This window comes from Amborella trichopoda, chromosome 3 (assembly GCF_054954075.1).
Source record: "Amborella trichopoda isolate Santa Cruz 75 chromosome 3, AtrichopodaSantaCruz75HAP2 v2.0, whole genome shotgun sequence".
Taxonomy (NCBI): Eukaryota; Viridiplantae; Streptophyta; class Magnoliopsida; order Amborellales; family Amborellaceae; genus Amborella; species Amborella trichopoda.
The window spans coordinates 44,428,601-44,572,779 of record NC_142338.1 but is presented as its reverse complement, the minus strand read 5'-3'; the positions used below and the strand labels follow the sequence as shown (position 1 = coordinate 44,572,779).

Sequence of the window (144,179 nt, the reverse complement as noted above, 5' to 3'; positions counted from 1 at the left end):
CTTTACATTAAAATAACAGCAAACACAGCCCGACAGCCGGAACAATCTCCGTCCTTGCCAATTGAGAACATATCATATGTTAAAGCTTCATATATAATAAAATGCAAGTGAATCCTAGTCTCTACCATCAATCGATCTTAATTGATGATTAACCAAGGTTGAACAACCTTAATTAAACCTCAACCAAATTCATCAATATTCATCAACTTCGACTGGATGGTGGAGACCAATCTTCACCTGCAGTTTATATGTGAAGCCTTCATATACAATGAAACAACCATGGCCAGAGGACATCAAAGATCAAACTACCAGCTTCAACCTTCAGCAAGAATCTAAAACAAAACCAAAAATCAAACTAGGCTGGATGCCAGAACCGAAATAATAATGTAGTTCAATTTTTGAGCCCACAAATTAGTCATAATTTACATCATCACTGTACACGCTTCTGGTCTACATTCACCATGTCAAAGGACAACCAATTTCCTTTTTTTTTTTCCTTTCTGAACAGTAGAGGACAGACATCCAATAGCAAACAAACTCAAAACTGAGAAAAACCTACAGTTAAATAATCTGAACAAGACCTTTTTTTCATGACCATCACGGCCACATTCTGGAACTGCCCATTAATGAGAAACATATTTGCATGGTGGTTTGAGATGCATTCCTAGACTGCCAAAAAAACACATTAAAAAAAATATCAGTTAAGTAAACAGAACATTCAAAATTTTGGAAGAAAGAGCTTATCTAAAGTTTTCTTGAGACCAGGTATCACAAATATCACGAGAATTTAGAGACATAAACCATTTTCAAACATCTGATAAATTAAAGGGCTTTAAAAGACCAAGTTAAATAATACTGGGCTTCCAATAATTTTATAAAATTCCATGAGAATCAACCAGCTCAAACTGGCAAGTCAGGCTTTCAGGCCCGACCTTTCACTAGTTTGGCGGCCCATCAGATTTTGTAGCAAATGACACAAAGATTATCCTATTTTGACTGAATAATGACCTAAATTGAAGATTTTAGAGAAACTTCTCGAAATAAGAGAGAATTTCAGAGAAGTCGCACATAAAAGGAAGAACCCTGATGCTTTTTCTTAGTAATTAAAAGCCCCTTTCACCCCCTCCAAGCTTTCTCCCATTGATAACCTGCAAACAAGTAACATTAGTTTCTAATTCAGGTATGAGTGTACAACTAAGAACATCAACTCATGAATATATTCCTAAAGTAAACACGCTCATCAGCAACTTAAATGTAACTTTAACAGTACAAGAAAAATTATTATTTTTGATAAAGCAGTTGCGGAATCAGATAGATAGAACCACTGCTCTAGGCAGGTATAGTGATGAAAAGACAGAATCCTTTACATGGTGTATACCGAGATTTTCTCTAAGACTTAACACACCAGGAAACCCTCTAAGACTTTAATACACCAAGAAAGAGGTTTGGCATGGAGCTAAATTTTGGACTGACATGAAACTTGAGAGAGAATAGGTTTAGAATGGGTTTTTAGCAAGTTTAAATTGAACAATGAATAAAAAAACAAACTCCAGCTACGAAAGAAGATTAAACTTTGTGCTTAAATCCTTGGTATTAACCCAAACCAAAGAATTTCCAACTTGCAATCTAAGAGAGGAATCAATTTACTTTTACTCTGAAAGTTGGAGTTGCCTTGCGAATAAAAACACACTGATGAATAAGAATAAATGAAGGAAAACTAAAGCTAATAATGTAATTCTAATTTTCTTAAAGGAAACATGGTGAGCATGTTGAGAGTTGAGAGTACCATAGCTTGAATTAGAAGACACCAAAAATGGGCAATTTGCAACAAGATATCTCTAGTAAACTGAACAGGAGGCAACATACTCTTGTTGGTGTGAAAATTTAATATACAGATATGGATATGGACCATAGTTAAGGGAACCGCGAGGGTAGGGTGATGATCCTGCCTCGGAACCTCAATCCCACTATTCCTGTAAGTGAACTTGTAGGGACCCCAGTTTTTCGACTTTGGGATCTCGCTCTCAAAAAAAAGGGACTATGTTCCATCCAACAGTGGAATCCAGTTTCATTTCAAAATAGATCTCCGCTCCCCTCAACCATGGTACATTAAAATCTTGGGTTCTATGTTTGTGGGATCTACTTTCATTAACGAATAATTCCAAGTTAGAGATTTCCATTATCCCAAGTTCCCATTATTTAGGAATCATAAGTTCCATGATGGTAAAATCCAATCCCTTTTTCGCATAGCACGAAGTTATATTATTTTAGATTCTTAATTTGATCTAGACATAGTCTAGAGTGACCCATTGTTACAGTGCAGATCGGGACGATCTCCGAATGGAGATCGCTTAGATCTAAACCACAAACTCATTTTTTTAAGAGTGATAGAGTGTGGGGACAATCAAATTCTGATCTGAGGCCAGATCTACTCAGAAGTGAGCAGATTTGCTCTCAGATCAGTGGCGAGCCAGCATTGATCCAAAAGCACGAAAGATTGAATAAAAAACGAATAAAATCATAAATCTAAAAAAAATAACTGAAAAATGGGAGAAAAAGAGGATGAGGAAAATACCTAGCTGAGCCAGTTGGTGTCTACAATTGCCCCTCTTTGGCCCTCCTTGTCCTCGAGGGACAGATGAGTGGCAAAGAAGTAGACACTGCAGACATTTTAAATTTCGTCCTAATGTTTCGTAGTCAGAGGGCACACCAACTATCCCTCCAAGACATTGCACTCCCCGCTCACCCACCTAGGGCATTTTCATCTTAGGGTTTTCGGCGTGAGATGTTCTGGTGATTTACGCAAGCTTGGAACTCAAGTTCGATTTTCTAGCCATGCCACTTAATTTTAGGGGTTTTCATAATTTTAAATCTTTAAACCTGCCATTTTCCTTAATTTTCTTTAGGGTTTCCTAAGGTTTCAAAGGCTTTACCCAATGGGAAAATGTTTCTCGGTCAAATCTGAAAAGAGAGATGTGGCGGCGATGCAGTAATCATCATGTACGGGTGTCCAAGCTCCTTCATTTTGAAAGACATTTTAGAAATTTTGAAAATAGGGAGAGATTTGAGATAAAACCCATAACTTGGACAGGTCACGATTTTAACAAAGAAATTAAAGTTTTTTTTTTTTAAACACAAGACATATAATGAAATTTTGAAATGAGAAAGATATTTTGAAAAACAAATGTTTAGTTAGCAGCTTTTACTCCTGCAACCATATAGCCCTCTAAGTAGTTTAATGTCATGCAACGATGGACAGATACACCCGACCATTTACGTCATACGAGGCTAGACAGATACACCCGACCTTTTATGTCATACGGGGCTGGACATTTTCTGAATACACCCAACCTTTCACGTCATACGTTGTTAAACGGATACACTCGACTTTTTACATCATACTGGGCTAGATGTTTTTTTAATACACCCGACCTAACGTCATATGGGATTAGACGTACACCCAACCTTTTATGTCATACGGGGCTAGACATTTTGAACTGAAATGTGGCTGGCAGTTTAGACTCGTGCCACTAAGGACCATTTTCCAATGAGCATTTTTTTTTTGAATTTTTTGAATGAAAAATTTTTTCATTATTGGTTGGCAATTTAGGCTCATGCCACCGAGGAGCATTTTCTAAACCTTTGTTTTTTTTTTTTTAATGACGAGGTTTCTCATTTGAAATTGGTTAGCAGTTTAGGCTCGTGCCACCAAGGAGCATTTTTTTAAAAGAAAAGTTTTTAAAGGAAATTTTCAATATTTTTTTTTTATTATAAATGTGGGTCTTACAGTTTAACCTCTTGTGATCCCTTTGGTGGACCCTCATATGAGCTTGTCGGGTCCGTGCTGGGATCTTCGAGATGAAGAATCATCGAGTGTTCCTTTATCTTCCACCCTCAGCTCTTCGCCTTAAGATCATGTAGGAATTCGATCATCTTTCCCTTTGCCAAGTAGCATGGAGGCTCTAATATCAGTTATCCTTTGATTTCCCTTGCCCCAAGTTGGCATCCAAAGTCTCTTTGACGACGGTTGCTGAATTTCCGTTGAACTTTTCCTTTAAACTGTTCCACTCGAACTTTGATATTGGGACTAAGAATTAGTATCCTAATCCCTCAATCTTTTGGTTGGGAGGATCAGCTCATCAGGTTTTCCCCATTAATGGGATAATTTATGTTATTCATTAGGCGTTAATGCCTTTTGAAGTATGAGGCGTGAATGCCCCATTTGGTTATTGCAAGGGATGAGTGATCACTCCACTCCTTTTCGATTATCTTTTTCATTAAAGATTTTGTGTTGCTCTTCGGAGGTTAACTCCGTATTAGACTCCTTCTCAGTACTTGAGTTCGGGTGAGACTCTCACACAAGAAGAGTGATTGAATTAAGACTTGATGGCCTTATGGCATGTTGGGAGTTAACAATAAAGGCTCAATTTCATCAATTGCCCTTGTTATGTTTCCAATATCAAATATGGGTGCCCCCATTGAGTGATTTGATGGAACTGCATCTGCAGAGTCTTCTGAATCAACAATGATTTGTTCATCATTAAATGAGGTCTCTTGATCTTGGGGTGCCCCAATATTCGAGATTGTGCTCATGTTGTTAACGACTTCTAGAGAGCCTGCATCTTGAGGAAGTAACATGGTTGGATTTTCAATATCCAGCTCTTCATCCCAGATTGGTGGATCATTCAAGAAATCTTGCGAAGGTGGTTCGAGAGGTCCCCTTAGAATTTTTAAGTCATCTTTCCTTAGTGCTTCTGGTTCTCGAAGTGATAAGTTTTCTTCAAAAATTTGTTATGTTATTTACTCTTGAATAACCATCCTCGAACTACCCTTGTCTCCATGATTCCAAGAATCACTAGTTTTGGAGCCTTGACCAAGCTTATGCTCAGGTTCATCTCAGATCCCTTGTGAGTTTAATTCACCATCCCACATGTGTGGGTCATCTTCTATCACATTCCTTTGGAATGACAAGTTACAAGGATTGTCAATGGGAGTGAATTCCCTTGGTGTGGAAGTTTGCATCCTCCATATGGTAGAGTAAGTTTTAGACTCTTCTCGTGGCTGGTGTCGTTTTTCTCGATCAAGTTCACCTCTCCTTCTTGAGAGGGTTCTTCAGCAATCGAGTCCTCATTCCCTTCTCCTTCTTGTAGAGGGTCAATTATCATTAGGTTATGAAAGACTCTGGCTTCATCATCCATGGCTCGCTCATGTCACAATACTCTTTCAAACATAACATCAAACAAGTAGGGGATCACCCCATTGCTGAAGAAAGTGACATATTCTGAAGTCATGTTCTCTAATGCCATGCCTACCTTCACAGATTCAACAAGTGGAGTTTCAGTGATTCGCATAGCGGCCTCTTTGAATCTTGTTATAAAGTCCAAAGGAGATGCACTCGATTTTTGTTTGCACCAAGGGTGACAGGTCTTGGCCCTGCCCCACAATAGCAGGAGGAAAACTGCCTGAACATTTCGTCAGGAGTTGCTTGAGGGTTATCCTTCATGAATTTCCGGTGAAGCATCAGGGGCTCTCCTAATAAGCTATGCGAGAACATGACCTTAAGTTGGTTGGGTAGGTCTCGCAGTGTATGGGCTATTAACAAATAGGCGTTGATGTGTACCCCAGAAAATTTGTTTTTGAATTGTGGCATCACAAAACCTACTGGTAAATCTTCTAAGTGTCCTAGAGTTTCTTGTACATAGGCTTTAGGAGCTGCAAAATCTCTTATTCCCATTCTCTCTAAATAGTCTTGAAGGCGTTCCATGTTGGTGAATTGGGCCGTTGGTATAACGGTGGCCTGACTTGGTTGTATGGCCTATTGGACATGGATTTGCGGTGTGTGGCATGTATAAACTGGCTACTGGGCCCATGTAGCAGGTTGCTCAAGGATTGAGCCTGGGGAGTGGGAGTGTGTTGAACTTTGTGTCCTGCTTGTCGATCTATAGACTCAACCGAGTTGAATTGGCCAAAGTTGACCCGTCGTTCAAAGTTTGCACTACATGGCTACGCAAGAAGGCCTGCAGGAAAGGATCACCATTTGATTGGAATGAACGACTCAAGCTGCTATGATGACTAGACCTCTGACCTTGGGCAGTGAGGTCTGCCTGTCCTTGACCTTGACTGGATGATCTAACCCTAGGGTTAGAATATTCCCTTGCCCTAGAGTTGGAGTGAAAGAGTGAAGGATGGCCATAAATACTGCCAGATGGAGTCTGCCCTCGAGGTAGTCCTGGGCTTGAGCAATGACTAGAATTAGACCCCTGGCCCCTACTGGGTTAGATTGGTAGGCTAGGATCCCTAGGGTTATCCTGGTTTGAGTTGACAGGTTGGACATGGCGTATAGCTTGAGCTTCTGATCTATCCTGTCTGCATTGACTATGCTGGTGTACCCTCGATTCAGCAAGTCTTGAAAGAATGCATGCACTTTAGGATTGTCTTGATACCGGGTTAGGTCAAAACCCTGACCTATACTGGTGCTGGGTTGCTTGAATAGACTTTCCCTAGCTGTGTGTGAACGCACTATGCTGGGCTACTAATTGAACATCAAGGTTAACCCGACTGGGATTGGCTGACTCAGAGATCTGGGCCGAGGCCTTACTCTTGGTGTGTCGATTATATTTGAGGCTAACCCCCATGTCTTGTAGGATTGCCCCTGGCCTAACTCCTTGATTGTTCAGGGTATTAAGGACTATTAATCTACTGGCTCATGGCTTCTAAATGATGGCTCTGAGGGCAGCTTGGAGTGTTAGGTATGGTTCCATGTAGGTTGAGACTCGGCTCTCTTACACGAATATTATGGATCTGTGAGGGAGTACTATGACGGTGCCTCTCAGACTAACTAGGTTCCTTGGATCTAAACTGAGCTGGAGTCATAGGATTGGACCTTGCTCTACTTTGATCCTAGACCATGACTCCTATACTTGTGGGAGATTAGAAAGGTTGGACCTAGCTTGGGATTGGACCTAGAATGGCTTTGACTTGAACCTAATTGGAGCTAGTTGGACTAAGACTCGAACCTAGCTAGATCTCAACTAGATACAAATTAAAATGAGGCCTAGACAGAGGGTGAGGCTTGTTTGGACTTACGAATAGACTTGAAGTCGAAACCTGGTTTGGACTTGATACAAGAGTCGAGCTTAAATGGGCATGAGCCTTGCCCTAGACCTAGAAAGACCTGGGTCATGATCTGATGGACTTAGGTTTGAACCCTAAACTAAGGTGAACCTAGTCTAGGTCTAGGGACAACTCTGAATCTAGACCTAAGCTAGGACCAGACTGGATGGATCTTGTTAGCCTCAATGGGTTTAGGTTCGAACCCTAAACTAAAATGGACCTAGTCTAGTCCTTGAGGCAATTATATATCTAGACCTAGGTTGAGATCTAGTCTAGATGGGTATGAGTTTTGGCTCGAGCCGAGAGGGCCTAGGTTCAAACCTGAGTAGGCTGGGTACAAGCCTGGGCTTGGACCTAGAAGTCCTAGATTTCAGACGGGGTGTTGAACCGGATTGGATCTAAGTTAGATTGGCCACGAACCTTAGCTCAAACCAAGAGGGAGCCTGGGTCCAGACCTGGTTGTGAACCTGGTTCGGACTTGGGCTAGGCTGGGTATAAGCCTAGACTCGGACCCAGAAGGATTCAAGTTCAAACCGGGTGTGGACCCGGACCGAGATCTAAAACTAATCAACCTGGATAAGCAAGCAATGCACTCAAAAACTTTGCCCTAGATTTTAGGGGAAGGCTAGGTCGGAGTGGGCTCTTTACTATTGAAAGGCGGCTAGGTTGAGTCAGTCCCCACATAGGTCCTAGCCACCTGTTAAAGGAATCAACCAAGTCCAACTATGTGTGGAGCTGCTTTGAGGCTAAGGATTACGGAGCGTCGCTTATAGTTAAAGTTACACGAATCCCAATCACCTCGACTCTCAAGGCTAGGTTCCCCTCACGATGTTAATGCCGGATTTTGGGGGTTTTGAAAAATATTTGATGGTTTTTAGGTTTCCCCAGTCTGTTGTGTGCAATAGTGTGCAATGAAGCACGCAAGTGAAAAGAAGGCACACAGGCAAACACACAATGAAAGAAATCTGAGCACTAGGCACAAATCGTGCCGAGTGAAGTGCGGAGGTTGACCGACCGAGAGCACAGTGAAGATGCGAGGGTAAGCAACCCCTAAGGAAGTATGTGGTCAAGAGAGTTGCAACATAGCACAATCTGTGGTTAGTTGAGTGTACCCCGAGTCGAGGGTGACACGATTAGGGCACAGTTGGAGAGAGGGTGTAGGTGACCCTTAAAAAAAAAAATTTCTTTTTTTTACCCCTTTTTTCTCTTTTTAATGAACAAAGAGAGAAGTGGCAAATGCTGAATTACAAGAAAAGAAAAAAAAAATACATTTTTTTTTCTTTTTAAAGAGGAAGATGCCTTAAAGGTGATTTTTTTTCAAGTGAAGATTCCTTTCTTCTTCTTCTTTTATGTTTTAATTCTTTGCTGGAAAAATGAAATGGCTTTAAGAAGCAAATTTTGTAACAAAAGTGATTTTCTATTGTTTCTTTTTGTTTTTTAAACCAAAATAAGCCTTAAATTTCTTTTCTTTTTCCTTTTTTTTTGCTTGCAAAACAAATTTTCTTTTTGAGAATGTGAAAGGCCTTAAAATTGCTTCTTCTTTTTTTGAAAGCAAGATGGTCTCAAAAGATTTTTTGTTTTTTGAAACAAATAGGCATAAAAAAGTGCTGTTTTTTCTTTTTTTCTTTTAGGAAAGTGATTTTTTTTAAAATGGAAATGGATAAAGGTGAAATTTATTTATTTATTTTGTGGATAAGAAAGATGGCCTTACACACCCACTTTGTTTTTGTTAAGATAGAATGACCTTAAAAAAGAACAAAACAATTCTTTCACAACAATGATATATTTATTTTGAAACAAAGATGCCTTAAATAGTTCTTTTTTTTTTCTCTTGAAACAAAGAGGCCTAAAAAAGTTTTTCTTTTAGCAAAACAATTTTTTTTTATTTTTAAAAAGGCCTTAAAAGATTTTTTTTTTTTTTGGGAAGACAAGAGACTTGAAAAATAAAATAAAAGAGATTTTCTCTAGGAAAGAAAATTGTCAGTTCTCTTTTCTTTTTTTTTTTTTTTACGGCGAAAATTCCCTAGAATGATTTTTTCTCGAAAACAAAAAAAAACAAAAAGACCCTAATTTGGGAACAAATTGAATGAGTACCCCTCTTTTCTAATTATTGTTACTCCAAATATGAGAAATTTGACTTGATTTAAAACTCGAGTACAACACAAGTAATATGCACGATCAGCCATGGATAACAAAGAACATTAAAGGAGAAAGTAAGAAACATTGCTTTGAACGTAATAACAGAGACTGCTAAGAATTAATTCCAAAAGAAATCTTAATCTCTTAACCAAAAGCTCTATCTCTTAACAAGATAAAGAAAAACCAAAGCGTTATTTATGGAGTAATTCCAAAAGAAAGTTCTTGATTCAAAAAAATATTCCAAAAGAAAGCTCCATCTCTTAGCCAAAAGCTCTTATCTCTTAACCAGATAAAGAAAAACTAACAAACAACAAGGAGACCTGAGTGCAAAACGCGTAGAAGGTGTTTCTATAAATTATTAACTTTTTTTTTTTTTATGAGGAAAGAAAATAAGATAACAACAAGTTAAAAAAAAAAAAACAGGAACCTAAAGTAATACCAAAAGAAAATATTTACATGCTCCTCCCAAAAGAAAATATTTACATGCTCCTCTCTCTGTGTGTATATTTCTCTTCTCCATAAAAAAATAAAATAATCACAAAAGTTCAAAGGAGATGAAAATAACAGAGAAACATTGAGATCTGAGGATTTCCAGCAAAAAGGAAAAAACATAACACTAGAAAATTACTAGGAACAAAAGACCTAAGCTCGTAAAAACATTTGAGGGTATAGAGATAAGTACAATAAGATGCCAAGAGAGTGAAAATAGAGAAGTTAGAAAGACAGTAAAGAGAGAGAATTCTAATAAAGCGAAAAAAAAAGAAGCTACAGAGCCTTTCGTCCAGGGAACTTCGAGCCCCAAAATTTTTATTTTTATTTTTACTTTCTTATTTTTTTATTTATTTCTTTATTTTATCAAAAAAAAAGTGCCTTGAAAAGGAGATCTAGGACTTTTGTTTTTTTTTTTGGCTCTATATTTTTTCATGCAGATCTAGCTTGAAATGCCCCACTGTGAGCACCAAACTATTTACAGTGCAGATCGAGACGATCTCCGAATGGGGATCGCTCAGATCTAAACCACAAACTCATTTTTTTAAGAGTGATAGAGAGTAGGGGCAATCAAATTCTAATTTGAGGCTAGATCTATTCAGAAGTGAGTAGATTTCTTCTCAAATGGCAGAGCCAATATTGATCCAAAAGCACGAAAGATTGAATGAAAAACGAATAAAATCATAAATCTAACAAAAATAACTGAAAATAAGGGAAAAAAGGATGATGAAAATACCTAGCCGGGCCAATTGGTCCGAGACATCCGAGGCTTCGAGGCCTCGTCTGTATTAGAACCAAGGCGTTTACACCGTGTGTCCTCTATTGTTCTCTCTTCAAACTTGACCAAATCTTGGCTTGGTTGAACTAGAGTTTTGTTGATCTAGGCTAAAAGTTGGTTTCAGGGGGCTAGGGCTTCAAAGTTGCTTCTCTAGATCTAAGGTTGCTCTCTAGCTCTCTCTGATTTCTTAACTCACCCGTTCTCTGATTTTCCCAGCTTTTTTCTCCCTCTCCCAAAATGGTCGCCCAAATATCTTTTTAAAGATTGAAAAAAGCGTGTAAACGGATAAGTACCAAAAACCACCAAATTTGCTAGATCACAAGATGGGGACCATGGACTATGGTGGTCTATGGTTTAGGGGTCTACTGAAATAGAGTGATCCTAGGGGTTCAAGAAAACCATGGAATTTACCATTTTCAAAATGGGGTGTCTACGCCCATTGTGTTATTAAGTTATATTGTGTAAGCAATCCCTCTTAGTTGTGAGAATATATATTTCATTTAAAATCCTATATTTATGATGTCTTATTGTTTTAGATTCTTAAATCACAATGATGAATCCATAGATATTCTTTGATTTTTTCTTCTATTTCAAATAAGCCATGAGATGAAAATATATGCTTTCATTTCAAGCTTTAAAATTTACAAGAAGGTTCTTTTACATCAGAGAGAGAGAGAGAAAGAGAAAGAGAGAGAGAGAGAGAGAGAGAGAGAGAGAGTAGTTCATCTTGTCCTCTGGCCCCTTTGGAGAGCCAGCCTTTGAAAAACAATGGCAGTCGAGAAAACTACATTCGAAGAAGATGACCCTTGAGTGGTAGGATTCTGGGTTGTCGGGGACTTAGAGGGAATGGTGCATGCCAACCTTGTGACATGGCCTGAAGATGTAGTGGGAGGGACAGGCCTTGGTAATGGAGCACTCTAACAAGTCTCATCATCAGCATCAAGGGGATCGCTTAATGCTTCTAATGCCCCAACATCATCCTTGAGGTAGTCATCATCAGGATGAAAATCCCATCCCTTGTACTTCTCTGCATTGTCTAAACACAGTCTACCTAACAACCTGTCACTGTAAGTGAACATAAACCAATGACTCAGGGTGTTAAAGCATTTAAAATATTCCGCTTAGCATTGTGAATATAACTATACGCACTGCAACACCTCTTAGTACATGACGAGTTGACACTCTGAGACAACACCTTAACACCTAGTGAATATAATTCAAGAACCCCCACCACCATATAGATCCCACTACAAAATAGTTGCCATTGTTCCTCTGTCGGAAATGGAAGCCGGGAATGAGAAGACTCCTTCATTACTTACAAAATCAATGATATGCTATTGTATTCTTCCCCTCTTATTCTCGTCTGTGCACAGCCTCTTAAGCACAGCAAGATAAGACATTGATACTTTTTTATTATGGTGGGGCTTTAGCCTCTTCTCCCCACCAGGAGTTAGCATAGTTAACCATTCCCGAGAGTGATGCTTAGGACTTAAAAAATATGCCAAACAATGTAATAGAAGATTAGTCCGAAGCCATCGATCAACAACTAATGCACATTTTGGTACAAAATAGGATCATCATAGAGGGCCACTGCAATTTCACCCAGCATCGTGTCCATGCGCTCATATGCACCCTCTATCACAGCCATATTAGTGTCAACAAACTTCATCATCTTCCATATTGGCCTGGTAAATAGCAATATTCTTTTGTTTGTTGACCAAAAATTTTCATCCATAATTACACGACGTACCTCAGTATGATCTGTATCTCCTACGGCCTGCCTGAGACCCTCCCACCCTTCGCTTAAAAACCAAGGATGTCAAAGGAACCCTCACTTCCATGAGACAGCTTAACATTACATAATGGAACCCAAATCTTGTCTTCTTAACATTGAGGACTTCAAGATTTGAAGAAAAAACCTAGATATATATAGACAACTAGTGTGATTACGAATATATTGTACCACTTTCTTGGCATCATGGTAGTGACTCCGCACAAAACTAAAAGCTGGTTTCTTCTTATCTTTATCAACAATGTCTTTCATGAGGAGGCTCAGAATGTGTGTTAAGCTTCCTGACCAAAAAATGTGGCGATGGCGGCATTGGACAATTGTCCCTGCACCTCTAGAATTTACAGCATTATCAGTAACAACTTGAAGGACATTGTAGGGTCCAATGGAGTCTATGGCCTTCAAAAGAATATCAGTGCTGGTTTGACTAGTCTTCTCGATGGAAGAGCAATCATGTTCATTGAGGAACAATGCCTCTCCCCTCGAAACTGCTAAAACATTAATTTTTTTTATAAGGTTAACTGTAATTGCTAAAGCATTGATCAAAGACTCATTTTTTAAAATATTTAAAATATAATATAGTTTTTGAACTATTTGCAAAGAGATGTTAGAGAACTTTCTGAGCAGCTGTCTTGACGCCAACGATGTGTCGGACACCACCAATACCTTCCATGTCAGTGTGACTCTGTGTTTAGGTACTAGAGAATTTCGGCCTTATGGATTCAACTTCAAGCACATTGACTAGGAAGATTGGATGGCAGTTTCATGCAGCAATCTCTTCCATATTTGAGAATAATATGATCAAACTAGAACAACATGATATTAGGTCAATAGAGAGGTTGGACTGGCAAATAGATGTATCCAAAAAGTAGCAATGTTGCTCTAAATGCACACTGCATTCTTCTCCAATTTAGTAATACCATCCGTTTTAGTCCCAACAGATCATGAACAACCAGTTACAAACAAAAGAAATGGAAAAAATAGAAAGATAAAGCATGACTTCTGTTGAGTTTTGCGGCACCTACCTTCCCAGAGTGTGACAACTTTCTAGTTTCCTTTCAATCATTTGGTCATAAAAAGCAAGTCAGCAAGATTTCTTTTGTTTTGCCTTTCGATAGTCAATGAGGCCACATTGCAGTATAATAATCATGAAAAAATCTCTTGATCATGTGAACCACTGACCAAACCTAGAATACCAAATTTACAACCCAAAACCAAATAGAATATGGAACTCCAAAAAAGTAACACATTAGAGAACAGAATTAAAGCTTTCGTAGAATCAAATTTCTCACTTGTGCATGCAATACTTGTACTCTTGACTCCGTACATAATCAATCTCCCCTTCTTCTAGCTGATAAGACAAAAAAAGAGAAATATAAGAACGCTTTAATTAATAGTGATATATAGTGCAGTTTATTTTCTAGAGGTCCAAATTTCTCACCGGGTCACCTGCATATATGAACTCATAACAATCTGGAGAGAGGCATCGCAATACACAGTTTTCTTTAGCTATCATAGAGGACTTACAATTCCAACCCCATAAACCGCTTTTCAACAGCCAATGATAACACATAGTCAGGACATACGCTATCGGAGAAATAGTTCATAAGAAACTAAAACTGCAAGGTACAAAGATATCAAAGAACAACTAATGGCATAAATATCTCAGCTGCTCTACTGTTCTAACAAACTCTATAATTAAAAAGGTATTATTCCAAGTTTCAAACCATCCAATATTTATCCCAACATACGCAAATCCATGCATAAGAATCCCAAATCTGAGTTTGGACTGCTGGAAAAAATTATGCAGCAAGGTGCAAGCTCTGTTACTATTAGGAATATAAAAATGAGTATTGCATAAAATTGGTTAGGAAACACAATTCAACTCTCTCTCTCTCTCTCTCTCTCTCTCTCTCATGCACATACACTCGAAGCACCTTTCAATATCTGCATAGCAAGCGTCTGTTTTCTCTTTGATCTCATAATCCTGCAAATTTCACCATCAAAATGTACACAAACACTCAATATTTTGCATTGTAAAACAAAAACATGGAGAACCCAACATCACTGATATTAATTTATCTCTCTAAAATATGAATTTCTATCTTAATGGTTGCAAAACATATATCATATGATGGAAAAGAAATAGTTAGAGAAATACCAAAAAGAAAATATAAGACAAAGTCTAAGAATTATTAAGCAAAAGAAATGGATTGTTACTTGTACCCATGTTCTTGCTATCTGCAATGATATTTATCCTATTACCACCCAAACCATGGGTGGGCATGTCAAGAACACAAACCAGCTAGAAGTTCCAAACACAGCCATGGTTGCAGATAGCAAAAACATGGGTTACAAATAGAAATCTCCAGAAGGAAAGTTAAATAATAGTGAGCATCGCTCGAGTTTGGGCCTTCTAGCCAAAATAGAGTGGATTAATTTTCAATACAAATGCAAATAAGTACACCTATAATTTAACAGAAACACCCAAGATTCAGATAAATTGCACCAAAAGTTTTTTCTAAAATCTGTTTCTGTAAACCCAGAAGATTCATTTTTAGACCAAATCATGATCCATCTCAACTCAATACTCCCGAAATCCCCGTAAAATTCAATGTAATAAAAAAAATTTGGGATTCTACTCACTGAGACAGGCCGACGAGATGATTTAGCTGATGCCGTCATGGCAAAAACACAGAGACATACTGAAATTGCACAGAAAACAAAGCCTGGATTTAGGTTTGGGGCATATTTTCCCATGTTTTTGTCTCGAATTGCAGAAAGTATCAGTGCAGTAAAGCTTTGCAGAATGACCCTGGAAACGGTGCCCGGTATTACAGAGAAACGCTAGATCTTTGGCAAAGAACAAAAAAAATTGGAGTACGGCTTAAATTCCAGTACAACGAGCAACTCCCGGTGAACCGGTGGCTGTTAATTTACCGGTCTACCGTCTGCACGATAAGCGGGACCGGAGGATCCTTCGAAACCGGGATCGGTAGGTGGCCGCTGGATCCCTCTAAAGCGGATGGGTGTGATGGGAAACTGGGATTAGAGGGGTGGTCATCCACCCACCAATCCCAATCGTCGGATCGCCTGTTCCGAACAATCTAAATAAGCCATTCAGAAAAGGAAAAGTGTTTTATGAGTGGTCTTGTCTCTTCAAGGTATTTATCTTTAAGATAGCCGCTGTGTAAGGTGCCTGGGGTCAAATCACATACGAATAGGACCAGAAAGATCTTAAAAAACACCTTAAAGTTCAAAGTTTTTTATATATATATTTATGATGTGTTCGGCTTAGATGATGAATCTCAAAAATCTATCTTTAAAGTCCATAATAGAGGGGCGGCAAGTGTATAAATGAGTCAGCTAACTCATAGAAACACATCCTTCAAAAAAAAAAAAAAAAAAATTATTTAAAGAAAAAAAACAAAACAAATATTAAATTGGGACTTTTGGCGTGAAGACTTAAGCATAATCTAAGCAAATATTAGATGGGCCTGTAAAAATAATATAAAATGGGGGTTTCAAGTGGGGAGCTGAGTTAGGCAATTTGTGGATCGACAATCCAGATAAAAAAATCATCAAGTTTTAAAATACTTCTCAAACCTATACCCTACGGTTCGAGTTGGCTAGTTGAGTCGGCGACCTGGGTTGGCTAATTCGGCCAATTTAACAAAAAAAAAAAAAAGTATGTAAACAATATATAAAACGTTCAAAGTTTTGGAACTTTAAATCATTTCAAAAGAATGTTTATATGATAAAATATTTTAGAAAAATTATATACATATCCGTTATAGTTTCTATTAATACGGCTCTACCAAATAGTTTCCGTTATTACCACTGTATCCATTTTTTTCATGTTAATACGGAAATTTTAAAAAAAATATAGTTTTGCCTTTTTTTTTTTTTTTGTGTTGAACAACCGAATTCAAACTAGATTCGGGGCCAATTTTGGTTTTTGAATAATCAAAAATTTAAAATTTTCTTCAAAAACGATAAATTTTTTTCTCTCTTGTGGGTTTGCATATCCACTCTCTACATTACATGGATAAAAATGGTTTTTTTTTTAAACTCTATCTCTCCCTTTCACCGAGCGTCTTTTTTTTTTATAAGTTTATAATCGTTCAGATTTCTCCTAAATTTAGAGGCTCAAGCTAACTGTTCTCCTTTATTTTATCGGATAACCATGACTTCGTTTATAATCCTTGATAACCATGACTTCAAAGAGGTAAAGAGAGAATACACTACAAAATTTCTTCTAATCTCATAATCTCTAAGAATTTTTCTAAATTTAAGAAGTAGAGAGAGAATACATCATAAGATTTCTCCAAATCTCATAATCTCTAAGATTTCTCCTAAATGTAGGGCCTCAAACGAGTTGTTTCCCTTTGATTTTATCAGATAACTCAAGAACCAAAAATTAAAATACTTTGAATTCGGTTGTTGGGTAAAGTCGTTTTTTTTTAAATTTCCCTTTTGACATGGACTCGATGATAATAACTAAGACTATTCGGTAGAACCATAATAATGGAAACTATTTTTTAATACAATTTTAAATCCCATTCCCGAGTTAGGGATAAGATCATATTAGCCGCATGCCGGTCCTAATTCATTTTTTGTGGTTCCAACTCAAATTACCGACTTTTCAAACACTGATTAAACCCCAAAGAAGTATACGTATACCTGTGACATTTTTAGTAATACGATCATCACTCAATCTATTGATTGGACGGTGATGAAGGTCCTGAATTCATGTCCGTATTAGAGGAACCCACTTTGGTCCGTCACAAAACACACAAACAATTTTTGGGATAGTTAAAATAAGGGCATAAGATGAATCCTATTATTCACTTACCATGGCGATCCATTGTTGGCATTTGGTGATATAGCGTTGAGAATCTTGAGTTACATTTATGCCATTGTTTGCGACAGGGTTGAGATGCAACATTTTTACATGTTAGATACATGATTGTAGAATGGGTGTGCTTTATATAAGGTTGCAACCTTAAACAATCAAACTAAGGTGCACTTCAAATTTCATCATGAAATGTAATTTTCGTATCGAAAATTCTTAGGATGGTGCGATAATCTATTTTAATCTTTTACTTTTAATTTTCCAAAATGGTTCAAATCGAGTAGACCTATAAAAGCATGAAAATCTTGAAAATAAATCGTCTAGATAATACGTTGTAAGATATACTATTTTTAAAACCTGAATCTCTTCTTTTCTCCATATTTATACATCTCGACGTTGAGATGATCAATTAGATTCTTTTTACATTTTAAAGTGTCAACTTTCCTTTTATGCACCCACCATCTAAAACGGCTCAACATTATAGGAACAACTTTTTGTTTATATGTTTTCTTCATCCTTAGCTTTTCATCACATTGAAATGCATGTTTTAGTTTTCATCTTGTGGGAGGATCCATTGGACCCTAGTGGCTTACAGAGATTTATTTATTTCTTTATGCATAGGAATATTTATTTATTTATTTATTTATAGAAGTCAAGAGAGAAACTTCTTTTTTTAAATGAGTCAAGAAAGGAACTTGTAATTTAAAGAAAAAAAAAACTAAAATAGGAGAATGCTTTTTAGATAGTGATATGCTTGTATGAGACCATAACTCAATTGAATCACAGATTCATATATGATTACTTGTATGCCCAACATAAAAACCTTTTCTATATTTTCAGTGATCGAAACTAGGTATGATGTCCAAATTTCTAGTGACCACACACATCACGCACACTATTTCTTCATAGGAAAATTGTTGTATGTGTTGGGGGGCGCATTTCTACATATGCTTCTCCCAAGGCATTAAAACCAATAGTCTACATGTTTTGTTTCTTTTTTTATTTTTAAAATTTATTTATCTTTACATATTCATGATCTCCATATAGAGATTATATATTCCATAAATTTACTTCCTAAATCTATCTCAAAAATGATTTTTAAGAGGGGACCCATTTCTACATCTGAGTTGTAGGACTCCTATTTTCTCTCTTGACTCCTATATAGAGAAAGAAGTTCTCTTAAAAATGATTTCCAAGAGGCGACTCATTTCTAAATTTAGTCGTTAAAATCATCAGGGTCATGACTCGCTACTCTCAAGTCCGAGAGGTGAGTTTCTTATTCTCTGTTGTCACTTATATCTTCCATGCAGTTTAGTGAGTCAACTCGAATCTCCCCTGCAACTACTTTGACTTGGAACCCTACAAAGTAAAGTCAAATATATCTGTGAGACTAAAGGCTAAAATATTAAGACTAGATTGAGTTGACTTGGATCGAGAGTATGACAAGCCTAGATCCAAGTCAAATCTTTATAAAATATGGTTTAATTGAGGGACAAATATCTTAAGATCTCATAGGTTTCGGCATTGTACTTGACATACTAGTATTTGTGAGGGAGATCAAGGGTTTTAACTGCTGATTTTTGACCCAAAAAACCCAAACCCACCTCAACCCAAACCCATTGTGAATTGCTTCAATGGTTTGAAGCCATACTCTAGTCCGTACATATAGCTCGACATGTTCCTCGACAAAAGCTTCACAGAAAGAAGTGATATAACTTCTGCTATAACATCTAGCAAACTTGTTTTCAATCAGGCATGCAAGCACTTCGAATGTACCAATTAAAGGAAAGAAAATGAGTTTATTTTATTTTTTAATTTTCCACCATGCATTCTGTCATTAATTGGTTCTTCAATTTCTCTTTTCAGGAAAGGTCACTTCAGCTAGAGCTAAGGTGTTCTTTTTTTTGTGCTTTGTAATCGTGCCAGGCACGCTTCCTGAAATTCATTAAATAAAGCATAGTGTCTACAAAATTGCAATTTACTAATATTTTGTAGATATGAGAGAGAGAGAGAGAGAGAGAGAGAGAGAGATTTCCTTTAATAGGGGATAATACTAGCACTTATGAACATAGTCAACATTGTTCGTCTTCGCTAGTATCGATATTAATGAGAGCCTTCTTGGTCTTTGCTCTCTTGGTCGGTCTGTGTTGGATACTGTCCCCTTCCTTTACAGAGCCATTGGGTACCTCTGTTTCTACATACTGTCGGATACAATCAAGAATCCTTTCACCATATTTCTCTGTCTTCGTCTTTCCAATAAGCTTCTCCAACTGCAAATTAATGATTATAAGGTTCATGATTTAAACAAATTTTCCATGATTCATTATTCAAAACCAATTTAAAATTCATCTCCAAAACCATTTTATTCACATTGAAAAACTAGTTGCAAACACAGTATTGCACAAAAATATTGTAACAACAAAGAAATCCACCAATCAAGCAAATAAAAGAATAATTGATAGAATGAAATTTACTGCAATTGCATAAAAACTAAAAAAAATGACAACAATAATAATGCAGCATATTTGAAGGGAGTAGTATTCGATGTGCGCATAAGGAGAGTCAGATCATCTGGGACAGGCTAATATTGTAAAAACTAAAAAGCAAGGCCATCTTACGAGTAAAGTAAACAATTCACTTCTCATCATTTTTCTCAATCCTATATCCACATGGGGGAGCATGCATGTTAGTATACATGCATCACTAAATTCGTATGAGAAACTTACAAGCCCTTCAAATTGAATCATCAGAATTACCATTTTAATACATGCATGAATGCATATTTGTACTTTACCTGCTCTAAGGAATCTGGCCTCTCAGTGCTGAGCGTGCTAATTTGTTGCGTGGACAAAACCGCATGAGGAAATATTCCTCCATGACATGAAGAGAGCTCCTTCCGAAAATCGTCAAGCTTTAATTCGAGGCCAGCCAAGTGTTTGCATTTCACCGCTTTTATATTTGTTCTACTTCCTCTTGAGTTGACAGAAATTTCAAGCTTAACCATCTTTTTCCCTGTAAAATAAATTTATTCACACACAATAACATTAAAATAAGGGACAGCCAAATTTCACCTGGAAAGTCCTAATTCCATTAAAAATCTAGAACAAAAAAAGAGTCCATAAGTATAATGAAACAACAATCAATCAATCAATCTCTCTCTCTCTCTCTCTCTCCATTGCGTCCCACATACAACAGGAGCACCTCTATATCCACCCTGATCCCCACTCATATAGATATGGGATATCAATATCAAGACAGTATCAATGATTCACTGAAATATTCTCTTGCCTTGTACTAATTGCTTCCACAGAGGTCCAATAGTAACATAGGCATTTGTGGAATAGGCTGTATGCTGAAATTCTTCTTTCTACAAAACAAAAAGTATTGTGCAATATTTAAGTAACATGCAATAACAGATACAGCTTTAAAGGTAAGCAAAAGAAACAACCATAACAACAATGAAGATCAAATGCTGCAGATAATAGAAGCAAACTTGAAAAATTATATACACTCAAAAAGATATTGGCACAAGAAAAGCTTTATCTGAATGCAATAGAACTCGCAGTTCAGATTGCAAGTGTTTCAAAAATGTTGGTTCAGCAGATAATTTTTATGTGCTTGAGAGAGAGGACTTCTCTAATTTTTATGTACTTGAGAGAGAGGTCATCCTCCTCTAAACTTGGCACAACTTAATTATAAAGCAATGCCAAAATAAGTGAGATAAATCAAGCAAAAGCTGTAATTGCTAGTACAGCATCTTATTAAGAGAATTGCAGTCCTTCACAGTGAGAAAAAGATGAACCATAAGTTGCTACAAAAACTCACAAGGCACACAAAGTGAAATGACAACAAACAACATGTTAATCTCATCCTACTATTGCCAGTGCTCCAACAAGTGGTTTTTAAAATAATAAGATAGCCTTGATTGAAAATTTAAATATCTCACCAAAACTCGATCTAAAACAAGCTGCACAATCAGTTGCTCCAGTTCCTCTCTCTTTAGATCAGGAATTGTAGGAGTTGCACCACCTGAATGATCAAATGTTCCAGTAGCACTTTAGCTTCCCTTCATGGCTAGGGCTAGTACATTTATAAGTAAAATGAAAAAATAAATGCAATGCAATGGGAGGTCACATAATTCCACGACCCAATCTAAAGCAATAGGAGATAACATAGCTATATTTATATAAAACTATCGAATAAACCCAATCTAAAGCAATAGGAGGTAACATAGCTTTATTTATATAAAACTATGGTACTTTTATTCTTACAGAAGTATAAATAAAAAATGTCTTTTTCTTCTTGTTTTTCCACGCCCTCCAGAATGATCATTGTTGCCCAATATGGCCTAAAATTGGAGGAAAAGCATGAAAACTCTCATCCCTTATAAAGCTAAAGCACGTCTCAGATACATGATTAGATTTATCCCTCAATACTAGCAATTTGATGACATAACCAAAGAATTCAAATATATGACCATGCATACATAAAGACCATTTCCAAGTATTTCTGCAGGGATAAGGGAAGATAAAGGGCTGCATAGCCTTAATAACATGTAGCAGGTGGCTTGCACTTGATTCCTACCAGAAATTGTCACTTAAATCATCCTATCAGAAATTGCAGGTATTTCATTTGTATTCTTTATCAACACAAAGTCCATTCCCAGCTGAATCTTAAGCCTACAGGCTTTTTTTCTTTTTGGGTGGGGGGGGCGGCGAGGATTTAGGAATTCACATAGCACACCCTCCCTCGAGAAAAGGAGTCAAAAGACACCACACAATTATACTGTGTTTCTCTCTCCTCTTGGAGAGAGGGAAGGGTTACAAGAGATCTAGAAAGTGTGTGCAGAAAAGCTCAACAAGGCCAAGTTGTTTCAATAGAATCTGTGTATGTGGCTCAATTATACTCTCTCTCCTGTCGGCACGTGTTAGAAAGTCACGCCCATGGACAATCAAAGGCCCAGTAATTTTTCCACATACCCGAAGACATTGACAAATGAACTACTAAACAATCATAATATATATCAATTGACTGAAACACAATAAAAGCCACAAGCCAAGAAATTTAAACATCATACGAACATGTTAAACCAAAAGTGAGAAAGAGAAACAAAGGAAAAGGGAAAGCCACAACCCTTAGAGATTAAGGACATAAAAAATAGAAAAAAAATATATACATATTCTAAATAGACAAAGGTGAAGGAATGAAAAATTGGTGCTTTTGAAAGAGGGTATTCCCGAGAAGACCAAAATCCTGATAGGTTTACTGCCTAATTCTGATTGCTACAGTTCAAAAACATGGCAAAATCTCAAATCAATTTTAGTAGAAAGGGCCTGCAACTACCATCAGCACAATGAAATCGAAGAAAAACTCTAATTTCCATACTGCTATCATCATCATCTCCAAAAAGAGTGTATACAGCACACATTCGATGGGATGTGACTTATGTTGCAGAGAGGGGACTGGATTTTAGGTTTACTCCTCCATTTTTTAGAGAAAGCACTTCATTGTAAGGTTGGACAAAAAATTATGAAAAAATTGACTGTGAAAATGTATAGAGGGGGTTGGATGTAGGCTAAGTGGGCTGTGGCAAACTGTACGAGTTCTAGATGTGAGGTGTTTTTTGCCACCTTAATTTGAAGAGGAGTACCATGTAACTTACCTTTTCCTTTAGTCTATAATTTACATAACTAAATTTGAAATCTTCCACTGGAAATCCAATTTCTATAAAACTTTTTTTTTTCCCCACTACTAGTTTATACGATACGAAGTCAATTCCCAGCTCAATCTTAAGCCTACAATTAACAACATGCTCAGAAACTTACATATTGAAGAAAAAACTGAAAAGCTTCAAAGGATATCTCATGCATGAATAAATTTCTTTACAATTTTCTATGAAAGCTGTTCAACCGAAGCTTATATCTACCTCAAAATCGTTGTCAATAGACAGTCTCTCAAGACTGAACAAAAATATCAACATCAGTTTCAGCTCATATGAGGAGTTTTTACTCCTAGAAGAAATTAACATAACCTTGAAGAAAACTATTTAGGAAAAGACCCTGTAGTGTATGCCACCACATAATCCGTTTCTGACAGGAATACTATTCTACAAAAGAGGACATAAAAATTTATCTTCCTTTTGACCTTTCTAAAATTCTTCCAAAATTGATGTCTTGCTGAGCAATTTAAGAAACAATGGAAAGAATCAGTACTTTCCTTTGACAAACAATAATGGAAAAATCCAACGAATTATGGAGAACTACAGTCCGTCCGGGTCATGATTGGCAGAAAAGTAACTGATGATGATTGCGAATGACTAGGACCTACCATAAAAGACATGCCCCCATTGGTCAGAACCACACTGTTGTCTCCAACATCAATCATTTTAACAGGTGGTGGTGACCTCAATTGATTATGGTTTTAATAGCCTATGGTGTTAGGTTTACTAATTTCCCCAAAATAAATTCATAAAAAATATCGAAGAAAAGTAATTAGAACCTCCAAATCCAAAGAAATTTACCTGAACCCCTAGAGTTGACCTTCAACTTATCCACCAATTGCAACATGGTAGCCCTTTGGTCATTCTCTTGCATCTCCTTCAGTAATGAGACAATGATTTTTGCTTGGGCTGTAGCAATTGTCCATATCAAACTTCACTATTATTTAAGACTTTAAAAAAAGGAAAATGTAAAGATCAATTATTGGAGCACAAATACATAAATCCAGTTGAACCAACATAAGGTAATTAATATTGAAAAATAAACAAAAGTTACTAAACAAAGAAACTGCAATAAATAGAACTTGGATTTCAGATATCAGAACGCAGGTTCAAACAAAGCTGTGGCTCATAATCCTATCTTCATTTTCAAATAACCCATTCTTCAGATACATAATGACTCGAACAGAGAATGTTGCTTCCTTATTCAGTTATTGTATATTAGTGTAACAAGATTTTCTTGATTAATATAGCCTAAAGGTCACCAAAACCATCATCCAAGAGTAAACTAGTTCTCAGATATCGAGGGAAATTTGTCTAAAAAGCATTGCTTCTTTAAATTTTTACTATTTTTAGTGAGATTTCAGATGCAGTTCAGGGAAAAGAAGGAAAGCTTAGCTGCAAAACAAAAACGAGACAGAATTATGAATAACCATAAAGGGTGTGTCTACTCATTGGAGCCTTTGGCATGAAAATCAAAAGGTCCAAGTGCTTGAGCAGTGGTAAGCTTTTGCTAAAGAAGCAACGGAATGGTACCACTTCATTCTAGTATCTGTTCATAGAAATGAGGGGGAGCAATCCTGGTTATGTACTTGAAAACATGTCACCATGAAAGAAAATGATATTGGAGACTGCACAGAAAGAATTACATGAGTATCATATAGTGAGACATCTCCTCGTGGATTTCTCTGGATTCTGCATGCAGAAATCCTTTTGGATGGGTTATCCAGATGGATTTCATGGCCTGGGAAGGAGTAAATTTTTGGCAATGCACTTAAATCATATGTTCCTTTAAATGAATGTAAAACCAAGCCCTCATTTAACTTTGGAATGAAAACGTTGGCCTGGGTGTTTAGGGTAGCAGAGCCCACAACGTGACCTCAAGGATTCCATTTCTACCCCATTAACAAGTCAATACACACACGACTTCTTTCGAACTCCACCGAAATTTGGCAACTCCAACATGGTGGAAAGATCCAAGAGGGGAGAAAGATGATTTATGTGAAATGGTGCTACAACACCACACGTTTTTACTTAAAATGAAAAATGATATAAAAGACATGTTTAAATTTACACATGACATTGACATTCATGCCTCATGAGATGTGCCCATGCATTCAGAGTGCCACCGATATCTTTATTTTTCCTTTTTCTTTTTTGTAGGATACTACTGGTTGTTGTATATGGAACAATTAACTTTTAAGGAACGTACAAGTGAACAGCTGAGGCCATTGACTAGAGATTGCATGGTCTGAAAAAGGGAAGAATGTAGGAATTGGAAAGTAAAATAAATGTGTGCTTTAGAAACCTAAGATCACATCCAAAGCATACGCTCCAGAGTGAGGGAAATTAACAAACCAATAAAGAAGTGTACTCAAATCCAATGGATCAATGGACTATGGAAAAAATATAGCCCAGTGAGTCATCAATGTCCAGTATAAAGATAGAGGATGATGGTGTGTGAGACCCACCAGAACAGGACAGGACCCCAATGACAGGTCCTGCTCTCCCTTCATTACCTTTGCATTCAACATTTCATTGGACATAGATGACCCAAAAGGATTATGCATTCTTTAGGCCATCACAGAAGATATAGAAAAGCTAGTGAAGCTCCATTGTAACAAGAAGAGAGTTCATAAATGATGAAACCATTGGAAGAAACTCCATATAAATAGAAACATAAAACATAAGACAAAGTTAACTGGAACATCAAGATGGAGTAGAAATCGGCAACAACATAAAAAAGGAGAAAACTATGTAACAAAGCCAAAGAATCTGGATCATACTAGAGGCATCCACTTCCTTAGTCTCAGTTGGATGAGCACAGTTGTCACACATCCCTGAAAAGAAAATACAATAACCAATGGAGAATTATTCAATAAATTCAGAAACTTCCTGTATCCCTTCACACGTGCACACAGGCATGCACATATACATGCACAAACACACAATGAAAACAAACATCCAAAAGATGAAAGCATTAATAAAAAGATTCACCATTGCAATCTTGTAAAGGCTCTCCAAAATGGTGAAAGAAAGCATTCCGCCGGCAGCTTCTTTTAGACTGGAATTTGCAAAAAAAAGCACAAAAGGAATTCTAATATTAATAAGACAACAATGTTTATTACTACAAGTACATAAATAAGTTTCATGATTCATTAGGGAAATTTAAGCATGGCATCCTTAAATGAGTCATTTGAATATTTACACTAACAAGAAAAGAAGATCATCATTCTCAACTAAGGCCAATAAAGAAATATTTGCATGTAAATATAAAAAGGTAATGCTATTGTACAACTTGAACAAAACATTTTCATGTTTGACCACTCTGCATTTACCTGGCAAAAACGGACTATATCATAGAGATTTTGCAATCCTGAGTTCTCATAAAAGACCATTGAGCTCTGGTCATAGTCATAACAAAGAGAAAGGATCTCAAAACCAATCACAAGAAAGGAATGGTACCTAAAATATTTAAAAGCCCACATAATTTTCCTGATATTACCTGCCTGGGAACATCGCCAGGCCTGAAAAACAATAAACAATCTGCAGGAAGGCCATCACGTCCAGCTCGGCCACTTTCCTGGAATTAGAACTCATTCAACAATAAGGAATTCAGATGAAGGGAAAGCCCATGGAACAAAGTGGGATAATAATGATTACCTGGTAATATGTCTCCATAGATTTGCTTAAGCTATGATGAATGACAAACCTAACTGAGCATCATTAAAACACTTCATTACTAATACATATACTACAATATCTGAAAAGAAAACAAGAAATTAACAAACCATTACTCAATAAAGAAATATTTCTGAAGATTAACATATTGCTGAATAAACTGATAATAAGTCAATTTATAGCGATGGGCATACCGTTCAACAAATCAAATTCAAGTGTGACCCATAGAACAAAAAAAAAAAACTAATTAGTGATAATGAAAAAAATGGCCATCAAATGATTTCTGTCATTTCAAGTGATTGTGCAAGATAATAAACAAGTTGATGGAAAATGAGGACTGGTTCATGATGTGATACTAGCCTTGAAGAAAAAAGCCAATGCTCACCATCCGGTTTGTTGATTCCCATACCAAATGCCACCTGCAAGAATGTAAAGCCATTAAAAGGAAGAACCAATATGAGAAACTATACATGAGGAGAAAGAATTAGAGCATACCGTGCCCACAATGACCTGAATACGGTTATTGCTCCAACTGAACATCCACAATAACCTAGACTTAGCATTTGAAATCCAAAAAATCTAACAAAAAAGAAATGAGTGCAGAACTGTAGTGACAATCTCAGAAAGATCAGAAGAGTATTTCCAAAAAAACCAAAAGGTTCAAAGATTTTCCATCAGTGATTATTTTCAAGAATAAATCAGTACCATATGGCCAGTCAGTCACAAATTTACCAATCCCAATCACTTTGAATTTCGAAACAGACTGATGAACAGACACATGAACACAGAACAAAATATCTTTACCATGCAAAATTGTAGCTCTTCTTAGGCCGAAAGAAAAACTGTTGTAGGTATCATCAATGTAGTAAAAAGCAGCCAGCCTCAGTACCTAGGCAGCTGCCTCAAGGTGGGACTGGAGCCAACCCTCCTGAAACAATGAGGCAGCCGCCTCAAGGCAGAAAATGCCCTTAGGTGAAGGTTGAAATTGTCAATAAAAAAATGTAAGTGTTCATGGGAGAAATGTTTGGGTTATATGGCCACTTAAAGGTTTTATGAGAGCATGTAAAACGATGACTATAGTGATGTGATAACTCAAGTGGGAGTAGGGTCTAGCGAGACCAAAAGATTACGGTCTGGAAGAACCAAAGGAGGCATTTTTAATGCTATGACTCACTTATGTTTCAACGATCTAGCCCGGGGTTGACGTCTAAAACCCTTAGCCCTGGACATAAAGCACAACTGTGGAGGGTTTGTAGGATCATCCCTTAATGAGGTCAGAGAGATGTCCAAGGTAGTTGGCCAAGGGACTATGTAACCCCTGTGTGCGATTAACGCGCTTGGAGGGACATGGGCCAAAATCCTCATCATTGCTATTGCACAGTATTTACATTAGATAGTCATCCGAAAAGCAGCCTAGTGGGCCATGTTGTGTACATATGCAGAAAAAATAACCCCCTACACCATTGTGATAGTGCACGAATGTCCTATGGGACTTGGACTTGTCCTCAAGGGGAACCTGAAATCCATGGACTAGAATCGTGTTCCTTTCATTTATTGGCTGACTTTGATGGGCAGATCATGAACCCCTATAAAGGACTACGAGTAATGGGTTCCATTGGGTCAGTTTGAGAAGATGATTGTGGTTCATGTTACAAGTATAGATGGAGTGCCTCGATCACTTCGCTTGATCCTTGACCCAATGGATCGAATTCCCAATGAATTATATTTAAATATGTTTTCTTTGAATTATAGAATATTAAAATAAATTTTTAAAATGCTTTGTATATTTTATTTATCAAAGAGAATTTTTATATAGCTAAAAATTGATTTTCCAGGCTTCTGCTAATACAAAGCTATTTTAAAAATATCAAATGATTTTTAAAAATTATTTTCTTAATTTTAAAACTATTAGGGGTGTGTGGGGGACTATTTGGAATAGGATCCACCATGTGGAGGCCCACTTTGGTGGGGCATGGAGTCCATAGGGGACCCACATAACCTCCAAGCTTCACCTCTTTTATTCTCTCTCTCTTTAACTTGTGGCACAGGGCTTTAGAAGAACGCCAAGATTTGAAAAATATTTAAAAAACATTTGATTGAGAGAAACCAAGGATTTGATTGAGTAATTTTATGGTAAGTTGTTCCATAACTGAGATTTTTGGAAACTACATCATATTCTGCTAAAATCTAATATTTAATGGGAAAGGGTCAAGGAAACTGAGGGATAATGGTTGCAGAACCTTCTCTTTTAACCATGATGGCTGATTTAAGGAACACAAGTCTCCTTAGATTGACGGTCAAGATTAAGTCTCAATAAGATAACAAACCTTAGACCTCAAAAACCCTAGATCGCAACTATAAATACCCCCTTTGGGGTGGCCTCTACACATCATCTCTCTCTAGACCTCTCTTTTCTCTCTCCTAGAGTGGCATGCCACTCTGTCTCGTCTCTATTTTCTCTCTCATCTCTCTCTAGGCTAGGAAAGAGAAAGGGGTGTCATGCCCCAACCTAAGCTCAAAGGGTGGCATGCCCCATGCTATAGACTTACGCTTGTAGAGAGTAAGCCCAATCCCACTTAAAAATGTTCATGCTCTCATATTTTAGATTAGGGTTTGCCTATTGTATGAGACAAAGTGAAAAGACCTCTATCTTGTGCCATCGGTGTGGCAATCTGGAGTGGGGTGTAACAAGTCTTTGAGGGTACCCTAGGCAAAATAATCTAGTATTTTATGGTTCCATGTTTCCCATTTCATGCTTATGTATTGTATCCTGATTTTGGTTGACAATTTTTTTTTTTTATTATGGCATGCAAGTGAAGATCCTAAATTGTATTAGAGTTTTAATTACTATGAATTAAAGATGTATTTTGGACATCTTTAAGTATTCTAGCCAGTATGAATAAAATAAAGTTGAGAAATATTTTAACTGAATATACTTGGTTAAATCATATTGTCCACCTTTCAAGGAAACAAGGCTCAGGGGTGCATTCCAACCCCTAGGCTTCTTAAATCCCCGTTCTAGAACATAAACTTAGAATTAAACTTTTTTCAAATATTTTATGTAGTTTTCTACTTTAGCACTTGTGTTTGCAGACATGAAGTCGTCATCAACCTTTTTCCTTCTTTTTTTTGTGAGAATGTTAACATTGTATTGAAGGTAAAAAACATACAAAATGTTACAAAATTGAACAAGAAAAAAAAGATTTTGATCCCAAAGGAATGGAGACTATATACATCCAAAAAATAAGGCTCCCCTTAGGAGAGCCATATACAAAATAGGGAGGTCGGGCTGGACACTCCATCAGTTTGAAATGATGACTGAGGCTGCAAAAAATTACTCAGTCATTTGAGTGTCAGCACCTTCCTTGGCGAGAGTGTCTGCGTGTGAATTACTAACGGATAAAATGTGTTTGCCGTCATCAACCATTAGCCTTGCCAAAGTGGTATTTAAATCCTTGATGTGTGCTATTATCTATGGTTGTTTATTCTTATTAGGTTATTTGCATGGTCATGAAATGTCACTATTCACTATTACGTTGTGTGCTCACAAACAATCTCACAACGTCATCGACATAAATAATGACATATTGCAACACAAAACTAGCAATATACATAAAATTTAATGTTCTAGTTGAAGAAAAGCTACGAAATAAATTTTTTCCAAAAGTCTATTATTTTCATGGATTTGTTAAAACAGTGAAAATTCTCAACAAAGGTATGTGCGAAATGGCAATCGGTAACTGCAGAGCCCCCATGAAAAAGCATCCCCTTCATGGATGCAAAAATGAATCTTTTCCCCCTCCTTTTTTGCAAAGCCAGCACCATTAGAAGACTGGGAATTGGTGCATAGCAGGCAGCAGACTCCTACATTACCCTTGGCATACACTACATGTTTTCATCATCTGCCTAGGCATATTTGTCAATACATCAGGTGTGGTTAAAACAAATCACATAGAATGAAACATTTTGCTTTTCATCACTATCCATCCCAAAATTTCAAGCATCAGTGTCATTTAGACTTTAAATTTTTGTTGAGCTATCCCACTTCCTATTAAATATTCATGTTTGACGTTCGTAGAGAGTTACTTTCTGATTCTCTTTCCAATCTTGTAGTGACCAAATTATTCTTTCAGCTTTAGCCTCCTGGGTAATTGCAGAAAACTTGTTTTGTGACCTAGCTATAGCCTCCTGGGTTCGAGGTTTGGACCTAGATATAGTCATCCTGAATGATAAATGCAAGGACCCTGTTAGAAGTTGATTATTCTGCTGATGTTGGGGCCCTTGTCCTAGGTAAACATAGCACAGAGAACTTCATACATGTGTTCCCCGGCTGGACTCATATAAAGCCAAACTACTAATGCATCACCAGCAATATAAACAATCGAGATACATACTCAAAAGGAAACTTTCATCTCCTAATGGTCCCAGCAAAGGAAGTTACCTTTCAGTGAGATTATCATTTATAACATGGAAAAATATTCCACACCCCATAATAAAGCCATTGATCAAGTAAGACCCAAATCTCGTGCAGTATTGTCTCAAAAAATGCTTCAAATAACCATTCTTAGACTAAAGACTGCCCAAAACAGTAGATTTAGGACACCAAAATGTGACCTAAATTATGATAAAAAATGCACACAGAGACTTTCATTTTTGAATTGGCAGACAAGATATCATAAAGACCCTTTTCCTATTGAGTAGCATGTGTCATAAGGTAAATTAGATAATATCATAGAGAGCCTTACCGTAGATGGACACGTTCACGCTCATTAGCATCCATATCTGCATGATAATGATCAGCCAATATCCCCCGTTCGCGTAATTCCTTGGCAACCTAAAACCCATATATTTTGTGGTTAAGTTAGAACCCACAAATCATTGCTGAAATCCGGATCCCTGAAGTCCAGAAAAGGGCTCTACAAACTAATCACAAACAAGCCATGCTTCAATGTATTTTCATAGTATAATTGCAGCAGAAGGTTATAATCTGTGAATAGTGCCATAGAAGTAATTCCATTTCCATTAAGATTACCAATTAACAATGACAAGCCACAATCAAGCTACATAGAATTCTGTCTTTTTCTGGAGATATGAGAATACCAATTATCGTTACACCATCTAGATGATCCAAATTTACTCTAGATAGAAGATTGGGAAGGAACTGAGAGTCTGCGTAACACCTATTTGGGCTTAACCCCATGCAAAGCCAGACCCCCAAAATTATCATGAGACGGGGTAATATTGAGAGTGGGGAGAAAACTGATCTCACAGAAAACTAGATACCTGTCACTTGGAGGGGGAGTGACCATGATAAAATCTTGCATGGCTAATTTCCTAATATATGGGATGTTTTCTATCCTGATGCTCATGTCAGTTATAAACAATATAAAATATCACATGAACCCTTATATGGATTAATGGAATGGGGTACAAGAGAAGAAAAAGCTTCATCAGGTCAGATGGGCATCAGTTTTCCTTCCTAAAAGTAAGGATGCTCTGGGGATAAGACAAATCAAGGAAAACAAGGAAACTCTTCTGGGTAAGTGGTGGTGGAGGTTTCAAAATCCATCTTTCAAGCAATGGAAGAAAGTAGTCGAGGGGATATAGATGCTACATGTGGTTCATCAAATATCACCTGAAAATAAAGCAAGTGTCTGGGATTTGGAAAGGACTCAACAACATTCAGCGCAAGTTTATGAGTCAACTGAATCCAGGTCGGAAATGGGAGAACAACCAGGTTGTAGGGAAATATCTGGCTGAATAATGGGCCGTTAAGGATAGACACCTAAGCATAATCACAATAGCAGACAAAACCTATGGAGACTGTACAAGAATTCATTCAAGGCCAATGGAGAAGGACTAGTTAGGCCCCAAAACTATGAAGAAATCTACTAGAGTTGTTCTTCCTCTTTTTGTGCTTAACTTCAATCCAATCCTCTTTATCACACGTTAATGGTTGTCTTAGGTCCCTCCTCTGGGTTTTACAGGACCCATTGAATACCTTGTGAGCAAGGCCATTTGCCGTCTCCTTTTCTACCTTGAACATCACCACCATAAACTCTTCATTCTTTACTGTTGACACAATATTATCCGAAATCCTAAGTGATAACTCCTAGATTTTATGGTGCATGAGATGCAAGGTGTAAGAGTTCAAAATAGTCGTACATAGCAATCATGTGAAGCTTACCTAGACCCTTTCCCTCAGGCAACATAACTACTTATGTAAATATTCTCTGTTCAGAAATTTGAGATCCACATTAGAATCATGAGATGAGTATTTTGAAAGGAGAGGTATCTGGTGTCACTAACATCTGCGCCATCCAAAGCATCATCATCATCATCATCTGTTATCCCAACTATTTGGGGTCCACTACATGAATCATGTTCTGCCATTCCGCTCTATCAAGGGCCATATCCCCAGTCAGACCATAAATCATCATATTTTTTTTCATTACTTCCATCGTTGTCTTTTGGCGCTTTCCCCTTGTCATTTTAGAGCTGTCCACCAGAACGAAATCAGACCTCCGAGCTAGTGTTGTTATAGGTTGAAGCTGCATGTGACTAGACCACCTAAGTCTACTTTCCCTAATTTTATCGCCTATTGGGGCTACTCCTAAGTTACCTCAAATGTATTCATTTAGAATTCTATCCTTCCTCATCTTCCCAATCATCCATCTCAACATCCTACTCTTAGCTATGCTCATTCTATGAATATGTTGTTTCTTGACTGCTCAACATTCCATCCCATAAGGCATCGCTAGTCTTAAAGCCGTTCTATAAACTTTTGCTTCAGTTTCATTGATATGCAATAATCATATAAGACTCCAGAAGCACATCTCCACTTCATCCACCTAGCTCTAATTCTATAAGTAACATCTTCTGTAGTTTCTCCTTTCTCATGAATTATTGACCCAATGTATCGAAAATAATCTCTTTTATGCATGTCTTGGCCATCAATCTTAACTAATTCCTCGTTTATGCTCATATTAGTACTAAACTTGTATGTTATTTATTCTGTCATAGCCCAGCTAAGTTTAAAACCTTTAGATTCTAAAGCATCCTCCAAAGTTCTAACTTTGCGTTTACGCCATCCCTAGTCTCATCAACAAAGACTATGTCAACCGCAAACAACATATACCATGGGTCCTTATTTTGTTGATGCCTAGTTAACTTGTCCACAATTAAAGTAAAGAGATATGGGCTCAACGTTGACCCCTAATGTAGACCTACTATCACTAAAAACTCTTATCTCTTCACTAGTTGTCCTCATATTAGTTATCGCTTCCTCATAAATATCCCTAACCATGTTAATTATCCTCTTGAGACTCTTTTCTTTAACCAGCACCCATGAATTATCTCTCTAAGTACCCTACCACATGCTTTCTCTAAATCAATAAAGACCATGTGGAGGTCTTCTCTTCTCTGTAAACTTCTCAATATTTTGCATAAGTAGGAAAATAGGCTCAATGGTTGACCTCCTTAGCATAAATCCAAACTAATTTTCTAATACACTTGTTTCATGTCTTAGTCATTCCTGAATCACTCTCTCCCATAGTTTCATAGTGTAACTCATAAGTTTGAGCACTCCATCATTATTGATCCCAAACTTGGATGAGAAAGGAGGAATTAGGTTGGCAGCCAGTAGAAAATTTTTGCCACGTCCCTATCTGTTTTTTCGAAGGAGTTAACAATTGTATTACTATTAAAGAGGGGTATACATAAGTAAATGTCGAAAGTACCCATAGGCCGGGTCTCTCAACCAATAAATAGGCCACTTAACAATAGCTCTTGTACAAAAAATAAGGGGCTTATAGGAGATGCCAAATTACAAGAGATGTAAACAAAAGGGAAAAAGATGCACCCGCAGAGGTCCAAAGAAAAAAAGGAGATGGACCAGTGACTTAAAGATAATCGAAGCAGCTCATCAAAGACGTGGCGGTTATGCGGGGTCTTCGGCTTGGGCCCTTACACCGTCCTTAGCCAGTTAGTATGCCGAGGCATTTGTCGTCCTCTATATATGCATCCAAAAGACCGCTCTATCCCTGTAAGTATCCGCAATTCATCAAAAATTGAGGTGAGGTACCAAGGAGGGGGTGCATTTCCAGAAGCCCAAGAGATTATGTTTTTGGCGTCTCCCTCGACGAACAAATGTGATCCCCATGATTGGTCGAACCGCTTTAGGCCCAAAAAGAATGCCATAGACTCTGCAAGGTAAGAGTTTGCGTGGTCTAAGTCCTCTGAGAAGGAAGCCAAAATATTGTCGTTGTGGTCTCGGAAGACTCCTCCTGCTCCAGTTGGGCATGGGTTGCCGAGGGACCATCCGTCAAAATTTAGCTGGATGATGCCTTCCGACGGAGGCAACGAGTTGTTAGGCTTGGGACCCGAAGGGGTTCGAGGTGGAGGATGTTTTCCCAGTCGCGAAGGAAACTTGTCGTCGAACCTCCGGCTAAGGCCTTGCGATTGGAAGCCCAAAAGATTACTAGAGAAGTAATCTTGTGGAAGAGAGCTGGAACTTCGCATTTAAGACCTCCAAAAATCTTGGAGTTTCTTTCGATCCAAAGTACCCAGATGGTTGCCACAATGGAAGCCTACCAAAGGATTTTGCCCACCTTCAGCCAATGAGTCAAAAGAAGATTTGATCAGGGCTGATAACCGGATAATTTGACTCCAGAGGTCAAGAGCAAGGTTGCAATGAATGTTGCAATGAATGAAGAGATGAGAGTTAGTCTCTTCCTCGTAAAGACACATGAAGCAGCTATTGGGAATAGGAATCCCTTTCCTTTGGAGATGGTCTACAGTGAGGGTTCTTTTAGAGCAAGCAATCCAATTGAAGACTTGCACTTTTGGTGGTGCAAAGGTAGACCAGACCTTGGATGGGACAAAAGTTGGGTTGAGGGGGAAGGTTGGAGGTTGTTGGAGTCTTTTATAGAAAGAGGCCACCGTGAATGAGCTAGAGGGGGAGGGAGTCCACACCAAGGTGTCTGTCCCCAAGAGAGCGAGGAAGGTGGAGTGTAGGGAGGCCGATAATGCAATGAAATCCTCAGTTTCCTCATCGGAAAGGGAGCTTCTGAAGGAAGGGTTCCATACCCTACGATTTCCAGAGATAACCATCTCGTCAGCAACTGTGGAGGATTTGTTGGAGGCAAGAGAGAAAAGAGAAGGGAATAGGTCCCTTAGAGGGGTGTGGCCTAACTAAAGGTCCGACCAGAAATGCACTTTAGCTCCTTCCCTAGGATGAAAACAGATGAACTGCTTGAAAAGAGATAGAGAAGTCGAGAATGACTTCCACGCGCCGGAGGCCTTGCTCGGAGATTTCCCCTCTACTGGAATTCTGTATTTGTTGCGAATGACCTGGGCCCAGAGCGAGTTGTTCTGGGTAGCCAGTCTCCCCCACCACTTCCCTAGCACGGCTATATTATGTTTCTTTAGAGTCCTAATGCCAAGTCCTCCCTAGTGTTTTGGGAGGCAGACTTTGTCCCAAAAGATAAGGTGAAATTTTTTAGACTCAGCTTCTCCAGACCAAAGAAAGTTCCTCATCAATTGGTCCAGGCGATTAGCTTCTGAGGCGGGCATATGAAATAAGGACATGAAGTGGACCGGAGAGTTAGCAAGGGTGGCTTTGATAAGCATGGTCCTACCTGTGAAAGATAGGAACCTACCTTTCCACTCTGCCAATCGCCTGTCTACCTTATCTATAATGTGAGACCACTGCCTCTTCTTAGGTTTCCCTAAGCCCAGAGGTAGACCAAGGTATGAAGTGGGGAGGTCCTCCGCTTTGCATGCCCAATTGGGAATAAGTGTTCTTGTTTCAGAATTGGAGAGGGCAACCCCAATAATTTTGGATTTTTCCATGGTCACTTTGAATCCCGTGACATACTCGACACATTTGAGAAATAACCTCAGGGTTTCTATTTCCTCCGGTGCAGCATCTAGGAATACTTAACGTATCGCCTGCATACTACAGGTGGGACACGATAGGGGCCGAGCACTACTATGAAATCCAGAAAGAAGACCCGCATGGTACAGGTGAGAAATGGATCGGCTAAACACCTCCGCTGAGATGGCTAAGAGGAAGGGAAAGAGGGGGTCCCATTGGCGAAGACCCCTCGAGGAAGGGAAGAAGCCCTTCGGAGACCTATTGATAAGAACGAAGAAGGATGGATAAGAGTAGCAACCCCTCATCCACTTCCTCCAACGAACCCCAAACCCCATTCTAGACATGGTTTCGTTCAGAATCGACCAGTCTACATGGTCGTAAACCTTCTCCAAATCTATCTTGAAGATCAGACCCGGCTTTTTGATAAGGTGTCTAAAGTGCAAGAACTCGTGTGCCACCAGGGCCCCATCCAGGATCTTCCTATCTTTGATGAAGGCACTCTGAGATGGCGAAATGGCGAGGGGAAGAACATGTTTCAGCCTAGAGGCCAAAACTTTAGAAAGGATCTTGTAGGATGAATTTACCAAACTGATTGGTGGGAAATCCTTCAATTCCTCTGCCCCTTCAATCTTCGATACAAGAGCAATGAAGGTGGCATTGATAGCCTTGTGAAGGATTCCTCGGTGGAAGAACTCCTCAAACAAACTCAGGAAGTCTGTCTTGAAGGTGTCCCAGAAAAACTTAAATGGGGCAACTGGGAAGCCATCAAGGCCAAGGGCTTTGTCTTTCCTCAGGTCCTTGATGGCTGTCGTGATCTCTGTTTCAGAGAAAGGGCGTTCCAACCACTGAACCCAATGAGTAGGAAGAGTTTGGAACTGCAAATTGCTCATTCTAGGTCTTGGGACCGATGGGGCGAAGTACAGGTTCTGGAAGAACAAGAGGATGGCTGATTCAATTTTAGGTGCTTGGTCCAAGATCCTATTGTCGACCTTAATTGTGGAGATGGAGTTGTCTCTTCTACAACAATTTGCAATAATGTGAAAAATCCCAGTATTGTGACCCCCTGATCTTAACCAGTTGACCCTAGACCTTTGGAACAAGAACAGTTCTTCCTTTTTAAGGGTGGAGAAGTAGTCCAACTTAGTTTGAGTTCTAAGGTTGGATTCAGAGATAGACAAGGGGCAAGATTCAGAGGTAGACAAGGGGCGGGATTCCTTGGTTTGGTCTAGAACTTGTATAACAGCCAACTGGGTTTGCTTGATCTGGGAGAAATTACCTGGAATAGAACTACTCCAGGTTTTAAGGGAGGCCTTAAGCTTGCAGCCTATAACCGGCCCTACTCGAGACCTGAGAGGAGAAAGAATCCCACCACATGGGAATGAGCGAAGATAGGGAGGATTCTTCTAGCCAGGCTAGTTCAAACCGAAAGGGTTTCGGGCCTCGTGGGACAGCTTGAATGTCCAGGAGAATGAGGCAGTGGTCTAAGGTTTCGGCAGTGCAAAAGTGTGTGAGCCTGAGAATTCCTCTTCCCACGTCGAGGATAACAGGAACCTATCCAATTTAGAGAGAGTCGGTTGGAAAGAGTGATCCGATCAAGTGAATAGGTTTCACTGGAGGCGTACATCCAAAAGTTCATTGCTAGAGATGAAGTCCGAGAAGTCCAACATTCCTTGGGAAATGTTCGAGTTGGAATTTCTTTCGAAGGACCATCTTGTAAGGTTGAAGTCCCCTCCAAGGCACCAAGAGGGGTGTGGGAGGGTGGCTACAAAGTCTAGTTCTGCCCAAAGCTGAGGTCTGAGAGCCAGTGTAAGGGCCTATTAAATATTTCAAAAAAATATTCATGATAGGGATGTACTCTCGATCTAAAGAACCCTACTTAAGTGCTCGGGGGCCTGGATTATTAACCAAGTGGAGACCAGTCCTATATAATTTATATTCATCCCAATGAAGTTGGGATCAAGGTCCCCCACACATTGGGATCGAGAACCCCAGATTTCAAGGTGTATGGGCAGTGGTCCCTACCCTAGGGAGTTTCCTGCTTGTCACAATCCTGCGATCGGCAACCCAATCCCAACCACTATGCCTTAGATCAACCATCCAACTTAAAAGTGCATACAAGATCTTGGGCACTTCAAGGATTCTATAGGCAGTGTTATCCCTCCCAAGCATGGAGTTTTTTCAAAGATAGACAAACTTTAGAGAGGCCTTAATTATGCATGAATGTATTCATGTGAGTTGTCAACCTGGAGTCCTTAGGGTAGAGCTAAACTCAGGTTGGGAAAAGGCTTATGACCATATGGACTAGAGTCTAGAATTTTTGCCCATATGGATTTAGCCATGAACAGCATGGCTACATCACTAGCTGCATCTCATTGGCATACTTCTTTATTTTGATTAATGGTAACCCTCGTGGTTTTTCCTGGCCTCTAGGGGCCATGTCAAGGAGAACCACTATCCCCCTTTCTGTTCGCAACTATGGGTGAGGCCTTTAGTAAATCCATTTCAGAATTGGCTACCCCTAACCATGCTAAAGGCTTCAAACTTCTAGTAGGGGTGCCTTCATTTATCAATTACAATATGCAGACCGCACATTGATTTCTACAATGTCCACCCTCAGCAAGTAGATAATTCGAGGTTGTTCTCATGTTCAAATTTGGTACTTGTTTAAGGTCAACATGGGCAAAAATAAGTTCTTAGAAGTTGGGGTTCAAAGAGAAAACTAAGTTTTAGGGGTGGAGTTCGAAGAGACAAGTCAATTGGGATAGCAAAGAGGATTGTTTGTGGTATTTATATGGTATCTATACCTTGCCAAGCAAGTACCATGGTCTCCCATTGTGTTCAGGTAAACTGTGGAAACATCTGGGATTGTCTTAGTTGAAAGTTTTGAGTGCAGATTGTCCTTTCGGAAAGTCTATGTCCTTTCAATAGAAGTTAGAGGGACTCTTACAAAAGCAACCAGCTCCATTTTCCAGTTCTCTCTTTCTAGAATGCATGCCAATGATCAATGGGCTCAAATGCTTTATGAGATCCTTTTTAGGTCCAAGGGCCAAATGGAGAATAGAGGTTTCACCTAGTCAAAGACATCAGGGGGTTTGGGTGTTCGATGTTCAGAGGATTTGAATAAAGTTTTGCTAGGTAAATGGTTGTGGCACTTTCCAACCCATTACAATCACCTTAGTACTTCAACAGTTGATGGTCTTGATGATTCCATCTGCATGCCTAGAGGATCAGTCGGCAGTAGGGATTTGGCCGCATGGAAAGGCATCTTAACAGCAATCCCAGCCTTTTTCCGCTTCTCAGCTAAAACTGGAAATCGTATGCGACTGCTGAGAGGCCCCTGGTTGGGAGAGTCTAGGTTGGATCTTAGATTTCCAAGTCTATCTATGGTGGCTTCCAGAACTGTTCTAACTTCGAGGCTTCTGAAATCTTGGGGGGTCATACTGTTTAGGGTCTAAGATTTAGATGAAACCTTGCTGAGGATGAAACTGCAGATCTTGAGAATCTCCTCTCAATCTTCAATACCACTTTCAATCCCTGGTTGTGGCAGGCATTGGTTGATGTGAGCACCAGCCCCCTCAGGGCCCTTTACAGTGTCATCTTTCCATTAAGTTTTTCATCCTTCGAGACAATCTCAGTCCGCTGCTAGCACCACCTGGCTCGTCCCTGCAACCACGATGGTTCAAGTGTTCAATTGGCTGTTGATAAGGCCCTTAGGTTAACAAGCTACAAATGAGAGGGCTCCAGCCGGCCAACAGTTGTGTCATTTTGTAGAGGTGTGAGGAATAAGTTGCCCATATATACATTCAACAACTGCTGGCTGGGTGACAGTGGTGCTTTTACTCAAATATGTTTGGTAGCACATGTGTCACACAAGAAACCACCCAATAGTTGTTCATAGCCTTCTCCTTCCCTCTACCGTCAGCAGGAGTATTTCTGTCACGAATTGCCACTATAGCCTTGGTATGGGGTATGGGGGGTTTGATTGCAGAGAAATAGACGAACTTTAAAGAGGTATAGAGGCACAGCCTGAGGCAATCAAGGCCAGTATTGAGGTCATGGTCATTGAGTAGGCTAGAATGCACAAGGAATTCAGCGGTTGCCCAACAAGGGGTTTCCTTCTAAACTGGGAATCAGTAGGTTACCCCCAAGGTCTATCCCTAGATCCTCCCACCAGGTTGCTCTAGCGTCTGGTACCGCCAAATTCAACTTTGGTAACCCATGCAGGGTAGGTAGGGATTGGCGGCATCGTTTCAGACACATCGGCTGCCATTCTTCTCTCCTTTAGAGTCCTATAGATGTTGCTACATCAAATATGGCTGAAGCTATGGTCTCCTTGAGGGTCTCAAAATTATTGACCGAAGATGGGGTTCCACCCTGTCAGTCGAAGGGCAATCCAAGAATGTCATAAATTGGACTAATAGGTTATCTCCCTGCTCTCGAAGACTAAAACCTACATTTGAACATATATTTGATTTGAGTGCTTCCCTACAAGATTCATTTCATAGTACATGGCAAGAAGCAAATAATATAGCAAGCGCCCTTGCCAACAGGGCCCCACAACATTTGTTGCATTCACCCGTCAATTTTGGTCATGAAACTCCTGTTTTCTCCATTACATAGATATCACGTTTCTCTGGTTGTTTTTGGACCTACGTTGGCCTTCTATATGTTGGGCATCTTTATATATTAATACAATATTGTCGACTACTTATCTATCTATTCTATCGATCAAACTATCTATGTATGTGTTTGTGTGTATACATACATATATAGGAAAAAGTTTATATAAGGATGAGGCCCTAAACAATCAAATTAAGGCGCACCTCAAAAATTCACTAGAAGAAGTTGTTTCAATGCCCAAAAATCCTCAAATTGATCACCTTGACATCAAGATGTATGGACATGAGAAAAAATGGATTTCAGCCCTTAGAAATAGTGTACCTTCTGATGCATTTTTAGATAATCAGTTTTTAAGATTTTCAAGTGTTTATAGATCTGCTCAATCTACACTATTTTTAAGTTTTGGATTTTATAAATAGAGATGAAAATAAATTTTCAAGCCATCCTAAAGATTTCCAGTATTGAAACAGCATCTTTCAATACAATTTGAAGGTGCACCTTACTTGATCATTTAGGGCCTCAGCCTTATATAAACTATATATATATATATATATGTGTGTGTGTGTGTGTGTGTGTGTGTGTGTGTGTATGGAAAAAGTGTATATAAGTGCGAGGCTCTAAACAATAAAATTAAGGCACACCTCAAATATTTCACTAGAAGAGGTTGTTTTGATGCCCAAAAATCCTCAAATTGATCATCTCGACCTCAAGATACATGGACATGAGAAAAAATAGGTTACAATGTTTGGAAATAGTGCATCTTTTAATGCAATTTGGATTGTCAATTTTCAAGATTTTCAAGTGTTCATGGATCTGCTCAATCTACACTATTTTTGAAACTTAAAATTTTATAATTAGAGATGAAAATAAATTTTCAGGCCATCACAAAGATTTCCAGTACTGAAACAACAACTTTCGACACTATTTGAAAGTGCGCCCTACTTTGATTGTTTTTTTTTTTATAATATATACATATATAACTAAAAAAACATTACATGAATAGATAGAAACATCAAACTAACCTGCTCACACTCCTTTCGAGTGAAACAATAAACTATTCCAGATTCCTTATTTGGATAAGAGCCACATATAAAATCTGTGACTTCATCAATGACCACCTTTGCAGCAGATGACTTTTCTCTTACCTGAAACAGAGAAATTCCTAAATCTAAAGAATAGTACGAGATTAGAACGACAAAAATTAAAAGGCCTTTGTAATACCTCTTGTGAACCATTCGTACAAACAAAAGTTACTACTGAAAGAAAAAAGGAGTAGGAGCGGCTCTAACCCAGGTTTCCAACATAACAGCATATACCTCATAGAAAAGATTGGGTCTGTTCACTGTGCTCACAAACTTAACACATTTTGAAATATGCAACATCTCCATTAGGTCAGTTTGGACCCTTTGAGTGGCAGTTGCCTAGATTAAAAGTCACAGATCAATAAGTGGAGCAGTCATTATTCATGAAAGTTCTAATGAGACTCTGAATGAAGGGCCACTAAGTAAAACAATTACAAGAAACTAGGACTTACAGTCAGAGCAATCATTGGAACACTGGGAAACTGAGTCTTTAAAATGCTGAGATTCTTGTAATCAGGACGGAAGTCATGCCCCCATTGACTGCAGCAATGTGCCTCCTGCATAGTTACATTAATATTTCATGGTTAAGTATTGAAGATAGAGTAAGCACAGCACATCAAATATTATCTGGTAGGGTTGTTTTGTTGTCGTGGTGGTGCTGGTGGCTGTGGTTGTTATAAGTACTGCCACTACTATCTTGTCAAAAAAAATTGTTGAGTGTTGTTGTCATTGCTAATGTTGTTGTTATTATTGCAGTTATCCCAGGGATGATTTAAATAGAACGGGAAATCTTCCCCTAAAGCCTTTTTTTTTTTTGACTGATTCCCCAAAACCAGTTTCAAAAGGTAGGAAAACATAACATGTCACAGAACTTGTACTTACATCAATTGAGATAAGAGAAAGCCGGCCAGCATGATGGCATTTTTCAAGCTTAGACATGAACCTTTTGCTCTTTGATATCTTCTCTGGTGTAACATACAAAATCTTCAGCTCTCCCTCACCTTTCTCAAGGGCCTTATATATCATCTTTTCATCTTCTTTGCTAGTATTTGAAGTAAGCATGCTAGCTGGGATGCCTAAAGCAGACAGCCCCATTACCTATAGCAATATTGTTGTTGTAAGTATATTCATACTACTTTTGTGAGTGCACAAAAATTGGAATGCAAAAGAAGTAAAAGGAAGATGTAAGACTACCTGATCTTGAATAAGGGATAGCAGAGGACTGACTACAAGTGCCACTCCATTGCGAAGAATGGCTGGAAGTTGGTAACAAAGGCTTTTACCACCCCCTGCAGCCATTATCACAAGAACGTCTCTCCCACTCATGACTGCATTAATAATCTATTTACAAGAGCAAACATGTTGCATAAGAATGCAGCTCTTACATCACTGAAAGGAAATAGAATTTGACCAGAACAATCTAATTAATTAACCATTGAACTTCCATGGATCATCTTGAAGGCCTTAAAACAACACAAAAAAGAAAAACAATTGGCTGAATTAAATGAAAAGGTGAAATAGAGATGAATGACCACATTGAAAACTCAACTATCTCCACAGAAAACCACAATCTGATATATTAAAAATCCTCGGGCAATCTAATGTAAATTTATGATACTAGTCACACAACACATCCTTGAAGAAATAAGGAAACACCACGTACTACTTTCACAGTAAAAAAGTCATATAGTAATAGTCACTTATTTGAGCACTCCATAGCTAAAAAAACTCTCCCTTCCACCAAATATCCAATGCTCAATTTACGGGAAGTCCCTACAATGATGCACACGCAAAGCAGGAGTACAATTTCTGAGGTAACTAGGAATACTACTCAGCCTAGATGCAGGCTTGTCATGTGAATGCCTGAGCATGTCTAGAATTTCTCCTATATTACACATGCAAGTTGAACCACGCCGACAAACCCAAAGAGGCTGCTTGCAAAGCATTGTTTAATGGTTATACCGTGCCTCAACCAATGTATGGGCCATTGCCTTGCACCCAAAAAATGTGTAGGCTGGAATAGTGGCACTTGGAAGGTACATTGTGAAAGTGACTTCAAGGAATAGCCTCATAAGGTAGGGTTCCATTAGCATACATACTACCAATGTCCCGCTCAGACATCAAACTAGAGCAGATGAGATATCACGTAGCAAAGCCCTCACCCCCAAGAAATCCACAATACACAATGAGAACAAGTGAAATCAACCTGCCTAAGTAAGGTGCTGATCCACTTTGATGTAATGTTTATGAACGCTGAACTTCATGTGCCCCAATTCTTTTTAAAAAGTACAATGAAACTAGGGAGTACTTAAAGGTTCTAAAACCCGGCAATTGTGAATTCATCGAAGATGGCAAACAATGACAGCTAAAAGCCTAATAAAATCAAATTTGTAACTAAAGCAAGCATGTCATCGTAGCTGTATCGACCATGACTGAGCAAAAGTATCATCAACAGATGAAAGCTTTAGTGTAAGTAAAGTGGCAGTAGGACACTACAAATATGTGTTATATTCATTGTTTTAACCTCAAATTCAGTTATAAGTCTAGGCCCATATTAATTAGTCAAACATATACGATTAAAACTCCTATCTACTGAATAGATCATATAGCTTAATGTTTCTATGCATTCCAAATATGCCATTAGAAGCATCCGTTCAGACATCAACTTTTGCACATATCTGAGAGGCGATAATGATGTCACCCTGTGTACCTATTTTTTCACATAAAGATACAAACATTCATGTGTGTGTATGTGTCTCACAAGATAAAGACAAAAAAAAGTACATACATAATATCAATACCAAAGCGAGAGAAAAGATAATGAAGTAATGCATCAAACCATGCATAGATACATCCTCCATGCTCTCTCTCCATGATTCAGATTTCAAAAGTAGAACATCAAGAGAAAAACTTGCCTCGCATTGGTTTACACGGTACTCAGATATCCCAAATACATTGAAACGGATATCATCCACTTCCTTGTCCCACTCAAATGAACCTGCCCAATTTTCCACAGGGGCTGATACCTTGGCATTGGAAGGGCTCTCAGAACCTTGACATGCTTCTAATAATGCCTTCAACTCTGATTGTTTCTCATACAACTTGTCCTGCCGACTAATCAGCACCCTTATTTGGCCTGAACCAAGATAGCCCATTTATTTCAATTGTTAAAAAGTGTACCCAATAACAATTGGATGATATCGAAACAAAAAATAATTAAAAAAAATAAAAAATCATTTTGAAGGTTTTCATATATTGCAATAAAAGAGTTAAAGAAATGATTTATCAAAAAAATTATTGTTGAACACATTGTGGTTGTCACCGCCCTAGCATGATTCTCATTAAATTAAAAAGTCCTAATTTACATACAATAGTTATTATAACCAACTAAATAAATTAAGAATCAGCTCAATAACAATTAATACTCATCACAAAACCAGTTTAACAAATAAAAAACTTACATTGTGTTTATTCATTTATTGAGCTCAGAACTGCCATAGTATGAATCTTACCAAACAAAGGTCAATCTGTACATATAAAATCAAATGCAACCAACGAAATACTTATGTGACCAGCTTCATGTAAACGTAACATTAGTGATGACAATAAATACGCGTACATCCAATTCCAAAAATGAAACTATGATCTTATCATTTTCATAGAAAGATTGAAATAACAGAACAGAAAAAAAAAAATCAAATAGAACTGTAAACTATGGTTCCAACACTGGGTTGAGTGGCTCAAATGGGTTTCTTATTTGTGCGAAAAATAGTGAGTTCAGATAAGATTGTCAAATAAATCAAAAAAAAAACGTCAGTTACATTTTGTGTCGTTTAATAAATAAATGATCATTATGAATCTACGTGCTAAATTTGGATAAATTTTTTGCACGGTGAGGTTTCATGAGCTTACCTTGAACCTCCTCTAACTCTTCCTCTACATTTAGCAGCTCTGCTAAGATGTCGTCTTCCATTTCTTATAGTTCAAAGCAACAAGGGCTCCAACTCCAGTTGTTGCCGCCACTTAAAAAGGCCGAAAGGACGATTTGGTCATTCAAACAAAGGCACGTTAAGCGTTTCAAAAGGGAGAATATACACTGATCCATGTGATCATGGGAGTTATGATCATGAGTGTTATCAGTGTTCATCCATTGTTAGACAGTGATAAAGAATTGAGACCTGCCAGTTGGGTGATTCCTTGCTCAAGGGGATCCAATGCTTTTCACCGTCCATCTCTCGTGATTCGATGACTCAAAAATATTTTTCTTTTCACAAAAAAATGGAAAAATTCGGTATAAGGTTGCAATGAAGTTAGGTGCACCTCGAAAATAATAATAATCTCAAGTCTAATGGATTGTTTATAAAGTGATTATTTATCTTTTGTACATGGAGGTAATAATCATTATCACTCATTAGATGTTAAATTAAATGGTTTGGGGTTAATCACGAAGTCTAAGAAATTTTGTATTATGAACTTTGCATCTATTCAATAACACTCTTACAACCACTCATTTTGAAATTTAAAATGAATTAATGATTGTGACCTCTGTGTACAAAAGTTTTTGAAATTTAAAAGATAATAATGATTATGACATTCATGTACAAAAGATAAATGGTATATTTATAGATAATCCAATATAAAAAATGGTTTATCTTGTAATAAGTTATTTAGACTGTTTATTTTTAATATTTTAAAGTGTTAATTGATATGCTCGATCTATATCTATTTTAAATTTGATAACTAAGGATAAAAGTAGATTTTCAACCATCATAACATTGAACAAAATTTAGAGGTGCACTTAGTTTTACAGTATAAAGAGGCAACATTGTACAAACCTCCAATGAAAAATATGCAAAGAGACCATTTAATTTTACTATAAGGATGGTACAAATACTATTGTCCGTTGTATTTCAAATGGGGTAGTTGTGATAGTGTCATTGATTAGGCTAAAAGTTACAAAAAAAAAAAAAAAATCGAACTTTGTGATATATCTCAACCATTTACTTTGATATATAATGACTAGGAGCAATTATGATCGCCTTGTAATAAATATACATGTTCTCATAATATACAATCTCATAAAATCAAGCATCAACGTAATAAAAATGGGGTGTTGTCTGTATAGGGTTGACCTAACTAATCTACTAATGTGCACCTTCAAATAGAGCCGAAATATGTTGTTTAGTATCAAAAACCTTTGTGATGGTTTGAGAATTTATTTTCATATCTAATTTAAATTTTTAAGATTAAAAAATAGTATAAATCAAGCATATTTATAAACACTTGAAACTCTTGAAAATTTACGACCTAGATAATATATTGTAAGACGCACTATTTTCAAGATTTGAAATCTATTTTTTTGTCATATCCATGTATCTCAAGGATGAGATGATTGAGTCGAGATATGTTCGGCATATAAAGAACCACTTCTAGTAAATTTTATGAGATGCGATTTAGTTTAACTGTTTAGAACCTCACCCTTATATAAATACCCTTTTAGTAAAGCAAAAAGTTTATATAGATCCCAGGCTCTAAACAATCAAACTTGGGCCTACCTCAAAAATTTCACTGGAAGAGGTTGTTTTGATACTCAAATTCGAATCGATCATCTTGACATCAAAATGTACGGACATGAGAAAAAAATGGATTTAAAATTTGGAAACAGTGTATTTTGTAATGCATTTTTGGACCGTCAATTTTCAAGGTTTTCATGCTTTTATAGATCTGTCGATTTACACTATTTTTTAAGCTTTGAATTTTATAAATAAAGATGAAAATATATTTTAAGGCTATCACAAAGATTTTCAGTATTGAAACCACATTTATTGAAACTATTTCAAGGTAGGCTTTAATTTGATTGTTTAGAGCTTAGGCTCTATAAAACCCACACCCTTTAGTAAAATAAAATAAAGGATTGTATGCAACAAGACCGCTTGTTTTTGTTACAATAAATCGTCATTGAAACACACATGGCCTATTTTATTTACTTTGTAAAGAGCCAAGCGCCTAGGCTCTAAATAATCAAATTAGAGCTTACTTTCAAATAGTATCAAGAAATGAACTTTTAATATTAGAAATCTTTGTGATAGCCTTAAAATATATTTTTATAATTATTTATAAATTTTAAAGCTTTAAAAATAGTATAGACCGACAAATCTATGACAACTTAAAACTTTTGAAAATTGACGATCCAAAAATATGTTACAAAATACAATGTTTTCAATACTTGAAATCCATTTGTTTCTTATGTCCATGCATCTTGATATCGAGATGGTCAATTTGAAGATATTTGAGCATCAAAACAACCACTTCTAATGAAAATTTTGAGGTAGGCTGTAATTTGATTGTTTAAAGCGTCGGCTGTATATAAACGTTTACCCTTTGTAAAACTTCGTGGGAAAGCTTTCTTCCCCTAGTTCCTTCCCTCTTCTCCGGACCCAAGTTACGTTTGGTTCGTATGAAAATTTGTATCATGGAACAGTTTTCATGTGAAGAAAAAGGCAAACATTTGGGAAGGGCCTCTCGCCACTCTCTCGGACTCGGTGGTTTAACTGCTCTCTCACAATGGCTCCCTCGCCACTCTCTCTCAACCCCCTGCGTCCTCTCTCACACACCTCATTTCCAAGCCTCATACATCTTCTTAAGATATCCATTTGCAAGCTTTTTTCTTCTTCAACACGGTAATGTTTTTTTTTGGCTGGTGTTCTTTTATTTTTTTGCTGTTTTTTGTTTATCATAGTGTAAAGATTCTTCACCAAACTAGTTAGGATTTCACTCATACAAAATATTTCATCTTCTTCAAGAAGGGTATGGGTTTTATTTTTGTGATTTTTCTGGTTTTTCCCTCTATAAGGTGCTGAGTTGTTTAATTACCACTGCAATTAGTTTTTTAATTACATAAATAAGTATGCTACAGGGACAATATAGTGTACTTTGATTCATATAGTAAAATGTTTGGAAGAAGCAACACAGAGAAGAGTTGCATCACTGAAGAATTGCATGTCTACTATGATTTTCCATGGAACCTTCATTGCTGTGTGTGGGAATTCCACCAAACTAGAGAATCTCTATTCTAGAGTTTACTTGTGATCAATGTTGGAAAAGTCATCCGCCGATTTCCTAGGCGGACTTTTGGATAAAACAGCCTAGGCATTTTTAAAGCGGATACTATTAAGAGGCCAGGCACCTGACTAGGCGGTCGAAAAGGCGGGAAATGGCAGCCACCTAGGCGGCTTGCATGAGTTTGGCATAAAAAATTTCTAGGAGTGGGCAACAAAATGTCATTTACCCCCTTAAAAGGAGGGATAAGGGTTTGGGGGCCATTCTTGCTCCCAAAAACAATTTTAGTGAACTTTAGAGTGAGAAATAACTCGAAAAACTGGATTTGAAGATTTGTGAGTGATCAATTTTTTTTTCAAAAGCCTCGAATGGTCACGATATTAAAGGATATTCATCCCCAATCTTTTTTAGGCTTATAGGGGTTGAAAAACGAGGAGATTTGGTGTCTCAAACATTTCGGTTTTGCCCGAAATCGAATCCACTTCAAAAAGGTTGGTATATTTCAATAGTTATCATTATTTTTTGTATTGTTTTTCTCTTAATGTCTAATATCAGTAAGCTACTAATCTCTCTCTCTCTCTTCTCCTACAAGGAAAAGCATAATCTGTACTTCCAAAATTTCAGCAAATTCCTCCTTGTCAGAGGTAATAATCAAGAAATGCTTTTAAGGTTTTGTGCGCCTATGCATTTTGCCTTGGTTTCGAACTTTATAGGGTTTTGTTATAGTTGCATGCATTAGTTCTGGTTAAATGGCTACCCATGGTTTAATTCATGAACTCGAAATTTACTCTGTTTTTCGCTGGTTTTCTTCTTTGTTCTCTCTGTTTATTTGGATGGACATCAATATTACTTGGTGTCACACACATTGATTCTGTATGTTAGGTTAGCTTGTGTATAATGAAATCAGGATTTATCAGTACAAGAGTATTTGTGTGGGTTTCTCTTACCATGGCTGTGATATTTTGGTAAAAAATTTGATAAGGCGTATATCTAAGAGAGAATTTTGCTTAAGCCATGGACAAGAGTAACATATGTGATCTTTAATGTAGTGGAGCTTGTAGTGTTTACTGAAACATTTTTTTGTTGGACTGTGGGGACCCCAATTTTTTTTATGCTTAATTAATAAATCAAGACCCCATTTTAATTAAAAAACTATTTCAAATTTTAAGTTTTATAGATAAACTATCATATTTTAGAGAGAGAAAGTACATGTAAAAGTTTAGAGAGAAAAACTATCTCAATTTTTAGATATAGAAACTATTTCAAAACTTTTAGAGAGAGAAACAATCTCATATTTTAATTCTTAGAGAGAGAAACTATATCAAATTTTAAAGAGCGTAACTAAAAGGTTTTAGAAATAGAAAATATCTCAATAATTTTTAGAGAGAAAAACTATATCAAATCTTAAGTTATAGAGAGAGAAAGCATTATTAAAATTGTAGCGAGAGAAAGTACTCTTAAACTATTAGAGATAAACTATTATAAATTTTAGAAAGAGAAATGGTCAAAAACATTTTTAGAAAAAGAAATATCTCAATTTTTAGATAGAAAAACTATCTCGAATTTTGAGTTTTAGAGAGAAATTATCTCAAATATTGAATTTTAGAAAGAGAAAATCTATTAAAATTTTAGAAATAGAAATTATATCAAATTTTAAAGAGAGAAACTACCTAAAAAATTTTAGATAGAGAAACTATCTCAAAATTATTGGAGAGAGAAACTATTGTAAAATTTATGTTTTAGAGAGAAAAAGTATGTTAAAATTTGTGAGAAATAAATTATATCAAATTTTAAATAGAGAATGTACATGAACTTTTTAGAGAGAGAAACTATTTAAAAAAAATTAAAAAAAGATTAACTATCTCAAAATTTAAGTTTTAGAGAGAGAAAGTGTCTCAAATTTTGAACTTCAGAGAGAGAAAGTATGTCAAAGTTTAGAGAGACACTATATCAAATTTTAAAGAGAAAAACTATTTCAAAATTTTAGAGAGATAAGCTATCTCAAACTTGAAGTTATAGACAGATAAAGCATCTTAAAATTTAAGAGAGTAAATATATCAAATTTTAGAGAGAGAAAGTACATAAAAGTTTTTTAAAAAAACAAACTATCGCAAAATTTTGAGAGAAATTATCTCAAATTTTAGCTTTTAGAAAGAGAAAGTATCTTAAATTTGAGAAGAAAACTATATCATATTTTAGAGAGAGAAACTACTTAAAAATGTTTAGAGAGAGAAACTGTCTCAAAATTATTGAAGAGGGAAGCTGTATCAAGTTTTAAGCTTAAAAGATAGAGTATCTTAAAATTTTAGACAAAGAAACTATATTAAATTTTAGAGAGACTAAAGCATCTTAAAATTGTAGAGAAAAATTATCTAAAAAATTTTAGATAGGCAATTTTAAATTTTGGATAGAAAGTATATTAAATTTTAAAGAGGCAAACAATATCAAATTTTAGAGAGAGAAACTATCTTAAAAAAATTTATAGATACACTATCCCAAATTTTGAGTTTCAGATAGAGAAAGTATAAACAAATTTTAGAGAGAGAAATTGTATCAAGTTTTATTACCAAACAATGGACATAGAGCCACTTCAACGAATCCATGAATTTTGTATAGTTTATCGAAATAAGAGATTTGAGGAGCCCATGACAAAAATCATTGACATTGAAATTTCTTGGATTTCAAATATTTAAGATTTCTAATTTCTTCCTATCCAAAAAAGTCCTAAATGGATACTTGCACCGCCTACTTTACGAGAACGGGGGTTGTGGTGAAGTGCGCAGAGTATGCCATCTATACACACCCAAAAATAACAAAATTTATGCAACTTTGTCCCAAAATGGGGAAGTTTCGTACCTTCGTATCTTGCAAGCAGCAAAATAGATTGAGTTGAAATTTTGATGTAATGTGCCCTCGCTGAGACCTTCCTTTTGGTATATACCAGGCGCATAATGGCCTCTTGGATGGGGAGAAATCCTAGAAAAAAAGTCGTAGGTTTTCATGTTCATGCAAGTTGCAATCCATGAGACCTCTTCTTGGTTTTTCCGCAATAACTATTCATGCATCCAACATCTCGGGCGAGGATCAGGTGGCTTTCAATCGTGACTCGGTAAGCGTCACAATGTATAAGAAAAGTCATGATGGCGGGCCGAATCAAAGGAAAAGCCGATTTGTATATGACATTTTGAACATCGCCGATTTTCAGATTTTCAAGGAATTCAAGGTGCATTTCTGTGTTAATATGGGGTCTCGATTCTCAGGACAAAATGTTTGTGGGATCGAGCTCTATTATTTTCCCACCATGTATCATAAAAACTCTGGACAAAATCCATTTCAAAATGAATAATATATATGTGGTAAAGGTGTATGATCCAAGAAACCATAAATTACTCAAACTCACTCAAATCTTTTGAGTCTTTCTAATTAATTTTTTTGCGAGATGATTGTAGTAGACAATCTATATTTCTACGGCAAAGTATCTCTTATTTCAGTACCAAAACGTCAAGTTCAAGTTCTCGTACCATGGGTATGGAATGAAAAGCCTTAGGGAAGGATGAGATAGGGAATTTGGAACTTTTTGAACTCCAAATTTAGCCGAAAATCATTTTTAATTTTTGACCCATCTTTTTATTTATGTTTGTAACAAGGTCTATAAAAGAACTTAAACCCATAATTTATAAGAATTGGAGTTCATTGATTGAAATTAGGAGTTTATTTTTCATTGGACTCATTTATGAAAATTAATGTACCATGGATAAGGTCAGGGAATTCTAGGGAGAAACGAGAGATTTTTTTAGAAAGAGAAACCCCGACCTTAGAGTTAGACAGAGAAACTCCCCTCTCTGTGTTTGATTTGAAGTTACATACATATGTTTTCATGGCACACGTACGTCCACACAGAGATAGGCCCGAACAGGGAGCTGTCGGAAAATGCTAGAAATTGTGGGGTTGAAATCAGAAAAGTGATTGGAATTTCTCGTCTTCTGGGGGAAAACGCTAGTTGTTCAGTGAGCGATACTCTTCCTACCCATTCATCAATAATGAGTTTCTCTCTCTCATCTACCACAAGGATCATGAATTTCTATTCTTAACCAGCTGCCAAGAAGAGTTTGTCACTCTGAGCTTACAAAAATATCTAGTTAGGTTAGGGTAATTTATAAAGGAAAAAGTTTGTATAGACCTAGGCTCTAAACAATCAAATTAGAGCCTACCAAAAAGGTTGTTTTGATGCTCAAATATCTTCAAGTTTTGAAAATAGTGCGTTTTGTAGCACATTTTTATACCGTCAATTTTAAGTTACTCAAGTTTTCAATCATAGATATGTTGGATCAACATTATTTTTTAAAGTTTAAATTTTATAATTAAAGATGAAAATATATTTTAAGGCTAGTCAAAGAATTTTCACTATTGAAACTACATTTTTCAACATTATTTGAAGGTGGGCTCTAATTTAATTGTCTCGGCTCTATGCAAACTGCACCCATTTATAAATGGAAAAAGTTTATATAGAGCCGACGCTCTAAATAATCAAATTTGAGCTTAGTTCAAAAATTTCGCTAGAAGAGGTTGTTTTGATACCCAAATATCTTCAAATCAGTCATCTCAACATCAAAATGCATGAGCATGAAAAAAAAATGGATTTCAAGTTTTGAAAATAGTGTATTTTGTAACAATTTTCAAGATTTTCAAGTTTTCATATATCTATCGATCTATACTATTTTTTAAGCTTTAAACTTATTAATAAATATGGAAATATATTTTAACGCTATCACAAAGATTTCCAATATCAAAACCACATTTCTCAATAGTATTTGAAGGTAGGCTCTTGTTTAGAGCCTAGGCTCTATGCAAACCGCACTTTTTATAACTATGGACTATTTAAAAAGGGAAAGTATATAATGTGATCATTTACCTTTGGTACGAAGTGGTCACTATTAATCTTAACCATTAGATATGAAATTCGATGGCCTAAGTTATTTTTTTATTGATCAATTTCAAAGTTCAAAAAAATATTTTTTGAACTTTGTAGTATACCCAAGCTATCAGATTTCACATCGGATGGTTGTAAATAATTGTGACCTTCCTATACCAAAAAGTAAATGGTCTTACTGAATACAATCCCATTTAAAATATTTATCTCCACCTTCAATATTTCAAAAAAAATTTAAAACACATCAAATATGTTAGATCCCAAATCATACTAAATCTATTGAAATCATCTAAAACAATACTTTCTAAGCAATACATTTACCATTACTATTTTTTAGATTTTTTAACATTTTTTTATTCTTCTAGGGGGCTTCTGTGGGGGGCAAGTTGGGCCTCACCATTAGGTCGAGGTTGAGATACTAGGGTGAGTCCAAGTGGTCTCGACCGAGTCCCCAGAACACTGCTGTAGAAGGGGAAAACAAGAAACAAAAAGGATAGAGAGGGTTTAGAGAGTAAAGAACTACAGAGAAAAGCTCCGCTATCAAGATGGTGATAAAAGACTCGGCTATCAAGATTTCTGGAAAAATCCTTTCCACTGTTCAACAGATTTTTTGTTCATTCTCGTTCCTATTGATGCCTTCAACTACCATCATGATATCTTCTTCTAGTGCATTTTGTTTGAGTCATTTTTTCTTATTGCAGTTGAGAACCACATATATTGATTTAAATTACATTTGGGTAAATGAACAGAGTGTGTAAAAATCTGTTTACTGGTTTCATATTTCATTTTTTCTTTATTTTGCGAGATAGGGAATTTGTGTAGGGTTTCTTCTTGATGGATTTGTTCCACTCTTCTTTCAGCGATCTTCTCTTTCAAAGAAGTTGCAAGTCTTCATTTATGATTTGTAATGTTTGTTGGATTATACAAAGCTCTAGGCTGTTTCTGTAAGCATGAACTTGGAACCATTTTCTGTGATTTGCAAATTTCAGTCGCATTTCAGCGATCTTCTCTTTCAAAAAAGTTACATGTCTTTATTTGTGATTTGTAAGGTCTCTTGGATTATACAAAACTATAGGTTGTTTTTGTAAGCATGAAATTGGAACCATTTATTGTGGTTTGCAATTTTTCAGTCGCATTGTTTGTGACCATTGACTGTTTTGTGAACATATCAAGTGGTTTTCACGTCTTCTTTTTTTCCCCCCGAAAAATCACAGAATCCACCCAGATATACCATTGTCTGTGAATTAAAATTCTCTTGCATTCATTACCCTAATTTTTTATATTTTTTTTCACTCCACCGCCGAGGCTCTTTTAGTATAATTTGTGATGAAAATGCCCTTTTCAAACGAAATTATAAAATCAATTGGAAAGTGCTATCTCTTTAACCTCCATCTCTCTCTCTTCCTCTTTCTCCCCCCTCTCATGCTCTTTTCGTCATCCTCTTTGTCTTTCTCATCCATAGATTCAAAGGGAGAAGAGGAAGAACTCACAGAAAAGAGAGAAACGGAATCGAAGGGAAGAGTTTAGAAGTTTTTCAAAGGGATTATTTACCAGCGACCATAGCTCCCTCTCATCGAACCCTACTTTCTTCCCCTGCTGCTCTTGCAAGAAACAAACGAGACCACCTCGTTGCTCTTTGCAATACAGCCATGTTACTCTCTCTCTACAAATCTCCTACCCTTGTCTAACCGTCACTCTACTTCTTCGCCTCAAGCTACCTCTGCAATGGAAGCTACGACCATGGCGAAATTCATTCTAACACTCATTACCCATCTTCATCTACACATCGCAGGATTCCACAAGGTCTCATTCCACTGATTTCATTTAGAAAAATCGCTTAAAGATGAGTATTTGCTATCAGTATCAAGTGTTCGAACCAGATGCGAAACATTGCTGTGAATTCAATCCCAGATGGAGCTGTAGCCGTTGAATAAGAGATACTCACCGGTTTTTCCTCTTTAGTTCTTACTATTTCAATGATACATTGAGATTTCAAATTCTTTTATTATGTTTTGGGGCTTTTGGAGGGAAAGGATTTGGGATGGGAGAGGGGAGGTGGTGGTGTAGATTAATGGCAGCAACTTTGGGCGGTGGAGACTTGAAGGGTACATCGCAAGACATTACAGAGAGAGATGGAGATTTGAGAGACAGAGAGAGATGGAGATTTGCCTTGAGGGATGAAATTTCAAATTGGTTTCCTAATTTCTTTTGAGAAGGATATTTCTGTCTTCAATTATACTGAAAAGTGCCTTAGGGGGATACTGAAAACAAAAAGTGTTTTGGGGTAATGAGGGCATCTAGGGGGATTCCGTAATGTTCCCTTTTTCCCCCTTTTCTCATTGCATGCATGCAAGTGGGTTTGTGTTTGTCATATATGCATGCATTCATTTGGATAGTAATATATGCATACACGGATTCAATGTGTAGGTGCAGTTTTTGATATGGATATATCTGTAAACACAATACATGCATGCCTACAGGCCTACACTCGTGTACCTATTGAAAATAATTTACTGTATCGAGGATTTGAAATATGATTGGTTATCTTCTGCCTCCTTGCTACCATGAATGCATTTAAGCTCTGAAAATAGAGTCTTTTCACGACATCACCCTATGTAGATTGTATGGGTAGATTGTTGTTTTAAAGATACAATCAGTTATTATGGATACCTTTTTTATATTGGTTTCTTGGCTTGCATCATTGTTGCCTATCTCTTGATTAATTTGTTTGAGATTCACTTCAACCTTGTGTTCAGTTTAAGGACATAAGCATTTGTTTGTCATATGTATTTTTTTTACCCAGTTGTTATCATGTTCTGTAGTCTCAAGCTGTTCAATTTATGTTGAACAGCTTGAGACTTCTGTAATCTACAGTTCTGATAATTATTGTATTGATATTGGCAATTTTGATTGATATAGGTCGCCTTGAATCTAGAGTGCACTCAAATAGTGGGTAACCAATTCAATTGTCTTACCTGACGCTTGCAATACCTAGCTGTCCAGATATTCATATAATTTAAAATGAAAATGTAAGTACCAATATGCTTCAGAATTTGGCCATGAACACCTCCTTTTGAGAATGTTGGCCATGAACACCTTTTTATGCATTATATTTTTCTTTGAGCATAATGAAAACAGTTGTATTTGTACATGATGTATGCGCATATTCATTGTTCTTTGTTGTGTTTTTCTTTTATGCATTAGTTGATGCTATTGGACTCTTGTTGAATTCACAATGTTCATGTGGTAGTTTTTAAGAAAAGCATTGATGATTATTTCACCATGAATAAAATATATTGTTTGCTTTTATTTTGAGAGTTTGTTTATTTTTCTCCATGATGGGAGTTCTGTTCATTAGCCAATATTTCTGGATTTCCATTCCGACCACCATGGATGTGAGTTCTTTAACTCATCTCCAAAGTGATCTGTCATGAAACTGTGACCAACTCAAATGATCTTCTCTTAGGTTTGAATTTGTCTCAATTATTTCATTTTACACATCTGTGTAAGTTTGATCCCATTGGCTTAGGACCATCATGAGGTAGGCTCTAAAACAAGCGGTGGTACATTGTATTTATATCTTGGTTGCATACGAAGTGGGGAACTGGGGAGGACTTGATAAACTTCATTCAAATTAGTTTGGATTCTGGCTTAATTTCAGGATTTGTTTCATTTTTGGAGGTCAAGTATTCAATTTCACAATATCAATGTTCCTTTAGATTAGATTTATCCTTAGATGTACTAATCTGGTTCTAGGCAATCACCTATTCTATACACTGTACTCAACAGTTTGGATTAGCTCTTAACCACTCAAAATTCTACTTATTTCTCTTTATTTTAAATGATGATGACCTGCTTATTCCTTTAATTTCATGTGTGGAAACTCTTGCATTTCCTCCTGTAGTTTCTACAAAGCTTCTTCATTGGCCATTGTTTTCTGTCTGCACGTTTTGGGAATGCAATGGATTTTCACTTGTCTGTGATATTATTTTCACTGTTTTTAGTGTGCCTTATGGTCCAGAGGTCTATTAGAGGATTCTAAAACATTTATTCCGCATCTAATTGGTATTTTTTTATAGCTATATTGTTTGAACAAAATCTCATGCATAAGTCTGCTTCCCTGAATAACCGGATTCCTTTTATTAGCATATAAACCTGAACTTACCTCACCCTGATCTTTCGACATGTGGTATGTGAGATTCACATTTCTTCAACATTGAGTTCATGGAGTTTTATGGGAAAAATATCATTGTGTAAATACCTATCCACTTGGGTAACATTAAAAATAGCAGCCATTCCTCTTCAGATGCACACTTATTATTTTAGAGACGAACAGAAAGCACTTGTTATGTTTAGGTGCACAACAATCAGCTATGCTTATGCAAGGTTCTAATAAGTTAGTCATTTATATAACTTGCCATTTTTGAGAGATTGAGTTTCTCTGAGTTTGCTGATAATATCCTTATTATCCTTAACTGATCTATCATTGTAAAGATCTTACAAGTGTTTAGATGCCACTAATTCCTGATAACATTTATTTACAGCTTCAATGCCCAAAAAAGCTGCATGTTTTTGTCGTTATTGATTGCAAGTTATTTGATCATTTATGTGTTAAAATCAAGTTGCAGAATACATAGGCCTAGTTGTGGTTTTCCAATTTCTTTTTTGGGAAATTATCTCCTTGTCCCTATTTTTAACTTCCATATCTTATGAGACCCAAGAATTGAAAATATTACTTGTAAGCAAAATGTCTCAATCTTTTCTATCTTACAACCCCCTGGACCCCTTTGACCATAATTTTTTGATCCAAACAGACACTAAAACGACACCCTATTCAAACTCCATCTCTCTCTCTTCGCTTCTCAGTGAGTTTACCAGCTAAGGGGTTTAGCTTGAGCTCGAACACGAGCACACCTTCTTATGTGTGAGAGAGAGATGGAGTTTTAGAGAGAGAGATGGAGTTTGAGCTTTAGAGAGAGATGGAGTTTGAGAGAGAGAGATGGAGTTTGAGTTTTAGGAAGAGAGATGGAGTTTTGAGAGAGAGAGAGAGAGAGAGAGAGAGACGATGATGTGAGATGGAGTTTGGGTGTTAGAGAGAGATGGAGTTTTGAGAGAGAGAGACGATGATGTGAGAGAGATATGGAGTTTTAGAGAGAGAGATAGAGTCATTTCATAAGTTGTTGAGGTCACTAATACATGGTCAAAAGGGTTTAGGGGGTTGGAAGATAGAAAAGATAGAGTCCTTTTGCTTACAAGTAATATTTTCAATTTTTGGGTCTAATGAGACATAAAAGTTAAAAATAGGGGATAATAGGATATTTTCCTTTCTTTTTTCTCAAAATTATTTTGGAAATTAAATATGCGCTGTTACTTTGCTGTAGAATAGAGGCTAATGCTGGGAATCTTACAAATTTTGAAGTTCTGGACTTCTTGAGATCTAGAGGGGCAACTAAGCTTGGCTCTGCAGCTCCATCGGAGTGCAAGGTATGATATGCATTTACTTTTCTTTCTTATTAAGGGGCTGATATGTTATCTCTCATGAACCATTTGGATGAAAAATGTGCTCTCTTTATGAAGCATGTGACTACAAATCTAACGATGTGTAATAGTATGCTTGCAGGTATTTGATTATCTGGAACAAACTGCTGCTGCAAACCAAAGTAGAGAAAGTATTGCAGAATTTCTGAAAAGATCTGAAAAATATGATCTGACAAAAGCTGAAAAGCTTCAAACTATCAACCTTAGGCCAACAACCCCCGTAGCAGTATATGTGGTATGATTTATTATATTTTTTATGATTACTTTCTTATTGTAATTCAAACGTACTACAAGTAGATGTCATGATATTTACCTTTTCGGTTTCGAATTGGGAGCTGGCATCACTATTCATTTTCCTAATGATTACTTGCTTTCATCCAGCAAATTATTAGTGCTTGATGCTTGCTTACTTGATTTGTTGTATTTGCTGGATGTTGAATACCATTCATGTAATGAACTTTAGAATACAGATCTTTGCACATTCAGCTTTGGAAAGAGGAAATAAAATTTTGAAAAAAAAATCCTTGCTCTTTCTTTGTCGGTGTAGTCACCCTTTACTTGACGGCTGCAATGCCATCCCCCAGCCCCACGAATAAGAAAGAAAAAAAGAAAGATATATTAAAAGCTCACTTGAAATCCAGTTCTTTTCTGTCTTACTCTTCATGAGATGCTGTCTAGAGCCTATTGTGAACCTATGAAGCATATGTTTCTTGTGATTTTTGTGGGGAAAGGGGGGTGGAACATCAGTTAAATTTTATGTATGCTTATCAACAGAAAATATTACATGTGTGTGAGAATGTTTATACACTCTCATAAACTCAGATATACCCACTATATCTATTCTTTTGATCATTATGTCCATTATGTACATTTAATGTGTAAAAAACAATTTTCTTCTTCAGTATATAACCTCCAAAGGTTCGCAAAAGGATTGGTCCCAGAACACACAGCCCTACTTGTCGCTTTTAGTTATGTTTATTGAATGCAACTTTGCCATTGGGGCAATGGCATCCTCATCATTAGTTCCATGCAAGGTTATACAGGATGCAGACTCGATGCACTAGGAGTCTGATGCACTTGCTCTTCAATGCAGTCCTGACATTTTGACGCAGTCAACAAATTGAATTTAAAAAAAAAACATATAAAAAAATATAATGGCACAAAGACTAACATGAAAATGTGATCTATGTGATAGTAGCAGTGTTGGAGAACTTGCTAGACAGTGCCCAGGCAATGTGGGATCTAGGTGCCTAGGCAGGTGCCCAGAGACGCGGGTGCCCAGTTGTCGATTGTTTTTTTTCTTTTTAGGATTTGGTTAAGTACCAAACCTCCTTGGATATGAGTTAAAATACTCAATTTCAAAAGCAATGAAACCAAACAGTAAAAATTCCTATTCCAAAGTAAATAAAATAATAAAGAATGAGAAAGTTCGAGATAGAATTTGGTTTTTGTTTAAGTTTATTGAACTTTGGATTTCAAATCCTAATTCGTAGTTGAAGTAAAAAGGTTAAAAACTTAAAAACACACCCAAACTATACAAAACAATATACCAAAGTTGAAAAAATTCACAAGTAACACAAATATAAGGAACGGAAAGTTAAAAAAAGAATTAGGCTTGATTTGGTTTAGGTTTAATGAATTTTAGGTTCAAATCCTAATCCAAATTTGTAAACAAATTATCAAAACCATATTAATCCTCATTCGAAAGATGAAATAATTATAAATATCACAAATAGAAAACAAAAAGAACTTAATATGTATAAATATCTTATGAGAAATATATAATTCCATAAAACCCTAATCCTAAACTTGAAATCCTCTAACCTCTAAAACGGAATCCTTCAACAAAAGGTTGGGCTTTGTTGCCAAAAACGTCTTTTTACAACTCTTCAAGCCCCAAAAAGATTGGGCGCAAATGCTTTTCAATTTCGCAAGAAATCGAAATTTTTTTATTTTCATTCGATCTTGGATTTCTCACAAGAACTCCAGATTTGAGCGTGTTTTTCGCTTGAAATTGGTTCTCCAAGGGGATTGGGGGTTAAAATGAACCCCCATGGTTTTAATGCAAAGAATTGGGGGCAAAAAGACTGAAAATGCCCCTAACCGAGGGGCATTTTTTCCCTCTTTCTGTAATTTTTTGCGGGCCACCTATGCGGGGCCTAGGTGCCCGCCTTTATGCATGTTCCCTCCCCTGCCTGCTTAAGCCTGGGCAATGCATCCAAGGCCTCTGGCCGCCTAGGCAGTCGGGTGGGCGAATTTTCCAAACTTAGATGGTAGGAGTTTTAATTTTGTATTTCTCTCTGATATATATGTTGTCTGAGTTGCTCAGGGCCTAATAAAGATAGATGAAACATTTTTTGGTCTCTATTCTCTAATGCTTAATATTTAAAATAAATTAATCCGTCACTCATTATAAATTACAGGCAACACGAAAGAATATGTATTATACCAAGTTAGCGCCCAAGCACGTAAAAAGTAAATAGCGTTTTGTAACTAAGTACAACTGTACACTTCATCATATAGCAAAAACCCTCACCCTTTGCAACCCTCCTTCATGTTGTAAATTAGATTGTATGGGAGTGCAATGATGAAAATGCCCCTTTGTGGGCATTTTTTCTGCCTATGAGCAGGCTCCCACATATGTGGGTGCATCATGTTGAGTATATGCTGATGATGCACTGCATATTGGGCACTTCATAATGGCCTGCATGTGCATATGCGGTGCACACAAGTCCGATTTAATGTGGCTGCATTTGATAAGTATTGTTCCTTAACATATATTCAGGCTATTGTCCTACCCGCAACATCCCCAACTTTGATCAAGATTTCTTTAGTGTCCTTGTGTACACCAAATCATGTAACATTTGAGACCCAGGCATATTTTGGTTTTTTGGTATATGCAACATCGAATGTATTCCAGGTTTTTTCACCAGCTTGATGCACTACGAAGTTGAATGAATATTATACATTTGCAATGTTGGAAATGCTCCACTACACATCTTCCAGCACATCCCTGGAAATCATTGTCAGTAAATTTTGGAGGTTAAAAATAATGATCATGACTTAGGTTAACTTTCTCAAAAAAAAAAGAACAATAATGATCATGGCTTAATTATAAAATACTTACTAGGATGTCTTGTAGTCACCATCCCAATGTCATGCCATCAAAGGCTTCTGGATCCTGCTGTTAGTAACTAACAACTTAGATGCAGCCCCCTTTTGACCTGTTACTTCCCTACCTCGATGACATAATGAAATGCACTTTTGATTTTTTATCCATGTTTATTATTCTGTTAGACATGAGAGATGAATTTAAGAATGCTGAGACTGCATGAATTTCATTAAACTATAAATCATTGCACGTTACCTTGATTATTATTTTTTTTAAGGAGTGTTATCCATACCTTTCAAAATGCTTCTGTATTATTCCTTTTGCTTGTTGCATGGCTGCATAGATATAACCCATTGATGACATATCCGAATCTGCCCATCTGGAGAGCTCTGATGAATGGCTCAACCACAGAAATAAAAATGTCCTGAAGAATTCCAAAATTTTGTTATCTTGCATAAAATATGTAACTGCAATACCATCTGGTTTTTTAAGTGACAGTCAATTCTCTCTGTTCATTTGATGCAACCACAAACCTCAAAAAATTTCCCCTTAAAATAGATGCAAGGCAGTAGCAAACCCTGTCACATCTGGCCTGCATAATCCCTTTTCTTTGTAAACGTTCCCCCTAAATTCAAAGTCAACTAAGGTTTATATATATATAGATTTTGTTATTTTTCACGCCCCATCACTTATTACCTTTACCCATAATAAATGATTGATTTCTGCCAATATCAAATTCGCAGCTAACTCTTGGCAAGTAGAAATTTTGACCATGAACACTAACAACTTGAACCACATTTGAGGTCTAATTTCTCCAAGTAATGGCTTTGAAATGTCTGCCAGACGAGGACCATTTTTGTTTGCCCAACTACGTTGACAGACTTTGGGAAAATGGTTGCCTTTGGGCAAGCTGCAATCGCATTGTTAAATGGTTACAGTAGTGAATTCTTCTATATATCAGACATTATACTACAATCTGTCAATGACTGAGGGGCTTTCACCTACTTAGTTTATTGGTTTACCTAACTTTTCAAATCATTAACTAAGGTGATTCTAGCTGCTTCACTATTGGGGAGGTTTCGTTTGTGGTTTGAAAATCTATTGACCTCAATTAGTTGGAGGAAATATTATTTGCAATTAACATTCTTGCTACAATTAGATCTCCTGCTTTTATCCTTCTTATTGAACATTGTAAGGAGGCAATTTTGGACTTTGGATGCATTTGAAAATAAACCAACTTGGAACAAATTATTTGCATCCATAGAGGAAGAAGTCTTTAAAACTGACTACATATGGTGCACCAATTTTGGCATGTTAGCTATAGGTTTGGCCTCCATTTCTTGCATGGCTAATTTAGCAATCTTGTGAACCAATGGGCACGATTTAGCATCTTTACTGGCAATACATGCCAAATGATATTAGAATAATAAAAATACCCCTATTATTTCTGTGCAAAATTTGTGTATCACCTTTAAGCCCTTCAGATGAGCTTATTTCCACATTTGATCATTTTGTCTTGGAATATTTCCACGAAACAAGTCTTCTCTGTCAGGATCTAAAGAAAAATATTTTTACAGAAATATAACTGTCTTTGAGAACTCCTTGTATTAATAAACAAGGAAGCTTAGATAATAAAAAATGTATGCCAAGAAAGAAATAAAACATCACTCGTCTTCTCTGTCAGGATCTAAAGAAAAATATTTTTACAGAAATATAACTGTCTTTGAGAACTCCTTGTATTAATAAACAAGGAAGCTTAGATAATAAAAAATGTATGCCAAGAAAGAAATAAAACATCACTCGTGATAGTAATGTTAGATTGAGAGCTCAAGACTATGGAGATTTAGTTATGGACTAGAAAGAATATGTGGGAGAGAGATCTAAAACCAAACAATAAAGATATGCATCCTTAGCAATGGAAGGTATGGAAGGGAGCTGGTAGAACAAATAAATGTAGAGAGGGGGATTAGAATGGAAAAGATACCATGGGAGGTCCATTGTGTTGGAGACTTTGAGTAAGTAATGCTTCTATTTTATAGAAAAAGGAGAATATCTCTAAAGGATAATGCAAGTATATTTCACATCATCGATGATCCCACCAATGAAACATATCTTCATGTTTATTAAGAAAAATAACAATGAAATATTCTATGGATGCCAACTTTCATATCTTATAGTCCAGTATACATAAATTTAGGGAAGTTTATATAAATACACATGAGAGATGAACTATTTAAATGAACTATTTAAGGAAAATATCTCTATAGACTCCATTTTCAACTTTCATTTCTCCATTGACCTAAGGTTTCAAATCGTATCTTACTACATAGAAATTTACTCTTTTATATCTTTTAACCCCCTCAACATATTTTATTCATTTTTTACTAATTGTTTTGACCCAAACAACCTAAAAAAAGACATTGTTTCTAAACCCCTCTCGTTTGACATGATTACCTTTCTCTCTCCCCCGATTAACCTTCCAAACCCCTCTCTCTCTCCTTCTCCCCTCCTAAAACCACCACCACCACCATTGAAAACCCGAGAGAGGTTAGAGCTTAACCTGGGCAGTGGAATATATCGATGGAGGCGCTATAAGAGTGGGGTAGCTTGGCAGCGAGAGAGGTGTTGATCTTGATGTGGAGGTTGGGGTTAGTGGAGTCTTTGATAAAGATGCAGAAGCACGTGCCACTTTTCTCCACCACCTGCTTCAGCCCCCCGCAGCAGTCCTTGGTGGGTGCCGTCGCCTCCCCCTGCACATACGACAGGCACGGCGCCAACCCGGTTAGCTGCTCAGTGCACTCTTTCCTGTCCTCTACAAGGTCACCTCCCACTTCCCCTACCCCTCCTAAAACCACCACCACTACCTCCCACTCCCCTCCCCCCTTACCTAAAGGGAGAATCCCAACTGAACCATAACACAAACCCCTTGAAACCCGCCTCAAGAAAATCATTAAAGTTAGATTGGCTGGACTTGGAGCTGCCGATGAGAACACCGGCTACTGCTGAAGAACTGCGCCAGCTTGAGCATGCCAAAAGCGAGCTTTCAAGCTGGACTTGATGATCTGTTGTCATCGATTGTGTTTATTTGGGGGCTTTTTGTATATATGAATCTCCATCTTTTTGTAAATTGGCCTTTCTTTCTTTGGAATGAAATTTTTTATCATTTGAGCTTTTACTGCCATTTTTTTTTGCTCCTTTCATGTTGCAAACCTTGAAAAATTAACAAGTTGCAGTAGCTAGGAAACCATTCCTTAAGGCAAATGTAGTTTGGTGGGGTGCTTTGACCTCACGCACATGCATTTTAGCATGTTGATCTCGCTAGAAGACCGTTCCGTTGTCGGCCAAGCTTTATGTGCAAGAGTATACACTACGTCGTTGACAAAGCAAGCATATGATTGCTAGTGAAGAACCATCTGCTTGCTTGGTGGGACCAAAGAGCATAGGCCGGTGGGACTTACTTCACTTTGGTAAAGTAACCATTCTAGCAGAGAAACTGTCATTGATTTGAACCAGTTCTCGCTTGAAAGAATCAAGAACTTCTTGATCATTGCTCATGTCCATTATGGGAAATCGACTCTGGCCGATAGGCATTTGGAGCTCACTGGAACCATCAAGAAAGGGCTTGGTCAGCTGCAATACCTCGATAATAAATTCCGGTGACCCCATTGCAGGCCGAGAGTGAGAGTAAGAGCAAGAGAGCAACTAGAGAGAAGGTGGGTAAGAAGAAGAGAGAGTTTTGAGCATGACCAATTTAGAGAAACTAGTCAGGAGAGAGATTGAAACACGAGGAGAGAGTTAGAAAAAAAGATGCCTTTAATAATTTGTTTGGGTTAAAAGTTGGAATAAAAATAGATAAAGTTATTTGGGGATTAGAAGATAGGTTTTGAAATTTTGGGTTTAAGAAGAAATGAAAGTTGAAAATAGGGTTTATGGATATATTTTCCCTACTATTTATCATTCTTTTTTTTAATTTAATTACAAAATACCCATCAAAAGTCACGTCATCATGAGTTGAAATAGTGTAAATGGGTACAATGTTGAATAATTCATATCACGGGTATTTTGATAAATTTCCTATATATTTATTTTATGTACATGAATTTTTTTTAAACAAATTTTTAGACTTGCCTTTTCACTGTCCATTCAAATGATGAATGGTATTAGAAAGAGTGGCATCCATCTCTGGTGCATGTAGTGTTCCGGTGGGTCCCAGACTCTATCACGATTGATCATTTCAATGGATGGTGTTGTGTGACCAATGGACTATGGTTCTCGGACTGTCCAATTGAACTACAATATGCTTTCTCTATGAAGTTTGCAACCACTTTCTTGGCTCATCCTCCTTCAAAGTAGGTTTTTTTACCCAACCATTATAAGCAATTTGTCACCTAACCTCCAGTTTGGATGCAACTTACTCTTTTGACTGTTGTTTGGTCGACGTTCCAACAAAATGTGTCATTTTACAAGTGGCATGAAAACTGATATTCTCAGTTTTGGTCTCAATCGCAAAACTGCTGTGTTTTTCGAGTGTGCCATCACCTACTTGGGTTCTAAGGTTGCAGCCATAGGAACCACAACCACAAATGATGCCTCCCCAACAGTGCCAAACCATGGTTTTGGGAGGCATGCAATCAAACCATAAACTGGAGAGATTTCTGGTGGGGCTATTTTGTGATGAAAAGAGAGGTGTTTCAAGACTTAAATGGTGAATTTAAGCTCTTTCTTTAATGGGCTTTCTCCTAGTCTCTAGGGAGATTATTGCCTGGCCACTTTTTCCTTGATAAGTAACTCATGACTGGAATCCCCCCATGGAATATTTGAACTCTCACTCTCTCTCTCACTCTCTCTCTATCTATCTCTCTCTCTCACTCATGGATGAAACCCTCTCCTGGCTTTCTGCATTCTATGCATAGGTTCCACTTTGATTGATTTCATATTTCGTGTTTGAGTCAGCATCATTATTTCATTCCCCTTAGAAATTCTGAACCGCCTTCCAGTTTTCTATATTTTGAAATTATGCGGTTTTTTAAATGATTTTATGTTTCATCTTTAATAGAAATGACCATTAGAGCTTTCTTTATTATTACTATTTTTTTTGGGTGAAAACAAGGCGGTCAGTGGGGTTTGATTACATGACCTCCCATGAAGTGCTAATATTATTAATTTTTGTTTCGTGCAATCTCTCTCTCTCTCTCTTGTTGATCAAGTGTCATGTTTTGATTGTGATGATGTTTTCAGATAATAGAGGAGTGTGGCCAGCGGTTTGATGATGAGCAGGTTTCAGAGTTTGCAGAGATGGTGGAGGAGGTGCTGCCAGGCCCTCCGGCGAACTCAGGAGCAATGGAAGTGGATCAGCCGTCGCAATAAGCTTGCATGTATTTTGTTGAAGGTGCAATGCCCTCCATATTACCATTTTCCCTGTATTTTGTTGAAGGACACATGAATGTTACACTGCACTTTCTTAGAAGCTCAGTAGTTTGAACTTCAACGACTTGCTTCTCCACTCCCTTCTAGCCCGTTTGGATCCATAAAAAAAAAGATTACTTTTGGAAAAATCTATTTCCTTTTAATGTGTCTATTGAGAAAAGCATTTCCTATAAAAAAGATTTATGTTGTTTAGATGTCAGATGGATGTATAACATTTTCATATATTTTTTTTCTGTTAAATGCTTTTAACTGTATTATTTATTATGATGTCAATTTTTAAAATTAATTTTAAAATAGTTTTTCTCTCTAAAATTGTTGAGATAATTTTTTTTGAAGAAATTTTGAGATAATTTTGCTCTCTAAATATTTCCAAGTAGTTTCCTTCTCTAAAATCTATATAGTAAGAATTTTCAGGTACTTTCTCTGTGTAATACTCAAAATTTGATGTAGTTTCTCTCTCTAAAAATTTCAGGTACTTTCTATCTCTAAAATTGATATAGTCTCCCTAAAACTTCAAGCTACGCCTCTTTCTAAAACTTAAAATATGAGAATTTCTTCCCAAAAATTTTGAAATAGTTTCTCTCTATAAATATTTTTAGGTAATTCTCTATTGAAAATTTGATATAGTTTCTCTTTAAAATTTTAGTATATTCTCTTTGTAAAATCTAAAATTCGAGATGGTTTGTCTCTCTAAAACTTTAGAGATAGTTTTTCTCTAAAAAATTTCAAGTACTTTATCTCTCTAAAATTTAAAATTTGAGATAGTTTCTCACTAAAAAATTTGAGATAGTTCTCTCTAAAAAAATTGATATAGTTGTGTAATTGTTTATCAATAAAATTAAGCATTATTGATAAAAAAAAAATGATGTAGTTCTCTCTCTAAGAGTTAAAATTTTAGATAATTTTTTGTTTTAAAAAATTTTAAGATAGTTTCTCTCCCTAGAAAGTTTTAGGTACTTTCTCTTTTGAAAACTTAAAATTTGAGACAATTTCTCTCTTTAATACTTAAAATTTGAGATAGTTTTTCTCTTATAAATTTTTAGGTACTTTCTTTCTACAAAATTTAAATATTTGAGATAGTTTCTCTCCCTAAGAATTTTCAGGTTTTTTTCTTTATAAAATTTAAAATTTGAGATAGTTTCTCTCTCTATAAATTTTGAGATAGTTTCTCTTAATAAAACTTAAAATTTTAGATAGTCTCTCTTTTTTTGGAGGCTTTAAAAGTTTTCAAGTACTTTCTCTAAAATTTAAATTTTGAGATATTTTCTCTTTAAAACTTCTTTAGGTACTTATATCTCTAAATTTGAGGTATTTTAAGACTTAATAATAGGAAAAAAATTTCCCTTCAGATTTTTAGATAGTTTCTCTCTAAAATTAGATATAGTTTTTTTCTCTAAAATTTTAAGATAATCTCTCTCTAATAGTTAAAATTTGAGATAGTTTCTCGTTCTAATTCGCGATGATGCTTTGGTGGAATTAATTGTATTTTATAAGGGGGTGTCTTTGTAACATAGGCATCTTGTTGGAAATCAATTTGAGGGTAAAAGCTGTAAATTTCCTTATTTTTATTTTTTTTGGCTTGAGGAAAATAATTTCAAATGGAAATACTTTTCTGCCCAAAATTTTGTTGCAAATGTTAGAAATGTGCCATTTATATATATATATATATATATATATAACATTTCTGAAAATGTTTTTGTAGGTATCCAAACGGCACCTATGAACACCCAAATTTCATGTCATTAAAAAAAATAATAATAATAAAAAGAGAGAGAGAGAGAGAGAGGTTGCTCACAGTTAAGGCTTCTCTTGTTTCCACCATTCGTTTCTTTATAACAAAGCCAACAAGTGTAAATTGCTCGTATTCCTCAAAAACTTTGATGCTACTCATTTGTCGAATTCTACCATGCTTGGATGAAAATTTACATTTAAAAACATTTCAAACAAAGTACCTACAAAAAAACAATAAAAAAGAAAAAAAGGACAATGTCCAAGGATAAAAAAGGAATTATGTTGCAAAATAAAATTATCGGCAACAACATCGGGCAAAATTAACCATGTTTTAAAGGGAGATAAAAATTGAGAAGAAAATTGCAAGCGGAGGAACAAACGTGCGGATTCGAGTATTTTGTTACGGCCCACAAGCATAAAAAGAAAGAAAATACCAACAAAAAGCCACTTTAACATGCCCACAAGCACAAAAGGGGCCTCTCTCTCTACACCATCAGAAAATATCACTTTTTTTTCATTAACAAAACTCAATCCTTAATTACACTGAAAATATCACTGTTTTTTCATTAACAAAATTCAATCCTCAATTACATAGTATGTGATCCCTTTCATAAAGGTCTTGTAGAGAGCCTAAAGATACCTTGTCTTCTAAAGATAAAACCATAAAATAAACCCCTATTTCTATGTTCTTTGCTTTTTTGGGTAGGTATCTCTGCTCCTTAGCCCAAATTGTACTACAATCTCACATTCTTCCCTTACTAACTTCCCAAAAAAAAAAGAAAAGATCCTTATCTTTCCTTACCAAAAAAGAGGACTTTTTTCTTATTCATATCTCACTTCCTTAATAAAAAATCGAATAGAAAGCACTTTATGAATTAAACTAAAAAAATTAATATTAATTCTATTTTTTATAATTAACTTCAATAAAAATAAATAAAAAATCTACCCACATTTCTAAAAATAAAAAGCTTAAAAACGAAACTAAAATTTTTTAGCAACCAAATATTGATCTGCAGGAAATTATCGTTTGAAAAAAAACATAAGAATGAGATTGTACGAAAAGTAAAGGACACCAAAGCATCGGATGGCCGAAATCAAGAACCTTAGGAGCTCCCTCAAATGAAATGTCCCCCTGACCATATCATCACCACAAAGGAGGATCGAAGAGCTGCCATTATCAATGACGCTATCACAAAAAACACTAAGGTCGGCACCCTCATCTCCACGGACACGGTTCTGTTTCAGCTCAATGATTTATCGGTTAAGAGAGAGATTTTGAGAGCATTCTGTAGAAAAAGAAAGAGTCTCCTGTTGTCCTTGAAATTGTTGGGCAAAGGGAGAAAGAGGGAGTGTCTTGTAATCCTTGGAGAGAAAGAGGGAGTGTCTTGTAATCCTTGGAGAGAGAGAGTCTTGTAATCCTGAGAGAAAGCGTCTCGTAATCCTTGAAGAAAGAGAGAGCCTTGTAATCCTTGAAGGTGCTGGGTCGGGAGAGTACAAGAGGGAGAATAATCGGTGAAGTAAACCTTTGATGTCTCTTTTATAGAGAGCTAAAAAATCTATTGGAAATTATTTTACTGTTGAAAACCCCTCTAATTGATCATTTTGATATTGAATATGAAAAACAAAAAAAATTGAGTATCAGAAATAGTGTATTTTGCAACACATTATCTAGACGGTCTATTTTCAATATTTTTAGATGTTATAATCTACTTGATTTAAATCATTTTTGAAGTTTAAAATTTTATAATTAGAGATAATAAATAGATTTTTAAAGAATTCTAACAATTTTTTACATCAAAATTGCGTGTTATATATTCTTTCCGTGTATGACATAAACTTCACTTTTACGTGGGAATTTCCAAGAAGGGAAAACATATGGTTTGCAGTTTCTTTTTTTTCTTTTTCTTTTGGTTGTCCTTTTTCTTTAAACTTTAACCATGAAACATTCGGCTGGTTTGCAGTTTCTTTTTTTTCTTTTTCTTTTGGTTGTCCTTTTTCTTTAAACTTTAACCATGAAACATTCGGCTGCAATTCGTATTTGATGCTTTGTACCGACTTTGGGGTGGCAATGGGTTAGGTGGCGTCTAGGTCTCGCCGGACCCGTCCACGGACTTAGAGTCACGAGATTTGGACCCCGACCTAGTTCCAAAAATATAATGTGGGACTAAGACCTGACCATACCATCGGACTCGACCCAAAACTATATATATATATATATATATATAGGAAAATACTGAGATTAGCCTACTATTTCATATGAACATATGAGCTCAACGGTCCAGATTGAATATGAGCTGATCTGACGGTCACGACATCATTTCGTATTTTAATTTTAATTTTTTTTTATAAATCCAAATAACTTGAAATTTAGCCGTCTATTCTTCTTATTAATGCGCAACTAAAAAAAATATTTAAAAAATAATTCACAAAAAATAAATTGATCAAAATACACTTAAAACTTTTTAGGGGTATTTTGGTCAATTTTATTTCTTGCAAATTATTTTTTTGATATTTTATTAAATTCTAATATTTTTTAAAAAATACACGCCTAAAATTTCAAGTTATTTGGATTTATAGAAAAAATTAAAATTCAAATATGAAATGAGATTGTGATAATCAGATCGGCCCAGATTCAATCTGGGTTGTTGGGTTCATATGAGCTAGTAGGCTAATTTCAATATTGTTTATATATATATATATATATATATATATATATGAAGATACTACAAAACGCTTATAGGCGAAAATAATCAGTGATTGCGCTTACCCTTATCACGGTCCAAAGTTTATCGCACAGTCACGATTGTTTGGTAGTGTTTGATTTTTTATTTTTTTTTTCTATAAATCGAAATGATATGAAATTTGAAGCGTGTGTACATAAAAAATAGGTGAATCTACAAAAAATATCAAAAAAATATTTTAAATTAAATAAATTGACCAAAATACCTCGAAAAGTTTCATGGGTATTTTGGTCAAATTTGCTTTCGTAAATTATTTTTTTTGTATTTTTATTAGGTGCGCCTCACTTAGATGTACGTATTCTCCAAATTTCAGATCATTCTGATTTGTAAAAAAAATAAAAAATAAAACACTACTAGACAATTGTAATCGTGTAATAAACTTTGAACGGTGATGAGGGTAGGTAAAATCACTGTTCATTTTCACCTATAAGCGTTAGGAAGATTTTTCCATATATATATTGGCCCAGTATAGGACCCAATGGAGTTCACTCTAATTCAATTAAGTGATTTGCCACGGCCAAAGGTTGAGTCCCTTGGCTGAGATGATTTTCAAGATTATGGTGAGAAATATCAATGTCCCAACTTTGAGCAAAATCTACTATATAGATAAAAAATAAAATAAAATTCCAATATCTACTTTAAAAAATGGGATTTAAATGTAAAATATTTGGGACCGAAGAGCAAGCAGTGTTATCATGCCCAGTCCATTCGAATTTAGATCAACGGACGATCGAGATACTACCCAGTCCATTTAAATTAGTTCAACGGACGATTGAGATAAAAAATGGTGCTCCTCTAAGCTTTGAAAAACGTTTATATAAGTGTGAGGTTCTAAACAATTAAATTAGGGTACACCTCTTTTATTAGAAGAAGTTACTTTTTGATGGCCAAATATCCTCAAACATTTTCATTTTGATGTCAAGATACATAAACATGAAAATAAAATACATTTCAATTTTTGAAAATAGTACATCTTGTAATGTATGTGTGGACCATCAATTTTCAAGATTTATAGGTTTTCATAGTGCCTAATTTTTGAAGCTTTAAATTTTATAATTAGAGATGAAAATATATTTTAAAACTATATCAAAGATATCCAGTATTGAAACCACATTTCTCTGCACTATATGAAGGTGCGTTTTATTTTTATTTTTAGACTCGCAACCTTGTACAATATATAGAGCCGAGGCTTTAAACAATCAAATTAGAGCCTACCTCAAAACGTTTTGATGCCCAAATATTCTCAAATTGATCATCTCAACATCAAGATGCATGGAGATGAGAAAAAAATGGATTTCAAATTTTGGAAAAAGTTTATTTTGTAATGAATTTTTGACCGTCAAATTTCAAAAATTTCAAGTTTTCAAAGATCTATCGATGTACACTATTTTTTGAAGCTTTAAACTTTATAAATAAAGATGAAAATATATTTTAAGGTTATCATAAATATTTTCAGTGTTGAAACTAATTTTTCCATACTATTTGAATGTAGGTTCTAATTTAATTGTTTAGAGTGTAGGCTCCATACAAACATCACCCAAATTTGATTGGGAAAATTTTTTATTATTTTTTATTTTTGACTTTTATATCTCATCGGACTTAATAATTGACAATATTACTTGTAAACAAAAAAAACTCTATTTTTTCTATCTACCAATCCCTCCTAAACCTTTTTGACCATATACTATTGACTTCAACAACTTATGAAATTTGGCCATATACTATTGACCTCAACAACTTATGAATTGATTTTACCTCTCGCTCTTTAAAACTCCATCTCTCTCTCACATCATCGTCTCTCTCTTAATACTCCATATCTCTCTAAAACCCAAACTTCATATATCTCTCAAAACTCTATCTCTCTTCTTAAAACTCAAACTCCATCTTTTTCTTTCTAAAATTCTATTTCTCTTTAAAATCCAAACTCCATCTCTCGTTCTTACATAAGAAAGTGTACTCGTGCTCGAGCTCAAACTAAACCCTTTACTAAGTAAACTCATCGAAAAGCGGAGAGAGCGATAGAGTTTTAGAGAGATATAGAGTTTGAATAAGATGTTATTTTAGTGTTTGTTTGAATCAAAAGTTGAGGATAAAAAAGTCCACTAATATTCTCAGTTTTTGAGTTTGATGGGATATAGCAGGTAAAAATGAGCCATGAAAGTTAAAAATATAGAATAAAGCAGTGTTTTAAAAAATGCCGAGTCGAACTGGACTCGCCCGGTTCGACTCGGAAATCGCAAAAAGTGGATCGTATCGGTTAAAATATCGGAAATCGTTCGGTTCTGGAGAGAACAGGACGATTCTGTACAGTGAATCGCCGATTCACTGTACGGAATCGGCGAGTCCGAACAGTGAATCGGCGAGTCCCGTACAGATTTTTTTTTTTTTTTTTGGTAATCCATGATATATTTTTTTGTAATACTTGATCGATTTTTTTGTAATCCATGATCGAATTGTTTTTGTTTTTTTGTAATCCATGATCGAATTTTTTGTAATCTATGATCGAAATGTTTGTTTTTTTTTCTTGTAATCCATGATCGAATTTTTTGTTTTTTTTTTTTTTTGTAACCCATGATAGAATTTTTTGTAATCCATGATCGAATGTTTTGTAATACATGATCGAAATGTTTGTTTTTTTTTTGTAATCCATGATCAAATGTTTGTTTTTTTTTTTGTAATCCATGATTGAATTTTTTGTTTTTTACTTTTTTTGTAACCCATGATAGAGTTTTTTGTAATCCATGATTGAATTTTTTGTAATCCATGATCGAAATGTTTTTTTCTTTTTTTGTAATCCACGATTGAATTTTTTGTTTTTTTTTTTTTGTTTTTTTTTATAATCCATGATCGAATTTTATGTAATCCATGATCGAATTTTATGTAATCCATGATCGAATTTTATGTAATCCATGATCGAATTTTTTGTAATCTATGATTGAATTTTTTGAAAATTTGTGATTTTTTTTCTTAATCCATGATCAAATTTTTTTTTGTAATCCATGATAGAATTTTTGGAAAATTTGTGATTTTTTTTTTTTTAATCCATGATCGAATTTTTTTTTGTAATCCATGATAGAATTTTTTGAAAATTTGTGATTTTTTTTTTTAATCCATGATCGATTTTTTTGAAAATTTGTTATTTTTTTTTTAATCCATATAATTCAAAGAGAAAATGAGAGAGATGATGATACTGAGGCCACCCTATCCCAGCCATATTATTCACATATCGAGTCCCAACAGCAACAGTGTAGGGATGAGCACGACAGTACAGGCGAGCATGAAGGATGGACAATCTTCGGGGATTTTAGATTGGGAACACAACAAAACACTAACACTCAGGGATTTGGGAATAGTCAGACGCCTGCTAATATCGATGATTCGTTTTTAGATCGAATCAATGAATTGTTAAACGAATTCAATCAATGGCACCAGCGTGACCAAGAAGAACAATAACGTCGTCTATCATTTTATTTTTAGATCATATGTTACTAATTTTATGCTTTATTGTAGTCCATGTATGTTGATATACTTATTCTATGATAATTATATGTTTATCCTTTTGTGTGATGTAAATTAAATGTTGAATGGCGGTTCATGCAGAGAAAGAACATATCAATATTCGCATATTCATTCAAAAACATGAAAATTCTTAATAGAGTACCCTCATTTCTTATTGAAATCCTAAAAAACAATATTTATAATGAATTTTAATAATTTTTTCGGATTTTTTTTCAGCTTTATTCTGACCGATTCACCTGATTCTCGATCCCCATCGGCGAATCGCTGAGCCGGATCGATTTTTTGGAAACCCGATCCGGGTCACCGATCCGTTTTTTAAACCATCGGAAGAAAGAGATATTTTCTCAATTTTATTTTCCCTTTTTCTGCGGCCCTCACTTTATAGGGTTTTCCATTACAAAAGTAAGCTATAAGATCAATCGTCCTCCATTCTTTGATCTTGCCTGAACTCTCTCTCGCAACACTACTCGCATATCCCCATGTTCCTGCAACAATTCCATCAAAACCCTAACACCAAACCTCCCATTGACCTTACTAGAATAAGCGCAGGCTCTTTTAACCCCTCTCTTTCTCTGTTCTAAATCCGAAGTTTCTCCATTATGATTATCCTTTCCTCTGTATCTCTGGCTTCAATCTCTCTCTTTCGGAACATTCGTGTATTCGGACCCGGCCTTAATCCTTTTGCTCCCTACGGCATGGCAAATCATTCTTTTCTCTCTCCGTAACTCCTCTCTCTCTCTAAACATGTAATCTCTCACCAAGCAGAAAGTCCCTTTTGATTCAGTGAAATCAAGCATGTAATCTGTTATCAATTAGAAAGCCTAACGTTGTTTCAAGGAATCAAAGGTTTCAAGGTTTTAATTCCCATTTGTGAGGCAATATTTGGTTCCTAGGATTCATTTTTGAGGATTTCTAAGGTATTTGGGCTAAAAATCTGCCTGCTGTTTATTATATATATATAAAAAATCTGCTTGCTGTTCATATTGGAAAATAATGCCTCAAGATTATCCAACCACGCTCAAGCGACGACCATCTTACAGGGGTTTATTTAAGTGCTCTGTGGAGAGAGATGATAGAGGGTGGACCCTTCTTCATATTGGTGCACGTAAAGGCAATCTCAAAGAGGTGTGTCCTTTTTAGTTTTTTCTTCTGCGTAGTAACAATTTCATAAATCATTATCGTCAAAACAGGGGTTTAATCTAGTGTAAAAATTGTTGATTCATTATCTCTTTTTATGCACTAAGGTTATTCACTTGTATTATCTTTTTGGGGCTGGGAAATTGGGATTCACACCCGAAATAATATATAGAAACAAGGAGCTCCACTTGTAACTGATTATGTTGCTTGGACTCTAATAGTTTATACTTTGAAATCTTTTGCAAAGTGGGCTGGTTTGTTATTGTTTAACTATGATTTGCATTAATTATCTCTATCTGAGAAGTGAATTTGAAACTATGTTTTTTTCATATCTGGAGCTCTCCTCTTCTATATAAAGGTTTCTATACTTCCCCTGATGCATAGAAGATATATACATCTCCCCATCCAGCCATCCAATTTAGATAAAGTTAGCCACTGACCATTTGATCTAGATCCGATGCCTCAGAGTATTTTATTTTCAGTTTTTTTCTCTACAAATTATGTGAATGTGAAATTTGGTAATTGCATCTCAATGTGGCGCACCTAAAAACGCAGTAAAAAGAATTTTTTGATAAAATATAGTAACCAAAATACCCCTTGAAACTTTTAGCGGTATTTTGTAAAACTTTTAGAGGTATTTTGATCATTTTATTTCATTGAGAATATATATATTTTTATATTTTTTATAGGTGTGAGTTTAAGAGAGGAGTGGACACCCAAAATTTGGTGTCAAAATATTTTTTTTTAAAAATTAAAAATAAAATAGTGTAGAGACGTGACATTGTGATTGGGGCCATCTCTATTCAGAATGAATGGATAGTTGGATAGGGGAAGTATATAAGTTTTATGCGGTATGGGAAGCATAGAAAGCTTGCCCCTATATATATATATATATATATATATATATATCTCGCTCTATATATATATAGATTATCTCTATCTGAGAGGTGAATTTGAAACTATGTTTTTTTCATATCTGGATCTGTATGTGTGTATGTGCGTATGTGTAGTACTGTATAACATTTATTTTATAGTAAATTTCAGTAAAAAGTGTTTGTTTCAATCCGTCCAAACACATGTTTTGGCCTGAAAGTTAAGGACTTTCTAATTACACTAGTAAATCAGTTTTTTTGTATTTTAGGCGATTTGGAAATGTTATATGTAATAGAAGTTATTATTCACTGGCTCTAGTTATAGTATCATGAACCCCTTCTTGCGGCCCTCTCAAACTTTTCGGTGGCTTCCATAGTTCACTAAAAGCCTTTCATGTAGTTAGTAGACTTATAAACTCCCAGCCCACTAATAATACTAACTAAACTAATACTAATAGAAGTGGCCACCTTCTATAGTTCACTGCAAGCCTTTGGCGTAGTTGATCCTGTGAATAGGAGTTACTTAGACTCATCCACTCACTCACTTCGTTTGTTGGCCACTCTAATAATCTTTCAAATTTTGAATTAGGTTTTATATATATATATATATATATATATATACACATATATATATAGTGTGGTTTCTATAAGGTTGCAACCTTAAAAACAATCCAATTAAGGTGCATCTCCAAATTTTATCATAATATGCAATTTTGGTGTAAAAAATTCATAGGATTATCCCAAATCTATTTTCATATCTAACTATAAAATTTCAAACTCCAAAAATGCTTAAAATCTAGTAGATCTATAAACATATACAAATCTTGAAAGTGGACGGTCTAGATAATGTGTTGCAATATGCACTATTCTTTTCCGATGGATTTTTTCGGTGCATCTGTAATTCTACATTTTAAGGTTGCAACATTATATAAACTTTTTCCATGTATCTACATATATATATATATATATATATATATATATCCCTTGAAGTTTTCTTTTATATTCTTTTGAAAAATAATTGGCGTACTATCTATTAGACATTTAGATATGTTTGCCCAGACAATTCCTGCTTAGTTTGCCTTGATAGCCATCGCAATTAAGTAGATGGGCTCCTCCTTTGATGCTTTCGTAAAAAAGATTTGTTTTTCCTATTGTTTACTTTTTGGCTCCATACCACCTTAATACATTGAAAAGACAACCCATGGTTCATTCATGTTGTATTACTCAGTTACTTCATTGTTGCCTTAAAACTGTTTTTAACCTCTTGCTATGGAGGAACCCTACAATTATGCAATGGAGGAATGTTATTCTTTTAAGAATGCATTGGCCCATTGTTGGAGATAAGGGACTCTTAGCTAATGGCCAAAGAGCTGTTGAAGTTGAAATAGCCTTTCACTGATACTAGATTGGTTGTTATTGATTCTTTCAATCAAATAAATACATTTCCTCATAGGCACTCCAAATACTGCGACCTGAAATTTAAAGCTTCAAAAGTAGTGTAGATCAAGTAGATCTATGAACACTTGAAAATTAATGGTTAGGATAATGTATTACAAGATGCACTATTTCCAAGACTTGAAGTCCATTTTTTTTATGTCCCTGTATCTCAAGGTTCAGATGATTGGATTTGAGGGTTTTTCGGCATCGAAACAATCTCTTCTAGTGAATTTTTGAGGTGCGCCTTAATTTGATCGTTTAGGGCCTCAGCCATAAACTTTTTCCATTGAGAATTGGAGCTTTTTTTATTATATGTTTCTATTTACTTCTTATAGCATATTTCATGCTCGCACAAACTGCAGTTGTCTTTTGAGCAATGTACCACTTTATTTATTTTCCTCCAGATTTAAATAGTATCTGTTTTTTTCCTTCAATTTTCTTTTGTTTTTTTTTCCTCCCCTTTTGTTTGTATTAATGTAATGGAGTACTTAGAGCGCTGTCATTGTTTAGTCTAGTTTTGGGTTCTCATACTTGTTTCCGTATCAGGTGAAACGACTTTTAGATGAAGGCATGGATGTCAACGTGACTGCGTGGGGCCCCAAATCACCAGGGGTAACTCCTCTCCACCTTGCTGCCCAGGGGGGCTACATCAAAGTGATGGATGAATTACTTGAACGGGGTGCAAACATTGATGCCAGAACAAGGGGTGCATGTGGTTGTAAGTAACTAAGTTTCATTTGGAAGCTTAATTGATTAGTCTTTTGAGGTTTATGGTGACAAAAAGGAAAAAGGAGAAGGGAGATTAACAGGTCCAAATTTTTTATGAATAAAATGGAAAGCGTGGTATGAAAAAGTGAATTATAATTTTTTTTTTGACAAGGTTACATAGGAATGGAACTTGAGACGTTGGGCTATAAAAACCTAGCCTCTACTGTCTTGACCCAAGCTCGTTTCCTAAAGTGAATTATAAAATTAAAGTGAGCAACTAGGTTTTCTTTTCAAATTGTAGGTCTTTTTCTTTCATTTATCATCCAGAAACTAAAGAAAAAACTTTCCATTGGTCTATGTTCATGAAGTTGACATTCTCAAAAAAAAAAAAATGGTCTATGTTTGTGCTTTCATGCATGTGCATAATAAATAATTGGGCTGTTCTTCTGTGGCCTTCATACTTCCATCTGCATTCTTTTTTGCAAGTTAAAAAGTACAGGAAAATTTGAGTTGGTCCTTTATGCAGATAGCATGCAAAAGTGACTTGCCATGCTGAATAAATTATACACTCCTAATTGGCGCCAATGTGGAAAAATTGGGATTCAGATGCTAGGCGGATAGGGTCCTTGCCCCCTAGGTGGGGGGCGTGGCCTAAATAAAGCACAAGGGGGTTTGAACCTGCTATGAAGTTTATAGGGGTTTGTGTTGGATGCCAACCCCTCCCAACTCCCTCGAGTCCCCCTCGCTCACAAAACCCGAAAAAAAAAAAAGAAAAAAAAAAAAAAAACTTATAAAAAATTACTTGTGTGCTATTGTATCGTACTATTTCAATCTCTTACATACACGAGGTTCAGTGTTAAAAAAAGCGGACCGCCTAGCACGTAGGCGGTCTAGAAGACCTCGGCGGCAGTCCCTAGCGACTTGGAATTGTAAGAATTAGAATACCGTTCATTTATTCAATCATTGATCATTGATAAGAACTAATAACTCAAGCTTCATTCAACACTTTGACTGACTGTTTTTACGTAAGTGATAAGTAGAAAAGCAATAGGAACTAGAATGAATAGTGCAATAGCAATAAATGCGAGGATATTTATTTCCATAATCTCATTCTTTTTATTTTGCTTCGCAATAACTCGGGATCTGAACGAGTCGCATGTACACCCTAGTACATGTTCCTCTACGCTGAGGGCATCTGGCTGCCTAGGCGATACGGAACCTACCTAAGCGGGCACCAAGCCCTGGGCGGCCGCCCAGGGCTTGCGCCCCTCCTAAGGGCGGAAATTTTTTATTTTCTTTAGCTGTATTAATTTTTTTGAAATATAAAGGATTTGAAGGAGGGGTTATAGGTTCATTTTAAACCTAAACCCACAAGAACCCATTTTACAGAGAAAGAAACCTCAAGAAAACTAAATTTTGTGGTTTTCATTGGATCGAAGTGTTTCTCAAAGTTACGGAAATGTATCCAAACATCACCGATTTGATTTGGTTTTGGAGTTTTATAATCCTATTAAAGGTTGTTTTTTATTATTTTAGCACCATAAAACATATAAGAGGTGGGAGTTTGGAGTTCGAGAAATCAAAGTAAGTGCAAAAAATTATTTTCTAGATTGCTTGTTTTATTTTGAGATGTCTTCTTCAGGATCTAGTCGAAGTGGAGATTTGGGTTGGAAATATGGACATAACTCGAATCCAATTTTTGTGAAAAAGATATGAAAGGGGGAATAAACTGGTTTAAGAAGCATCTTGCTAGTATTAAGGGGGATATTGTCCCTTGTAAAAATGTTCTTGAAGCTATCAGAGAAGAGATTAAGCAATAAATGAGTTTTGTAAAACAAAAATGGGAACAAAATCCTTGTCATTTGAATAGATCTATTTCTGCTACTTTTAGAAGAAGTGATCTGGGTTGGAAGTATGGTTGTAACTCAAAACCAAACGATAGAAATTGTATAAGGGGTAATTTTTGTGAAAAAGATACCAATGAGGTTATTAATCGATTCAAGAAACACCTTGCTGGTATTAAAGGGAATGTTGCTTCTTGTAAAAAGGTTCCTAAAGCTATTCGGGATGAGATTAGACAGCTTCTGAATTTAAAAGAATTAGAAAATGATGAAAATGAGCTTTGATCTACAGAAATATCTTTTTCAGGTTCTTCTAGAAGTGGTGATTCGGGTTGGAAGTATGGTTATAACCCGAATTTGAATGACAAAAATCGTATTAAATATAATTATTACGGAAAAGATACTAATGGGGGCACTTATCGGTTTAAAAAATACCGTGTCGGTATTAAGGGTGATGTTGCCCCATGTAAAAATGTTCTTGAGGCTACCAGGGAGGAAATTATACAATATTTGAGTTCAGAGAAGCACAAAAAGATAGAAAATGGTAGAGCAGCCAAGACTTCTAGGGCCTCATCTGCACATACTAGTAAGAGGGAGCTAGAAGAAGATGAGGAAGAGGCAGATTCAGAAGAAACAGAGGAGGACGAGCGTTATATTGAAGAGGGAGATGACTCTGATGATAATAGCCTCGATTTTGATGCATATGATGAAACTGACTTTATTCCTTCTGATGATGGTGATGATGATGATGATGACTGAGGACTCTTGGTGTTGACTGTTGTGTTAAGTGTTGACTATTGTGTCTTAGACTGTATATTTTTTGAATTTCTGTACATACATATATATATATATATATATATTTAGTTTCTTGTTCTACTAACTAATTTTTGTGTGTACAATCTACAGTGTATCAGACAATCAGTGTATGATTGTATGGTTTTACTGTTTTAGCATTGTATGAAAATATGGATTATGGTCTTATGGATTATCAAAATTCTCTTCTCGACTTCTATTTCTTTTTTTAATTGGGATTATGGTCTTATGGATTATCAAAATTCTTATGGATTATAATCTTATGAATTATCAAAATTCTGATGGATTAATCACTATCAGCCATCAGTCACTCATCAGAATTTTTTTTTCAACTGGGCCGCTCAGGTTCTGGGCATCCGCCTAGGCGTTGAGCGGCCTGGACCCCCATGGCCGCCTGGGGGGGCCGCCTAGCGCTTTTTGAAAATATGACGAGGTTGAAATTTCAATTTTTTTTTATTCAATATCTGGGTAGTTAAGTGGGGAAGGGGTCCACTACCTGTTATAAGAATGGAATTCAAGATGTCATGTTGTGCCCCCCACTACCATGATCACCTAGCCTTGAGCCCATTCCTAAAAATTGAAGTACTAAAACTTTATAATATTGAAATACATAATTGTATAGGCATCTAAATATTTTCATAAACCATATGTCATTACATGCCCATATGCCACAATTCGTGACAATCTACATTATCACTAGCAACACAAAATCATAATTCTAAAATTTAAAGTATAGATTACGTACAAAAACTTAAGTATATGCTAGCAATTCACATAAATTAAGCATTTAACCTAGGATGCAACAAATCAAACTTTAGTAGATGATCGATAAATTAACCCAAAGTAGAAAATATTTATTGATTTACAAAATAATTACTATAAAAATTTACAAGCAAAAATTGCAATTACCCGAAAATGTAAGAAACTCACTGATATCACATCATATATTAAAAATGACCCACTAAATAATTAACAAGGGGCAACATGGTAGCGAATAATTACTTTTTGGCCCCTTTTCAATCTTTGGACTAATTAAGGACTAGTGAAGTAGAAGAAAATCCATTTGGTTTGTTTAATCACTCTTTAGTTAGATTGGGTGACCCTATCTTCGTAAAATATCGATAATAGTCAAACCAAAACATATCAATAATACTCAAACCAAAACATACTCTTGAATATGGGGCAAAAATCTTATGCCAAACTTGAATGAAAAGCACAAGAAAAAAGAAAAATGAAAGGAAAAAAAAAACTAGAAAACCATTTATACAGACATATAACCAAACCCTAATTTAGATATTGTAATATACCTTTCAAAACCCAATTGATCTTGGATTGAATCGGAAACCTCAGGCGCCCTGTAGTGAAAATTCTTTGAATTTAAGCGTATATGTGTTGTTGAAATTCGAAACGCACATATATGCATATATTTGTGTTAATTTTGCCATTTTTTGTATTTATATGTATGGTAATTAACTTTTTTCATAGAAATAGATCACATGTAAAGAATAAACATGTTCAAACCTTCAAATCATAGAAAATTTAGTGAAGAAACTTAAAAGCGTCCATAGCGTGTTGTTGTAATAGTCTCCGTCGTCCCCATATTTCATAATCTAGCTACAATTCACCTCAAAAGTCCTTTAAGGCCTCCACTAGCACCTTAAAAAAATTCTATTAAGGAAAGATAAGCTTTTGGATGCTTCTTCGATCCTTAGAAATTTTTTCGAGTCATAGAAATAGGTATATAATTAATTGATGTAGGGCTTATAAAGGTCTTTTTTTTATATATATTTTTTTTGTTTTTCGTTTTTTAATTTAGGGGGTTTTAAATGCCCCCCCCAATACTCTTTTAAAACAAAATCTGGGGGCTACTTTAAAGATGGAAGCGCGCCCATGGCCCTGGGTGATTGCCCAAAATTGGGCATTGGACGTGGCGCCCATGGAGGGACAACCGGGCCTAGGTGTTAGGCGGATCGTTTCTTTTAAAACACTGCCTTGGTTGTCGAAAGGCATCTTTTGGAACCTTTTTTTTTTAAACATTGCCTTTGGTTGCCAAATCTTGTCATGCTAGGGCGTTCACAGTAAGCAACGTGCTTTATCGGCACTTGGGTGCTGTGAGAAATGAGCAAGGATTAGCTAAGGGCTTTCCTTAGAATCGATGTGCTGCAACGACGTGCGGTTGCGGTGACAAGTAGGCTAGGTTTCTAGTGTCATGGATGAGTGCAAGTAAAGAAACTAGTTCAAGAGAATGAGATTCGTCTAGCCACATAGAATGTAGGTACATTAATAGGCATATGCAGTTAGTGGATACAATGAGACGAAACGGCGGTAACATAGCTTGCCTACATTAAACTAAGTGTAAAGGGGAAAAAGCTAAGGAAATTGATGGATATAAATTTGGCATATGGATAAGGATAATAATAGAAATGATGTAGGCCAATAGTAGACAATGATTTCAAAGATAAAGTAGTTTGTGTTCAGAGAGTAGGTGATAGACTCCTAATTAATTGAACTTATGTTACAGGAGGAGATGATTGATATAATTAGTGCTTATGCGCCACAGGTAGAACTAGAGGATAGAATTAAGAGACAATCTTGGGAGGACATGGATGGACTAGTCCAAGAAATACAAAATAGAGAGATGACTTTTATGGGAGGGGACCTAAATAGTCATTGGGAAAAGATACTTAAGGATACGAAATGGTACATAGGGGATATGCTTTTGGGGAAAGAAATGAAATGGGTGCGGCTATTTTGGATTTTGCTATGACTTACGACATAACAATATCAAATACCTACTTAAAAAGGCGAGATTAACACTTAATAACTTATAAAAGGCGATCATATAAATGCCAAAAAGACTTCTTTCTAGTTAAGAAGGGAGATTGATGCAGCCTAGAATACTGATCTTGAGTATCTAGACAAGAGAGAAATAAGCTTAAAGTTTACAAGAGGAACCACAAAAGGGCAAATTAGTCATTGAGTCTATCCTTTTTATGCCTTTTTTTTATTTCTTGAGTAATTTTATTTACTTAGGGGCATAAATAGTAATTTATAGAGTCTTTTATGTTTTTTATTCACTTAAAATCTTTTGTAATAAAATGATTATGATTAGATTAGATGGATGGCCAAGATTAAGTCTTGGTTAGGGTTTACTTATGTAAGGGATGTACTCAAGCATAATGGAGGATAATGTTATGGACTTTTATTCATACTCTAGAGTAACAAGTGCTCCTTTTATTTTTGGTTTTTTGTATCTTTCTCTAATTTTGGATCTTCCCTATCTTCTTCTTTGTTAAAACCTTAGCTCAAGCTACTAGGTCTGAGCCAGGTTGGTGTTAGAGCAACATGATATGTAGGGACACTGTAGCACGATACTCGATCAAGTTACTGTAGTACAGTACTGTAACACACTTTAGCATGGTACTGTAGCAAGTTACTGTAGTACGGTACTGTAGTGTCAATTCTAGTGTCCTAGATCAACAACCATGCCTCCACGAAGAGGAAAAAGAGGAAAAGTGACAACCATAGAAGCCTTTGATGCTAGTTTGTGAGAAGTGATTGAAGATATTCTATGCAAAGATAAGTAATCAAAGTACCCAATTTTTTTTTTTTTGAAAATGTTAACGGTAGATATTATAATAATAAGAGTTTCACAAAAGTAAGGGTCGAGGTGACCCACATACCGGGTCCCTCAACCAAAAATTGGTCACTAGGGGGTGACCTGTTCTAAAAGACCGGCTATGACATCACCAGTGAAGCAAAAGATAGGGGCTTATAGAATACACCCTTTACAAGAGAGAAGACTACAATCTAGAAAGATTGGCTTCAAAGTACCCAAAATTTGAAGCTATGAAGGAAGAAATTTTTTTTTCTTTTTATTTATTTATTACTTTCCAGAAGTAGTAAAAAGGGAAAAAAGATAACTAACTAGGAAAAATGCAAACAAAATAGAAGCGGGAGGCATGAGAAGTTCTGGAGTGATCTAGGGCAAAAAGGCAGACAGTCTAGTGATGCGTGCCGTGTCGATATTATGCTCCCTACCCTAGCAAGTTTCAGACCTTTTCCAGTTATTTTCTAGTTTCTAAATTTGCTAAAAACCTGTCTTAGAAACCCTAGCTCTGTGTTGGCGGAGTTGAATTCCCCATCTCAGGAGTATGACATTGAGGCAAATGAAGAATGCATAAATCCCTTCCACGATCAAGCTCCAAGGAGAGAGGTAGTCGATTGTACGGATAGGGATAGTAGTAGGTGGAAAACTGGTTTTAAGGTTGAGATCCCAGAGTGTTATGGAAGTCTATCTCAATGTTTTAAAATGCGGGATGCAGCCAAAAGCGGTGGGGGGCCAGTGCAACGATGCGGTCATTCTAGGTGTGCTGCCCACCGCATACGACATGATGCGGCGTATATGCTGTGATGCGACCGCATTTTAAAACACTGGTCTATCTAAGGACAACTATGAAGAAATTTTGTTCTTATCAAATGGTCTCAAGATCAACATGTCATGGAATGGGACTCACCACCAGTCTTTGAAAACTACTTGGATGAAGATTTGGGTGTTGAGAAAGAAGTGGGTGATCATAGCTTTAATGGTGATCCAATCTTTAGCAAGGAACCTTTTGATGGAGATGCTGATCTTGTCCTTGATAGTGATCCCATCTTTGATGAGGGTCCCATCTTTGATGATGATTTGATGGGTGATAATCTTTCTGGAGAACAAACAAGGTGAGGAAAAAGAGGATCAAGGAAATGATGGTGGCAGTAAGGATCTTGTTTTACTTGATGTTTTACCTGAATATGGAGTACCACGTGATGTGCGTTCCAAGGGTTTGGTGATATTTTTTTATGAGCATTTTGCTAGTGAGTACAATATAGAAGGTGGCCTTCGAATGGTGCTTATGTGATTCATGACGTTGGAGTTCAGCTTCAACCATTATTTTGTTTTGAGTGGAGGACCTCTATAATCTAATCACTATGTGCCAATTAAAGGAAATCACGGGGGTAATGCATCATTAATCTTGAGCCGCTTCAAAATTCATGGTGGAGTATTTTTCGATGTGTTCAGGACCAAGTGTGGTGTGCGTATGTACTACAACTATGTCAATTCTCAATGGGTCCAAAATGTGGTTAATCCAATGTTTATGGGGGAATGTAGTAAAATGGCACGCCAAGATCTCAAGTCTTGTCAAGGTAGGACCGTTCAAAAATTTGAATTTGATCAATGACAATGCCTATCAGTTTAAGCTATCAAGCGATATTCTCACTCCACAGCTCTCTACTTCGGGGCATCTCTTCTCCCTCTCTCTTCCCTAACCTCTCGCCATAATAGAGTCTAAATCAGGCATCAACCCCAGCCTGTGGGTCTTTTAGCCCTATGCCTTCATCAACAGCATCCTTGAAGGTGTTGGATGTAGCCTTTCAATTAATTTCCACCTCATCAAAAGCGCCCACCAAACCACCCGGCCTATTCTAGCAACCTCTCCTGCTCTCTCTTGTGGCCCTTAGCTCGACCCCTCTTTGCATTCTTTCCCCTTCATCCCAGTTGGATCCCCCTCAGGACCCCTCTTTGGCCTCCATGATGTTTTGGAATGATACATGGGTCGACAGTAGATCCCTTAGGGAGCAGTTTCCCTAACCTTTTCTGGTTAGCACGAGATGCTTAGCATAGAGTGGCAGAAAATTTTGTGCTCTCTGGTCATCTCAGATCATGGTCTCCAAATTTTATGTGACCCCTCAATGATTTGGAGATTGAGAATTTGGGGGTATGGCTGAAATCCTTCCTCCTGTCTTCCTTCCAACCTCTGGTGATGATAAGATTATTTGGAAACCATCACCCTTGGGGATGTTCGCGGTCTCCTCCTTTCGTTCTCTCATCCCCACCACTGCTGGCCCCAATATTCCTTGGCTACCAAGAGCTTGGAATCCCTTTTTACCCCCTAGGATCCAGGTTTTTTGCTGGATGGTACTCCATGAGAGAGTATTGATGATTGATCTTCTCCAAAATAGAGATGTACTTTGTGCATGGAGGATGAAGAAACCAATGCACACTTATTCCTTCACTCTGATTTTGCCTGAGAACTGTGGACCTATCTGTTGGATCTATTCCAGTGGACTTGGGTCATTCCTAGCTCCATTCCGCAGTTGTATTGGGCTTTTCTCTACGCCCCTTGGCCCAAGGCAGGAAGAGCACTTTGGAAAGCCTCTGTTTCAGCCACACTGTGGGTTCTGTGGATTGAAAGGAACCACAAGATTTTCAGAGTAGAGAGACCTTCGTTTGGGGCTATGCTGACAAAGTCAGGAACTCAGTGGCCTTTTGGGCCACGAACCATAGCTTGTTTAAAGGCATCCTCTTATTTGATTTTTATAGGAACTGGCACAACTTACTCCAGGGGGCAAAGCCAACTATCTCTAGATCTTCTCTTTGGAGACCACCCGAAGTAGGCTCCATCAAGCTGAACTTTGATGGCTGCTCCCTTGGGAACCCCGGCCCCTCCAGAGTAGGTGGGCTCTTTTGTTCATCCGATGGACAGACCTTGCATGCCTTTTCCTGCCCCATTGGCCTCGCGGACTCAAATCTAGCAGAAGCCATGGCCCTTTTAGAAGGTCTACGTAGTTTTTGCCTTACCTAGGGTCACACCTTGATGGTAGAAGGGGACTCTAAGAATGTCATAGCTTGGGCATCAAGGCTCTCTCCCAGCTTGTGGCGTTTAGGAGACATCTTTAGTGAAATATCCCATTTGTGACGAGATATCTCAATCTCGTGGTGCCATATTTTTCGGGAGGCCAAACTCCGATGCTGATTATCTTGCTAAAGGGGGAGCCTACTCCATTTCTCAGGGGGACCTTAGATTTTTGTTAGATCTCCAACATCAATCCTTGGAGTTGTAATTTCGCTTTTATACTTTTTTATACCCTTCGGGGATGTGTAGGGTACTCTCTAAGAGGGTCCCATTTTTGTGTACATTTTATTACTCCGTACAATAATTATAGTCACCTTTACTCCAAAAAAATAAAATGTCAAGCATCTCATTCCATATCATGGTGATACCTCTGATGATGAGCCGTAGAAATTCGAGGGAAAATTCTTTTGAGGAAGGGGGGACTGATGCAGCCCAGAATACTACTATCGACTATCTAGACAAGAGAGAGGAGCTTAAAGTTTACAAGAGGAACTACAAAAGGGCAAATTAGTCATTAAGTCTATCCTTGTATGCCTTTTATTTTTTTCTTGAGTCTTTTTATTTACTTGTGGCATAAGTGGTAATTTCTAGAGTCTTTGAAGTCTTTTTATTCACTTAAAAGTCTTTAATAATAAAGGACTATGATAAGATTAGATGCATGTCCAAGATTAAGTTTTGTTTAGGTTTTCTTATAAAAGGGATGTTATTAAAGCATAATGGGGGATGATGTTATGGAATTTCATTCAAACCCCAGAGCAACAAGTGCTCTTTTTTGCTTTGGTTTTTTGCATCTTTCTCTAATTTTGGATCTTCCCTATCTTCTTTGCAAAAACCTTAGCTCAAGCTACTAGGTTTGCGTCAGAGATCGTCCGTCATGTAAAGACTGTAAAGTTATTCTAGGAGAGAGTCTAAACATGCAACATAAGCTACTGGTTATGGATGTCTGCGTAAAAATGGAAGAGGAGTGAAATTAATAGGTGTCCAAGAACTAGGTGCTGGAATTAAAAAACGAAGAGCATAAAATTTGGTGAAAGAAGGAAAATAGAATTTTCCGCACAAAGTTAATATTATGTGGAATGAGATGGCTGCTTGTATTAAGGAAGTGGCAAAAGAAGTTTTAGGAGAATCTAGAGGGAAAATAATTTTCGATATAGAAACTTGGTGGTGGAGTGAGGAGGTTCAAAAGGCTATTAGTGAAAAACGATCATGTTATAAAGCTTGGCAATGTAATAAAAATGACCAAAAGTTAAAAGAATATAATAATTTCAAGAAAAACGCTGAGAAAATAGAAAGGCTAAACTTAAGGCATATGATAATCTATACAATAAATGGGGACAAAAGAAGGTGAAAAAAAGATGTATTCAAACTAGCAAAAAGGAGAGAGGGGAAGTGTAGGGATCTAGATCATATTAAATGTATGAAGAATGAGGATCAAAGAGTTCTGGTGAGGATGATGAGGTCAATGAAAGGTGGAGAATTTTGTTTAAAAAATGGTTAAATAACAAACACTATGGGAGCATAGCGTTATGGACATAAATGAGGCTGGGGGTCATAGATAAATTTGTAGGATAAGAATATTTGAAGTGAAAGAAGCTTTAAGAAAGATGAAGGCAAGAAAGACTTTAGGACTAGTATCCCGATGGAGGTTTGGAGATTGGCATATGCTGGTTGACCAAGCTGTTCAACAAGGTATTGAGAACAAAGAAAATGCTAGACGAATGGAGAAAAGGTATTGTGGTACCAATTTACAAGAACAAAAGAGACACAATTGTACGAACTACCGCGGGATCAAACTTACGAGCCACACTATGAAGCTGTGGGAGAGTGAGATTGAGCAACGACTGAGGCATGAATCGAGTGTATGAGCAAATGAGTTTGGTTTATTGCGGGGAGGTCAACAATTAAGGCTATTTTCCTATGTAACCAACAAATTGAGAAATTTAGAGAGAAGGGAAAAGACGTCCACATGGTCTTTATTGATTTAGGGAAAGCATGCGATATGTATCTAGATATTTAATTTGATTAGTGTTGAAAAAGAAAGGAGCCTATAGAAATTATATTTACATGGTGAGAGATACGTACGAGGGAGCACTAACTAGCGTGTGGACAACTAGTGGAGAGATAAGTGAATTTTCAGTGACAGTAGGCCTACATTAGCGGTCAGCACTGAGCCCATAGCTCTTTATTTTGGTTATAGACAAGTTAACTAGGCACTTGAATGATGAGGTACTGTGGTGCATGCGGTTCGCGGATGGCATAGTTTTGATTGATAAGACTAGGGGCGGCATCAAGGCAAAGTTAGAACTTTGGAGGTATGCTCTAGAATCTGATGGTTGTAAAATTAGTCAGATTAAGACATAATATATACTTATATAGAATACAAATTTAGTAATAATAGGAGTAGAAACGAGGAAGTAGTTAAGTTTGATGGTTAAGAAATGCCTAAAAGTGGTTATTTTCGATATTTTGGGTCGATAATCCAAGAGAATGGAGAGATTGAGGAAGATGTCATGCATAGAATTAGAGTTGGGTGGACGAAGTGGAGGTGTGCATTTGAAGTTTTATGTGATAGCCGCATACCAATGAAACTGAAGGGGAAGTTCTATAGGACAACTCTAAGATTAGCCATACTTTATGGGACAGAATGCGGGGCGGTCAAAAAACAACATATCCATAGGATAGGTAATTGAGATGAGGATGTTGAGATGGATGAGTGACAAGGACAAGAAATGATAGAATCTGGAATGAATGCATTCGAGGGAATTTAGTAGATGATACGACGGGGAAAGAGTAGACTTAGGTGGGCTGGCCATGTGCAACATTGACCTAATACAACATTGGTTAGTAGGGCAATTTGGTTCAGTGGAAGGATCTAAAAGGGCAAGGGGAAGGCTCGAAAGGACATGGATGGAAGTAGTTAGAGAAAAGATATGGTGATATATAGTCTTATGGAAAGTATGACTCTTGATAGAGTAGAATGAGGAAATAGGATTCATATAGCCGATCCCAAATAGTTGGGATAAGTCTTGGATGATGATGATGTGGGTGGTTGGGGTGATGTGGGTGGTTGGGGTGGGGAGGTGTGGGTGGAATATGCACCCCAAAATCCTAGGGGAAGAAAAATATGCATTTTGCCCTTGGCTGAGGGGCTTCTTCCAGCCTCGGCAAGGGCACTGACATGCCACCTAGGCACCCGTGCGCATGTGGGTGCTTAGGCAGGGCCTATGGCTCTAGGCCTTTCTGATTTAGTGCAGGTCAGCCTAGGCAGCCTCGTGGCTGAATTTTCAAACACCTATTTGTGCTTATACTTTAGATTGGTAATAATGTTCTATTTAAAAGTGCAAAACAAAAAATTTGACCACATTGTCCATGTCCTCCTAGCACTCACTTGAGAAGAAAAGCGTCCTACTGACATGTTATGAAAGATTGTTTTACTTGCAAATCTGTGCATTTATCAAGAATCTCAACTCAGTTCATGTTGTTTCACTCTGCTATTGAAATATCCCTAGTTTTTGCATCCACTCTTAAGTCATTCCTTATGACTTTATTTGTTTATGTTGTTTTTGTATACCAGGGACACCTCTGCATAGCGCTGCAAAGGAGAGAAACAAGGAAGCTGTCAAATTCTTGGTGGAGAATGGTGCATTCTTAGCAGCTGATATAAATGATAGTAGGTTCAATCCCCCCTTGCATTATTGTCCAGGTTTGGAGTGGGCATATGAGGTGAAGAGGAGCCAAGAAGAGAATCTCTCAGCTGGTGATGGATCTTACAGCTCTGAGAGCTGGGCATACCTGCATAATTATGTTAGTTCACCGTACTGTCTTGGCTAAATAGGAGAATAACGATAGAAAGTGTTTTAGGTTTCAGATTATTTGTCTTGGATCTTATGTTTGTCTTCTGCAATCTTGGGTCTTATGTTTGCCATGGTTAAACTATGTTGGTGTTCCTTTCTGGTGTGATACAGGAGTTAGAGACCTAATTTACATCCCTTGGCTTCTCTTGCAGAACTTTTGAAACAATAAATTTTTTTCCTTGCTTTTTTCTTTAGTTTTTTGATGCTTTAATTTTCCATTTTTCTCTCTTTTTAATTATGAACACCTGTGTAATTTTTTTTCTGATTGTTTCTCTTGGGACTGCAAGTTGTGAGTAGGTTATTTGCCACCTTGTCTCCTTTTGGAAACCTGATTTTGTGGCACGCACTTGCACTCGTAATGCCTATCTTTTAGTTCTAAGCATGCATAATTGTTCCAAATATATGGTTGCCTTTGTATACCGATAACATGATATAATAGTGTTCCTAATGTTGTGTGAAATTTGAAGTTTTGTTTGGTCATTTACACATTCATATATTACAAAATGCTTGGGTAACATAACTCTAGTAGGGTATTATTCTCTTCTTTTCGACAATTATCTGGTGGGGTATTATTAGATGATCCAATTAGGTAATATGAGATTTGTTGGGAAATCTGTACATTCAAGTATCCATACTCATATTTTCATCAGTAACTTGTTGTACTATCCATAGCTTTTGCATCTAGATGTTTAAGCTGATAACCTATGAAAAATAAAGAATCTGGATTTGTATTTAAGATGTATTCTTTTTATGTGAAATTCAGATTTGCTTCTAAACGATCAATAGTCCATTTGAGACTCATCATTTTGTCATTTTCAACAACTAGATATATTTCACTCTTGCTGTCTTTTTTAAGAAAAAAGAACACTGGGATAAAGAAATGATCTGTGCTTTGTCTTACATCTAAATCTTGTAGATGAAAACTCTTTTGCCCCACATATACACGTCATAGTAACATTGTTTGTGTAACATATGACAGGATAAACAGTATTCATGAAGATCTGCACTTTATACTTGCGAGTTATGACTAAGGCTTCTGATGATAGTGAAGGGTATTGCCCTCGGTATTAAGTTGATGCAGAAAGCAATAATAATGTGGTTTTAACTCTGCTCTTCAATGTGAAGTGTTTTTTGTGGTCTAATTTGTTCAGTAGATGCCACATTAATACGTTCATATGGCAGTCTCCCCAGCATTGTATGTGAAAATATTTTGATTATGAAAGGATTGTCTTTGATGCAAGGTCTATTAAGAATAATGTTTATGCTAAGATGAGGAGTCTGAAAGGAAAGTCTTTGACGTGCCCAAACAATGAGGGAATTGCTGCAAATACTGGTTAGTACTAGTTTTACTGGTGGCTGTGTCTAGTCGTTTTATAAGCTTGGGGTTGCCTGTGTGTTTGGATTATGGAAAACTGCTGTTGAAGGCTCAATTTCTTGTTTGGGCTCGACATCTATGTATAGGGTTTTAAAGCCTCTACTTGTTCTATTAATGTGGTTAGATGCGCTAGGAAGGGAGTCTGTATTGTTGTTCAATAGGCCGTTGTGGATCTTTGATTTATTGGCAAGATCAAGTGATTGATGCAGTGTTTTAAAACCCGGATCAATGCGGTGGATTGTCTTCTCCACAGATTTGTGTCAGATCGCTAGATTGGTGATCGGGATTGATAAGAATTGATGATCCAGAAAGATATTTAAGATTAAAAAAAAAAAAAAAAGATTTATGACGTGGAGATTTAGAGGGGAGCTAAAAAAACCCACATGAGCTTAAAAAACAAGGAGGGCTTTCATTTGTACTTTTGTAGACTGGGTTTAATCGTGGCTGATTCCTACTTCGGATCAGCAGTTCCCGATCTGGATTATCAGGTTTTACGCGATTGAATTGATCTGTCATGGGCATGTCATGTGCATGTTAAACGAAGTCTATGATAAATTAGTTTTCATGTAATCAGGGAAAGGTTTGGGCTATGGTTTGTTTCTGTTGCCATGAAATGATTTGGAGGGCAGCGCTTGCTGCTTTTGATGAGACACAGATCCATGCAAGTTTTCTGTGTTTTACAATCATTGTGAAGAACCACCGAGAGGGGGAGAGGGAGGGGAAGAGCCATTAAAGAGGCAATGAAACTAGTGCCCTGTGAATGAAGTTTTTCATCAGTTTATTTTAGCTTCAATGTAGAAATAAAAAAAAGCATACAGAATCCTCGTAACTATCATTTTCAATAAAAGAAATTTGATATCTGAATCGTATGTTCCTGGTTTTGGATGGTCTTCAATTGGTAACTGCCTCTTGGTTGTGCAGAATTTATTTAATATATTTTTCTTTTTTTTCACCTTTCACTACTGACTCGCCCCGAACTGAGTTGACCCAGGACTGCCTAACTGACTCAACCGCGAGTGAACCTAGTGTGCAACTCGATTCTATAGTTCTTGACCTCCTCTGGTCTGAAAACAAAGGAAAAAGGGCTTCTTCAAAAAATCGGGACATTTGAGATCTTTATCTTTAAATGTCACACCTAAAAAAAAGATATATAATGAGCCTCTCTCTAATGAGCAATTGCCCCTCTTACAAGCGGCCGATTCTTCTTTTTCCTATCTCTAGTATTCCATCTGCGTCTCCAATTTAGTCAGGGCTTGTATTAGGTGTGAATTGAGGGGTGCCATTTTTTTGGGAAAATTTACTTGCAAACTAGAGGATATTTCCTGCATTATGGGATGATCTATATCTTGTGCTGACTTTTTTTTTTCAGTTTTACTCTCGGTTCAATGTTTTTAACATCAAGCCATCATATAAGTTTTTATTTTTTACCTTTTTATTTTCTTCAAATGTGGGATATGATGATGTACCCTCATAATGTGTTTTGATGTATGGAACATCAGGTTGTGATAATCCAGTTTGATGTTCTATACATCGGACTACCTCATCTCTGGAACTTGGGGGCATACTAGGCAGTCCAATGACGCATATATCAAACCGGCTGCTGAACTCAATCTAGTGAGCAGAATGATGCCTACAACATCAGACCGCCTAATCTGTGGCTATACCACCACGAAAAACTTTTGATGACCCAAACATCTGATTGTCTTTTGACAATACAACGTTTGTAACATCGGCCTCCCTGTGACATTTAGCATCGCCATAGCCTTACATTTGAAGAAAATAAAAAAGGTCAGTACGGGACCTAAGCATAAATTACCCAAAATATGGATCATTGCCTAATACCTGAAAATATTCAGGTCCGTGCATATATTTTCCTTTATTTTTTAAGTTGGCCACTGATTCGACCTCCAAAGCCCAGGTTTTGTACCCGGACCTGATCCGTCGGGTCAAAAAATTGGATCCATACCCGTACCTGACGGGTCCCGGGTCCATTGTCACTCTCACTATGAGTTTTTGTTTTCTTTTGTCTTTTTTGCCCATTTTTTCTAAATCATATACCTGTATTATCGGTCACAGTCACCCGCTAATAAATTTCAAACCGTGTGATTCGTTCTTTAATAGCTAAAGATGACTATTAAATTTCAAGTTGTGTGATTCGTTGTTTAATAGCTAAAGATGACTACTAATTTTAATTATATACGATATTTAATACACCCAAATAAATAAGGCTTAAAGTAAACTATTTTATCTCTAATCGTTTACGTGGGTCGAGTCTAGCTCTAGCTGGACTTAGATCTGAACCTGTATAGTGTTTCGGTCCAAGTTTTGAACCCAAACCCGACCCACCGGGTCTAAATACTAGACCTATATATCCATCCTGTATCAGGAATACCCGACAGGTCCCAGGTCGGATTCGGGTCCTGGTCCATTGCTACCCCTACCAAAGCCAAAGTCAAAGTCCTAAGAATACATCAAATTCTAATCACGGTTTTATTTTTACCTCGAGGGAATGCATGATATGCTCCTGCGAGAGCATATCATCTTGTTGATTTCCCTTTTTACGAACTATTTGCATTTTTCATATTTGGGTGTGGTTTCTACCAAGTTAACCTTAAACGATCCAATTAAGGCGCACCTTCTTAAACGATCCAATTAAGGCGCACTTTCAAATTTTATGAGATGTATGTTTGATGTTTAAAGTTTTTTAGGATTATTTGAAAATCTATTTTCATAACTATTTATAAAATTTTAAATACTAAAATGGTTAAAAATCAAGTAGATTTATAAACATATGAACATATTGAAAATGGACTGAATACATAATGTATTCCAAAATACACTATTTTTTGGATCTATTTTTTTTTTTTTCATATTTATATATCTCAATGTAGAGTCAATCAGAGGGTTTTTGAACATTAAAATAACCTTTTTTTTTTAATGAATTTTTGAGAGGGATCTGTAATATATAAACTTTTTCCGTCGTTTTTTCCAATGCATATTATCCATTTCTAATGTAATATAAGAGAGAAGGTCTGATGGTGTGGTGCATAAAAGGAGATCTCCCGTTTATGGAGCATGTATAAAGAGGGAAGAGAGAGAGGGCTGTAGAGAGAGAAAGAGTGCTTACATGACGAGGGGAAAGCAGAAGATTGAAGCTCAGAGGAAGAATGCTGAGAGGAACTCCAAGGCCAAGGGCTCCCAGCTTGAGGCAAGAGCTGTTGCCCTTAAATCCAGCTGCCCCATCTGCAAGGTACTCTCTCTCTCTCCCTATCTTCTCTCTATCCATATTTTACACGGCTCTTATTTCAAATCACAGTCCGTAATTTTTCTTCTAATCACTGTAAGTTTCTGTTATCACACTTGTTGTTATTGGTTTGTTTTTCTTTTACGACGCACATAAAAAATTCGCAAGTTTTTATCCACATTGATCTGTGGTTTTTGACATTTTTGGAATTTGATTTTTTCCACTATACATGTCTGATGATAATATATATATATATATATATTATTTTTATTTTATTGTTGATTCTAGTTTTCGAGGCTAAGATCGTGTTAATTTTTTTTTTTTTTTCCATTCTAAATGGTTTGAATACCTGGATGAAATTTGGTGTTTCATGTATTAGTGTTGAAGATGGCGATTTCATCTTTTTTATTTCTTTCTGTTCTCTTCTTGTGAAACCTAGTGTTCTATTGAACGTCTAGTTTTTATATGAACAAAATATATCATGTGTTATTTATAGCTATCATTCATGCCTTTTCATGCGTTGTGTGTTTGTTCTTCTTTGATACTTTGTTCATGGGGCACTCTGGTGAAAGCCATAATTTACTAATCTTTTTACTCTCTTAAATGTAATAATTTAGATTTCATTTTTTTTCCTATACTTTTTCTTATAAATATGTTTCCCATGTTTTATTCTCTTCCAGTTCTATTCAGTCATGGACTATGCCTATTGCTTTGCATAGTTTTGTTGGAATGTTTTTTGTATTCATTCTACATAATATTTTTCTGTGGTTATACTGGTTACCATAATTCATTTTAGTATGTAAATGTGCAAATATGTTTACCAATAATTATAAAATTATTGGATTATTGGATCTGTAGAGTTAGAATACTTGTTCTGGATCTTTAATTGGTCTCTAAAAGGCAGGATCATTTTGATGATGACATAGTGGAATGACATACATCTTTATTAAATATGTATGCAAATTAGAAGTCAATCATTTGTTATTTCTAAAAGAGTGCATTTCCTTTCCCGTTTAGTTCTTGACCTTTTCTTGATCTATTTCGACAATACGGGAGGTAATCGTTAGTTTGTTGACATTTTCAGACAAACAGGAAGAGAGAAAGTTGAATCATATACATCCAAATCAATGTTCTTATGACGACCTGAACCTCCCTATATCGTGGTTACATTACCAATTAGTTTGTTGATATTTGTGGACTTAAGGGAAGAGGAAGCATTGAAACATGTGCATCTTGATTAGAATTCCTAGTGTCAAGCTCAAGCATCATCTATACTACCTTGTTTTGGAAAGATATTCATCATTTGTGCCTGTCAATACCCACCTAAAGTCTTCTGTTGAAAAATACAATGTATATTCATGGAACTCAACCATTACAAGCTACTTTAAGCGAGGAGAGACAGAGATGGCTCAACAACTCTTTGATGAAATGCCTATAAGAAACTTAGTAACTTGGAATTGTATGATTTCTGGCTATGTTTTGAACAAGAGAATTGTAGAGGCACATAGGATATTTGACGCTATGCCAAGGAAAAATGTTGTTTCATGGACAGCGTTGATAACTGGTTATGCAAGGTCTCGAAGGTTAGATGAAGCTCGTGCATTGTTTGACGAGATGCTTGAGAGAAATGTCGTGTGTTGGAATGCTATGATTTCAGCATACATCAACTATGGGAAAATTGAAGAAGCAACAGAACTTTTTGAGATGATGCCTGAGAGAAACTTACTCTCATGGGCCATCATGATTGGAGGACATCTTCGATATGGGCTTGTAGTTGAAGCCCAAAGGTTTTTTGATAGGGCACCTAGACAAACAACTTCTTTGTGTAATGCAATGCTTTCTGGCTATGTTGAAGTAGGCCTTCTGGAAGATGCACTTAAATTCTTCAACAAAATGCCTTATCGTGACATTGCTTCTTGGACTGCAATGATTACATGTTATTCACAAAAAGGGCAGATGGAGAATGCAGCTCGCTTGTTCGAGGAGATGCCTGAGAGGGACATAATAGCTTGGACTGCTCTAATTCGAGGTTATTTGCATAATGGAAAGGTAAGAATGGCACACAATCTTTTTAACAAGATGCCTCAAAGAGATGTAGTTGCTTGGAATTCGATGATTGGTGGTTATATTCATAATGGAATGATGGAAGAGGCTTTGCAATTGTTTATGCAAATGCCAAGACATGATATTGTTTCATGGAACTCTATCTTGCAGGGATATGTGGGGCAAGGAGATATGGTTAATGCTTGTCTTCTTTTTGGAAAAATGCCTCAAAGAGATGAAACTTCTTGGAATACCATGATCTCTGGCTTCCAAAGTGAGGAATCTCTTGATTTGTTTTCTATGATGATCAAAGAAGGGTTCAGGCCAGATCAAGGGACTTTTACATCTATAATTTCAATATGTGCTAGCCTCGCTTCACTAGGGTGGGGTAGAATGGTTCATGCTTGTGTAATCAAAGCAGGTTATGAGCATGACACTCTAGTTTGTAGCTCATTAGTTACAATGTATTCCAAATGTGGCTCCGTCATTGAGGCAACTCAAGTATTCACAGATATTTCAAAGAAAGACACCGTTGCATGGAATGCCATGATTATAGCACAAGCTTACAATGGATCTACTGTCAATGCTCTTGAGCTTTTCTCTGCAATGAGAAAGGAGGCTTTTGAGCCTGACCATGTGACTTTTCTTGGTCTTTTGTCTGCTTGTGTTCATGGAGGTTTAGTTGATCAAGGTTGGCAATATTTCAATATGATGCAAACAGAATGGAACTTGATACCCAAACCAGAGCATTATGCATGCATGGTTGACCTTCTTGGGAGGAATGGGCTATTGAGTCAAGCCTATGAGTTTATCAAACAAATACCATTGGATGTTTCATCACATGCATGGGAGACCTTGTTAAGTGCTTGTAGAGTTCATGGCAATGTGGAATTAGGAGAGGTAGTTGCAAATAAGATATTGAGTTTACAGCCACTAGAAGGAGGGATTTATGTGATGTTATCGAATTTATATGTAGAAAAAGGAATGTGGGAGCATGCAAAGAGAATTAGAGTTTTGATGAAAGAGAGAGGTGCACAAAAGCAGCCGGGTCATAGTTGGATTGAGATCAGGGCCAAAACATATGCATTTATATCTGGCGATAGATCACATCCACATATCAAAAAAATATATAATCTATTAGAGATTCTTGCTGTTTCTATGGAGGAAATCGGATATTTCAGCTACTGCTAGTTTGTTTGAGTTACAACTAATATTTTTAGAAGGTGTTGGCTAATGGATATATGTGAATTATAGAAGTTTTGCAAAATGGAAGCATATATTGTTTTCCCTTAATCATTGGCAATTCCTTGGTAAATATATTGTTTTCCCTTACTATTCAACATGGAAACTGATACATATGATATAATTTTCTCAAACTCATGTGCTTCAAAATGTTCTAATATGACAAAGTTTGATTTACACGATGTTTAATTATACCCAGTTTGGATGGACCAGTCACCAGAAGTATTTCCATTTCTTTGTACCTATTACTTAAACTGTAAGTCTTAGTGTTTTGTTCCAGTCCAGCTAATCAGGAGTGAGTCCTGCTCCTCTGCCCCTCTCACTTGAAATAAAAATTAAAACCTATTTTTCCCTTCCCTCTAGTCCTGTCAAATCAGTAAACTTATGGGGGCGTCGTACTGGACCTTAAAAATATATCACATGTTTAATATTTCAAATTTTTGTCATATCTTTTAGAATTAAGGTGAATTCAAACTTCAAGTGCTCAAAGTTGTGGGCTTGTTAATCTTGAAGGATTTCTTGTTTTCTCTGTCAGCCAATCTCTCCTAGACTGTGACCCACGTAGTATAGAGTGGAGGTCAGTGAGCTCAAGCTTAATTTCAATAGATGTTCTTCTGGGTATTCAGATCGATGGAGATCTCCTCTGGGACAATATATGGAGGATGTTGTTTTCTTTCTCTGACCCCCAAGTAATTTGCAATGCGATTAGGTTGTTTTTCACTTCTTATGGGAATAAAGGTTGCCCTTTGCTACTTTGGTAAGTGGCTTGTGTGTTGGCAAAGAGGACTTTGACCGTTGTGGTGCTTACTGTTATCCTTTTGCACGTCTTTCATTAGGCAAATGAAGAGATGACAGACTGGCTAAAGAATGGGGCGGGTGCATTATCTTATGGTTTTACTTAACTAATGTACATAACTGCTGACATGCCTTCTCATCTTGCCCCTCTTGTCATATTGTTGATCTCACTCTCCTTATGTTTTCATTGTGCCTCTTTCTTCTTGACTAGCAAGAGGAACATGTGATGCTGTTTCAATTGTTGTGATTGCTCTAAAAGGGTAAAAAGACAAATTCTTTTACAAAAAATAAAATACTTAAAATTTGGTAATTTGGGATTAGGTTTCCAATAAACTTAATAATCCTCAAAATAGGGGGGAAACTTTCTTTGCTTACAGTTAAAATATTTACTCTTTAGTTTGGATAAAGATAAAGTATTTATTAAAGAGAGACTTTCCTATCTAGTTAGATAGTTTGGATAAAGATATGTATGTATTCATTAAAGAGAGACTTTCCTTTCTAATTAGATATCCTATTATATATTCCCAAATAAATTACCAATGAAGGTACTTATGGGAGGAGATAGGGATTGAGTTGGCCTAAGTCGTAGGTTAACTTGGACTACCACTTTGTCCCTCTCAATAAGTTGCCCTAGACTAAAGTCTCTCTTTCCATAAAGTACTGTCCTGCTCTCCCTGAATGCTACATGTCCCTACCTGTACTGTGGGTACATACATGAGAATAGATAATACCATTGCCTCTATCAAAACAAAGTTGACTTTACACTAGAACTCATTATTACATTACTTTGGCTAATATTTGGAGGCTACTTTCGAGAAGAATTGAGCTATCTTTCAATGTGAGTTATATCGAACTTTTCTGAAAAATATAGTTTGTTTTAACTAAGCCATGAGTGATGTAATGGTTATGCTCAATATTTGAACCATATCCAAGAGTTAGAAACCATGTTCGAAGGATGTCTCAGAAACCATGTTCAAAATATGTCTTGGACACACTTCGGTGTCTAACACGGATACTGTGTCTAACGGATACAGTTCCTGAGAAAATGGTATGTCATTGACTCATCTGCACAATGCTAAGGGGTAGGCATGTGCACATATTAATATTTACATATCTGTATTCTGTGTAAATATAGTATGTTAATTAAGAAGAATAAGTGTATAGGTGTGCGGATTGTGTGAATATGATTGTCAAATGATGGACATGCATGGCAAAATTCTGGAAAATGTTTCTTGATGGTGGACATGCAGAGCCTGTTGTATCTAACACAAACAAGTTAAAGATACACCCAAGGATACTTCCTGTAAGTGCTGACTAGCATGTCAAGTGTTGGCAATGTGTCTGACACATGTGCCTTTTTTACTTTCCTGAGAATTAGCATATAACATTAATTGCTGTCTCTTCACCCACATCTTTACCCTGGGCTGTCTATCTTCTTTGTGCCATAGCATGCATCATAGTGCCGAAGGTTCGGCTCTCTTTATTTATGGCAACTAGCCTGAGGATCTGAATAAGGAATAACGGCAACTATTCTAAGCACCATAATCATATTAAATTGGCTCCTCCGCCATTGAATCACCGATTAGATTATATACTATTATTCAGTGATCCTACAACCTAGACTCTAAAGATTCTCCAGTATCTTCGGTGTCACTATATTAGAGAACTGTATATTTGGTATAATTGGCTACTCAGCCAATTAATCACTGATTAAATGCTGTTTCGCGATTATCCATTCCTTAGATTCTAAGGTTCTCCAATGACACTTCTCCAATAGACTGTTGTTCATTTCCCATAGCCTCTTGAGTTATAGTGCATGTAGCCTCTTGAGTTATAGTGCATGAACCAGACTGCTTTTGGTTCATATACTGATTACACATTGATGGAAGTTCATATGCTAACTGAATTCAAGATCCATTGCAATCTGCAGTCCAAAGAAATTCACCCTATAGTTTGTACCACGTCCCAAGATGGAAGTTCCCTGCCAAAACAAAAACTTTTCCTCAATAAGTGTGATGCAACCTCCTATTAAAGATATTGGCTTTCTCAAGGTGCCAGTTTTTCTCAAACCACTGCAGCATGATGTTGTATATGATCTGACACAATGATTCCTAACTATGCATCTGAAAGCAAGCCAACTCCAGAGCTTAACAAACAAGCAAGGTTTCAAAAAACGCTAGGCGGCCCCGAGGCAGCCTACCTGGCGCCCAGTGCCTAGCGCCTAGGCAGGCACCCTGTAGTTTTTTTCACTTTGGGGTTTTCATATATTGAGTTTTTTTTTTTCTCACTTTGGGGGTACAAATAAACCCCATAACGTTTTTATACAACTTTGGGGGTCAAAATGACCCCTTTTGCCCTTTTGGGGGTCAAAATGACCCCTTGCGCCCGCCCAGGTACATCCGCCCGTGTTGGGCCGCCTGGGTCTAGGCGTACGGATTTTTTGTCTAGGCCGCCTAGGCACCAGGCAGACTGTTTTTTGAAACATTGCCAACAAGCTCAGTTGTGTAAATGATGTCAATCAGTTTAGCACTTCTGTAGCTTCCTTTTGCCCCAACACTAGTTCATAAGAATCTCTCTCTCTCTCTCTCTCTCTCTCTCTCTCTATATCTATATATATATATATATATATATATATATATATATATATATATAAGAAAATGATTACCTAAGCTACTAGCAATAATGAATAGTATAAGCTACTAGTTCCCAACCGTCAGATCTTCATCGTGTGATTCAAAATTCATATTACTATTTTAATTTTAATATGTTTTCTATAAATCAAATTAAGATGAAATTTTGGCTGTATATACCTTACATTATTGTGCACCATATAAAAATATAAAACAATTACTTTCAATAATTTAAAATGACCAAATTACCCCTATCATTTTTCAGGGGTATTTCGATCATTTTATATTTTAAGAAATATTTTTTATTGTGTGCCCTATATATATATATATATTTAAGAAAATACTACAAAACGCCTATAGGTGAAAATGAACAGCGATTTCGCCTATCCTCATCACAATCCAAACTTCATAGCACGGTCACAGTTGTCCAGTAGTGTTTCAATTTTCATTTTTTTTTACTAATCGGATTGATTTAAAATTTGGAGCGTGTGTACATCTTCGTGAGGCGCACTTAATAAAAATATGAAAAAAATAATTCGCAAAATATAAATTGACCAAAATATCCCCGAAAATTTATGTGGGGTATTTTGGTCAATTTATATTTTAGAATTATTTTTTTTCATATTTTTATTAGATGCGCCTCACTAAAATCTATACATGCTTCAAATTTCAAGTAATTTGGATTTGTAGAAAACAAATGAAAATTGAAACACTACCGGACAACTGTGACTATGCGATGAAGTTTGGATGGTGATGAGGGTAGGTGAAATCACTATTCATTTTGCCTATAAGCGTTAGGAAGAGTTTTTCATATATATATATATGGAAAAAACTAACAATAGCTGGGCAGCTATAATGAATAGTAATATAGGTGGATTCAGATCTTCATCATGTGGTTTAGAATGCAAATCACCATATGAATTTTGATATTTTTTCTATAAATCTGATTAAGATGAAATTTTGGGTGTATATACCTAATACTATTGTGCACCATATAAAAAAATTGTCAATAATTTAAAATGACCAAATTACCCCTATCATTTTTCAAGGGTATTTTAGTCATTTTATATTTTGAAAAATATTTTTAATTGTCCTCCCTATTTTTTAGTGCACGCATCTAAAATTTGATTATGATCCGATTTCTAAAAAGAAATATTAAAATTCATATAATAATATGCATTATGAATCACATGATGAAGATCTGATGACTCCCATTCCACCTATACTACTATTCATTATAGCTGCCCAGCTATTATAAAGTTTACTCTCTCTCTCTCGTTCTCTCTCTCTCGTTCTCTCTCTCTCTCTCTCTCTCTCTCTCTCTATATATATATATATATATATATATATATATATATATATATAGCCCACGGGTTGACAACTACAGTGTCAGCCAACGGTTTAGATTGAATCTGACCCAACAATGGTCACGACCTTATTTCGTATTTAAATTTTTATTTTTTTCATGCCAATCCAAATCACTTGAAATTTTTTACGTCTATTCTTAAAAAAAGATAGGAGAATCTAATAAAAATATAAAAAAAAAAAAAAAATTCACAAAATATAAATTGACCAGTATAAAATACCCCGAAAAGTTTTTCGGGGGTATTTGGGTCAATTTATATTTTCGGATTTTTTTTTTTTTAGATATACTTTCTACCTTGTATTTTCAAGTTTTTCTTTTTTGTGATTGTTATTTATTTATTTCATTTTTGGATAATTCAAAGGGGATGACGAGCTGCTACCCATTTTTTGAAATCGTTAGCGGTTTTTAGTATAAGGAGGTTGTAATCACTCTTAGCCATTGGATGTAAAATCTGACAGATTGAAGTATATGACAATGTTTGAGAAATTTTATTTTGGACCTTTGTGTCCAATTGATGACACATCCCTAACCACCTGATTTCATATCTAACAATCAATAGTAAGTGTGATACCATCCACGAGGTAGGATGTGTAACTAGTTCCATGCAAAACTCACGAGATTTGTTCAATGAAGCAGTATTTGTGTGTGTGTGCATGCGTGCGTGGATGTATTATTGGAGCTACAAGACATGATCAATGAAGAAGGGAAAAACAAGAAATGGTGTTTGATGTGGTGAGTTTTGCTTTAGGACGTAAGGTGGATGGAGTTGTCACTGACTCAACCACCGTTGTGCAGTCCTTTTTCAATTTTCTCGTTCTGGTACACTATTTGTCACTTACATATAGAAATAAAGTGAGAATAGTTGGCCATTTGTGGTTTATGCATAAAAAATTAGTGTGAAATTATCCTATTCTGTGAGCAGGGCACTTTTATATGCGTGTTGTGTTAGAGAGAGATTGGCCATTTGTGGTTTATGCATCAATATTTGAATTTGTGATTGGCCATTTGTGGTTTATGCATCAATATTTGGATTTGTTAACTATTTATTCCTTTGTTATCGACTGTTTCTGTATGCTCTCTATTTTGGTAATTGAATGGGAGTCTTTATGCTGATGTCGTTTGGGATGATAGTAGAGTGCATTTAGTTGGTAATCTGTAGATATTAAGTATTCATGTTCAACAAATGTAGGACAATATAGAAAGGAAACATAAGGAAACCTTCTTCTAAACTGATCCTAAGTTCCTAACTTGATGGTTTTGATAATATCTCTTTTGTTTTATAAATTGTTACAGGTACAACTTGCAAATCAGAATCAGCTGGTGGACCATTATGCCTCAAAACATCCTAAAGAGAAGCCTCCAAGCGATTCAGGGTAAATAAATTAGAGGCTCGTTTACTCTTATAAACAAATGCAATTGTGTGTGATTGATAATAGAAGAAATAAATGCATGGTGTACTGGAGCTGGTTTTCTTTTTAGAAGTCCTAAATACTTGTAGTCACTGCTCCCTTTATGTTCCGTTGTTCATTATCCCGAGTGAATTAGTTTTCTTGAAAAGAAGTGTTTGAAACAAGAAAAATTCATCGTGATCTCTCTCTCTCTCTGTTTTACACCTTGGCCAAGTTACTCAGCCTCAGCATGGTGCCGAGGCGAGCACTAGTAGACAAGCTCAGGTATATGGCACCTACACTGTGTGCGTAGGTGAGTGCTGTAGTGACTCGTCTGAGTACTGTACAATTCAAGCAAACTTGTGCAAGTTCTTACTTGTCGGGCGATTCCTACAGTACTTTCAGAGTACTATACATGCATAAACAAAAGGGGGGTGGAAATCTGGCGCCCCTTACAGCTACCGATCAGAAGAGGAAAAACTATAGATTTCTTGCACTTTGTAGGCCGAAGTTTGGACAATTTATCAAAGGAAAAGTAACCCGTCCACATCATGTGGATGGGTGGACAAGCACCCTTGGTTGAGATTTCAAAAGGACATATCTAATGGCTAAAAATTAATATCATATTTTATGTTTATTCAAATAATATATTTCTCTTAATTTTGGGGTATAGGTTTATTTTTATAAATAGAACTAAATAAAAATAATTTAAATTATTTTAAATAAAAAATAACTAAAATATCCATAACTTTATTTTGATTAATATTTTTATTCAAAATATTATTTATTATTTATATTTCATTTCTATTTATAAAAGTAGAACTAAAGTTTCAAACTAAAATTGGATAGAAGCTCTATTGGTAACCCTGGATTCAAAGGGGCTTATTCGAGACCCCAATGAATGTGTAATAAAGACTTATTTAGTACTTGTGGTAATGCAACGGTAAACGAGGCAGAATGTATGAGGGAGAATGTAGGGGTTTGCTTGAAATAGGTACTTGTGGTAATGCAACGGTAGAAGAGGCAGAATCTATGAAGGAGAATGTAGGGGTTTTCTTGAAATCTCAGGAATGGATCGGCATAAAAGGTGACTTTGAGTGGCCTAGATAGGAGATGAAACCACCATGGCAACTGAGGATTGAGTAGTGGCCTAGATGGGAGATCAAACGCAACTGAGGATTGTGTTTGATGAAATTCATTCCCTTTTACTTTCTTGCTCGTTTGACCTTTCATATTGTTACAGAGAGGGTTACTCTGAGGGTGACCTCCTCTAGCTAAGGGTGTTGTTCACTAATTTGATGATTACATCCTTTGATATAATTGTACTTTCTTTGTATTGTTTTTTTTATATTCGCAATGAATCTCGTGGTTAAAAAAATAAAAATAAGAAGCAACCTAGAGATCTCTTTCTCACCAAAAATAAGAGAAATTCTCTCTCTAAAAAAAACAGGATTATTAACCATGGATAATTGAATTAAACCACCATCATCGAGACTCATGAAAAAATGTAAAATTTTATGATGGCTGTCTATCTAGATAACTGAATCAAATCATGATATAAAAATTTGTTCATGTCCATCAGGACTCATGCAGTTTCACCTACACAATCACATAAAATACTTAGCCCAAAGACATCCATTGAGCGTGAGCAACTGAGTTAAAAAATATAAAAGAAGAAAAAAGTTAAAATAAGGTCTAGACATTATGGAAAAAAGGTAAAGTTGTATATCAAATTTCACCGGAAAAAAAGTACAGTTGTCTCAAATGTCACCACAATTTGTAGTTCGAGAGTAAAAAAAACTTATAAATTGGTCATCCGACTTTGACTAATATGGACGTGAACCATGTATTTGACGTCCTAAAAATAGTGTATATCGTATCACATTATCTAAATCGTCTATTTTTAAGTTTTCAAAGATCCTCGAGATAAGTACCATTTTTCAAGTTACAAACTTATAATTAGTAATGAAAATAGATTTTAGAGCCATAATAGAGCTTTCCGGTATCTGAAGTATTTTTTCTTGAGAAAATTTTGAGGTGAGGCTATACCTTTTTTCACCCCAGGCCTCATAGAAACCGCATTCTAAAAAAAAAAAGCTGGATAGTTAATAGGTTTGGAAGAAGTCACGCGCTCACAAACATGATGAACCTCCACAACTAAAGAGTCCTATCCAAATGGATAGGAAAATATTTTAATAAAAATGTTTAAAATTTTTATTTTATTATATTTTATTTTTCATATTCATAATCATCATAGTGTAGATCATGGATCACTACAAATTTGGATCCAAGATCGATACAAATAATGGGTGTTCAAGGGAGCCTGCATGAAAATAGTATGAGTTGGGGACTCATAAAAACTCGGTCCAAAAGTAAATTAACCGATAATGATATCCAAGAATCTAATCAGGTCTGTAAAGCTGATCAGCCCAAAAAAAACTGAAAATTCCAAAATGGTTATGAAAACCATATGATACACAATCGAAATCGTGATGCAGGAAAAATATTGAGAAAAATGCCTAAAAATTCAAAATTAAACAACAATGAGGTAGTCATTTTTTCTGTAGAAATAGGTTGATTTTGAGAATTTAAAGAACGAAAACCCGTAAATTAAGACATAGAAGAGTAAAAGGCCAAAGTAGTGATGATATGAGGCTCTGGATACCATGGGAAGGAAGATGGACACGATTGTTGCAGCTTCTTGCTTCTCAGCACTCTCTTTTTCTCCTCTCCCCTCAAATTCAACACCCATTAATGGCCCCCAGTATGCACCAAATGATATTAATACTCCTTGCTCGCGCTGACCATAACACAATTCCATGGATTTCAAAGTTCTGGATTTTGCTTTCGTTTCAGCCAGTTTTGGGGACCGCAAATTTGATAAGGGACCCGAGTTCATGTGCTTAAAAGCTAATAATATATGCCGAACCACTTATAAACCTATGAGGATGGCTTTTGAATGCCACATTGTGCAGGAACAAACTCATGCTTAGTATATAGAGGATATATGTAGTGGTAGAGTTGATACAAAAATAGAAAAAATTATTAAATGAAAATTTCAAAGTTATGTTTCTCTTCTGCTCTCTTATCACAGTGTTCCAACTTCATCTCTGTATAGATTTGTGCTGGGTGAGTTTTGTACAAACATATAAAAGATGAAAAGCAAAAACCACCAGATACATAAATTGTAGACCAGAAGACACTCTCACATGGGATTATTACTCTTCAAACTCGACGATATATCTATCTTGAAGTAAAATAAGAGAATTTTCAGAAATGGAGCTGAACCAGAACGGAGAGAATTTACACTTAACTCCAAAGCTCCCATTTCACGACTGTAAAGATGAGCTTCATTCGGCTGTAGAGAATGATATGCAGCACCCCTCCAAATGCATCTTTCTACCAAAACAGTACCAAGGAGGCAAGTGAAAGACCAGTCTTCATCACACACTCACAAGCAAGCAAAAGACCCATCTTCATCACACAGTCAAAGTCCATCATGGATGAGCTTGTTCAACAAGGTTGTGAGCAATTGATCTCTCTTCTCTGCACGGCTCTCCTCTCTCATCCTCCTCTGCTCCTCTCTTTCTCTATATGACTGCTCGAGCATCAGCCTCTCTCTCTCCAGCTTCTCCATCGACTGTCTCCACTCTTGTTCAAACATCCTCCTCTCTTGAGCTCTCCTCTCAGCCATCTCTCTCCATTGCATCTCCATCCTCTGTTGTTGCTGAAAAAATTCTTGGAGGACTTCATTGATACCATTAGCTCGAGATTTATCTGCGCCCACTTTGTTTCTGTCTCTCTCTAACTTGCGCTTCTTGCCCTTTGTTGCTGTTCTATCATCTTCGCTCTCTTCTTCATCATCTTCCTCATCATCTGTGAATTCATCAGAGGATCGTTCAGGGAGTGGCCTCTTCATCTTGTTCTTGGAGGCTGAGCCTCCAAGCTCTGATTCTAAGAGCATGCGGTTTAGGCTTTTTGAGCGTTCAGTGAAGATGGCCTGAAGCTCTTCGTAGAAGGGGCACTGCCTGCCACTCTCAGGATCAGATGTCTCCTTCCCCTGCCACGGCAAGGACTTCTAAGAGAGAAAAAACAACAAAATACTCTCTCTCTCAGAATGAAACACAACAAAACGTACTTTCTTTCGACCATGGCAAAGGGCTTTTAAGAATGAAAACACGACAAGTTTCTCTATTTACCAAGGCTAAGGACTCTTTAAGAATGAACCATGACAAACTAGTCTCTCTTATTTGGGTCTGTCTAGGAAGCATGAATGTGATGTAGGGGTGGAAATGGGCTAGGTGGCCGGGTCCGCCACCCTGGCCCTAAAAAACTAGTGCCTCCAGCCACATTCGGCTGAAAAATTTACGGTGGGTCCAAGGACTCATGAGTCCATCCTAGTTTTCCAAAGGTTTTACTACAAATGTAGTAATGCCTTACATCCATTTGTTTTCAGCTCTAAAAATAGGGCGGATGTGAAGAATTAAAAGAGTAGTGAAAACAAAAGTTAAAAAAAAAAAATTTTATGGTTCAAAATCTATTTACTCCTCTTCTCAAATTCACATGGTAATTAAGATTATCGACTTGTGAAATTTTAGATCCAAAATTAATATCTAGCATGGATTTTGGAAGCTACACATAATTGAATAGGTACATCAGCTCTACATCTAAACAGAGCAAAAAAGAAGAGGTATTTTAGTATAGGAATAGTTTAAATGAGGTCCTATTCACATGTAATACTCATTGAAAAATCTACATACATATGGATTTATTATTTAAAATTAAAACACATCCTAGGTCACTTCAGATGCATTTGCACTTTGGATCATGATTTTGCAGCCAAAATAAAATAGTGCATTTTTTATGATCCGAGAAGTGAATATTAACAAATGGTCCAACAAAACTATATAAAATGTTTATTTTTAATGCTTACAATCCTTTTTTTTTCCCATATTCATGGTAGAGGTGGTCCACATCATCAAAGAGTAAACCTATAGATCCTAAACCATCTCTAAAATGGATTTTAGTTGGAAAGGATGTATGAACAAAACCCCCTCTTTTTTGTTTTTTTTATGGACATGGTTTCTATGAGTCCATATAGAAATGAGTCACCTCTTAAAAATCTATTTTTCAGATGGATTTTTTGACTTAATTTTTAAAGACATGTAATCTCTAACTTGGAGATCATGAATATGAAAAAATAAATAAAATTTAAAAAATAGAAATATTAATTCTATTGAGAAAACATTTGGACCGATTAATTTCAATTGTTTTGAGATGGACCATCTATTATACCTTTGGGAGGGCAGATGAAACAATTTCTTATTTTTTATTTTTTATGAATATTATTTGCTTAAAGAGCTTATGCGTCGACGAAAGACACTAAACTTTTTGACTTTCTCAAGACCAATCGAATAAAACTGGGAATATTCGACTTTAATGACATTAGCATTTAATTTTCTTTTCCAAAATAAAAATATTAAAGCGATTTGCGAATATACTTCCATTTCAGTAAAGGCAAACTCCAAGATATAAAGCCCTCCCTTTGCAAATTATTGATAGCAAAGACAAAAAAAGCGCAGAATTTTCCAAACATTGGTCAATAGCGAGCTCAAAATAACAAACGAAGCATAGTACACGTGTTGCACTCTTTTTTTTTCCTTTTTTTGACAATTGGGTATACGTGCGTTTTGTTTTTTGTTTTTTTGTTTTTTTGAAATTTATCAAATTACAATAACGTTAAAATTTTAAAAGGTGCGGTTTCTACGACCTTAAACAATTCAATTAAGGCGCACCTCCAAATTTTGTAATTTTGGTAAAAAAACAATTTTTAGGATTATCTCAAAATCTATCTTCATACCTAATTATAAAATTTCAAACTAAAAAAATGGTTAAAATCAACTACATCTATAAACATATGAAAAACTTGAAAAATGGACCGTCTGGATAATATATAGTAAGATGCACTATTTTCAAGACTCAAATTATTATTATTATTATTTTTCATTCTTATACATCTCGATGTCGAGATGATCAACAAGAGATTTTTTCAACCTTAAAACAACCTTTTTCCAATAAATTTTTGATGTGCATATGTAATTCTACATGTTAAGGTGGCATAAACTTTTTCCAATTTTAAATAGTTCAACTTCTCGTTTTATTTCTATGAAAAGGTTTTTCTAAATTTTCCGTACCAGAAAACCTAAGTGGAGAAAGCTAAGTAAGGGTGTCGCAAAGCCCGGCACGGGCCAGGAAAAAACTAAGTGAAGCAAAAATTCGACCAGGCTAGCATTGGTCCTAGCCCAGCCCTCGGGCCACAGTTTTGTGGTCCAGGACCAACATTTTTTGGGCCAGGCCAGGCAAGGCCAGGCAGACCGGCCCAATGCCGTCATAACAAATGGGCATTCACAAGAAAAAAAGAAAAAAAAAAAAAAAGAGAGCATTTTTGGCAATTTTCCTCGGGTAGAGAAGGACAAGCGAAATGGAGCACTTTCTGGCGATCATTATCACGAAGGGTATTAAGGTCATTTACCGCCTCAATAGAGTAAAAAGCCCGAAGAAAAACTGGCACTCTCAATCAGCTATAATTGGGGGTTCTAAATCATTTGACTATACAACAAAATAAAGAAAGGCTAAGAAACCAAACGAAAACATACTTCTACTACCAAACGAACAATTGGCTGATCGCATTTTGTACAATCAGAGCTATAAAGTATCAATCTTAAAAACGCATGCGCAAATAGGTGATCCATCTAAAAACAATTATAATTAATGGTTTAAATGTTTTTTTAATATAATTATTATTTTTAGATTTCAAATTTTGTTTATTTTTTCATATTCATGATCTCCATGTTCAAGATTATATATTTTTTAAAAATGAAGATCAAAATTATATTTAAAATATATATCTATTGCCAAACCCTCCCATCTAAATTAACCACAACTAGGGGCATTATTGTCCAATTTGCAAAGTATTAACTGGTTGAGAAAACCAAAACCAATGGCTAGGGGCATAAATGTCATTTTCCTCTTGCAAAAACGTATCCATTAGGGCAGGTGACCAGAAGCAAAGGGCATTCATTATCGTCATTTAACGCCTAAAAAAAGAAATCATGGAATCGATAAAATACGAAAACGAAATAAAAGGTCCATACCAAGGGCAAAATAGTAATATGCTTCTGCAAAAAACATCAGAGGCGTGGAGGAGGGGTAGAGAGAGGAGAGAGAAAGGGAGAAGAAATGGTACCTTGTATCGATTAACGAGGTTCTTCCACTTACACTTGCACTGTTCAGGGCTTCTTCTGTAACCTCTCTCTTTCATCTTTGAAGCCACGGCCTGCCAGAGCGTCTTATTCCTCTTTGTCTGTGTAAAATCCCTTTCGAGCTCAGCCCTAATGGCTATGAAATCCCTTGTTTCTTGATGGCTCCATTGAGGGACGCGATCGTCTTTCTTGCTCCACAAACCACTTGAATTCACTGGATCTCGAATGGAGATTGGGGCTTCTCTGGCCATGGCCGCCGCTTGATTAAGTTGCAGGGGAAGAGAGGACATGATGCTCATGCCTAAGGCTTCGCTCTCTGCACTTCCTATCATCATTTTCTCTCTCTATTTAAATCTTATTTCAGAGAGAGAGAGAGGTAGATGCGAAGAGCTTGGAGGATTTGCAGAGTGGAGACGCAGGTAGAGAGAGAGAGAGAGAGAGAGGCGAATGGAAGAGAGAGAATGCAGTGGAAGGGGGATCTCATTTACGCTACAGAGACGCGCAGGAGTGGTTGGTTTTCCAGACAGGACAGTGACGATTCCAAAAGGGGTTTGACGAGAGGGATAAAGGGCGCCCTGAAAGAGAGTGACAAGTTTTTGCTGCTTTGTAAGAGAGAGATAAATAGTTTAAGAGAGGGAGAAACAGTTTCCATTTACAATCAAACATTGCTTGACCTAGATGGATAATCAATTTATTTTTTAAATCAAGGATGATGGTGGTTTTATTGTATAAATGGTTCTTTTTATATACATTTTTTTAACTTAATAAGGTTAATAACATTATTTTCCATTGGGAGATTAGAGAAGGAATCTTATAACCTGATAAGTAATTTTTAACTAATTAATGCCACGATATTAAAAGGGTGCCCACTTTATACTATAGAAGCAAGGCACATTGAAATTTTGTGAAGATGTAGGTCTGATTTTAGAAATCTTATAATAACTTAAAAATCCTCGTTGCACCCTAATTCTAAAATTTAAAATTTTAAAAATAATGCAAATCAAGGAGATCTATAAACACTTAGAAAAATCTTGACAATAAACGGTCCAAATAATTTGTTACAAGATGTACTAATTTTAGGATTTGATTTATTTATTTATTTATTTATATCCATACATCTTAACGTTGACACGATCAATTGAAATGTTTTCTAACTTCTCCATACTCTTTTCTACTGGATTTTTTATGTGCACCTTACTTCTACAGGCTTTAATTGCTTATATTTAAAACAACAAAAGTACCTCTATTATTTGCTATAATGTATCTTTTATTTTTAACGTTACTATGAAAATACATCGAAGTTTATGTTATTACATGTATGTCCAATTCTTTTTCCTTCGTAACATTTTTTAAAAATAATATAACAGCCTTTTTCGGTTTTTCAAGAACTAAAATATTTAATTTTTTTGGTTCTAAAAAAAAAAACATAACTGCCCTTTTTGGTTTTTGGTTTTTCATAACTCAATTCGGTATTTTAAAAACCAAAATAGGTTCGTCCCAAAACCCCCTTCTTCATGTGCCTCTCTCTCCTCTTCTGCAAAACAGTGCACCCGCTGTCTCCTTCTCCCTCTCCTCCATCTGTCTTTAGAGAAATCCAACTCCTCTGCTGCAAAATAGTGCACACCGAAATATGATCGATTTTTTGGATGTTATTTGACAGATTTTATATATAAAGTGAAGGCATGTATTGAAAAATGTGATTTGAGGATCGATTTTAAAATTCTAAATTGTATAAAATATCCATTTAAGGTTTCACATTTGAGTAATGAATTGTTAGTACGTGCACTATTATCGAATTTCGTTGTCAATCTGATTGAAGGATATTAGTTGATGGAATGAAATACAATGATTTTAGTGGATGCATATTTTTGCATTATTATGAAATGTTATTAGATAGGTAAACGATAATGCCATTATTTCTTTGTTTTTGGGATCTTATTATGAGCTTTCTAAGCTCAATGAACACTTGTTAAGATGCTCAAGCAACACTTTTCGCTACAAATATCTTTTAGTTTTGCTAGAAGAACTTCCCCAAATTCAAAAGCGTTCTAATTTCGTTATAAATGTGTCGCTATATTAGTGTCAGAAGTAAAAAATTAATACGTTTTTCATGTGCCTATTCTCCTTCATAGGTTTTCCTCACGGTATTTATTTTAATGTTTTTCCGTGTTGATTTTTATTTAAGGGTTTTGTTATGCTGCACCACTTGTTGGTAAATACTTTTAAAGTTTTCAACATGTTTGGACATTTAAAGAATCTTATACTATAGTATAGTAGTTTTTTGTCTAGAAGTATTTTAAGTAATTAGTCAAAAAAAAAGTAGAAATTTCTAATAGAAACAAAAACATTTTATTATACATCATCGAGATAGTGTGTGACATCACCTACAAGATACATTAATTATCTTTTAACTACTAATAGAATGACATTATTTGCTTATATAAATATCCATTCTACTCTTCTAAACCACTAAAGTGTTTGTACTTAAAAGTAGCAGCCTTTTAGAGGGAACGACACATATAAGCGAGGGCTACAACACCTCAAGTATAGTTGCCCGCTTACTTTTAAGTTCAAACACTTTAGTGGCTTGATGAAGAACCGAAACTTTGGTTGATGAAGAACCTAAATTGTGGTTCATATTACCAATCTATCTGCCTTGACAATTGTATCAAATATTTCATTTCCCATTGCTCGATCATGTTCATAAATTAGGCAAATGCCTAAGGCATCTTAGTATATAGAGTCAATGGCATATCACTTGATTTTCTCTCCTACCCCTTTCCCAGCATCCAACACAGACCGGGGTGCCCAACTCTCTCAGTCCTTTACTGTCCCATTACACCTCATTATGTTTCCTCCCTTTCCTTTTCCATTCAATAAAATACAAAGAAGTGTAAAATAAATTTAGAGTGAGTGACTAGTAATAAAATTCAGAGGAACGGTAATAACCCTCAAGAGAGAAATATCTTAAGAGAAAAAATTAAGAGAGGTCCCGATTGGGTCACCATTTTTAGGGGCATGTCCACTTAGTAGTTGACGGCATGCCACTTACTGAGAAAATATTTTAGAGAGAGACAAAGGAGGAGCCTTTTTGTCAATCTGACACAATTTTCAAAGTATGCATATTGGTATGCTCATCAAATACATCACTCACCAATGCCAACTCTGATAATTCTCATTCTCAACTATTATAAATGTTATTGGGAAGATAGCATCATCAACATCTATGACAATGGTGTACAACAATATTCCTAGATATTCCCCTTTAAAAAAATGTCCCATCAATACCCAATACTGGCGTGCATCCATTAATAAAACCTATGATACAATGACGAAAGGTAATAAATAGTCATTTAAACCTACCATCATTATCTGTGTGGATGCGAACTTCAGTTCTGGGGCTGGTTCTTCGGAGCTCCTCCATGTATAAAAAGGAGGTCACTGTATTTTTGGTCATGTGACTCATCTACCATCTCCCTAGCAACCTCTTTGCAGCACCAAGCGTACATGTAGGAAAGCCTGATACCGTGATCGCGCTAGATATCGTTTTTAATATCTTTTGCTGTAATCTTAGGTTGGCCATGAATACGAGCTTTAATCATCTTTGCCACCCAATCACTTTGAGTTAGTGGCTTATGAACCTTCTTCATTGGACCACTATATGTATGCTCATTAACCATGGACTTCACTCTGAAGTATGTTGTATTGCCAACTCTTAAGCATCACACTTGTCATACAGAGCCCTCTGCTTTGCAACTCGCCTAAACCTACAACTCCTCTCTTTTGACAAAATTAAAAATAAAATTATTGTGGATAACAAAATCAACTAGATGATGTCGACATTCATTAATACTTTTCAAGTATTAGTCAATTTCCAAAATGACCTCTTTACTAATTCCTCTACATGTGCTCTCAATTGGTTCAATATCCTCCATATCATGCTCTGGTGCAACTTCAACTCGTTTTCTATTTGATCGGACACCACTTGGTTACGCCCTACGACGATTCAATTAAAATAAATTAGAGATAAAAGTGTAAATTATACAAGTACCTATTCCTTATAGATGTACCATCACCGTCAGATTTTGCCATTCGGAATTTCATTGATCTTCGCTCCGGCCCCATATAATATACATATATATCATCACTTATGTCAATCAATTCCAGCCTATTAGATAGACTCTTGCTGTAATACATAATAGTCAACTTTCTTGGCTCACATGATGTCAAATTCCCATAATGACTTTTTAGTTGCTCTAAAGAACTATTTCCATGGTACTTAGCTGCAATCTTAAATTTTCCCCATTTGGAAAAAAGACTTCTATTATTTGGGTTCATCTCAAAAGGCCCCCCTATCGAAAACCAATTGCACTATCATTTCTGATGTATTAAATGAATATCAAAGTTTGAGTTACAGAGAAGAAATAAAATCAATCATAAAAAAATATGGGATATTTAAAATATATAACTGTTCATAAAATATGTGTTTTACATATAAGATTTGGCAAGTTGGCCTCGCCCATAGAGGAAGATTGAGTAATATTATATACTAAGAGATTAATCATATATTAAAAGTAAATCAATTATTCGATCCAATATTTATCCAAAAAATATTCACTTTAAAGACAAATAAAGGCAATAACCCGGTGTTGGTCCCGCCTAAGTAGGGTCTCTAGAGGGATGGAATGGAAACGATCCTAATATTTGACTAATGCACAAAGTGGCCGCCCTCAGAACTCGAACCCATGCTCTCACGCTAGCTAACCTAGCCTTTTACCGTCATACCTAGTGACGGGCCCTTACTTTAAAGACAATTAACAACTACCAATACAAATACAAAATATTGCATTAATTCAATCAAATTAAATCAATAGTTAGAATAGAGCAAGAGTAAGAAATGTACCAATTACATACAGTTAAAATTCAATTAAAGAAGGAATCCACATAGTCCTACTCGTCATGAGAGTGAGACGGAGAGCAAATCCGTTCAAGATCACAGGTTGGAGAGGGAGTCTGTGAGAGGGTGAGTGGTAAAGTAGCAGAGAGACAAACTTTGTGCCTAAGAAAGATGAATGCTCGTAGTGTTAGTTCGTGGGAAGATTAATGCGAAACTTTTTGAATTTTTAATAATAAAAAATTTAATATTTTCGCTTATTGAAATATCGAAAGTCTAATTAATTCAATCTTTCAAAAACCGAAATTTTAAACATTTCGGTTCTTGATAAATTGAAAAGGATAGTTTTGTTATTTTTTAAAAAAAAAAATTTATGAAGCGAAAAAATGGGTATACATATAATAATGAAAACTTCACAGTATTTTCGTAATAGCGTTAAATATAATGGATATATGCATTATTTTATCAATATTTATTGGTGAGGTTAAGGTAAGTCCTTGGACTTAGGGACTCGGGTGTCCACCCTTTCAAAATTTACCCTAAGATGGATTTATCATTCAAAAATTCCATAACACTCTATTCCTCAAATCACGAATTTGAAAAACATAAAAAAAATAAAATAAATTGAACTTTGAAAATAGTCTATCTCATGCTAAATGTTTTTTGGGGATCACAACATTTCTATCATTTTTAGAGTTCCATGTCCATGTATCGTATGGGACAATGAATTTGCCAAAATTTGGATGTATCTTTAGTCATCATCATCAAAATCTTTTCCCAATTATTTGGAGTTAGCTATAAGATTCTTGTTTCGCCATTTCGCTCAATCAATAGGCATATTTCTTCAATAAGACTATAGGTCACCATATTTTTTCTCACTTCTTCATCGACATTCTTTTGGGCTTTTCCCATGCCTTTTTAGAACTTTCCAATTGAACCAAATAGCCTCTTCTAACCGGTGTTACTCTAGGTCGATGCTATATATACCCAAACTACCTAAATCTTCTTTTCCCTCATCTTACTACCTTTTAGAGTCATCCCTAAATCCCCTCGGATGCATTTCTAGTCATCATCATCATCATCATTATCAAAGTTTTTTTCTAACTATTTGGGATCAACTACTTGAATCTTAGTCCACCATTCTGCTATATGAAGGGCAATGCCCTCAGTGAGACCATAAATCGTAATATCTTTTCTCACTTCTTTCAATCATGTCCTTTTGGGCTTGCCCTTTGCTCTTTTTGAGCCTTCCACTTAAACCAACTCGTACTTCTTAATTGGTGTTGTACTCGGTCTGCACTATACATGGCCAATCCATCTAAGTCTATTTTCCATTATCTTATCAGCTATTAGAGCCGCACTTAAACTCTCCTAAACATATTCATTTCAAATTCTATTCCTTCTTGTCATGCCACTCATCCATCCCAATATCCTCATCTCAACTACATTCATCCTATGGGTATGTTGTTTATCGACTGCCCAACATTTTGTCCCATATAGTAAAGCCAGTCTTGCAGGTGTCCTATATAACTTTTTGTTTAGCTTCATTGGTATGCAGTGATCACATAAACTACGGTTGTAGATCTCCACATCGCTCACCCAACTCTAATTCTATGTGCAATATCTTCATCAATCTCTTTATTTTTTTTTATTATCGACCCAATATACTGAAAATGTGTTTTTTTTGGTATTTCTTGGCCATCAATCTTAACTATTTCCTCGTCTCTACTCTTATTACTAAACTTACATTTCATGTACTGTCTTAGTCCAGGGATGAACCAGATACTTTCCATATTTATGACTAGAATGCATTTCTAGTCATAAATTACGCGAAACTTAGATAGGAAGCATGAATCCACGGATGAGCCAAATAATTTCCCATATTTAGTTTTGCACACTTGGCTCGAACGTTTTTCATTTGCAAAGTATTCAAGGGCCATAGTTTACCTCAAAGCGAGGAAAAAGAATTTCTCCTCTTCAATTCGGCGTTATTGCTGCTAAAGAGTCTCTTCAACTTGGGGAAATTATATCCTACATCATGAAGCACTAACAATATCAAAGTTATTAACCATAGTGCAGGTAATGGCTCGAACCGATCATTCCATAGTCGATCCTTAAAGATGAACAATGGAGGTCTGTTTAGATGACAATCAATTTTATTAGAGTGGCTTATTTATATAAAATTAGCATATACCCCATAATTCTATTACTATTTAGCTACTTGGCATATTCTATCATTATGTATAGTAATGTATTTTCAGCAGTTCTTATTTTTTACTCGTTTTGGATAAAAGTGAGTTCTTTTAATCACCTTACTAAAGATAAACTTATATATAAAATAAACTAAAAGGTTATCTCAAATAATTTTATTATAGACAATACCAAACAAGAATTAATTATTTATGGGTTTTGTTAGGCTACACCATTTGGTGGTGTAGACTCTTAAAATGCTCAATATTTTTTGATATTAAAATACCTTTGAATCGTAATACAAATTTTTTTAAATAAAAGCATTTTTTGTCATTTAGAAGGATAGAATTGATATGTTTATAAAAAAATAGAAGCATTCTATTGAAAACAATGAATGCATCTTGTGGGTGATATCAGAAACTATATTAGTGATATCATTGTCCACTATTTTTAATAAATGTTTTTGTTTCTGTTAAGAATTTTTAATTTATCTTTGACTAATTACTTAAAATACTCCTAATAATTTATCTTTGACTAATTACTTAAAATACTCCTAAACGAAAAATTACTGTACTATAGAATAAGGGTATCTAAATGTCTAAAAATATTGAGCACTTTAAAGGTTTACACCACAAGTGGTGTAGCCTAACCAAACCTTTTATAATTTAAGAAAAAGTTTGTATAAGGATGCAACCTTATAGTGTAGAACTACGGATGCACATAAAAAATCCATTGAAAAAGGTAGTTTTAATGTTGAAAAACCATTTGATTGATCATCTCGACATCAAGATGTATAACTATGAAAAATAAAAATATTTTTAGTCTTAGAAATAATGCATTTTACAGCATATTATCTACACCGTCCATTTTCAAGATTTTCATATGTTTATAGATCTACTTAATTTTAACTATTTTTAAAATTTAAAATTGTATAATTAGATATAAAAATAGATTTTGAGATAATCCTAAGAACATTTTACATCAAAATTATATACTATGATAAAATTTGAAGGTGCACCTTATCTCTACAACCATGGATGTATCTGTATGCCAATTGTACCCTATAATTTATCTTATTTTATTCCAAAAGTAGTTTTTAATAGAGTAAAATAGAAAACCAAGATTCACGTAATAAATCCCAATCAATTGAAAAAAAAATGAAAATGATAATGATGATTTTAAACTTGAATAATAATTTAAATTATAAGAAATTCTCATCGTTTACCTCGGAGGATTTCTTTTCATGGGCTTTTGCCTCATTCACCTTCACAAAAATAAGGGTAATTAAGTAATTTTAGTTAGTTCACAAAGGAATCCGCATTTATGCGAAGCAAGGGTAATAAGGTAATTTCGGTGCATGGAGGGGCAGTTTTAGGCAGTAAAAAATGATGACGTAATGCCGATTCGTAATTTTAGTTGGTTCACAAAGGAGTCCGCATTTATGCGAAGCAAGGGTAATAAGGTAATTTCGGTGCATGGAGGGGCAGTTTTAGGCAGTAAAAAATGATGACGTAACGCCGACGAAAGAGAGTTACGGTGTGAACGCGTTAAGTGGCATCTTGACTTTTTGGCGCGCTTCTTTGTTGAATCCGTTGTTTTACTTATTTTTAATTGTAATTAACAACTCGAACCCTGCCGTTTTTGTGCCGTATTCTTCATAGGATAAGATATTGTATTGCCTCCCTCATGAGAATTATATATTTCTTTTGTTCGCAAGTGCAATGTATTATTCTTCCAAGTGTGTGATGAAAGCAAAGATAAAAGCTGAGGATGAGCTCTAAACCCACAAATGGTAAATTGGGGATCGTACATCTTTTTTTTTTGAAAATTATTAGAGATATATTTTAGTTTTTTGTTTAATCGAAAAAAAACTTTCAACTTTCATAAAATTTGCTAACACTGTTTTTTTTCAATTTTGTCATTTTTGGACCAAAATAATCTTCACGATAGTCTTATTATCGTAATAATTACCGTAATGATCAGACTAAAACATTATGATATTTTAAGTACCCAGGCTAAGCATTACGGTACTTTAAAGACTGTATTGCTCACTGAGTCTCTTTCACCATCATTCACCAACATTACGGTCTTTAAAGTATCGTAATGCTTAACCTAGTCATTACGGTACTTAAAGTACCGTAATTCTTAGCCTGGTCATTAAAGTACCGTAATGCAATAGTCATTACGGTAATACGACTACCGTAAAGGTTATTTTGATAAAAAAAATGACAATTTAAAGAAAAAAAAATATAGACAAGGTTTTTAAAAGTTGAGAGTTTTTTTCTTTCAATTAAACATAAATTAAGATATTTTTTTGATAATTTCTATCGTTTTTTTGACAAAAATATATAATTTTATTAATCACAACTAAAAATTAAATTACAATGTCAAAGCATAAACAATTAAATGATCAGCATGAACTCCATCTTCGCATTTGCCTCCCTATAGAGATGGTTGAAAGCCACTATTGGACTCGGATATATATCCATCACTTCTATCCAAAATTTTCTCAAACTCCATATGAAGGCCTACTTTTTCCGAAACACCAATCGATTACCTTTAAAGAATCAGCCTCGACCATCTATCTAACCTAGATCGATTTCAAATGCTTTAGACCATTCAAGACAGCTACAAACTTTCCACAATTTGCGGTTGCTAACGTGCTATCCCACATGTCCAAGATATGAGAACAACTCCACACCCATTTAATTCCTCGCTTTTTAACATTTTTTATATATGGAAATAAAAAGGAGCCCAACGTTTCTTTTCTCAACGGGTCTCAAGAAGGAACTAGTTTATCTTCTCTCGTATCATTGTTTGAAAACTTTTAAAAAAATAATTATTTATTCATGTATTACATTTAGGGAAAAGAATTTAACAAATGATAAGCGTAAAAAGTTTAAAAATTCATATGGGATTCCAATGGCAGTGTGAGACCCCATGGCCAGCGCCAACAATTGATATTTAGATTAAACCATTTAAAAGAAATTGTCATCGAACTTTAAAGGAAAAAGTTTATATAAGGTTGTAAGCTTAAAATGTATAATTATAGGTGCACCTCAAAAATCCATCGAAAAAGGTTAGTTTAATGTTGAAAAACCCTCTAATAGATCATCTTGACATTGAGGGTTTAGGGTTTCAGGTTTAAAGGTTTTCGGTTTTGGGATACATGAATTTGAAACAAAGAAGAAGAGATTTTGCAACTCAAAAATAGGGCATCTTACAACACATTATCTAGACAGTCTATTTTCAAGATTTTCATATGTTTATAGATCTACTTGATTTTAAGTATTTTTAGAATTTAAAATTTAATAGTTAGATATGAAAATAGATTCTGAGATAATTCTAATAATTTTTTACACCAAATGTACACGGTATGATAAAATTTAGAGGTGCGCCGTAATTGGATTGTTTAATGTTGCAACCTTATAGAAACCCCACCCCACCCAACTTTAAATCACGTGATTAAGGAATAGATCCCCTTGCCTTTAACACGGACGTTGGATTAGATTGGGGCAAGTGGGAACCGTCAGATGGGTGGTTTCTTTGGGAAAAAGGTGCGTCGGTCTCCACGACAAGAGGGAAATATAGAATAAGCAACCTAGAAAGCTAGAGTTGCGGTGGTACCCTTTGCATATACTGCTGTGTTTTAAATCCCGATCCCCAGCTTTATGCGTAACTCGCTCGGGTTGCCGAACCGGGCACTGACAGGTTCTAGTAATCGCGAGTGACTCGGCAAGTTGGCTCAGCTGACTAAGTGCTTTTTTTTGATATATCAAATAAATGTGCACTTTAAGGAGTATTTCTTATTTCTTAATTGTGCTCAACGAAGATAGACATGACGATTGAGGCAAGTAAATAAAATATATTAAATTAAGATGGACAGCTTTGTCCATCGAAAAATGAATCTGAAAGTATGGGTTTCCTCTCCCGCCACTCATTTTAAAACATCAGTATTTAGAAACCCGGCTTGGGTTGCCGAACCGGGCACCTGACAGGTTCTAGTAAGCCCGAGTGACTCGGCAAATCGGCTCAGTTAATTAGGTGCTTTTTTTTGGTACATCAAAAAAAAGTGCAGTTTAAAAAGTATTTCTTAATTGTGCTCAACAAAGACGGACATTACAATTGAGGCAAGTAAATAAAATGTATTAAATTAAGATGGACAGCTTTGTCGATCGAAAATGAATCTGAAAGTACGGGTTTCCTCTCCCGCCACTCATTTTAAAACATCAGTATTTAGAAACCCGGCTTGGGTTGCCGAACCGGGCACCTGACAGGTTCTAGTAAGCCCGAGTGACTCGGCAAATCGGCTCAATTAATTAGGTGCTTTTTTTTGGTACATCAAAAAAAAGTGCAGCTTAGAAAGTATTTCTTAATTGTGCTCAACGAAGACGGACATTACAATTGAGGCAAATAAATAAAATGTATTAAATTAATCTCAAAGTACGGGTTTCCTCTCCCGCCAGTCATTTTAAAACATCAGTATTTAGAAACCCGGCTTGGGTTGCTGAATCGGGCACCTGACAGGTTCTAGTAAGGTCGAGTCACTCTGCGAGCTGGTAAGAGACTGGCACTTTTTCATAAAACAAAATAAAATAAAAAAGAACAAGTTTATGTAGAGTCGAGGCTCTAAATAATCAAATTAGAGCCCACTTCAAAAATTTCACTAGAGGAGGTTGTTTTGATGTTCAAATATCCTCGAATTGATCATCTTAACATAATGATGCAAGGACATGAGAAAAAAAATGGATTTCAAGTTTTGGAAATATCGCATCTTGTAACGCATTTTTTGGACCATCAATTTTCAAGATTTTCAAGTTTTTATAGATCTGCTCGATCTACACCATTTCTTGAAGCTTTAAATTTTATAATTAAAGATGAAAATAAATTTTAATGTTATCACAAAGATTTCCAGTATTAAAATCACATTTCTCAACACTATTTGAAAGTGGGCTTTACTTTGATTGTTTAGAGCCTCGGCTCTATACAAATCGCACCCAATAAAAAATGGATTAGAAAAGGGAAAAATACTTAAATATGATCTATAGAAAATTGTAATTTCGAAAATGTTTGATCTTTCAATAGCTTCAACTAATATGATATTCTAAACAAAATCAAAATAAAAATTTAAAGGCTAACGAAAAACTATGTTTTAGAAAACACAGGAAAAAAAAAAAACAAACTCAACACGAGGTATTTTATTTTTCTTTTTCAAAAAAATATTTTGATAGGGCTTTGTAGCTTGGGAATATTTGGGACAATTTTCAACAAATTTGGTGAAACATTGAAATCGAATTTTTTTTAACTTCAATTAGAGATCTCTTGGAAGATCCAACAAATTATTATAGGTGTCTTTTCGACGGCTCCAACACCAACATTTTGGATCAATTTTAAGATGATTTGGTCAAAAAATGATGGGTAGATCGCAAGAAAGGTGGATTGGGCTTCGGGCTAAAAAATGATTTTTTTTAAAAAGAAAAACTCTCTCAAAATGTGATTTTTGAATAAGGTAATGATTTTTTTGGGAAATGTGTAATGAGAGTGTTATATGACCAGTGTATACTGATGAAGTTGAAAGAGAAGTTCTATAAGACAACTGTGAGACCAATAGGGATGAGAATTTACTTAATACGGATCCGAAACCTGAAATTCGGATCCTATCTGGATCTGAGTATGGATCCAGATCCAAATAGTAATACAGGTCGGATCCGGATATATATGGAATATTGATTCGTCGAGAAACAACATACCTATAGGATGAATGTAGCTGAGATGATGATGTTGAGATGGATTTGTGGCAAAATAAGAAATGGTAGAATTTGAAATGAATACATTAGGGAAAATTTAGTTGTGGCTCCAATTGGCGATATGATAAGAGAAAGTAAACTCAGGTGGGCTGACAATATGCAGTGCAGACCCATCACATGACCTGTTCAAATGTGCAAATTGGTTCAAGGAGTATGCCCAAAAAGACTTGGTTGGAAGTAGTGAGAAAAAATATAGAGACTTATAGCCTCATTGAGAATGTGACACTTGACAAAACATAATGGCAGACCAAGATTTATGTAGCCGGACGACCCCAAATAATTGAAAAAACAACTATGATGCCGATGATGATATTGATTTTTTGAGACGAAAACAGTTGATTTAGATCCAAATCGATCAAAAAGGAGCTTCAAGGGATTATTGGTTGAGCAAGAACATAAAACATTAAAGAAAAAACAATACCTTATACTTTTTTTCATGTGGAAAATGAGAAAAACATAAAACGATTTGGTCAAACTTTGACTGTGAAACCATAAATTTTTTTACTTCGGGCCAAAAATCCAAAAATTTCAACGGTAGATCACAAGGACTTAGATCTAAGAAACTATGATAGTGATGTTTTAGAGGACTCCAATATAAACATTTGGATCGAATTTAAGATGGTTTGGTTAAAGAATGAGAGTATGATTGCAAGAAAGGTGGATTGGGCTTTAGGAATTTTTTTTTGGATCAAATTTAAGATGGTTCAGTTGAAGAATGAGAGTATGATCGCAAGAGAGGTGGAAGATCGATTTAGGTCCAAATTAATCACTATATGGGTTGAATGGATTATTGGTTGAGCAAAAAATAAAACAATAAAATCAATTCTTTACCTTTTATTCTACCTGGAAAATGAAAAAAATATAAATACATGGTGAAACATTCAATGGGAAATCAATAATTTTTATTTTGGGTGAAATATCCATAATTTTCAAATGTAGACCTGTAAATCTCTTCAAACAAGGGATTTGATCCAAGAAATTCTTATAGGTGGGTAAAATATCCATAATTTTCGACTGTAGATCTGTAAATCTCTTCAAACAAGGGCTTTGATCTAACAAATTATTATAGGGATCTTTTAGATGATTTAGTCGAAGAATGGGAGTGTGATTGCAAGAAAGATGGATTGGGCTTTAAGCTAAAAAGCGTCTTTTTATAAACTCTAACAAATATGATTTTTTATCAATATATTTATTTTTTGAGTCTAAGACACTCAATTACCTCTCCCTGCGCATCTCTAAAGCCACTTATCGTTGACATTTAAGTTTATCACACAAGTTGAACTGGCAGCATAATATAACACCACTACAAACAATTCAAATCATGTATGGAGCACTTGCATTTTACTAACTAGTTTGGATAAAAGTTATCTTTAACATAAATTTTTGAGAAAAGGACATACGTGTAGTATTCCTTATCGAGCCCTATGTTGTTTTTTCCTAATATTAGAATAATGCAAAAAGATCGAACAAAAAAATAGTACATCATAAAAAGGGAAAGTCTTTTTGCAAAGAAGGCTTCTTTTTACTGGAATTATAGTTTGAACTATTTTTTTTGTCCTAGTTTTTATTTCATGTTACTGGTACGATATTGAATGCCACCTTTTTTTTTTATTTTTTGTAGTTTTTAATGGAGTTCAATGCTTATAGATATAGAGGACCGACACATTTTTAAGACGGTCTGAAATTATCTTCAAGAGCGAGTAGGGAGAAAGAATCTCTCGAGTCTTCTACACAGAAAATTGTTCTTCCAAGCTTCCTCTTCCTCGATGACTACTGAGTTGATTTTATGCCTTAGTCATACTATTCTGATTAGCATTTCTAAATCATCCTATAAAAGCTATGCCCAATCATCATTCCAAACCTTCATTTTTGGCCCTGGCACATAATGAATTTGAATTTCCAGATGCCTTAATCTTCCTATCCTCAACTCCTTGTTATACACTTGGGGTGTTGTTATACACTTGGGTGGCCAAAACCCCTTGTTATACACTTGGATGGCTGATGGGGATCGTTATTCATTCTTGATAGAGTTTGATCTAACTGAATGTGCTATCCTCAACCACCTTCTTATACACTTGTGTGGTTCATGACTATCGTTATTCATCCTTGTTATATATTTGGGGGTGGTTCATGTTGTTGATAGGGGATCGTTATTCATTGTTGATAGAGTTTGACCTAACTGAATGTGCTATCCTCAACCACCTTATACACTTGTGTGGTTGATGACTATCGTTATTAACGCCTAGGCTTTATGAAAACAAAATAAAGCCTTATCTCAAATTTGTTTCTATAAATCACTTTCGACAAAAGAAATCTCCATGATGGATCTAAAATCAATTTTTAACACCAACAATAAAATTTGAAATTAAAAAAATGATACAAATATTAAAGATCCAAGATATTTTTAGGGAAAAATGAACCGTCTAGATAAATAGTTGTTGCATACTCTATTTTTAGAGCTTGAAATCCTAATTTGTTTCGTCAACCATAATGTTAAAGCGAGATGTAAAAGTTTTTCAATGCTTGAATTATAATGTTGGATGAACTACGAGGAGAGATTTTACTTACGTAGGGGTGCAGGTTTATCAAACTATTTTCCTATAAAGTAATCTAGCCAAGAAGATACTGCTTGGGTCTGAAATTCTTTGTTTTTACTTTGTTAGGGTAGCACGTTTGTGAAACTATATTTAGCCAAGAAGATATTACTTGAGTATGAAATTCTTGGTCTTCAACAACATATCTTTTTGCAAAATTTGCGTTATAGAAAAATAGTATAGGGAGGCGGCGAGAATTTTTTACTCCGACTCAAATATTCTTTAGTTAATTATAAAATTTAAAGTTTCAAATAAAGTGTAGATGGAGCAGATTCATTAAACTTAAAAATCTTGAAAATTGACCGTCCAAAAATGCGTTACAAGATCCATTATTTCCAAAATTTAAAATCCATTTTCAAAATTTAAAATCCATTTTTTTCTTATGTCCATACATCTTGATGTCTAGATGATTCTAGTGAAAATTTTGAAGTGGGCTCTAAACTTTTTCTACCCTTCAACAGTCCAAGGAATCTCTCTCTCAAATTTGCCATGACATCTGCATAACAGGGTGCTCTCCCACACACACATAATAAACGATTTCAGAGCAGCAACATTCCCAGCATGAGAAAAAAATATTCATCAAAGATAAAAGGTAGAAGAAGTAAAATATTTGAGTTTAACAAAATGAAATGAGATTTAAATTATGGAAAGAGCATCGATTTTTTTTAATATGAGTTCATGGATGCTCATCATAGGGATCCCAACATGATACCCAGAATTTTCGGCATTTGTGAAGAGATGAAGGTATATCAGAATGTTAGTATAATGCTTCCTTTAGAAATTTGAGATACTTGTCACTGTCACTGCGAGTTCATATTTTATGTCTTATAGGGGAAACGAACAAAGAAAAAAAAAAAAAATTTAAAAATTAAAAATTATTCATAACTGATATATTATAACATTTTGAAAAAAAAATAATTAAGAATTAAAAATTATTCATAACTGATATGTTGTAACATTTTCTTACTATTTTTCATTTGCATTATGTCCCTCTTGATTCTTCTATTTAAAATAATACTGAAATCTTTTAATCGCATTTAGTCCTTTTTTATGACAAATAGTATATATGAATTATTTCTTTATTTCATACTTTTCAAATAAAATTTATAATTATTAAGTTAAATATATTATTTTTATTCATGATAATTTATTCCTATCACTCAAGTTACTATTTCCCATGTTTATTAATGATGAGAAACATGTGGGTTAAGAAATGAAATATGTGCTATCACTCACTTTTTCCTTATCTATCCCGATCCCTTTTTCCTTAAATCTTTCTCCCCTCTCTTATTATTGAAATTAAGTATTGATCAATATGTATAAATTCTTTTCACTCTTTTTGTTTATAATAAGGTAAATGCTTCTTGAGCATTGCCTTAATGGACTAATATATTAGATATAGACATTAATAGGACCTAATGTCTTAAACTAATATATAGGATATTAACATTAGTAAGACCCTATATATCTTTTTCTATTAGTTTTATTTGTATAATTTAGATTTAAAATATTAACTAATATTGTATAAAATAAAAAACATTTAAAATTAATACACCTCTTTAGTCTGTTCAACGCGCTAACATATTTTTATCCTCGATGGTAATCACTTGTTTGCTAAAAGAACTTATCTCCAACTTTTAGCTTTTGAATGTTAGTGTCACAAATTAGGTGAAAATTATACAGAGAAATGCTTGAAAGCTATATAAAACAATAGAAAAACCCTTGTCACAACAAAAAGTATATTATTCCAAGGTATGACATATCAAAAGCATGCGATTCCAAATTTAGAATATTTTTTGAAAAATAGAATTTTGATTTCTTTTGTCATATGTGATTAAAAGGCTAGATTTCTCTGACTTTTACACCGTGTTACTCATTGTTAATATGAGCGATCTAACAGCTATACATCTGGTTAGATTGGAACCGGCCAGCTGTTGATTCTGGTTTTGGGCGGTTTTAGTGATCGATCGGTATTTAAAAAAAATTCAAATTTTTTTTTTTATAAATTCCCAAAAATAAAAGAAATTTGGTTTGTATTGTATTTTTTAATATTATTTATATTACGGCAAATATTAAAAATATGTTATTGTCATTAATACGCACTTTAATTCAAAAATCGATTAGTTAAAATCTATTGTTTTTCATTAATTTTCAACTTCATTTGAATGTGCTTTGTTTTAATCATTCTTTATATGCTTTTCATTTTTTAGTAGATTTTTTTTTTAATTTTTTTTTTTTCAATACTTTTTTGACCGCCCGCGACTTGCCCAGTTAGAGTGATTGAATCGGGGCCGGTTTACCGGTTAGGCCGATTAAACCGCTTTCGGGCCCATGTTTAGTTAACTGTTCCAGTATGATTTTACGAACACTGGTGCTACTTGAATATGCGGATACGATAATCTATTGTTTTTCATTAATTTTCAACTTCATTTGAATGTGCTTTGTTTTAATCATTCTTTATATGCTTTTCATTTTTTAGTAGATTTTTTTTTTAATTTTTTTTTTTTCAACACTTTTTTGACCGCCCGCGACTTGCCCAGTTAGAGTGATTGAATCGGGGCCGGTTTACCGGTTAGGCCGATTAAACCGCTTTCGGGCCCATGTTTAGTTAACTGTTCCAGTATGATTTTACGAACACTGGTGCTACTTGAATATGCGGATACGATAATCTATATGGTTAATTCATTTGGCCGCAAAAGGAGGAGTATTTCCACATTTCCAAAACAAATCAATCTAATAGCAAGCAAAAAAATAGCAGAAAAATGAGAGAAATGTTCACTATTCACAGCAACTCATTTAAAAATGAATTACCCAAAAAAACTCATTTATAAATTAAAAGCAAAAACCCTAGATGCTAAACAATAGATTAGGTCTTGAGCAAAAGGAGAAGCATTTTCACAATTATAAAACAAATCATCAAATCAACAAAATGCAGAAATGTACTTACTATTCTTCAACAAAGACATCAAAACACTAACAAAATCGAAAAAACTATTTTCCTCAGGAAAAAAGACCTTGCCACAACACATTCTGTGAATAGAATGAATAAATTTGTAGATTTTTAACAATTTAAATCCCCTAAAAGAAATAAATAAAAATTTCAAAACATGTATTTTCCAACCCCAAAGAAACCATATAAATCACTGAAACACGATGCACTTCATAAAAAACCCTTGAAATCAAATAATCCAAAACAATGCAGAGTTTATAGAGTGAGATTAGAGCATAGAGCCATGAAGATAGTTCAGAAATATAATCAAATAAAGCCTATAAAGTACTCAAACACAATACACTCAACAAAAAATCCTACGAATCACATAAAAATACTGTCAAGTATAGCCTATAAATTACTTAATACAATACACTTTAGAAAATATCCTAGAAATCATATACTTCCCACCGTTAGTAGTAAAAAAAAAAAGTAACACGTATTTTACCGCCCCACAAAAATCCCAAAAAACAAATGTTGAGTTTATAGAGATTTAAAGAAATATGAGCAAAGAGCCATGTTAAGAGTTCCGAAAATTCCATTGCTAAAAAAAAAATAAAAAAATAAAAAAAATAGGTTCTTTCTTAGGGGCTTTTTTCTCTGGCCCTCCTCATGTTTGTTTTGTTTAGTAATATATAGTCTCTCTACTATCCTTTTAGAGTTTCGAAAATTCCATCACTTTAACAAATTTAAAAAATAAGAAAAATAAAAAAATAATCCTCTTCTAGACTTAAAGGTTCGGGCCTTTATTCTCTGGTTCTCCTTACTCCTCTTTACTCTTGGCTCTTTTAATTTGTCTCTCCCATGACAATAGTAATGTATAGTCTCTTTACTATCTCTTCATAGTTTTGAAAATTCCATTACTAAAAAAACCTCTTCCAGACAAGGTTTTTCTTAAGAGACTTTGTTATCTGGATCTCCTCATGTCTCTTTAATCTTTGCTCTTGTATTCTCTCTCCTATGGCAATATTGTATTATCTCTCTTATGGCAATAGTATAAATTATATAATCTGCATATTCCTGCCCAAAAAAAAGCTATAAATTATTGATACACAATACACTTCATATAAAAAACCTATAAATCACATAATCCCTATAGTTTTAAGCCAAAAAAGAAAAAAAAAAAAAAAAAGCATCTGAAAATTCCATTACAAAAACAAGAAAAAAAAAACACTTCTTGCACATTTGAAGGTTCTTTCTCATAGGTCTTTGCTCTCTAGCTCTTCTTATGTTTCTTTACTCTTTTCACAGTTTCCAGCCAAAACAACATCTGATTACTAATACACAACACCTCGTAAAAAACCCTACCTAGAAATCACATAATCCCCACATTTGTTAGGACAAAAAAGGAAATATAACTATAATAGAACCTGGATTTTCCAGCTCAAACAAACCCGGAAAACATATGTTGAGTTTAGAGAGCACCATTGTGAGACTATCGAAAATTTCATAAAAAAACACCAAATACCTCTTACAGATTTGGAGGATCATTCCGGCTAACTTTGTTCTCTTCCTCTTTACTCTTAGTTCTTGTATTCTCTCTTATGTCAATAGCAATGTATAGTTTCTCTACCATCGCTCGTTTTCTTCTTCCTTCAGGAAACAATTGGCTTCTTTCCCTCTTGTTTCTTACTAATTGGATTACGTGCGTTACACGTAGAAATGAAATGAAATAGATGGTCACATAAATAATTGTGTAAATCTACAATGGAGAGCACATAGACATGCACTAAACATATAGACAATTGCACTCTCTATACTATATTTGATATGCGCAAGCAACTCAGAACCTTCTAAATCAAACCCAGCATACAACAACGAATACGAATGATAATAAATATGAAAATAACAATTGAACAATTGAAGCTAATGTCATTTTACATTTTTCAGAACAATTGAATTTTTACAATTGAAAGATTGGTCGTAAATGATTTTTAAAAATTTGGAAATAATAGCAAAATGAGTTATGAATGAAATTTAAAAGAAATATAATTTCAAGAAAACCAGTTATATATTCTAGAATTATTAATTAGAATGTAAAGCCGAAAATACTGATAAGTAAAACACAATGGAAACAATTTTTTATCATTTTTTGAATGTACACAGAGAAAAACAAATTACAAACTATTTTTGGAGCATAAAATTTTGACTTAAATTCATTCAATTTTCATGTTTTTTAAAACAAATAACAAAAATGAATTCCTTAATTTAGTCATTGAAAAACAATTATTTACAAATGTTTGAAAATTGTACTTTTAAGAGGGAAAAATTTATAGATTTAAAGTTGTATTTTCTTAATGAAAGAGAAAGAATTTGTAATAAATAATTTTAGGAAGTATAAAACCTGGAAATGAATTTTTGAGATATTGCATACTTTTTAATCATAAAGAAAAGTGAAACAATGATAGCTATGTAAATATGATCTTATGTATTAAAGATAACGTATTTTTATTGAAGTTTAAGAAATTCAAGATAAAAATTTGAAATATTTAAAAATTATAAGAATTTAAATGATTGAAAAATTAAAGAGAAATTGGTTTGTATTACATATTATCCTTTAGCTGTGATAAACCAATACTCTTAGCTAAATAATCCCAAATGGAATACAATATGAAATACTTGTGTTTGAAGAATCGGGCAACTAATGAAGATGGATTTGCTAAAATCCTCCATGCTAGCTTCATCATATATGTAATATTGAAGTCTGTCATTTTTCTCACCCCTAGGCCTCCCTCTTCCTGAGGGAGGTAAACTATCATCCACTTAACAAGATGAACCCTTTTATTTTCTGCAACTCTCACCCATAGAAAGTTCCTTTGAAGCATCTCTATTATGACCTTTAGTTTCTGCAACTCCGTCATTTTCCTCACCCCTAGGCCTCCCTCTTCCTAAGAGAAGCAAACTATCATCCACTTAACAAGATGAACCCGTTTATTTTCTTCACTCCATGCCCATAGAAAGTCCTCTGAAGCATCTCTATCATAAACTCCTTTATTTTCTGCAACTCCTGCCCATAGAAAGTTCCTCTGAAGCCTCTCTATCATTAACCCCCTTATTTTCTGAAACTCTTACCCATAGAAAGTTTCTCTGAATCCTCTATGTCATGAACCCCCTTATTTTCTGACACTCCTGCCCATAGAAAGTTCCTCTGAAGCCTCTCTATCATGTTCGAGGGTTTCTTTGGCAGCATAAAAGATAGTATCCAAAAAATACCTGAAGTACTGAGGATTGATTTAAGCAGTTGAAAACGTCCTACATAAGATAAACATAAAGCTTGCCATGTATGTATCCTACCAATCACCCTTTCCAACCAGACTTTGACAATAACCATATTGGAGATAGCCATGAAACAAAGGATGCCCGAAATACCGCACCAGCAAGGAACCCTCACTGAACCCCAGCTTTCTCAAGATCCGTGTTCGATTGTCATGTGGAACCCCAATGAAGAAAACCTTGCTCTTCGTAGAGTTTAGCATTTGACCAATAGTATTATCAAAATTAGTGATAATCGTCTTTATTGCATAGGCAGATGCATAAGATGCCTTGCAAAAAATTACGGCATCATCAACATAAAATAAGTGAGAAATCTCATAGTCACACCTAGAGGAAAAGGCTCTGGGTATCAAAATTTATTCAATATTTACAATAAAATATAAACATTATATTTAAAGAATTTATTGAATGCTTAGAATCTTGTTTCTTCCATGACACGGAAGCCAGTACAAGTCTCTCCACACACCCACATGGAACCAGAAAGAGATGCAAAGGCCTCTTAGTTAAACCAAAATCTCTAACAAAGGCCTCTTAGTTAAACCAAAATCTCTAACAACTGATGCTTCTTATCTTTTTGTTTCACCATAGCTAAGAATTTTATAAACAACTAATTATCTTTTCAATTTCACTTTTATATTTTTTTAGTTTTTAATTTATATATTTTTAAATATCTTCTATTTTAAACAAGAAGAAGACATACCCTATTTAGATGACACGTGTCACTCTCTCTATCTTTTTGAAATCGGTAGTTAAGAAGATTGAAATTGAAAAATATAATTATCAAAAACTAAAACTTTTAAAAAGGGGTGCATCCCTAAAATGCAAGTGTTGAAAAGGTACATCATGTTGGTAACAGTATACAAATTCAAACCCCAATACCATTCCCTTCCAAACTATACAAAGAAGGTTACTCTGCTCTCCTTCATTTTCTCGCTCTCTCTATATCCCTAACATCTACACTTTTTGAATTTTAGGAAACGGTATATATCCCTTATAATTGCATATATGTAGGTCTTTTCTTGCCATTGGAACGTCTATGGATCTCTCTCGCGACGGTCTCTCTCTGGCTAAATTGGGTTGAAATTCAAAATAGTTCTTGTCTTGCTATGAGAGTGTCTAAGGTGGTTTTTTCCTTTCTGGTTTGAATATCAGGAAATCTATTACATGAAAATAGGTTACAAGGAAATATAACATTTTCACTATTTGGGTACATTTGAACAGTAAGAAAATGAAAATACATTATGCGATATTAGATACGATTTCCCCAAAACCAATAACATTGATTATGCGTCGACAGACGTGAATAAATCTATTACACGCTTGACGCTTGACGGGTAATCTGTGAAATGTTTTACACACGTCTAATTTGTGGGAAATGTTTCGCCTGTCTCTCCCTCAAAACTCACGCAATTCATTCCCCCCTCTTTCTATTCTACCCAAACCTTCTCTTCTCTCTCTTCCTCTGCAACCCCAAGTTCATTCATGAAACCCATTCCCCTCTCTCTTTCTACTCTACCCAAGCCACCTCTTCTCTCTTCCTAAACAACCCCAAGTTCTTCCCACCCAATCCCGTATTCACTCTCTACCCCTTTCAAGCCCGTATGCTCTCGTTAATCTTCATTCTTCTCTCTGTACACAGCGTTCTTTTGGGTATCATTCTATGGACATCTGCACTCTCCATGTCCTTTATCAGGGCTTCAGATATTGCTTGCAATTATGAACGCATGAAGAAATTGTGAATGGATTTGTGATGAAATTGATTCTTTTTAATGAATCGAACTGTTTGGTATCTATTTCGTGAGATTTTCTTTGACATATTGATTTTTAGGAATCGATCTGTTTGCTTTTTATTTAGGAATCGATCAGTTTGGTATCATTTTTCTATTTTTCCGAAGATTTTTTCTTTGATATATTGAGATGTTAAATGCACTTTATTATCTACGTTGATGCTTTTCTCTTGATTTTTGTTGATTATTTAATCTCATGAGCTATGTACCATGATACCTTTCCTCGTTTTCTTTTATCTGATATGTATGGAGATTGATCAATATAGTGTAAGATACTTAGATTTTTTGTTATTATTTGTTCAAAAAATAATTTCAGTCACTCATGTTGATTTTTTTGTGTTTATTGTGATTATTGAATGTAAGGAGATTGATCAATTGTTGACTTTTTTTTGTGTTTATTGTGATTTTTTTTTGTTTTTATTGTGATTATTGATAATGCATTTCCTATATTTCTTCCAGACATAGCCAAACAGTAGCAATGTATTTCCTAGGTTGTATCAAAATACTACCCAAATAGTGACAATCCATTTGCAGGTAATGTATTACGCCCAGTGGTTTAAAAAACGGATCAGTGCCCCGGATTGGGCACCTCAAAAACCCATCTGAATCGGTGAATTGGCGATTCGGATCAGGAATCGGTCGAATTAATCATTAAAAAAATAAAAAAATATATGAAAATTCATTATAAATGTTGTTTTTTTGAAATTCAATAAAAAATGTGGGTACTACATTATTAACTTTCATTTTTTCATCAATTTACGAATATTGAGATGTTCTTTCCATGTACGAACTTATGTTAACCATTAAATTTACATCACAAAAAAAAAAAAAATCATAGAATTATCATGGATGAAGTATATAATCATACATGGACTACAATAAAGAATGAACTAAATCGGTGAAAAATGGCCACTAAAATCTCGAATTGACAGAAAACCCTAATCGGCTAAAAAGAAACCCCAAATTATTACCACCCAACTAACTATAATCCAAAATTATTACAGCCTAGAACCGACGATTTTCTCTAAACTCATCTGATTTCAGATATTGCGCAGGACTTGGCCCGAGTCGACGACTCGCAGACTTTTAACGTCTTTTAAATCCCTGATTACGCAGGTAATATATTCATAACGCCCAGCTCGCTCCTCGGTATGGTATGGCATGGGCCGAATCATAGGAAATTTCTCTAGTTGGATTGGGAAGCCTTCGAAATTGAGTTCTTATTTCTCTTTCCAGAGAAAGCGTCTAAACATAGAATTTTGGAGGATTGGGCGAACCCATCCCCATTGTTGACAAACTCTACTCACCATGGGAAGAAACCCAGAGTTTCTATTACATACGTATAAACAAATGGGAGTGAGATGCTCCTTTCTAGATTCACCCAACCGTGTGATTTAGGGACTCTGGGATGGCAGCATCAGAGCCCACGTTCCTAATACGTTTCTCAAATATGGTTGATTTATGGGAGGAATGATTAGCCGACAGAGCTAGATGGAACCAATTATTCGTAGGCTTTAGAGGATTCAGATTCATTAGAATGAGAGAATGAGGGGACGGTTATTCAACAATTGGGTCGGGAGCTTTCTCTCTATCCCTCCTGAGCGATTAGCCAGGAGCAGTTCCCAATGTCTGAGAATCCGAGGGATCCACATCGACAAGGCTGATAGATCAAGACTTTTCCACTTATGATGAGCGGAGTGAGCCGAGCAAACATAGAACCCCCCGGTTTCGATCGTGCTACGTTCGGCATATCCGAGATCGAGAAGGGAATTCCTCCCCATCCCGTTATCCCATGAGCCGCCTCATCGGTGGGACTTTTAACGATTTAAATCCCCGATTATGCCAGTAAGAAATTTCACAGACAATATATTTCTAGATATCCAAACGGTCCCTAAGGGAGTATTACTATGAAAAAATCGGCGAGTCTCTCTCTCAATGAAGCTTTGTCCTTATTTATGGATTTGTCGTACGTTTGAAAAAAGTTGGTCTCTCTCTAAATGATGAGTGATGTCTCTCTAAATGATGAGTGATGGAGATTTTGAATTTTATAAAACGGCAAGCTTTCTGTGTTTCCCCTACAATATAAAACTCTTATAATTTCCCTTATCCAACCCTCCATTTTGAATGGAGGGCTAAGGTTGCCCCAGTCACAATGTCATGTCTCTACACTATTTTATTGGGAATTATCAGAAATATACTTTAATTTCTGTCTAATTGGAAAAATACCATCAACTTTCATAAACTTCGTCTACACCCTTTTTCTTAATTTTGACACTCTTTGTTACAAAAATAGCCTTAATGATAGCTGTATTACGATGAAGGCCCTATCATAAAGTACCGTAATGCGGTAGTAGTTACGGTAATATGTCTATTGTGAAGGTTATTTTGGTAATAAGAAATTTCAAAATTGAGAAAAAAAGGATGTGGATGAGGTTTATGAAAGTTGAGGGTTTTTTTCCAATTAAACGAAAATTAAGGTATATTTCTGAGACAAGTCTAAGGTTTTGTAGACTATTTTGACACCAAATTTTGTACGTCCAATCTTCTATTAAACTTGCACTAGAGAAAAATATAAAAAAAAATATTTTCAATAAAATAAAATAGCCAAAATACCCCTGAAAATTTTAAGGGGTATTTTGGTCAGTATATTTTATCAAACAATTATTTTAAATATTTTTTATAGGTGCGCCCCAATGAGAAGGCACGTACCAAATTTCAATTTGGTACAATTTGTATAAAAAAAATAAAAATAAAATACTTTGAAACGTTGGATCTAAGATCAAACAGTGAGTGGCTCTCTTGATCAAAATTGGACGGCTGGATGGTAAGAGAAGCATAGATCTTCTATGCTATAGGGGAAGTATAGAAACTTTGTTTTATAAAATACCACTCCCATAACAAGTTGGTCATTGTCTAAATGATGAGTGATGGAGATTTTGAATTTTATAAAATGCCAATCCCATAAAAGGGTCTGCTTCTTCGTTCTCTCATCTCAAACAATGAAACCAGAAATTACCTAATTTGCTTAACTATCTTCTGGGTAGAGCCCGGATTACTTGAATCGTCTACTTTTTAGTTATATGTTAAGAAAATTAGTGGTATGGGTTTGCTTAAACTGGATATGTTAAGCAACAATTACCTAATTCTTTATGACTGAATATGTTGCAGTTCTAAAACACATAGATATGTTTAGCAAGATTTGCATTTTATAATCTCCTCTCAACATGGAGGAGACTCTCCTCTCTTTCTTCTGTTAAAACTTCTATATCTTGGAGGAGCCCAAATTACCTGAATCGTTTGCCGTTTAGTGATATGTTGAGCAAATTAGTGATAGAGGTTTGCTTAAACTCGACATGTTAAGCAACAAATTACCTAATTCTTTATGATTGAATAACTATGGCTTTTCGCAGTTCTAAACCCATAGATATGTTATTAAGCAAGATTTGCATTTCATAGTCTCCTCCCAATATGGAGGAAACTCTCCTCTCTATCTCCCCCTAAGAACTTCTATATCTTGCTTAACGTGTCATGCAAGGGATTGTTCTCTCTTTAGAAAGGTATGTTTATTTTCTTTTTCCTTTTGTTACTCCACATTAATTTTATTTTTATTTTTATTGTTTAATGATTTTGATTATAATAATTAATATTAGTTGTAACTATTATAATATAAACAATTATAATATAAGGGGAACAAACATATATAGATTGGCTAACAATATTATTATCTACATTTAAAAATATGATATTTGCTTCATGGAGGTATAGCCTCCAATGTGATAATAATTTGATAATCTTACTAAGATATTTGTGTGAAAAACATTAAAGTTACAAAAAAAAATGTTATAATTTATTTAATCATTAAATAATGGTATTAGTATCTATCAACTCTATATTAAGCCAAAGGAGACATGCACTCTTTCTATGACACTTGTCTCAGTCCCTATTTTTTCACTCTAAAAAAACGCCTCCCTACCTAATTTTTTTCTTTCAAAAAAGATATATCTCGCTCCCAATTTTTTCCCTTTCAAAAAAACAGTCTACCGCTATTTTTCTTTTCACAAGTTTCAAAGTCAAGATTCACACCTCCTAAATCTCTCTATTTTCAAAAATTTCAAAGCCAAAAGTACCCACCTCCTTAACTCTCTCCAACTATCTCTTTCTTTAAATTAAATGATAAATATCAACTATAATTTCTTTCTTTTTTCATTTATTTCTCCCCTCGTACTCATCCCTCTCTCTTTAAATCTCTCTCAATCTCTTCTTAAATATCTCTTTTTTTGTATCTCCTTAAATCTCTCTTTCTTCTCTCATTTCTTTCTCACCTCTCACTCATCCCTCTCTCCTTAAATCTCTCTTAATGTCTCTTTAAATATCTTTTTTATTTATATCTCCTTAAATCTCTCTCCTCCTCTTCCTTTCCCTCCAACTCTTTACGCTTTCTCCCTCTCCTTTTGTCTTAAATGTTTCACACCATATCTATCCCTTTCCCTTAGTCTCTCTATTTTTTATTTGAACACCATTCTAAAATGTTTGGTAACAAAATGAGTTTCTTATATTGTTTGGTAACACAATATATATTAAGCGAGAAGGAGACCTGCGTTACTTTTATAAGGCGTGTTCCACTCTATATTTTTTTTCTTTCAAAAAAAACAATTCAATTGGTATTTTTCTTTTTACGAGTTTCAAAACCAAAGGTTCCCACTCTTTAAATCTCTCCAACAATCTCTTTCCAAAATAGTTCAATTGATTCTCTCTTTTAAAAAATATCTAATCCAAAGGTTCCCACCTCCTTAATTCTCTCCAACTATCTGTCTCTTTGAATTAAATGATATCAAATGTAATTTCTTTTTTCTCACATTTCTTTCTCCCCTCTCACTTATCCCTCTCTTTAAATCTCTCTCAATCTCTTCTTAAATATCTCTTTCCTTATATCTCTTTAAATCTCTATGGTCCTCCTTTCCCTCCCACTATCCCTCTTTCTTTCTCTCTCTCTCTCTTTTTGTCTCAAATATTTCTTACCATGACTACCCCTTTCCCTTAGTCTCTCTTTATTTTTTCTCTCCATCTTTTTGTCTCAAATGTTTATTACGATATCTACGCATTTCTTTTAGTCTCTCTTTATTTTCTCTCTCCCTCTTATCGTATCGAATGTTTCTTACCATATATTTTCTATCTTATTTTGTCTTACTCTAATTTTGACACGTGTTTTTTTGCCAGATTGTGATTTACAACCAATATACCAATCAATTATAGGTTTATGGATGCTACCAAATTTTGAATACCCTTTTGAAAGTTTAGGCAAAAAAATTAGTTTATTTTATTGAGTATAGTTTGGTACTATATTTATTTGTTTCATTTGCCATTTAACCTAATTATATTTTATCCATTAAATAGATAAATTAAATTTATTGTATAAATCAGAAATAAAGAAAAATATTATTTGGTTTGTGTAATTGTCGCTGAGCAATTTGAACAATGATAATAGTATTTTCTAATTGTTGTGGTTTTATGACAGTTAATCATAGATCTCTGGACACTGTCAAATTTTAATCAATTAGCATAATATTAATTTGATAATAATAATTAATTACAATAGTATAATGACACTTACATAATTATTGGAACTTTGTAATATTTTCTATTTATTTAAAAATTATAAATTTATTAGTGGAGATTATGATAATTAAGTTGAATTATCAATAAATTATAATTTCATAAATTTATTGATAATAAATAAAAATTTACGAATTTTATGTATTTTATAT

The 144,179-nt window shown here is 35.5% G+C and overlaps 6 protein-coding genes and 1 long non-coding RNA gene across 29 annotated transcripts; 3 read left to right on the top strand and 4 right to left on the bottom strand.

Moving 5' to 3' along the window:
• Positions 1-365: 365 nt before the first annotated feature.
• On the bottom strand, positions 366-15,386 carry LOC18443984 (uncharacterized). 5 transcript variants are annotated; one of them, XR_016051199.1, is made up of 7 exons: positions 14,955-15,386; positions 14,246-14,295; positions 13,750-13,855; positions 13,601-13,659; positions 13,334-13,495; positions 1,069-1,148; positions 366-669 (listed from the first exon to the last, which is right to left on the bottom strand). XR_016051199.1 is itself a non-coding variant. In XM_020673360.2 (7 exons), the coding sequence occupies exons 1-6, from the start codon at positions 15,066-15,068 to the stop codon at positions 1,097-1,099; spliced, it is 411 nt and encodes a 136-aa protein (XP_020529019.1). In that variant the 5' UTR covers positions 15,069-15,386; the 3' UTR covers positions 366-669; positions 1,069-1,096. The 5 variants fall into 5 exon arrangements, 4 of the variants coding, with proteins under 4 accessions (XP_020529019.1, XP_088716924.1, XP_011626981.1 ...); XM_020673360.2 differs by having other exon boundaries at positions 13,334-13,363; XM_088860798.1 differs by having other exon boundaries at positions 366-664; positions 13,334-13,363.
• Positions 15,387-18,942: 3,556 nt separating this feature from the next.
• Positions 18,943-46,132, bottom strand: RECQL2 (RECQ helicase L2). Of its 7 annotated transcripts, none has more exons than XM_088860795.1 (21): positions 46,052-46,132; positions 45,601-45,666; positions 45,055-45,275; positions 43,334-43,480; positions 43,022-43,237; positions 42,592-42,696; positions 42,374-42,478; positions 42,080-42,202; positions 31,306-31,394; positions 27,056-27,092; positions 26,921-26,979; positions 26,543-26,591; positions 26,385-26,462; positions 26,218-26,283; positions 25,877-25,943; positions 25,666-25,719; positions 23,684-23,791; positions 21,110-21,192; positions 20,452-20,530; positions 19,958-20,175; positions 18,943-19,433 (listed from the first exon to the last, which is right to left on the bottom strand). In XM_088860795.1, exons 4-21 carry the CDS (start codon positions 43,463-43,465, stop codon positions 19,236-19,238), a joined length of 1,866 nt encoding a protein of 621 aa, XP_088716921.1. In that variant the 5' UTR covers positions 43,466-43,480; positions 45,055-45,275; positions 45,601-45,666; positions 46,052-46,132; the 3' UTR covers positions 18,943-19,235. The 7 variants fall into 7 exon arrangements, 5 of the variants coding, with proteins under 5 accessions (XP_088716921.1, XP_088716922.1, XP_088716920.1 ...); XM_088860796.1 differs by having other exon boundaries at positions 26,543-26,595; positions 26,946-26,979; XR_016051197.1 differs by lacking the exon at positions 45,601-45,666 and having other exon boundaries at positions 26,543-26,595.
• A 3,663-nt stretch (positions 46,133-49,795) lies between these two features.
• On the top strand, positions 49,796-68,266 carry LOC18443986 (uncharacterized). 5 transcript variants are annotated; one of them, XM_088860793.1, is made up of 5 exons: positions 49,796-49,842; positions 57,048-57,157; positions 59,510-59,612; positions 59,749-59,901; positions 68,017-68,266. In XM_088860793.1, exons 2-5 carry the CDS (start codon positions 57,150-57,152, stop codon positions 68,143-68,145), a joined length of 393 nt encoding a protein of 130 aa, XP_088716919.1. In that variant the 5' UTR covers positions 49,796-49,842; positions 57,048-57,149; the 3' UTR covers positions 68,146-68,266. The 5 variants fall into 5 exon arrangements, with proteins under 5 accessions (XP_088716919.1, XP_088716918.1, XP_011626983.1 ...); XM_088860792.1 differs by lacking the exon at positions 49,796-49,842 and adding an exon at positions 52,025-52,421; XM_011628681.3 differs by lacking the exon at positions 49,796-49,842 and adding an exon at positions 54,508-54,676.
• On the bottom strand, positions 59,059-65,953 carry LOC148782892 (uncharacterized). Of its 3 annotated transcripts, none has more exons than XR_016051196.1 (3): positions 63,071-65,953; positions 62,794-62,956; positions 59,059-62,679 (listed from the first exon to the last, which is right to left on the bottom strand). It is a non-coding gene; the product is annotated as an uncharacterized LOC148782892 (long non-coding RNA). The 3 variants fall into 3 exon arrangements; XR_016051195.1 differs by having other exon boundaries at positions 59,059-62,956; positions 63,071-63,202; positions 64,248-64,328; XR_016051194.1 differs by having other exon boundaries at positions 59,059-62,956.
• An 8,375-nt stretch (positions 68,267-76,641) lies between the features above and the next one.
• On the top strand, positions 76,642-94,775 carry LOC18443988 (phytochrome-interacting ankyrin-repeat protein 1). Of its 6 annotated transcripts, XM_088860790.1 has the most exons (6): positions 76,642-77,113; positions 77,237-77,321; positions 79,817-79,880; positions 80,189-80,360; positions 93,256-93,485; positions 94,515-94,775. In XM_088860790.1, exons 4-6 carry the CDS (start codon positions 80,213-80,215, stop codon positions 94,530-94,532), a joined length of 396 nt encoding a protein of 131 aa, XP_088716916.1. In that variant the 5' UTR covers positions 76,642-77,113; positions 77,237-77,321; positions 79,817-79,880; positions 80,189-80,212; the 3' UTR covers positions 94,533-94,775. The 6 variants fall into 6 exon arrangements, with proteins under 6 accessions (XP_088716916.1, XP_088716915.1, XP_088716914.1 ...); XM_088860789.1 differs by lacking the exon at positions 79,817-79,880; XM_088860788.1 differs by lacking the exon at positions 94,515-94,775 and having other exon boundaries at positions 93,256-93,729.
• A 3,746-nt stretch (positions 94,776-98,521) lies between these two features.
• LOC105421406 (uncharacterized) lies at positions 98,522-102,527 on the top strand. The gene has a single exon (XM_011628714.3). It carries the CDS (start codon positions 99,379-99,381, stop codon positions 101,386-101,388), a length of 2,010 nt encoding a protein of 669 aa, XP_011627016.1. The 5' UTR covers positions 98,522-99,378; the 3' UTR covers positions 101,389-102,527.
• Positions 102,528-110,711: 8,184 nt separating this feature from the next.
• Positions 110,712-115,607, bottom strand: LOC18443991 (trihelix transcription factor GT-3b). Of its 2 annotated transcripts, none has more exons than XM_011628684.3 (2): positions 114,865-115,607; positions 110,712-111,696 (listed from the first exon to the last, which is right to left on the bottom strand). In XM_011628684.3, exons 1-2 carry the CDS (start codon positions 115,213-115,215, stop codon positions 111,106-111,108), a joined length of 942 nt encoding a protein of 313 aa, XP_011626986.1. In that variant the 5' UTR covers positions 115,216-115,607; the 3' UTR covers positions 110,712-111,105. The 2 variants fall into 2 exon arrangements, with proteins under 2 accessions (XP_011626986.1, XP_006854232.1); XM_006854170.4 differs by having other exon boundaries at positions 110,712-111,678.
• Positions 115,608-144,179: the final 28,572 nt, after the last annotated feature.

Excerpts from the sequence above, each read along its gene's own strand:
- LOC18443988 (XM_011628682.3), top strand. The coding sequence starts at position 77,190 with ATGCCTCAAGATTATCCAACCACGCTCAAGCGACGACCATCTTACAGG. Across the intron at positions 77,322-80,188 it reads GTAAAGGCAATCTCAAAGAG|GTGAAACGACTTTTAGATGA; the intron begins GTGTGTCCTTTT and ends TTTCCGTATCAG. Across the intron at positions 80,361-93,255 it reads AACAAGGGGTGCATGTGGTT|GGACACCTCTGCATAGCGCT; the intron begins GTAAGTAACTAA and ends TTTGTATACCAG.
- LOC18443986 (XM_088860793.1), top strand. Across the intron at positions 59,613-59,748 it reads CAGCTCCATCGGAGTGCAAG|GTATTTGATTATCTGGAACA; the intron begins GTATGATATGCA and ends GTATGCTTGCAG. Across the intron at positions 59,902-68,016 it reads CCCCCGTAGCAGTATATGTG|ATAATAGAGGAGTGTGGCCA; the intron begins GTATGATTTATT and ends TGATGTTTTCAG.
- LOC18443991 (XM_011628684.3), bottom strand. The coding sequence starts at position 115,215 with ATGATGATAGGAAGTGCAGAGAGCGAAGCCTTAGGCATGAGCATCATG. Across the intron at positions 111,697-114,864 it reads ACCTCGTTAATCGATACAAG|AAGTCCTTGCCGTGGCAGGG; the intron begins GTACCATTTCTT and ends TTTCTCTCTTAG.
- LOC18443984 (XM_020673360.2), bottom strand. The coding sequence starts at position 15,068 with ATGGGAAAATATGCCCCAAACCTAAATCCAGGCTTTGTTTTCTGTGCA. Across the intron at positions 14,296-14,954 it reads CATCTCGTCGGCCTGTCTCA|GATTATGAGATCAAAGAGAA; the intron begins GTGAGTAGAATC and ends TGAAATTTGCAG. Across the intron at positions 13,660-13,749 it reads TCATATATGCAGGTGACCCG|CTAGAAGAAGGGGAGATTGA; the intron begins GTGAGAAATTTG and ends TTGTCTTATCAG.
- LOC105421406 (XM_011628714.3), top strand. The coding sequence starts at position 99,379 with ATGTGCATCTTGATTAGAATTCCTAGTGTCAAGCTCAAGCATCATCTA.
- RECQL2 (XM_088860794.1), bottom strand. The coding sequence starts at position 46,112 with ATGGAAGACGACATCTTAGCAGAGCTGCTAAATGTAGAGGAAGAGTTA. Across the intron at positions 26,980-27,055 it reads TTCAGGTCATTGTGGGCACG|GTGGCATTTGGTATGGGAAT; the intron begins GTATGCTCTAAT and ends ACATTCTTGCAG. Across the intron at positions 26,463-26,542 it reads CTATGGAGACATATTACCAG|GAAAGTGGCCGAGCTGGACG; the intron begins GTAATCATTATT and ends TTCTAATTCCAG.